At 42.6% G+C, this 116,231-nt stretch overlaps 2 protein-coding genes across 12 annotated transcripts; both read left to right on the top strand.

The window, feature by feature from the left end:
- The first annotated feature begins 17,682 nt into the window (after window positions 1-17,682).
- On the top strand, window positions 17,683-61,168 carry wdr55 (WD repeat domain 55). Of its 4 annotated transcripts, none has more exons than XM_073068909.1 (9): window positions 17,723-17,821; window positions 18,072-18,220; window positions 27,862-27,962; window positions 33,938-34,025; window positions 47,313-47,492; window positions 53,540-53,639; window positions 58,021-58,190; window positions 59,844-59,967; window positions 60,502-61,168. In XM_073068909.1, the coding sequence occupies exons 1-9, from the start codon at window positions 17,789-17,791 to the stop codon at window positions 60,535-60,537; spliced, it is 981 nt and encodes a 326-aa protein (XP_072925010.1). In that variant the 5' UTR covers window positions 17,723-17,788; the 3' UTR covers window positions 60,538-61,168. The 4 variants fall into 4 exon arrangements, with proteins under 4 accessions (XP_072925009.1, XP_072925010.1, XP_072925008.1 ...); XM_073068907.1 differs by having other exon boundaries at window positions 59,844-60,171; window positions 60,896-61,168; XM_073068906.1 differs by having other exon boundaries at window positions 59,844-60,171.
- A 1,914-nt stretch (window positions 61,169-63,082) lies between these two features.
- Window positions 63,083-98,425, top strand: LOC140740058 (polypyrimidine tract-binding protein 1-like). 8 transcript variants are annotated; one of them, XM_073068905.1, is made up of 15 exons: window positions 63,083-63,236; window positions 64,345-64,375; window positions 79,565-79,646; window positions 79,756-79,931; window positions 80,259-80,405; window positions 83,641-83,808; window positions 84,502-84,612; window positions 84,879-85,071; window positions 86,720-86,794; window positions 89,674-89,825; window positions 92,752-92,785; window positions 93,196-93,288; window positions 94,029-94,245; window positions 95,172-95,249; window positions 95,339-98,425. In XM_073068905.1, the coding sequence occupies exons 1-15, from the start codon at window positions 63,229-63,231 to the stop codon at window positions 95,469-95,471; spliced, it is 1,698 nt and encodes a 565-aa protein (XP_072925006.1). In that variant the 5' UTR covers window positions 63,083-63,228; the 3' UTR covers window positions 95,472-98,425. The 8 variants fall into 8 exon arrangements, with proteins under 8 accessions (XP_072925006.1, XP_072925000.1, XP_072924998.1 ...); XM_073068899.1 differs by having other exon boundaries at window positions 63,109-63,236; window positions 79,565-79,637; window positions 84,879-85,050; XM_073068897.1 differs by having other exon boundaries at window positions 63,109-63,236; window positions 79,565-79,637.
- The last annotated feature ends 17,806 nt before the right edge of the window (window positions 98,426-116,231 follow it).

The raw sequence follows: 116,231 nt of genomic DNA, 5'->3' as shown, positions 1-116,231 counted from the left end.
CCAGGTCATTTATAAAAATCACAAAGAGTAAGGGTCCCAGAACAGATCCCTGAGGCACTTCACCAGTGACCAACCTCCATCACATCCTCTTTCTTAATATCTACATGCTCAAGCTTTTCAGTCTGAGGCAAGTCATCACTACAATCACCAAGATCCTTTTACAAGATTACAAGGCAAAAAAGACCAAACTAGGAAGGTATTAAAAATGCTGACTCAGCAAGTCAGGTAGCGTCAATGGAGAGAAATGAACAGTCAACAGAATTTCAATGAAAGGTCTTTACACAAAACATTAAGTGTTTATTTCCTTACATTGATGTTGCCTGACCTGCTGAGTTCTTCCAGCATTTTGTATGATCCATATTTCGAACATATGCAGTTCTTCTTATGTATAAGATATTAGGTTGGTTGGAGAGTTAGGTTTTGGGGACCATTTTATATTACTAAAGAAAGTTGAAGAAGGAATTTTGTTTTGAAAGAATATTGCAGAGTTTGGAAAGGCATCAGCTGTACCCACATCCATTGGCTATGGGCCAGAGAAAGCTGGGTAAGCACAACATGCAGAGCAGCAGGAATCAGAAGCTTGTCGCCTGCAGAGATTCCCAAATGGGACCACAGAAACATTGGGAAATACAGTTGTGAATTTTAAACTCAAAATGTTAGTTATAGAATAAAACAGAAGAAAAACAGACCTCTCTATGCTAGATGTGAGCAAATCATTTTCTGTATGAAGGTCACAGGGGTTCAGGAAGATATAAACATGTAAAATCAGCAGCCTGTTGAAGGCAGGTCGTGAATTGATTACATTCAGCCTCAGAAACACTTACCCACAATGCAGCTCCTGTTAGCACGGAATGAATACTGACAACAGAATAACATCTCTTTTTGTTCAACTTCTGCTGTCAGAACAGCAATAAGTGGATGGAGGTAGCTGTTCTAATTATCCACCAATTATATTTCATTCAGCTCTAGACTGAATTACTAGTCTTTTCCTAACTCCGGGGTGTGTCTTTGTCCAGAAAAAATGCCTGACTGGAACTGTTCTGTTAATTCCATTCAAAGGTCAAAGTCCCTTAGAGACTCAAGTGGTGATATCAACCTGTTGAGGGCACCTGCATTTCACGATCCACAGCCCAACCTCTGTAGCAAATTCTTTACATGAGTATCAGATCTGGTCTTCTGAAGCACAGATCTCCCAAATCTGGATCAATTTCCTCCTCAGATTTAACTAATGCTTAGGAGGGAGGGGTGTGGGAGAGGAGCTTTATGCTCACTGGTAAAGCTGCTGAGACACTACCTGATCTCTGTGTTATCTCCTTCATTTGCTGATGTTTATGTTTTGCTTTATATTCTGTTAATGTGGCTGGAAGAAATCTGACTCCGATGAACTATTAACTGCACTTCCCTGTCACACTTTAACAAGGGTAGGATCGCACACAAATTATTTTACAAATCTGTTAGCAGGTGATGAGTCTGAGTACAGAGAGGAAATTAAGAACCTGGTCACATGGTGCAAAGACAATAACCTATCCCTCAACGTCAGCAAAACGAAGGAATGGGTTGTTGACTTCAGAAGGAGTAGCGGACTGCATGACCCCATCTACATTGGTGGTGCGCAGGTGGAACAGGTCAAAAGCTTTAAGTTCCTCGGGGTGAATATCACAAATGACCTGACTTGGTCTAACCAAGCAGAGTCCACTGCCAAGAAGGCCCACCAGCGCCTTTACTTCCTGAGAAAGCTGAAGAAATTTGGCCTGTCCCCTAAAACCCTCACTAATTTTTATAGGTGCACCGTAGAAAGCATTCTTCGAGGGTGCATCACAACCTAGTATGAAAATTGTCCTGTTCAAGACTGGAAGAGGCTGCAGAAGATTGTGAACATAGCCCAGCACATCACACAAACCAATCTTCCATCCTTGGAACAACAACACACACAAAATGCTGGTGGAACACAGCAGGCCAGGCAGCATCTATAAGGAGAAGCACTGTCGACGTTTCAGGCCGAAGGGTCTCGGCCCGAAACGTCGATAGCGCTTCTCACTATAGATGCTGCCTGGCCTGCTGTGTTCCACCAGCATTTTGTGTGTGTTGTTTGAATTTTCAGCATCTGCAGATTTCCTGGTGTTTGCTGACTTGCACAACCTTACTTTCCCTTTTCTATTTTCTTATTATGATTTATAATTTAAATTTTTATTATATTTACTTTGATTTGTACTTCAGGGAGTGCGAAGCGCAGAATCAAATATCGCTGTGATGATTGTATGCTCTAGTATCAATTGGTGACAATAAAGGTAAAGTAAGGATAAAGGGCATGAGAAAATCTAAGCCTTGAGGATTTGTCATTAAATCTGGTAGATGAGAAGATTTTAAACACGAGAAAATCTGTAAGTCCAAAGCAACACACAAAATGTTGGAGGAACTCAGCAGGTCAGGCAGCATTTATGGAAATAAATAGTCATGTTTCAGGCCAAGACCCTGAGAAGGGAGAAGATGCCAGAATAAAAAGGTGAGGGGAGGGGAACAAGACTATCTGGAAGTTGATAGGTGAAGCCAGGTCAAGGGCTGGAGAAGAAGGAATCTGATAGGAGAGGAGAGTGGACCATAGGAGGAAAGGAAGTGGGGGGGACCCAGGGGAAAGTAATAGGCAGGTGTGAAGAGGTAGGTCAGAATGTGAAATAGATGGGGGGAATTAATTTACCAGAAGGAAAAATTGATATTCATACCATCAGGTTGGAGGCTACCCAAATGGAATACAAGTTGTTGCTCCTCCACCCAGAGGGTGGCCTCATCTTGGCACAAGAGGAGGCTATGGACCAACATGTTGGAATGGGAATGGGAATTGGAATTAAAATGTTTGTCCACTGGGATGTCATGTTTGTGGCAGATGGAGTGGAGGTGCTCGACAAAGTGGTCCCTCAGTTTACAGCAGGTCTCACCAATGTAGAAGAGGCTGTATTGGGAGCACCAGATACAACAGGTGACCCCAGTGGATTTGCAGCTGAAGTATTTCCTCACCTGGAAGGACAGTTTGGAGCCCTGAATGGAGGTAAGGGAGGAGGTATTTGGGCAGGTGCAGCACTTAGACCACTTGTAAGAATAAGGGAGATTAGTGGAGAATGACAAATGGACAAGGGAATCGCAGAGGGAATGATACCTGTGGAAAGCGAAGTGGAGGAGGGGGGAAAGCTAAAGATATGTTTAGTGCTAGGATCCCTGTGGAGACAGCAGAAGTTTGGAAAGAATAATATGTTGGATCTGGAGACTGATGAGGTGGTATGCAAGGAGAAGAGGAACTCTATCACTGTTAAGGCAGTTGGGAGATGAAGTGAGTGCGGATGTTTGGGAAATGGAGGATATGCGGGTAAGGGCAGCATCAAGAGTGGAGGGAGGGAAATTCCATTCTTTGGAGAAGAAGGACTTCTCTGATGTCCTGGAACGGAAAGTGTGTCCTGGGAACAGATGTGGCAGAGACAAAGAAACTGGGAAAAGGGAATAGCATTTTTACAGGAGATAGGGTGGGAAGAGGTACAGTTGAGATAACCGTGGGAATTATAAAAATGTTAGTTGACAGTTTGTCCCAAGAGATGGAGACAGAGATCAAGAAAGGGGAGAGGTGTCAGAGATGGACCAAGTGAATTCAAGGGCAGGGTGCAAAGTTGATAAAATTTCAGTATAGGTGTATGAAGTAGCGCCAATGCATTTGTCAATGTAACAGAGGAAGAGTTGGGGAATATTATTGGGGAAGGTTTCGAACATCAGCTGTTGTATATAGCCAACAAAGAGGTAGGCATAACCGTCGCCGGCAGCCCATTGCATGCACTCACCACTCTCTGCGTAAAAACTTACCACTGACATCTCCTCTGTACCTACTTCCTAGCACCTTAAAACTGTGCCCTCTTGTGTTAGCCATTTCAGCCCTGGGAAAAAGCCTCTGACTATCCATACGATCAATGCCTCTCATCATCTTATACACCTCTATCACGTCACCTCTCATCTTCCGTTGCTCCAAGGAGAAAAGGCCGAGTTCACTCGACTTATTCCACATCCTTCCTGTAGTGAGGCAACCAGAACTGAGCACAGTACTCCAAGTGGGGTCTGACCAGGGTCCTATATAGCTGCAACATTACCTCTCGGCTCCTAAGCTCAGTCCCACGGTTGGTGAAGGCCAATGCACCATATGCCTTCTTAACCACACAGTCAACCTGCACAGCAGCTTTGAGTGTCCTATGGACTTGGACCCAAGATCCCTCTGATCCTCCACACTGTCAAGAGTCTTACCATTAATACTATATTATGCCATCATATTTGACCTACCAAAATGAAGCACCTCACACTTAACTGGGTTGAACTCCATATGCCACTTGTCAACCCAATTTTGCATCCTGGTGAAGACCTAGTGACAATTAGAGCTGGGATCAGAGAGGGGAAGAGAGCAGGTGGTGTCAGGAGAGTGGAGAGTTGGGGTGGGAGGAAGATGGAGGCTTTGAGATTCCAAGAGCTGGTGATGTGGCCTGAGAGACATGGTGCTGGAAAGTGGTGATACTGGCTTCCCGGTGGCAGCGAGTAAAGTCTCACTCTGGAGTTGCTGGTGGTCAAGGTCCAAGCTGGAACCAGAGGTAGAGGCTGTGCAAAGGGAAGATTTTTTTGGAAGCAAAGGACTTGCCCAACTGCTAGCTCTCATACATGATACTTGGATTTAACTCACCTAACTCTTAACAAATTCCTGTTAAATGAGGATCAGAATTGTTCAACTCTCTGAGATCCCACCACAGTAGAGTGGATATAGCAATGTTGCCAGCTGCAGGACAGGAAAGGAAATGAGCCATGCAGCTGGAAGACAGCTTGCTTAATGCTCCTCAAAGTGGATCAAGGCTCTTTCACAGGTCAACAGTTTGTGGCCACTTTCACCAATTTACTTTAACATTTTCAGTTCTTCGGTGCCATTTTCATCAAAGATATTGGTATTTGTTTATTATTATCACATGCACCATGATACAGTGAAAAGCTTGTTTTGTATAGTGTTCATATTGCTCAAAGTATTACATTGTGCATTGAGGTAAAACAAGATACAATGATAGCAATAGCTACAGTGAGAGTGCAGTGCAGGTAAACAATAAAGTGCAAGACCACTTTAGTGTAAGTAAGGTAGATTGTGTGGTGAGTAAATCTTATTGTAGAACAGGTGAGTTCAAGAATTTGTTAACAGTGGGATTGAATCTGCCTTTGAGCCTGGTGGTGATAAAGTTTGAAAGCCTGGGTGTAATTGGAGCATCAGTGCTGGGAACATTGGCTTGGGTAGATTTCTGGTAGATTTTCCTGGTGGATTTGGAGGATTTTGGAAAGACTTGTGGTATCCTACCAATGAGTTGAGATGCTTGCTGTTGTTGTTACAGATCTCAGAAGTATGGATGGGTAAGGATGACTACCACCCAGCACACTTGGGTCTTCACTGAGAGCAGATATTCCAGACAATAGGATGTTTTTCTATTAATGCCAAACACAAATTTTCTTAAAAATGTTAACTGGAAACAGAACACTATCATACAGACCCTTTGACCCATGATGTTGTGCTGACCTTTGAACTACTCTGAGATCAATCTAACCCATCCCTTGTACATAGTGTTCCATTTTTCTATTATCCATGTGTCTATCTAAGAGCTCTTAAATGTCACTAATGTATCTGCTCTACTACCACCCCTGGCAGGGCATTCGACACACTCTCTGGGTGAAAAAACATACCTCTGACATCTCCCCTATACTTTCCTCCAAATACCTTAAAATTATGCCCCCTTGTATGAGCAATTTCCACTCTGGCTGTCTACTCTTAATCTACGCTTCTTATAATCTTGTATACCTCTGTCATCCTCCCTTGCTCTAAACAGAAAAGCCCTTATTCAACTTATCCTCATAAAACATGTTCTCTAATCCAGGCAGTATCATGGTCAATCTCCTCTGTACCCTCTCTAAGCTTCCATATCCTTCCTATAATAAGGCAACCAGACTGAACACAATATTCCAAATGCATCCAGTAATTTTAGTACAAGCACAGGAACCAGGGCCCTGGTGAGCTGGGGTCCCAGCAGGTGAGCAGGGAGCACAGTTAGCATTGTCCAGGGAATCAAATGTTGTTATCTTCAAATATCCTTTCCCTCTTTCAATCAGAAGGTTGTATAGGCGCATTGCAAGCAGAGGTGAATTCAATCATTGTTATCTGCTCTAATTTCAATGCAAGAAGGCTGACAGGTAAAGCAGATGATCTCAGGGCATGGCAAGTGTATTAAAAGCAAAAAGGTAACTAATGAGAGAATAGGTTCCCTAAAGGATCAGTGTGGTCATACTGTATATGTGTGGAGCCATGGAAGAAAGTTGCTCAGACATAGATCAACATTATGGAGAAGGTGCCAGCTGTTCTGAAGCAGTTTAGAAGTGCGTAAATACACATGGTCTGACTAGGTTTATCCTAAGACGTGGGAAACAAGAAGTTCCTGTGATCTGACAGAGATATTTGTATTTTTGTTAGCCATGGATAAGGTACCAGAAGACTGGAATGTGGCTAATATGCCTTTATTTAAGAAGGGCAGCAATGATAAGCTAAAGAACTACAGGCTGTTGAGCCTAACATCAGTGGTGGAAAAGTTACTGGAGGGAATTCTGAGGGACAGGATCTACCAGCATTTGGAAAGGCAAGGACTGATTAGGGATTGTCATCATGCCCTTGTGCTTGTGTAATTATATCTCACAAACGTGTTTGCACTTTTGAAGAGGTAACAGAGAATATTGATAAAGATGGGGCATTTATCTATTGTACATGAACTTTAGTAAGTCCTTTGACATGAGAGGCTGGTCTGGAAGTTTAGATTGCATGGGATTCAGGGTGAGCCAGCCAGATGGATACAAATTGGCTTGATAGAACATAGAATATAGTAAACCTAGAGCACAATACAGGCCCTTCGGCCCAAAATGCTGTGCTGAACATGTACTTACCTTAGAAATTACTTGGAGTTACCCATAGACCTCTATTTTTCTAAGCTTCATATACCAATCCAGGAGTCTCTTAAAAGACCCTATTGTATCCGCCTCCACCACCGTCGCCGGCAGCCCATTGCATGCACTCACCACTCTCTGCGTAAAAACTTACCACTGACATCTTCTCTGTACCTGCTTCCAAGCACCTTAAAACTGTGCCCTCTTGTGTTAGCCATTTCAGCCCTGGGAAAAAGCCTCTGACTATCCATACGATCAATGCCTCTCATCATCTTATACACCTCTATCACGTCACCTCTCATCTTCCGTTGCTCCAAGGAGAAAAGGCCGAGTTCACTCGACTTATTCCACATCCTTCCTGTAGTGAGGCAACCAGAACTGAGCACAGTACTCCAAGTGGGGTCTGACCAGGGTCCTATATAGCTGCAACATTACCTCTCGGCTCCTAAGCTCAGTCCCACGGTTGGTGAAGGCCAATGCACCATATGCCTTCTTAACCACACAGTCAACCTGCACAGCAGCTTTGAGTGTCCTATGGACTTGGACACTCTGATCTTGGACAAGATCCCTCTGATCCTCCACACTGTCAAGAGTCTTACCATTAATACTATATTATGCCATCATATTTGACCTACCAAAATGAAGCACCTCACACTTATCTGGTTGAACTCCATATGCCACTTGTCAACCCAGTTTTGCATCCTATCAATGTCCCACTGCAACCTCTGACAGCCCTCGACACTATCCACAACATCCCTAACCTTTGTGTCATCAGCAAATTTACTAACCCATCCCTCCACTTACTTATCCAGGTCATTTATAAAAATCACAAAGAGAAGGGGTCCCAGAACAGATCCCTGAGGCACACAACTGGTCATCAACCTTCATGCAGAATATGACATGTCTACAACCAGTCTTTGCCTTCTGTGGGCAAGCCAATTCTGGATCCATAAAACAATGTCCCCTTGGATCCCATGCTTCCTTACTTTCTCAATAAGCCTTGTATGGGGTACCTTATCAAATGCCTTGCTGAAGTCCATATACACTACATCAACTACTCTACCTTCATCAATCTGTTTAGTCACATCCTCAAAAAATTCAATCAGGCTTGTAAGGTACAACCTGCCTTTGACAAAGCCATGCTGACTACTCCTAATCATATTATGCCTCTCCAAATGTTCATAAATCCTGCCTCTCAGGATCTTTTCCATCAACTTGCCAACCATTCAAGTAAGACTCGCTGGTCAATAATTTCCTGGGCTATCTCTACTCCTTTTCTTAAATAAGGGAACAACATCCACAACCCTCCAATCCTTTGGAACCTCTCCCGTCCCCATTGATGATGCAAAGATCATCGCCAGAAGCTCAGCAATCTCCTCCCTCGCCTCCCACAGTAGCCTGGGATACATTTTGTACAATCCTGGAGACTTATCCAACTTGAGACTTTCCAAAAGCTCCAGCACATCCCTTTCTTAATATTTATATGCTTAAGCTTTTCAGTCCTCTGTAAGTCATTCCTACAATCGCCAAGATCCTTTTTCATAGTGAATACTGAAGCAAAATATTTATTAAGTACTTCTGCTCTCCCCTCTGGTTGCATATACACTTTTCCACTGTCACACTTGATTGGTCCCATTCTCTCATGCCTTAGCCTCTTGCTCTTCACTTACATGTGAATGCCTTGAGGTTTTCCTTAATCCTGCCTTCCAAGGCCTTCTCATGGTCCCTTCTGGCTCTCCTAATTTCATTCTTAAGCTCCTTCCTGCTAGCCTTATAATCTTCTAGATCTCTATCGTTACCTAGTTTTTTGAACCTTTCATAAGCTTTTCTTTTCTTCTTGATTAGATCTACAACAGCCTTTGTACACCACTGTTCCTGTACCCTACCATCCTTTCCCTGTCTCATTGGAACGTACCTATGCAGAACTCCACACAAATATCTCCTGAACATTTGCCACATTTATGCCATATATTTCCCTGAGAACATCTGTTCCCAATTTATGCTTCCAAGTTCCAGCCTGATAGCCTTCTATTTCCCCTTACTCCAATTAAATGCTTTCCTAACTTGTCTGTTCCTATCCCTCTCCAATGCTCTAGTAAAGGAGATAGAACTGTGGTCACTATCGCCAAAATGCTCTCCCATTGAGAGACCTGATACCTGACCAGGTTTATTTCCCAATACCAGATCAAGTACAGCCTCTCCTCTTGTAGGCTCATCTACATACTGTGTCAGGAAACTTTTCTGAACATACCTAACAAACTCCACCCCATCTAAACCCCTTGGTCTAGGGAGATGTCAATCAATATTGGGGAAATTAAAATTTCCCACCACGACAATCCTGTTATTATTACACCTTTCCAGAATCTATCTCCCTATTGCTCCTCAATGTCCCTGTTACTATTGGGTGGTCTTATAAAAAGTACCCAGTAGAGTTATTGACCCCTTCCTGTTCCTAACTTCCACCCACAGAGACTCAGTAGACAATCCCTCCATGACTTCCTCCTTTTCTACAGCTGTGACAGTATCTCTGATCAGCAGTGCTATGCCGCCACCTCTTTTGCCTCCCTCCCTGTCCTTTCTGAAACATCTAAAGCCTGGCACTCTTAAGTAACCATTCCTGCCCCTGAACCATCCAAGTCTCTGTAATGGCCACAACGTCATAGCTCCAAGTACTGATCCAAGCTCTAAGCTCATCTCTTTTGTTCATAATATTCCTTGCATTAAAATACACATCTCAAACCATAAGTCTGAGCGCATCCCTTCTCTATCACCTGTTTATCCTCCCTCTCGCACTGTCTCCAAGCTTTCTCTATTTGTGAGCCAATCACCCCTTCCTCCGTCTCTTCAGTTCAGTTCCCACCCACCAGCAATTCTGATGGTAAGAGTTAAAAGGGGAGACTCCCCTCTCCTCTGAGGGGTGACTCAGAAGGCTAGAGCTTCATTCTTAACAGTGTAGAAGAATGCCCCTCCCCTTCTTACCCCATCCCTGATATATTTAGTTTTTTTTTCTCTTTCTGCCCATCACTCTGCCTGTTCTCCATCTCCCTCTGGTGCTCCCCTCCCTCTTTCTTTCTCCCTAGGCCTCCTGTCCCATGATCCTTTCCCTTCTCTAGCTCTGTATCCCTTTTGCCAGTCACCCGTCTGGCTCTCAGCTTCACCCCACCCCCTCCGGTCTTCTCCTATCATTTCACATTTTCTCCTCCCCCTCCAAATTTTTCCCCCCTTCAAATCTCTTACTATGCCCTCTTATTGCTTGTGCCAGGAAGGAGGTACAGGGGCCTGAAGACACTCAACATTTTAAAAACAGCTTCTTCCCTCTGCCACCAGATTTCTGAATGGGCAAAGAACCCATGCAAACTACCTCACTTTTTTTCTTTTTTCTCTTTTTGTACTACTTAAATATATATCTATATTCTTATTGTAATATATTTTTATAATTATTATGTGATGCATGGTACTATTGCCACAAAATATCAAATCACACAACATATGCCAGTGATTCTGATCCTGACAATAGGTAAAGGACAGGTGAATTGGATTGTAATTACTTTAATTTAGCAAGAGCCCACTGAGAAAGTTGAGGATTATGCTGAACAAAAATATCAGACATATGAGAAACATAGTGGCCTAAATGGGATGATGACGTCTTCTTTACAACTTCTGAATGATGGCATGGGTTCACATCTGACCAGGCTACACATTGCCAGCTAAGAATGTGATTAAATGTATAGCCAATGAGAGCAGAAGCAGAGAGGGAGGAAAGCAGGAAAGAGTGCAGCTATAGTAGCAGGTGTAAGATAGGATAGACAGGATCATGTGGCATGTTTTAGGTACAGAGAGAGAAGGCATGTGGACCTGGATTGTAAGAACAGGGGGAAAACGCCAAGATGAGTGCAGTAATTGTGGGAAAAACAGGGTATGATCAGGACAATTGTTGGTCTAAAGACGGAATGAGGTGGGGAGCAGAACAAGAACCATGAACCCAGTCAGCTGAGGATCACCCCTCTACTTTGAGCAGTAGTGTAGTGCAATGTGTCTTTCAGATCGCTGTAGAGAAGTTAAAATGACTCCTGATGAAATAACTAGTGACAGTCCTCGGTGGGAAGGACGGGAACCCTTGAAATTTTGTCAATGTGCATTATGTTGGTAGAGACTGGGGCTACAATATTGATAACAAACTCTGATTTACCCATTGTAAGTAAAATGATATCGTCATGGGAGTGGGGAGGTGGGAGGATCCAGTTTTCTCAATTAAGTGAACCTGTTCCAATACAGATTGAGGACATGAGTGCTACTGTATGCATTTACTGGTTATCAAAATATGGGACTGAAGGTAAACCTAGTCAAGGTACAGTTCGTTCAACCTGAAATAGTGTGTTTGGGAAACAAGATTAGAAAAGATAAGAAAGTATTACCCAAGGGGCATATAGGCCTCCAAAGAGTAGCCAAGATGTGGGGTTGATATTGCAAAGGGAACTGAAAAATGCATGTAATAAGAGTAATGCCACAATTGTAATGGAGGACTTCAATATGCAAGGGGATTGGGAAAACCAGGTTGGTGTTGGATCGCAAGAGAGAGAATTTGTTAAATACATACGAGATAGTTTTTTAGAGCATCTTGTGCTTGATTGAATTCATACTGCAGTTTGAGAGGAAGAAGCGCAAATCACATGTATCGGTATTGCAATGGAATAAAGAAAATTACAGAGACATGAGAGAGGAGCTTGACCAGGTGGATTGGAGGGGGATACTGGCAGGGATGATGGCAGAACAGATCTGACTGAAGTTCCTGGGAATAGTTCACAAAGCACAGGATAGATATGTCCCACAGAAGTTGTTCTCAAATGGCAGGGCTAGGCTACGGTGGCTGACAAGGGAAGTTAAGGACTGCATAAAAGCCAAGGAAAGGGCATATAAGGTAGCAAAAATGATTGGGAAGTTTTTAAAATCCAACAAAAGGCAACTTAAAAAAAGCTATAAGAAGAGAAAAGATTAAATATGACGGTAAACTAGCCAATAATATAAAGCGGGATATTTAAAGTTTTTTCAGTTATATAAAGAGTAAAAGGCAGGTGAGAGTTGATATTGGACCACTGGAAAATGATGCTGGTGAGATAGTAATGGGGGACAAAGAAATGGCAGAACTTAATGGTACTGTCTTCACAGTGGAAAACACTAGCAGTGTGCCAGAGGTCCGTGAGTGTCAGGCAGCAAGAGAGAGCGCCATTGCTATTACAAAGGAAAAAAGTGCTTTGCAAACTCAAAGGTCTTAAGGTAGATAAGTCACCTGCAGCAGATGGACTACATCCCGGAATCCCGAGAGAGGTCGCTGAAGAGATAGAAGATGAGGACAGAGCGAAGACTTCTGTGCATGTATTTGTTTAACGTGTACTAGATGTTGCACTCCAAGATACTTCACAAATCAACCAACTGATTCTGATGGCATGGAAACCATGATGATTGGAACTAATGGATTAGTTGCAGCCTTCATCCGCCTTCACAGCCGTTGAGTTCAAAGTAACTTGTCCGCCTGTTCCACCGTTGAGGTTTTGGTTGGATTGTTCTTTGTCAGGGACCTCACCCTCGACCTTACTGCCATAGGTGACCTTACCAGGAGCATAGCTCCAGATGGCATCGCTCTCGGGATCTCAGGACTACACAAGCTTCAACACCATGACAAGGTGACAATCCACGGAGGAGCCAAGAGATAACAGAAGCATTGGTCATGATCTTTCAATAATCACTTGATTCTGGCATGGTCCCAGAGGACTGGAAAATTGCAAATGTCACTCCACTCTAAGAAGGGAAGACAAAAGAAAAGAAAATTATAGGCCAGTTAGCCTAACCTTAGTGGTTGGGGAAGTGTTGAAGTCCATTATTAAGGATGAGGTTTCTGGGTACTTGGAGACTAATAATAAAATAAGTCAAAGTCAGTGCAGTTTCTGTCAGGGGAAATCTTGCCTGACAAATTTGTTATAATTGTTTGAGAACGTAACAAGCCGGGTGGACAAAGGAGAGGCAGTGGATATCATTTACTTGGATTTTCAGAAGGCATTTGATAAGGTACTTCACATGAGGCTGCTTAACAAGATAAAATCCCTTGGTGTTACAGGAAAGATACTGGCATGGATAGAGGAATAGCTGGCAGGCAGAAGGAAGTGAGTGGGGATAAAGGGAGCCTTTTCTGGTTGGCCGCCAGTGGTTAGTGGTGTTCCTCAGGGGTCAGTGTTGGGACCGTGACTTTTCGCATTGTTTGTCAATGATTTAGATAATGGAATTGATGGCTTTGTGGCAAAGGTTGCGGATGATACAAAGATAGGTGGAGGGGTAGATAGTGCTGAGGAAGTAATGTGATTGCAGCAGAACTTAGACAAATAGGAAGAATGGGCAAAAAGGTGTTTTGGTAAAAAGAACAGTAGTGCATACGATATTCTAAATGGGGAAAATTTTCTAACATCAGAGGTGCAAAGGGACTTGGAATTCCTTGGACAACCCCCAGAAGGTTAATTCACAGCTTAAGTCTGTGGTAAATATGGCAAATATAATGTTGGCATTCATTTCAAGGGGAATAGAATATAAAAACAAGGAGATAATGCTGAAACTGCAATCTATACAACATTTGCTGCCTGGCTCTTGACTGTAGTCCAGACAAACATTCTACCATTAGAAGGTATTAGTCCTGGACTGGACTAGATATCAGACAACCAGATGAATAAATGGGTGGGTGAAGATGCCCCCTGTGTGCTTCATTCGCAATCTCACTCTGACTAATCATGTTCTAGGAGGCTGTGAAAATGAGAGGAGCCCACTGTTCGTTGCAGCAGTCATCCACGTTCCTGACAAGGTGACAATCAGAAGTACTGCCTCATTTCAGAAAATACCATAGTCACCTAGCTATGCAAGCACATTACTCAAATTCAGGGGAAGGGGGTGAACTTGACGCAATGTCACCAAAGGGGGAATCATTGGGCATGTCCAGAGGAGATTGTATCATCAGGCCTGACTGAATGTGGTTTCACTGCATATGATAATTATTCCCTGTCCATATTGTTATGACCCCAGCCCCCTCCTTTGTGAGATTCGCAAGAGCCCTAGACAAGGGGGGGGGGGGGTCAAATGACCCAAGAGAGAGAGGGAGACGTGCTGAAGACCATGTTCCCCCGGGAAGCAGAATAAAGCCCTCGGGCAAAGTGGGCTGGTCGCTCAACAAGACAAAAACCTCGGACATAGCCATTGTCTTGGGAGACACCTTTGTGAGATAAGGAACCGGCCTACGTGCAAAATCTCAGGGCAATGTGAGATGGGTGATGGGGGAAGGATTGCCTCGCCCCCCCCCACCCTGATGGACATCTACAACCCTGCCAGTCCAGATAAAAGGTGGGCTGCCGAGGTGGGGCACCAGACGCACCAGAAGATACGCGAGAATTCCTGCGACTGCGTTTAGAGAGCGACAGCCGGTGGTGGGGTTTGTGTGCGTCCTTCCCTTGCCTGGGATTGGCGACATCACCACGGAAGAACGGCCTAGCTACAGGGGAAGCCACGGATGAGAGTCCATTCCCCAATGAGACTTCCGACTACCTCCTACAGGTTGGAAAACCTGTCGGGTAAATGTGTCATTCTCTCTCTCTTTCTAACAAAAGTGCACCAACGCGACACCACAACCGACGGCGGCTGGTGGAACTGCAGTGACCGCAAAAAGACTTTTAAATATCCAGTAAACAATATATATCTACATTACCCCTAGACAACTGTAGAGCATATTTCTGATTGATTATTACTATACCTGTACTTTAGATTGAGTTGTGACGATGTATATGATCTGAATGTTTTGTATTAACCATACGTTTGTGCCCCTTTATAAATAAAAACGTTTGAAAATAGTAGCATCAGGCTTCGGTGGCTCCATCTATCTTTGCTGGAAAACTACCCGGTTACTGGGGAACGTAACAATATCAATGTTACCTGTTAATAACTAAACCTTCCTGAAGTGTACTTTGGTGAACATCATCTACTACGTTGCAACATCAGCAAGGGCATATTATCCAGCTACAATGCAATCAGTGGCGTGTCAACAGAATTAATGATCGTGGGGTAGAACTGGCTGAAGGAAGCTGCAGAAGGGATGTTGAAGCTGGAGTTTACCATTTATAGTAGTGACACAGACAAAGGATTGCACAAGTACGTAGCCACAGAACTACCATCCATTCCACACTTTATTGCTGATTGCAAAAAGATCATCCCAGTGGATAAGAAAGTCATTAAGAAAAGGTTAATGGATCAATAGAATAGGGCCAAAGTGGCTCTAGAGAACACTTGGGACAGTATTTGGAATTGGGATTTGAATGTACAACTGCATCCCTGGATTGGACTTAACTCTCATATTATCATTGTGGTACAGCTGTTTGTTTTAGTGATAGTTATTATTTAGGGTGCAGGTAAAGCTTTGGCATTAGGGGCATGGTCATTTAGTAGACTAATAAAAGAATACTGTTAGGGATCTGCTCTTTAGGCCTTAATGGTCATTCTAGGCCAAGGGCCTAGAGGGGGGACTTGGGGAAAGAATAGTGAGGTCTACTAACCAGCATGAACCTCATTACTATTTTCTAATGTGGTAACAGGGAACTGCTGACAAAAGTAGAGACATGGAATGCAGCAGTGATAATACGCACATTTCAGGAACTTCACTATTTATGTTATAATGTGCACCCATCTTTGTAATAGAACATTGGATTTACTGTTAGACCTGTGGATAATCAGGACCTAGTCTGTAACTTAATTAAGTCTGTAGCCAATATTCTGTTACCAAAATGTTAATTTTACTGGTAATCTCATCAACCGAGAATCTAAAAGTTTGACCAAATTCATGCTCAGGTCAATCAGCTTTGACTGGTGCATTCGTTATTCGAGCACCAACTCTGTATGATCTTTCAGTTTGTTTCAATCATACTGTGATCACATTTTCCAAGAGGACCCCTAACTAAAAGATCACTATGAAGTCCTCCTCAAGCCTGCTTCTATGAAGTCCTCCTCAAGCCTGCTTCGACCATCTTGATTCACCCAATCTATGTGCAAGTAAAAGTACCCCATGATAACTGCTGTTCTATTCTTACATGCCTCAGATATTTTTCTATTTATTGCCTGTGCCACAGTAATGTTATTTGTGGCCAATAGACAACTCCACCGGTTATTTTTTCCCTTTATTATTCCTAATCTCTACCCAGATGGATTCAACATTCTGCTCCTTAGATCTTGTATCAGCTCTATCGCCCTGATCTCTAATTAAGAGCGCTACCCCACTTCCCTTACCTTCCTGCCTATCCTTCCATATTAACTGACATCCTTGGATATTTAATTCCCAATCCTCTCCACCCTGCACCCACACCTGTGTAATGGCCACTAAATCTCTTTGTACTGATTTGAACCACACTTTTACCCACTTCCAGTCATTGACATCTTACACACACTTACTTACTGATGATTACTCATACTCACCTATTCTCTTTGTCACTCTCATTTTTCTAATCATTTCAATTACTCAAATCTATATAATTGTGACCATATAGAAAAAGCATTGAACAAATTAGAGATGCATGCAATAAGGTGCAACACTAATTATGGGGACATATAGATTGGGCAAACCAAAATGGTGATGATATGGCAGAGGAATTTCTGGGATGCAGTGTATAATGAGAAAAACTAATGACCACCCTGGTGTGTGCTTCCCTGGGAGGGGCGAGGGGGAGGGGAATGGTCTTTCCCAGCATGATCCAGACTCCGGGACAGTCCCGTTGGATGAAGAGTGGTTAATCTAACATGTAACACACTCAAAATGCTGGAGGAAGTCAGAAGGTCAAGCTTCATCTATGAAGGGTAATAAAACTGTCAACATTTCAGCCCCAAACCGGACCTGCATTTTCTATGTGTTGTGAAAGATTTCCAGCATCATCTGCAGAATCTCTTGTGTCTATGGTTAATGTACTTCCACTGTTTTTTAAAGGGAAGTAGAAAGGAAGCAGGGAATCACAGACCGGTCTGCTTGACATCAAGTTGTGGGGGAAATACTGGGTCAATATGAAAGGTGCACTAGCAGAGCACTTGGCAAAGAGTGACAGATTAGTCGAAGTGAATTTATGACCGCGAAATCGAATTTGTTATAGCTACTGCCATCTTTCCAGGATATAACCAGCAGAGCAGATGAGAGAGAGCTAGTGGGAGGGGTGTATTTGGACTTTCAGAAAGTTGCTGATACAATCCCACGGGCGAGTCTGCGGACAAGGTCCGGTCATGGAGAGAAAACTGGGTGACCGACAGAACACAGAAGGAACACACGGGCCTCTCTTTGTATGTGAGGCAGTGACAACAGCGTCGACAGAGATCAGAATCAGGTTTATTAATGCTGACATATGTCATGAAATCTGTTATTTTGCTGCAGCAGCAGCAGCACAGTGCAATACATTAAAGTATTGTTACAAATAATGCAGACACATCAGATATTTACGATATATTCACAATCTGCACACAGAAAATAAATGTCATATATCCAAGTATGTGGATGATATAAGGCTGGCTTCCAGTGTAAAGTGGGCAGATGCAGAACGATTCGCACTCCCTCCACCTCTATTTCACCCTCGCAGCCCTAGGTATTTTCCAATCTCTTCCTTCTCCATCACTGACTCGATTCCTCGCGTCCGCCGAGGCGAACTTTACCCCGGACGTGTTAGAGCGCAGCTGTTGCTTTCTGGGATTAATATGGCGTTGCCCATGGTGAGGGTTAAGCCTGTGCAGAACCGATGGGGGTTGAGGGACAATGATCTGTACTTGGGACACTCGCTCCCTTTCGGTGTGTTTTGCGCAGATACTCTGGGGTTGGCCTCCCGGTGGACAGTTTACACACTCTCTCGGAAGTACATAGAGAGTCTCTGGTCTCTGAGCTGCGTCCACAGCTCGCAACCTGTCTTTTTTCCCCGGGAATGGTGTTTGCCTTTCTTAACCTCTAACCCGTCATGCTGCGTGATCTATACTTGTCACTGGTTATTTTGAATTTTCGGTTTGTCTGGATTTAAGCAGTGACTGTCTAATCCTTTCAACAGGATGATTCCGATATTGAGGAGCAGACAAATGAACCCAGGATTAGGGAGACTCCGGAAGACATTACCTTCAGCGCCATCGTGAATACCATCGCTTTCCACCCGGCACGGGACATCATCGCAGCAGGAGATGTTGATGGAGATGTATTCGTGTATGTATTTCTATGCATGATTAACAGAATAGTACAACACTGTACAGACCCTTCAGCTTACGATGTTGTGCCAGCCCTTTAACTTACTTTATGATCAGTCTAACCGTTCCCTCCCACGTAGCCCTCCATTTTTCTTTCATCCTTATGCCTATCAAAGAGTCTCTTAAATGTTCCTATTTTATCTCTACCACCACACCTGGCAGGATGTCCATGCACCTGCTATTCATTGTCATCATATGTTCTGTGCCATATGACATGGGCGATCCATGATTATTCTTGGCATCTTTGTAAAAATACTTATCTCTGATATTTTCCCTACACTTTACTCAAACACATTAAAATTACACCTCCCTTGAATTATCCATTTATCTATGCCTCTTATTACCTTGTACATTTCTATCAAATCACCTCTCATCCTCCTCCACCTCTCCAAAGAGAAAAGCCAGGCTCACTCAAGCTATCATCATAAAAAATGCTCTCTAGTCTGGACAGCATCATGGTAAATCTCCTCTGCATCCTCTCTAAAGCTTCTGCATCCTTCCTGTAAATGAGGTGACCAGAGCTGAATATACTCCCAAGTGTGGTCTAAAACAGTTGAAGTTCAGTAACCAAAACAATTCTCTAAATGTTTAAGATGGGAATAAATGTATAGGCCCGCTGTCTTCTGTACATTATCCTGCAGCAAACAATAATCAAAAGATAGTGACTAGTTGGATATGACCGTGGCATTGCTTTTAATAGTATGCATTTTAGAAGGTACAGTTCACCATATAAGAGGAAGGCTTCTTCCAAGTTTTGTGTATATGTTCCAGTGGCACTGCCTATCTGGTTGTGAGAAGGCAGACTCAGAATCAACATTTCTTCAGTTGATGTTTGCCCTTCCTGAACAGCATTATTTTAGGGGCTTACTGGATTACTCAGAGCAGTTAAGCATCAGACTCATTAGCTAATTCAAGTGAGGGCTGGTTTCCTTTCCTGAAAGTCAATGAGTTTTTGTGACAACTTGTCACAAGATGATTTCAAATTTATAAAAATTAGACTAACAGATGTGGCAGGTTGTGAGAGTGGAAAGGCTACATTTGCCAACATTGCATTGGGATTTCAAGATCCACAATTACTTGGAGATGGAATAAGAGTTATAGTTGATAAGGTACCAGTCAAGTGGACTGTTGAGTTGTGATTTAGGCAAATGGTCGGTATTCCATCACAACATTGACACGTACCTTCGAGATTATGGATTGCAAGAGGTGAGTCACTTGTCACAGGACCTCCAGCCTCTCAACTGCTCTTGTAGTCATGCTGTTTATTTGGCTGGTCCAGTTCAACTTCGTTCAATAGTGATTGAATGTTGATGATGGTGGGGTGGGTGAGTGAGGGGAATGTGAAATGTTGGTGGACTTGGTAGTGGCTACATCATTGATTATTTAGCTTGAGGAGGTTAGACGTTTGTCAATTGTCCAGATCTTGCTTTATTTAAGGTTTATACATGCCATGAAAATTAGTTGTAGCACAGTTCATTACAACGATGAGAAACATAAATTACATAAACTACTTAAATATAACTTGCCCAACAAAATAAACATAAACTGAATGCAAGTTGAGGTAGAATTAGTTTTTCAGGTCAATTCAAGAACCTGATAGCAGTGGAGAAAAAGCTGTTGTTGAACCTTGAGGTCTTCAGCTTCTGTTCCTTCTGTCTGATGGCAGGAATGAGAAGAGGCATGATGTGGTTGGTCGGGGCAACTGACGATAGATGTTGTCTTCCTGAGACACCTCTTGGAAGTGGCCTCTTATAGGGAGAGCTGTACCTGTGATGAAAAGGGCTGAGTCCACCACACTCTGTAGCTTCTTGTGATCCCATGTATTGGATTTTCCATACCAGGGTGTGATGCGACCACTCTGAATGCTTTCCACTTGTAAATCTGAAGAACTTTGCCATAGTTCTCAATGTAATGCTGAATCTCCTTACACTTACAATAAAACAGTGATTCTGGTGCATCTTCTTTTTGATTGTGTCAATGTGTTTGAGCCCAGAATAGATTCTTTGGATTGTTGACACTTGAGTGCAACTCACCCTTTCCATCGCTGACCCCTCAATAAGGACTAGTGTGCATTTTCCCAACTTCCCCTTTCTAAGGTCCACAATCAATTCCTTGGTTTTGCTGTTGCTGAGTGCAAGATAGATATTACAACACTACTCAACCAACTGACCTATTTACATCCTCATCACTATCCATGATTCTGCTAACCACAGTGGTGTTATCAACAAATTTGTACATGGTGCTGGAGCTATACTTAGCTACACAGTCATAGGCTAAATAAATATATAAATAAGTAAAAGTCCAGGGCTTGACATTTGATGTTCATGATATCCACTGAACTTCTGTTGCTTTTCTTGTAATCAACAAGTTCTGTGTGTTCTAAATGTTGAGCACCTCCATCTATCTGCCAAAAGCAAAATGTCCTGATGGGCAACCATTTTAATTCTTATCCCCATTCCCATTTCAACATTTAGTCCATGGCCTCTTTTTGCCATGATGGGGCCACTCTCAGGGTGAAGGAGGAACACCTCATATTCTGTCTAGGTAGTTACCAACCTGATGGCATAAACACCGATTTCTCCTTCCGGTAATATTTTTGTTCCCTGTCCCTTCCCTCTTATTGTACTCCCCACTCTGGCCTCTTACTCTCACCTGCCTATCACCTCCACCTGGTGCCCCCTCCTTTTTCCGATGATCCACTCTTCTCTCCTTTTCAAATATTTTTATTATTGTTATTATCCAAAATTAACAAAAGTACATCGAAGTAGGTAACACTTACAATGGGCAAACCCTACTTTGCTTTAGTAGGGATTTTTCTTTTCTTTTTTTTGTCACCAAATTTTTCAATCTTTAACATTCTTCTCTCCTATTAGATTCATTCTTCTCCATCCCTTTATCTTTCCCGCCCTCTTGGCTTCAACTATCACCCTCCAGCTAGTCCTCCTTCCTCTCCCTCAACCTTTTTATTCTGATGTCTACCCCCTCCCTTTCCAGTCTCAGCCCAAAATGTCCACTGTTTATTCTTTTCCATAGGTGCTGCGTCAGGCACCATTTTGTATGTATTGTTCCAAATGTTAATGTGCTTGCCAACTGCTAGAATATTTGGTCAACATAGACTCCTGTAAATCATTACACTAAATATTCAAAAATAACTGTTTATGCACTTTAAATCTGAAAGGTTGACACTGAAGCTTTGAAAATACATTGGTCATATAGAAGTGATTTTTTTTTGTACTTTTCTTGAAATCAATCTTGATGCTTTTGAGGATTATGTTTGAAAAGAAAGACTGCACGAAAGTCAACTTTTGAGAACAGGGTTGTGGCTGAAAGAAGATCATGGTTCGGAGCTTATTGAAAGGACTGGCAGGTAGCAGAGGGAGTGGGGTGGCTCTGTTGGTTTTAAAAAAAGAAATAAAATCCTCAGAAAGAGGTGACATAGGATTAGAATCCTTGTAGATAGAGTTAAGAAACTGCATAGATAAAACGACTGTGATGGCAGCTACATGCAGGCCCCCAAACAGTAGCCAGGATGTGAGATATAAATTACAATGGTTGATGGAAAAGGCATGTAATAAGGGCAATATTACGATAGTCATCGGGGATTTCAATATGCAGGTAGATTGGAAAATATTAAGTTGGTGCTGGGTCCCAAGAGAGAAAATTTGTAGAATGCCTACAAGATGGCTTTTTAGAGCAGCTTGTGGTTGAGCCCACTAGCGAAAAGGAAATTCTGCTGTGTAATGAGCCAGATTTGATTAGGGAGCTTAAGGTAAAGGAACCCTTAAGAGGCAATTATGATCACTGCCTCTTAGGGGGTTCCTTTACCTTAAGCTCCCTAATCAAATCCTTGTGTCTTTTTTTTTAAGAAAGGCAGGAGGCAGAAGAAAGGTCAGTTAGCTTGACCTCAATGTTGGAGAAGTTGTTGGAGTCCATTTTCAAAGATAAGGTTTTGGGGTTCTTGGAGGTGCATGACAAATTGGCAAAGTTAGCATGGTTTCCTTAAGGGGAAGTCTTGCATAACAAATCTGTTGGAAATCTTTGAGGAAATTTAAGGCAGGATAGACAAAGGAGAGTCACTGAATGTTGTTTACTTGGATATTCAGAAGGCCTTTAACAAGGTCCACACATAAGGCTGCTTAACAAGATAAGAACAATACAGCACAGTACAGGCCATTCGGTCCACAATGTTGTGCCGACCCTTAAACCCTGCCTCCCATATAACCCTCCACCTTAAATTCCTCCATATACCTGTCTAGTAGTCTCTTAAGAGTCCATGGTATTATAGGAAAGACAGCAACATGGAGATAAGACTGGCTGACTGGTAGGAAGCAAAGAGTGGCATTAAAGGGGGCCTATTCTGGTTGGCTGCCAGTGAGAAATGGTGTTCCGCAGGGATCGGTATTGAGACCATTTCTTTTCATGTTATATGTCAATGATATGGATGATGGAAGAGATGGCTTTGTGGCCATATTTATAGACAATACAAAGTTAGGTGGTGGGTAAGTAGTATGGAGGAAGTATAGAGTCTGCAGAAAGACTCAGATTGAGAGAACGAGTGAAGAAATGGCAGATGAAATATAGTATAGGGAAATATATAGATAGATAGAAGGAATAAAGGGGTAGACTGCTTTTGAAATTGGGAGAAATTTCAAAAATCAGAGGTGTAAAGGCACTCAGGAGTCCTTGTGCAGGATTCACTAAAAGGTTAACTTGCAGATTGAGTTGGTGGTATGGAAGGTAAATGTGATGTTAGAGTGACACATACAAAATGCTGGAGAAACTCAGCAGGCCAGGCAATATCTATGGGGGAAGAAAAGTACTGTTGACGTTTTGGGCCAAAACCCTTCAGCAGGACTAGAGGAAAAAGCTGAGGGGTAGATTTAATAGGTGTGGCGGGGGGGGGGGGGGGCAACACCAGGTGTCAGATGAAACATGGAGGGGGAGGGGGTGAAGTAAAAAGCTGGGAAGTTGATTGGTGAAAGAGACTGAAGGCCATGAAAGAAAGAAAAAGGTGGGGAGAATTACCAGAGGGAGGCGATGGGCAGGCAAGGAGGTGAGGTGAAAGAGGGAAAAGGGGATAGGAAATGGTGAAGGGGGGTGTGGGGGACATTACAGGAAGTTTGAGAAATCAAATTCATGCCATCAGGTTGGAGGCTACCCAAATGGAGTACAAGGTGTTGTTCCTCCAAACTAAGTGTAGCCTCATTACGGCAGTGGAGGAGACCATGGATGGGCATATTGGAATGGGAATGGGAAGTGGAATTAAAATGGGTGGCCACTGGGAGATCCTGCTCGTTCTGGTGGACGGAACGTAGATGCTCGGCGAAGTGGTCTCCCAATCTACCTCAAGTCTCACTGATATACAAGAGGCCATATTGGGAGCACTAAACAGAGTAAATGACCCCCACAGATTCACAGGTGAAGTGTCACCTCACCTGGAAGGACTGTTTGGGGCTCTGAATGGTAGTGAGGGAGGAGGTGTAGGGGCAGGTGTAGCACTTGTTCTGCTTGCAAGGATAAGTGCCAAGAGGGAGATCAGTGGGGAGGGATGAATGGACGAGGGAGTTGCCTAGGGAGCGATCTCTGTGAAAAGCAGAAAGTGGAGGGTGAGGGAAAGATGTGTTTGGTGGTGGGATCCCGTTAGAGGTGGCAGAAGTTTCACAGAATTTTGTGCTGGACACAGAAGCTGGTAGGGTGGTAGGTGAGGAGAAGCGGAACCCGATCTCTTGCAGGTTGGCTGGAAGATGGGGTAAGAGCAGGCGTCCATGAAATGGAAGAGGCTGAGGGCAGGTTGATGGTGGAAGAAGGGAAGCCCCTTTCTTTGAAAAAGGAGGTCATCTCCTTCATTCTAGAATGAAAAGCCTCATCCTGAGAGCAGATGCAGCAAAGACTGAAGAATTGAAGGAAGGGGATGGTGTTTTTACAAGCAGCAGTGTGGGACAAGGTGTAGTCTAGGTAATTGTGAGAGTCCATGGGTTTGTAATAGACATTGGTGGATAAGCTGTCTCCAGAGATAGAAACAGTGAGATCGAGAAAGGGAAGGGAGTTGTTGGAAATGGACCAGGTGAATTTGAGGGCAGGGTGGAAGTTGGAGGCAAAGTGGATGAAGTTGACGAGTTCAGCACGGGTGCAGGAAGCAGCACGAATGCAGTCATCAATGTAGCATAGGAAAAGTGTGGGACAGTTATCAGTGTAGGCTTGGAATGTAGGCTGTTCCACGTAGCTGACTAACAAGCAGGCATAACTGTGAATGCCCATGGCTATCCCTTTTGTTTCAAGGAAGTGTAGGAGCCAAAGAAGAAATTAGTTAGAGTGAGAACAAGTTCTGCTAGGTGGAGGAGAGTGGTGGTGGAGGCAAATTGGTACGATCTGGTGTCCAGAGAAAAACAGAGCTTTGAGCCTGTCCTGGTGGGGGATGGAGGTATATTCATAGTAAAAATAAGATGATGGGGGGCCAGGGAACATGAAATTCTTGAAAAGATCAAGAGTGTGTGAGGTGTCACGGATGTAGGTAGGAAGGGGCTGAACTAGGGAGGATAAAACTGTCGAGGTATGCCAATGTGAATTCAGTGGGGCAGAAACCAGTGGAGACAATGGGTCTACCTGGACAAGTGGGTTTGTGGACGCAGCATCTTTAGATTTTCTTTTGTTTGAAGTGTGATGTTAGCATTATTAGTGAGAGGACTAGAATATAAGAGCAAGGGTACGATACTGAGGCTTTATAAGATATTGGTCAGACTGCATCTTTAGTATTGTGAGCAGTTTTGGCCCCCTTCTGTAAGAAAAGATGTGGTGGCATTGAAGAGGACCCAGAACAGGTTCGTGACAATGATTCTGGGAATGAAAGGGTTAACATATAAGAATTATATGATGTCTGTACTCACGGGAGTTTAGAAGAATAAGCTATCAAATACTGAAAGGCCTCGATAGAGTGGATGTTTCTTATACTGGGTGAATCTAGGACAGAGGGCACAGCCTCAGACATCCATTTAGAACAAAGATGGGGGTGGAATTTCTTTAGGGGGTTTTGAATCTGTGGAATTCATTGCCATGGATATGCGCAGGCCGAGTCATTGACTGTAATCATTGTGGAGGTTGATAGGTTCTTGAGTAGTCAGGGCATCAAAGGTCTTGGGGAGAAGTCAGGAGAATAGGGTTGAGAGGGATAATAAGTCAGCCATGATGAAATGGCAGAGCAGAACAGAACAGTGGCCCAGTTCTGCTCCAATGTCTTATGATCTTATTCTCAAATGATTATATCGAGAGAGACGTTACCAGGTTGCTGCCTTTCAATACAATCACCTGAGACCTTGCTGATACTCTGCTAGTGGATTTAAAAGATTCCATGGCACTATTTTGTAAAAGAGAAGTTCCCCCTGTTGCTCAAACAATGTTCACCCCTTAAACAATGTTGACTTATTACATTACCTGTTGTGGATGGTATTTTTTATATTCTAAACCTATGGTGCAATTGTGTTGAAAGTAAAATACTGTAGATGCTGGACATCTGAAATCAATACTGGAAATGTTCTGTTATGATAACAGAATTGATGGCTTTGTTACAAAGTTTGCAGATGATATGAAGATGGGGGAGGGGCAGGTAGTTTTGTGGAAGCAGAGATGTTACAGAAGAGGTTAGACAGATTAGGAGAATGGGCAAACAAGTGGCCAATGGAATACAGCAGTCTTCCCCAATCACAAAGGATGTGCTACCGGGCCGTGAGGAAACAATATGATTTGGCGATATGAAATGATATGAGTGAGCTGCACCTTTCCTCTCACTCCCACTACTGAACTTGAACGCACACGAAGTCATTACCCACGTGTGATCATCAATCACCTAAACGCAGTGATAACCGCACGCCAGGGATCACTGGTTGGCCTTGGCTAACCGGCCACCTCGTGTGGCTGGCGAGAAGTGCCGTTGATACTGGCTTGGAGCACGGACAGATGGGCTGTAAACCTGTTTAGCACACCAAATGTTCGTGGGGAACTTGGTGCTAAAATTTTCGCAGAGGACCTAATTTGGGCTCGGGTTTTGTAAGTAGCAGAGCAGCTACCTTGCTGCGATCTACTGAAAGTCATCCATCGAGCCAAACTTTTGTCGGCCGCGCTCTCCGGACTGCGACCACTGTCCTCACTGGTGTGTTGCAATGATTTTATAAGTTCATACGAGGAAAATATGTGCTGTGTTTTTAATATCCAAACATTACTTAAAATGTTATGATGCTATTGACTTCTAAGTGAGTTATAATTGGCTTATCACTATATTCATGCGAGGAAAATATGCGCTGTGTGTTTAATATTAAATTTGTTAGATAAACCCTTTTAGAAACGAAATTGAGTGTATTAGCCACTTATAAGTGACTTATAGTTGACTTATCACCTATATTCCGTTCGTGATTAACACCCCCACCCCCCCCACTGTTGGCCGGTCCGCAAGAATATTGTCAATATTAAACTGGTCCGTGGTGCAAAAAAGGTTGATGATCCCTGGAATACAGTGTTGGGAAGTGTATTGTGCACTTTGGTAGAAGAAGTTAAAGAGTTGGTTATTTTCTAAATGGAGAAGAAATTTAAAAAAAACTGAGTCACAAAGGGACTTTGAGTCCTTGTGCAAGATTCTTTAAAGGTTAATTTGTAGGGTGAGTCTGGTGAGGAAGGCAAATACAATGTTAGCATTCATGTCAAGAAGACTAGAATATAAAAGCAAGGATGTAATGCTGAGACTTTAGAAAGACCTCGTGAGGCCTCACTTGCAGTACTGTGAGGAGTTTTGGACCCCTTATGTTAGATTTGACATTCTGAAACTGGAAAGGGTTCAAAGGAAGTTCACAAAAAGTATTCCAGGATTGAGCAGCTTATCATACGAAAAGTGTTTGATGGCTCTGGGCCTGTATTCAAAAGAATTCAGAAGAATGTGGGAAGACTGCATTGAAACCTATCAAATGGTGAAAGGCCTTGATAGAGTGGATGTGGAGAGGATGCTTTCTATGATGGGAGAGTCTAAGACCGCAGTCTTGGTATGGAGAACGGAGATGAGGAGGAATCTCTTTAGCCAGTGAGTGGTGAACCTGTGGAAATCGTTGCTACAGGCTGTTGTGGATATGTATATTTAAGGCAGAAGAGGTTGATAGATTCTTGATTGGTCAAGTCATGAAGAGATACAGGAGGGGACAGGAGATTGGGGCTGAGTGGAAAAATGGATCAGCCATTGTGAAATGGCGGAGCAGACTAAATGGACCAAATAGCCTAATTCGGCTCCTTTATCTTATGGTCTTGTTCACTGTATCTTAAGACTTGTAGTTAGAGACCAGAAAACCTCAGGTCGTTCTGCTGCTTCTTCCCCTTCAAACCAAAATCCTGGTGGTGATAGGTTTGAAGGGCAGTATGCAAGCAAAGTATATGGTTTTGTGTGAACTTGTGATTTTTAGCGGGAGTATTGAAGATTGTGGGTGATTTATACATAATTTGCAACCAACAGTGGCTGTTTTTGTGGTGCATTGAGGGGTTGGGTGCAAATATGCAGTGTACCAAGAGGAGCAATGAGAAATACATTGGCAAGAAAAAAGTGAGTGTCTGCCATGAATTGTGTTGCAGTGTATCATACTCATGCGAAGAGTCGGGAAACCAGGAGCTGTGGTCCTCGGGACACCACTTGAAATCCTGTCGGAAAGTGGCATTCAGCCACAATGGGGAAGGTAAGGCCTTGTCATTGTGAATAAATTTATTGGCAGAAGTCAGAAAATTTGTGTTGCATTATATGTTGTAACTGTATGTCATTGAAATTCAGCAGTTATGGATTGGTAATGCTCCCTGATTGTCACATTCCATCACGGAGTCAGAGAGCACAGAAGCTCTCTGAGAGAGCCCATTGGCCTCACTGGTCCATCCCAAGTAAGATTCCCATCTAAGCTCATTTTCTGCTGTTCAAGTTTATTGTCCTTCAACTTTATACGTATACAGCTAAATGAAACAATGTTCCTCTGGGGCCAAGGAGCAAAACACAATACATAAATCACATACAGTGCCTAATAACAACACAATAATATTAACGGATAATAAAAATATTTTGTAGATGTACAGTGTGCAAAGATCCTGGGCACATGTAAAAAAAAATTGTGAAGTGAAGATGATTTTAAAAATAATGAAAAGTTTCTAAATACTAAAAAAAATTACTATAGAGATCAGTAAACAGCAAATAACTAAATCAAATCAATATTTGGTGTGACCAGCTTTTGCCTTTAAAACTGCATCAATTCTTTTTAAGTACACTGTATACAGTTTTATAAGAAAGTCAGCTGGTAGGTTGTTTGAAACATCTTGGAGAACCTGTCACAGTTCTGCAGTTTTTGGCAGCCTTGCCTCTGTCTGTCCAGGAAACCTAGACAGTCTAGATGTTCTTGAGATCAGGATTCTGTGGAGGCCACTGCATCTTTTGCAGAATCACTTGTTCTCTTTTTTTGCTGAAGGTAGTTCTTCATGACCTTGGCTGTGTGTTTGGGATCATTGTCCACTATTGAATGAAGTTGGGACTAATCAGACACCTCCCTGATGGTATTGCATGATGGATGAGAGTCTGCATGTATTTCTCAAGTTTGATTCCATTAAAACTGCATCAATTCTCTTTAAGTACACTGTATACACTGTATACGAGATCTCAAAGGTTTCAAAGGTACATTTAATGTGTTACGTTCCCAGTAACCGGGTGACTTACCAGCAAAGATAGAGAGGTCCGCTGAAGTCTGATGGTACTATTTTCAAACGTTTTTATTTATAAAGGGGCACAAACGTATGGTTAATACAAAACATTCAGATCATATACATCGTCAAAATTCAATCTAAAGCACAGGTATGGTAATAATCAATCAGAAATAAGCTCTATCGTTGTCTAGGGGAATACTGAGTCCAATGGAATATAAAAGTCACTCATAAATCTGCAGGCTTTTCCGTTTGGGAACCGCTGGCATTTCACGTGTTGGAGAGAGAGAGTGGTGAGAAAGAAGGAACACTTCTTTACGAATATTTCTTTACGAAGAAAATCCCGGTTGTTAGTTAAAACGGTTTTCCTTTGGTTTCAGCCACAGACTCCCGATCCGGAATCTAACGCACGTGGCTTCCTTCAAAATGGCTTCCCGCTCCAACGGGAAGCGCTATCGTGTCTTCTTCGTGTGTCTCCTTGGTGCGTCTGAGGTCCCGCCTCGGCAGCCCACCTTTTATCTGGACTGGCAAGGGGGTAGATGTCAATCAGGGTGGGGGTGAGGCAATCTTTCCCCATCACCCAGCCCACGTTGCCCTGAGGGTTTGCACGTAGTCCAGTCCCTTATTCCACAAAGGTGTCTCCCAAGACAATGGCTATGTCCATGGCTTTTGTCTGGCTGAGAGGCCAGCCCACATTCCAAACCGTAAGGCTTCTCTCTCTCTCTCTCGCGATTCTCACAAAGGAGGGGGCTGGGGTCATAACAAATGTCAGAGAAATGTATACAATATACATCCTGAAATGCTTTTTCTTCGCAACCATCCATGAAAACAGAGGAGGGGCCCAAAGAATGAATGACAGTTAAATCCCACCGCCCAGCTTCCCTCCCTCCTGCACGTAAGCGGCAGCAAGCAATGATCCTTCCTCTCTCCACTGGCAAAAAAAAAGCATCGGTACCTGCCACTGAGCACTCAAGCGTGCAGCAGAAGCAACAACAAAGACAGAGACTTATAGTACTCCAAAGACTATGCGTTCATCCGGTATTTGACATGCCACAGGTTCTCTCTCTCCCTAATAAGGGAGAAAGAGATGTCTCTGTTTCACAGCGAGAGGGGAGCCCCAAACCTGTATGGAATCTCTGTCATGCTTTACTGTTGGCTCTAGACACTCATCCATGTAGAGTTCTCCAGCTCTTCTGCAGACAAACTGCCTCCCGTTTGAGCCAAAAAATATCAAATTTTGGCTTGTCAGTCCAGAGGACTTGTTACCATTGTTCAGCATCCTAGTCCTTGCATTTTTGTGTGCAGGTGAGTTTCTTGGCTTGGTTTCCACTTCTGAGGAATAGCTCTTTGGCAGCAACTCTTTGAAGAGCACTTTTGACAAGACTTCACTGTACTATACAGAGGTGTATATGGGTTCCTGAATCTCTGTGAATTCAGAGCTGATGAGTGTTGGATTTCTTCCAATTTAGAAGGAATATCAATTTGATGTATCTCTTGTCTGCTGCACTCAGTTTCTGTAGCTGACCACTGCGTTTCTCGTCCCCAACCTTGTCCGTTTCTTTGTGCTGCTTCAGAGAATCATGGATGGCACATCTTTAACCTCCTGTCTGCTGTGAAATTTCTGCCTGGGAGAGGCCTTGCTGATGCAAGATGACCACCTAGTGTCTTGTTATGCTCACTCTTGCCATGGTGTACGAATTAATGATTTGAAAGTTAAACTGTCACATCTGCCACACCTTCACCTTTTAGTTTGGTTGTTCTTCGCCCAGTTTGTTTCTCTCTACACCCATTTCTGTTTCAGTTAATCGGTTTAGTTCATTCAACTCATTCATTCATTATTAGCATCTGTTTGTTATCTTTGTTTAATCATGCATTGTGCTATCTACCTACAAAGTAATCAATGTTTTATTTGAAAAGTGATCTATTACTTAATATCTTATTTTCTTTAATGAAATACAGAATTTTCTCTGTAACATTTAATTTTTTTAAAAAATGCACGTTTGGCAGTCTAAAATTTGCTCTTTTCTACTGACACACTAATGCAGAAGACAAAAATTAAATACCTAAAATAAAATGTATATTAAAATCTAGGGTGTTTAAGACTTTTGCACAGGACTGGCAAAATAAAATTAGGTGACATATAATTAAATATGCAACATTATAATGCTACCAGTGCTGTTATAAATAGTGTATACTGGGTGGTTATAGAGTTTTCAGAAGTCTCGCAGCCTTGGGGAAGTAGCTGTTACCCAGCCTAACAATCCTTGTTTTTATACTACGGTACCTTCTGCCTGACAGTAGGAGGTCATAGAGGCCTCTAAAGTCAAAGTCGAGTTTATTATAATGGTACGATGAAAAACTTGGCATGTGGCAGTATCACAGGCGCATAGCTTTGTCTAAGCAGCATTCACAGGAAATCATAAATGAAGCATTAATCATATACTATCTTTAAAAGAAAGAACACAATTAGAACTAAAATAAAAGAAGTCTATTTTATACACCTCTGTGTGATCCACCCTCATTCTCATCGGCTCCAATGAAAAGAGTCCCAACCTAGAGTCATAGAGCACTACAACAGCACAAAAGCAGTGCCTTTGGCCTGTCTGACCTGTAACAAACTGTTATTCTGTCCAGTCCATTGACCCACACCAGGACCCTATCCCTCCCATCCATATATGTCCAAACTTCTAAATGTTGCAATTGAACCTGCATACATCACTTCACCTGGCAGTTTGTTACATGCTCACAAACACCTTCTGAGTGAAGAACTTCTCCCTCAGGTTCCTTTAAATATTTATCTAACCTATGATCTCTAGTTCTAGTCTTGCCCAACCTCAGTGAAAAAGCCTGCTTGCATTTATTTGTATTCCTCTATCAAATCTCCCCTTAATCTTCAATGCTGCAGGGGAAAATATCTTAACCTATTCAACCCTATATGAAAATGCAAACACGAGGAAATCTGCAGATGCTCGAAATTCAAGCAACACACACAAAATGCTGGTGGAAGGCAGCAGGCCAAGCAGCATATGCTTCTTCTTACAGATGCTGCCTGGCCTGCTGCGTTCCACCAGCATTTTATGTGTGTTGTAGCCCTATATGACTCAGGTCCTCAAGTCACAGCAACATCCTTGCAAATTTTCTCTTTCAGTATTATTAATCTCTTTCCTTTAGGGAGGTGACCAGAACTACACACAGTACTCCAATTTGGCCCAACTACTTAAAATAAATTTAACATAGTATCCTAACTCCTGTAGTCAATACTGTGATTCATGAAAGCCAATCTGCCAAAAGCTCTTTATGCCCCTATATTCTTGTGATGCTGCTTTCAAGGAGTTATCGATCTGTATTTCTAGATCTTTTTACCACACTCATCAGTGCCCTACCATTAACTGTGCAAGTCCCACCTAGTTTATCCTCCCAAAGTGCAACACTTCATACTTGTCTGCATTAAATTCCATCTTAAATTTGTCAGCCCATTTTTTCAGTTGGTCCAGATCATGCTGCAAGTTTTGATGGTCTTTCCATCCCCCCACACCCCTGGCCAATGTTGATTCCAATTCACTACCTTATTCCAAAGGCTAAGCAACTGAGCCTTCTTGACAGCCTCTCTTGCGAGACTTTGTCAAAAGGCTGCTAAGGTCCATGTACAGAATGTCTGCTGCCTTCATCAACTTTTCTGGTAACTTCCTTGAAAAGCTAAGATTGATTAAACATGACCGCACAACAACATGCTGACTATCTCTAATCAGGTCCTATCTTTCCAAATAATTACCTACTACTGATGTCAGGCTCACCAACCTATTACTAGCTTATTCTTAGAGCTTTTCTAGAACAATGAAATAACATTAGCTATCATCCAGTCCTTCAACACCTCACCTGTGGTTGAGAACATTTTAAATACCTATGCCAGGGCCCCTGTGCTGTTTGAACAAGCCTCCTGCAGCATCTGAGGGGACACCTTGTCAGGCCCTGGGGATTTGTGTGCCCTAATTTTCCTCAAGACAGAAAGTACCTCCTCTTCTGTAATCTGTTTATGTTCGATGAACCGACTACCGTTTTGCCTCAGTTCTATAGATTTTGGGTCTGTCTCCTGAGTAACTACAAATAGAAAAAATCCATTTAAGATCTACTGTCTCTTTCAGTTAACGCAGAGATGACTACACTGATCTTCAACCGGACCACTTTTGTGCCTGGTTATTTCAAAAAAATTCAGTCAAATTCATGACTGAATTTATCTCATATCCACAAGCCATGCTGACTATCCCTAATGAACCCATCTTTCCAAATTCTTGTATATCTTATCCCTCTCGTAACTGACCAATGACAGATTCTAGGCTTACTGGTCTATGGTTTCTAGGTTTTTCTTTGCAGCGCCTCTGAAATAAATCAGAATATTAACCACCCTCGAGACTTCTAGCACATCACCCATTGCTAACAATGATATAAATATTTCAGCCAGAGCTCTTGTAATTTCTTCTCTAGATTCTTGGATATACCTGATCAAGCCCTGGAGATTTGTCTACCTATGTAGGTCTTGCGATTCCAGCACCTCCGATGCTGTAATGCAGATTATCCCTGAGAGCTCCCCATTCACTAACCCTACATCTGAAGTCTTCATGTACTTTTCCATGGTAAAAGCAAAGGACCTCATCCTGCAGCTCCACACAAGCAGAAAGACACTGGGTCTATTCTCCCTCAGGAAAATGCCCAGTATTCACAACAGTATCTGAAATGCTCTTTGCTAACTCTGATATCCATGGCCTTCAGAAAGGACCAAACAGTGTGCATGGAATGTCACACATTTTTAACATAGATGATGGCTTTGTGGGTTGTTAAACTGTCACAATTTGTATATTTGTGTGTTATAACAAGATTCGATGCTGGATTTGCTCAGTTTGTCAGTTAGCATGCATAGAGTCTCACACAGGCTTTCTGCACTATGGTGATTCACAGAACTGTGTTTTCTTCTTTGCAGAACTTGTTACAGTTTCAAAGGATAAATCAATTCACATTCTTAATGTGGAAAGTGGCAAGATGGTAACGAGGATACCCAAAGCCCACAGGTACTGATGTGCATGAGTCCTGAATGGAATGAGCAATGAAGTGCAGAGGTGGGTGGGTGCAAGCTCTGATGAGATGTGGTGTCTATGGATGGAGGTGAGGTTACAGAAATGTGATGGAATGGTGGGAAAGCAAGGAGTGGAGAGAGCTGGATAGATGAAATGGGGCAGGTTGTGTGTTTCCAAGGGAACAGGTCCTCAGAATGGGTGTGTGACTGGGAAGTGCAGAGAGAGAACTCCGTGTTATATAACCATAACAGCACGGAATCTGGCCAAATCGGCCCTTCTAGTCCGTGCCGAACGCTTACTCTCACCTAGTCCCACTGACCTGCACTCAGCCCATAACCCTCCATTCCTTTCCTGTCCATATACCTATCCAATTTTACCTATCCAAGTGTTGATTCACTTTGGGAAATAAGACGTAACCAGTAAAACTAGAGGTTGATAATAATGTTTATAGAGCACTTACCATACAAACAATGTAGTTCAGAATGCTTTAAATGGGATAAAGTGCAAACATGAAAATAAAGATAAAAAGATGCCATTTTAAAATATATTTATTTAACCTTGCTTTTAACTATCAACCAAATTATTGATCAAGAGAGTACTTGGGGTCCAAGTCTGTAGTTCCATGAAAGTGGCTATAAGGGTGGTGAAAAATGCATATGGCATGCTTGTTTTTCTTCATCAGGGAAGAGAATGGAAGATATGTGTGGAGAAATGGCAGATGGAGCTTAATCTGGCAAGTGTGAGGTGTTGCAACACTTCAGGAGATTAAATGTAAAGAGATAGTACACTGTTAATGGCAAGCTCCTTAACTGTGTTGACGTATAGAGGAATCTTGTGTAGCGGTACTGGTGGTGTTGGAGGAAGACATAGTAGAAATGTTTTAAAGGCTCTTAGGCACATAAAAATGCAGGAAGGAAGGATAGGGACATTTTGTTGGCAGAAGGAATTAGTTTAGATAGGCGTTTAATTATTTCAGCATAACATCGTGGTCTGAAGGGCCTGTTCCTGTGTTGTACTGTTCTGTGGTTTATGTTGTCATCTGGAACTCATCAGTGGGGAGGCAATGAAATATGATACAATTACATGTGTAAGTAGTAATTAAATGGGCAAAGCATGAAAGGATAATGTGAGCAAATGGCTTGATGTAGATTTGAGAAAAGGACAGCAAGGATGCAATGGCCAAATTATCCTGATCTTTGCTGTACAGCTCATCTCTGAGTGTAGTTGGAAGGTGGGGGGGGTGTCACGGAATGCAGATGGGAACAACAACGGGGAGCATAGGAATGCTGTTCTAGAGGAGGTGGGGTGTCTGATGGGGTGGAGCAGGTGTAAGGCAGGAAAAAGGGGAAGAGAGTTATGCAGGGAGAATAGAGAGGCTGAAGGAGAGTGAGGGAAAGGAGTGAGAGTTGGGTAAGGTGGGATGTGAGATAAAGAGTTTGGAAGAGAACTGTGGGTAGAAGAGGGTGGAAGATCTGGGGATGGGAAAAGGAGGGCTGTGTGGCTGGGTGAGCTGTGCCTGGGGATGTGGGTGACTAGGCTGTGGTGTGCAATCTGTTGGTGGTGGATGTATTAGTGATTTTTTGGATATTGTTATGTGGTTGAACCACTGTGCACAGAAATGGAGGGGAGGGCGATTTAGTGCGAAGCAGGGTGTAGGAGCTAGTATTTGTAGTGCAGAAGTAGTTTCACTGCCTTACTGCTCATATAAGCAAGGGCCTTCATATTTTTTTGAAAGATATTGTGGCGGCTTGCCCACTTGGCAAGTGAACTGGCTCCGGCAGTCGCGGGCGAGTCCGCAGCCTGTGGCAGCCGAGAGGGCTCTGAGTGCGGGGCAGACCTCGGCCTGGAAACTGATGTCACTTCCGCCCCGCAAAGAGCGGGGAATGCTGGGAGCGGGCACTTAAGCGCGCGCTGATTGAAACAGTAAACAGTTCAACCAGACTCTGCTCGACTCAGTGTGTTGCTTTCACTCGCTGCGTATTAGCACGACTACATTGGTGACCCTGATGGTCTAATGGCATTTGGACCCAGCATGAACAATTCGGCTCTGCAAAATGCAGTTTCCCTTGAACTGCCAACATCTGGACCACTCAACCCCTGGTCTGGTTCGGGCAAGCAGAGGCCCAGTTCCAGGTCAGGCAAATTGTCTCAGACGCCACCAGGTATTAGTACGTTGTGGGTGCCCTTGACCAGGAGACAGCAGGCCGCGTTATCGACTTTCTGCATCAGCCCCCGGCAACAGACAGGTACGAGGCACTCAAGGCCCTGTTAATCCGCACATTTGGCCTCTCCCATCGCAGTTACTGCCTATGGACGGCCTGGGCAACCACGCGCCATCAGCCCTGATGAGCGACATGCTAGCACTGGCAGACGGCCATAAGCCTTGCCTCCTTTCTGAACAGATCTTCTTGGAGCAAATGCCTGAAGACATCCACCTCATGCTAGCAGATGAAGACTTCGGGTGGCTGCCTGCGCAGACGTGCTTTGGCGCGCCAAACAAAATGGCGGAACCACCATCAAAATTAGTGCTGCGGCACGGCTGAAAGCCCAGCGCTCCCACACCCCAGCAGCGGAGCACATAACACCCACACCAAGGGACGGCACCACTTCTGAGTCTTGGTGTTTTTATCATCAAAGGTGGGGTTCCGGGGCTCGCTGCTGCCGACCGCCATGCTCGTTCCAAGGAAACGCCAGGAGCAGCCGTCACTGATGGCTACGGCGGCTGGTCAACGTGATAGCCTCCTCAGTGTTTGGGACAAGCACTCTGGGTGTAGATTCCTGGTGGACACGGGGGCGGAAATCAGTATCCTACCCCCCTCAAGCCACGATCCCCGAACTAGAAGAACAGGACTGGATCTTAAGGCAGCCAACAGCAGCACCATCCGCACCTACGGCACAAGAACCATCCCCTTGCAGTTCGGTTCCAGCTGCTTTACATGAACACTTACGCTGGCCGCAGTATCACAGCCATTGCTGGGTGCAGACTTCCTCCGAGCACACTGCCTGCTCGTGGATTTGAAGGAACGACGATTGGTCGATGCGAAGACGTTCTAGACCTTCTCCCTCGGTGAGGCCAGGTTACCAGCCCCGCACCTGGACTCCATCACGTATTCGGACAAGTTCGCCAGAATGTTATCGGAATTCCCATCCATCATCACGCCGCAGTTTTCCTCAACAGACCCCAAGCACAGCGTGATGCACCACATCCCCACACAGGGACCTCCCCTCCATGCCCGGGCCCACAGGCTACCGCCCGACAAGCTCCACCTCGCGAAAGAGGAATTCAAGAAGATGGAGGAGATGGGGATTGTGTGGTGTTCCGACAGCCCGTGGGCCTCCCCACTCAATATGGTGCCCAAGTCCAAAGGAGGGCGGAGACTGTGCGGCGACTATAGGAGGCTGAACAACGCCACCGGTACCACACATCCCGGACTTTACGGCCAACCTGCACGGGGTGTGCATCTTTTCCAAGATTGACCTGGTCCGAGGGTATCATCAAATCCCAGTCCACCAGGATGATGCACCCAAGACGGCCCTCATTACCCCCTTTGGCTTGTTGGAGTTCCTCAGGAATGCTGTTCGGGCTCAAAAACGCGGCGCAGACGTTCCAGCGCCTGATGGATGCAGTAGGGTGAGATCTGGACTTTCTGTTCATCTACCTGGATGACATACTTATCGCCAGCTGCTCCCACCAGGAGCATCTAGCACATTTACACCTGCTCTGCCGCCGCCTAAGCGACTACGGCCTGGCTATCTACCCCACCAAGTGCCAGTTCAGCCCACCCGCCATTGACTTCTTGGGAGACCGGATCGACCGCCATGGAGCTATGGCCCTGACAGCAAAAGTTGAAGCCATCCGCCAATTCACCAGACCCAGCACTGTTAAAGGCCTGCAGGAATTTGTTGGGATGGTTAACTTTTACCACAGTTTCCTGCCCTAATGTGGCCCCTTTTCGGCTTGATGTCCGGCAAGGCCAAAGAGGTCACCTGGACAGAGGAGACGACGGTGGCTTTCGAACAAGCCAAGAACATGCTGGCAAATGCCCCCACTGCCCTCACTGTGGATGCCTCCGACGCGGCAGTTGGCAGTGTGTTCGAGCAGCTCATCGAAGGCCAGTGGAAGCTGCTCGCTCTTTTCAGCCGGCACCTACAACCCCTGGAACTGAAGTACAGTGCTTTCGACAGGGAGCTGCTGGCCCTGTACCTTGCCATCCGGCACTTAAGGTATTTCCTGGAAGGGAGGGAGTTCACGGTCTTCACAGACCACAAGCCCCTCATCTTCGCGTTTGCCAAAGTGTTGGACCCTTGGTCGGGCTGCCAGCAAGGTGTTTTCAACGCCTTGCACGGTTTAGCCCATCCTTCCATCTGGCTGATTACAGACAGGTTTGTGTGGCACGGCCTTCACAAGCAGGTCGGGCACTGGGCCAGAACATGCACGCACTGTCAAACCTCCAAAATCCAGAGATGCATGAGGGCCCCACTGCAACCCTTCCAGCCGACACATGGGAGGTTTGAACATGTCCACGTGGACATCGTTGGCCCACTACCGGTTTCGAGAGGAGCAAGGTACCTGTTCACCATGGTGGACAGGTTCACGAGGTGGCCGGAAGCTATCCCATTCGCTGACACGGCCACGGAGACATGCGCCAGAGCCCTGATTACCACCTGGGTGGCACGGTTCGGACTCCCAGCCCACGTCACTTCAGACAGGGGTGTGCAGTTCACATCAACTTTGTGGTCTGCACTGGCACAACTCCTCGGAGCCCAGCTCCACCAAATGACTGCTTACCACCTGCAGTCCAACGGCATGGTGAAATGTTTCCACAGGCACTTGAAGTCAGCCCTGATGGCACGCCTCCGAGGGCCAGACTGGGTTGACGAACTCCCTGGGTGCTGCTTGGCATCTGCACGGCACCCAAGGAGGAGCTGGCCGCATCATTGGCCGAACTTGTTTACGGTGCCCTGCTCACAGTTCCCGGTGAGTTTGTCCCAGCATTCCGTGGCCAGGAGGACACACCTACTGTGGTCCTAACTAAACTACGGGAGCAGCTTGGAACACTTGCCCCAGTCCCGACGTCCCATCACGGAACAGCACCCTCTTTCGTGCCCAAGGACCTACAACAGAGCAAGTATGTTTTTGTTTGCTGAGGCGCGCACAGACCACCCCTGCAGCGACCATACAAAGGACCCTACAAGGTGGTGCGCTATAATGGGATGACCTGTATTCTCGACATCGGCGGTCGTGAGGAGACTTTTACCATTGACTGTCTCAAACCGGCGCATCTAGACCTTGAACGCCTGGTTGCGGCGCCACCCCCATGACAACGAGGCCGGCCACCTAAAAGAACTGACAGTGTGCAGGCTGTGGACTTAGCACTTCCTAGCGCCGGTTCTGGGGCGGTGGGGGGGGGGGGTTCATGTGGCAAGCGAACCAGCTCCGGTAGTCGCGGGAGAGTCCGCAGCCAGCGGCAGCCGAGAGGGCTCTGAGTGCAGGACAGACCTCGGCCCAGAAGCCGACGTCACTTCCGCCCCGCAAAGAGCAGGGGATGCTGGGACTGGGCACTTAAGCGCACGCTGATTGAAACAGTTCAACCAAACCCTGCTCGACTCAGTGTATTGCTTTCACTCGTTGCGTATCAGCTCGACTACAATATAGTGATAAAGTTTTAAGGGAATTAGGGAGTCTCAGATTCCTGTAAATAAATGGTTAAGGTTGAGTCTGTGTATTCTGGTTTGAGAATGGCTACAGTTTGAGCAGCTGTTATCTCCTGACTTTTCATACCTTTTGATTACGTGTTTAAATTTCAATTTTGGGTTAAGTACCAACTGCAGTATGTTTGAATAATGTTGCACAACTGCTTGAGTGAAAGTAAGGATTATAAACTTACAAAACCCACAAGAAGCTGTCTCCTAACTTTTCACACCTTTTTTCAACAAAAGGTGGAGATACAGCAGGACTTTCTTTACATTCGTTTCTTCATTTTGGTGAAGTCTCTTATCTAAATTATTAAGTTCTGCTCTATTTGAGTAGCCGGAATGTCTATGGATCTGACTGTTCTTTTGTATTGAGATGTTAAAGGTTCAATTTGTCCTTTTGACTCCTTCTCTCACTTGCAGGATGTAACAATCTATACTCTGTTTTCTGATTACCTCTGCCTGTTGTGATTAAGTGTTCTTTGTCAAGTACATTTACCACTGTTTTAGTTGATTAAGTAGCCTTTGTCTCGGACTATCACTGTTGATGGCACTCGTGACAAAGACGGTGTAAAAAAAACTGTCCTTAGACAGTTCTCTCTGTCCTGAGAGAGAGAGACTTCGAGTGTCTGACTCTCTGTGAGTGCAGTGAAATGTTCTCTCTCGTAGCTTGCTACTAATAAAGGCGGAAAAGAATCAACTGTGTACTTGTTTCATTACATTGGGTTGATCACCGTTGACAGTTGAACCTCACTGGATGATCCCTGGTCGTCCTCCTGCATATACAGTTGTAAGAAATGGTTTGTGAATCCTTTGCAATTGGCTGGTTTTCTATCTTGTCCAGGCATGCTTAGGCAGGCAGATGCTGCATATAACCATATAACAATTACAGCACGGAAACAGGCCATCTCAGCCCTTCTAGTCCGTGCCAAACGCTTACTCTCACCTAGTCCCACCAACCTGCGCTCAGCCCATAACCCTCCATTCCTTTCCTGTCCATATACCTATCCAATTTTACTTTAAATGACAATACTGAACCTGCTTCTACCACTTCTACTGGAAGCTCGTTCCACACAGCTACCAGTCTCTTGAGTAAAGAAATTCCCCCTCGTGTTACCCTTAAACTTTTGCCCCCTAACTCTCAACTCATGTCCTCTTGTTTGAATCTCCCCTACTCTCAATGGAAAAAGCCTATTCACGTCAACTCTATCTATCCCCCTCATAATTTTAAATACCTCTATCAAGTCCCCCCCTCAATCTTCTACGCTCCAAAGAATAAAGACCTAACTTGTTCAACCTTTCTCTGTAACTTAGGTGCTGAAACCCAGGTAACATTCCAGTAAATTTCCTCTGTACTCTCTCTATTTTGTTCACATCTTTCCTATAATTCAGTGACCAGAACTGTACACAATACTCCAAATTTGGCCTCACCAATGCCTTGTATAATTTTAACATTACATCCCAACTCCTATACTCAATGCTCTGATTTATAAAGGCCAGCATACCAAAAGCTTTCTTCACCACCCCATGCACATGAGATTCCATCTTCAGGGAACTATGCACCATTATTCCTAGATCACTCTGTTCTACTGCATTCCTCAATGCCCTACCATTTACCATGTATGTCCTATTTTGATTATTCCTACCAAAATGTAGCACCTCACACTTATCAGCATTAAACTCCATCTGCCATCTTTCAGCCCACTCTTCTAACTGGCCTAAATCTCTCTGCAAGCTTTGAAAACCTACTTCATTATCCACAATGCCACCTATCTTTCTTCATTAATTACTCATTAGATGTGGTCTGATCTTCATCTAACTCCTAATGATAGACAAATGCAATCTGCCAACACTGATAATGCACAAACAATTGTACTTCTCATGTCTTTATTGAACATATTGTTTAATTATTCACAGTCCAGGCAGGAAAAAGTATGTGAACCTATGTATTTAATAACTGGTAGAACTTTCTTTAGCAGCAATAACCTCCACCAAACATTTCCTGTAGCTGCTGATCAGACCTGCAAAATGGCAAGGAGGAATTTAGACCTCCATTCCTCCATACATATCTGTTTCAGTTCATCAATATTTCTGGGATACCTTGCATGGACAGCCTTCTTCAGGTCATGGCATAACATCTCAAATGGGTTAAGGTCTGGATTCTGACTTGGCCATTCCAAAACATGAATTTCCTTTTTAAACCATTCTGTTGTTGATTTATTATTGTGTTTCAGATCATTGTCATGTTGCATTAAATAACTTTTATTAAGCTTCAGGTAATGGACTGCTACCCTGACATTCTCATGTAAAATGTCTTGATACAATTTTTAATTAATTGTTACCTCAATGATGGCAAGGTGTCCAGGAGCTGAAGCAGGAAAGCAGCCTGAAACCATGATGCTCCTTCCACCATGCTTCACAGTTGGGATAAAGTTTTGGTTTGGCATCCAGTGCCCTTTTCCTCCAAACATAGTGGTGTGTATTTCTGTATTTGAAAAGTACAGCAGTGGTTTGTTTGTTTTTGGAGAGCAGTTCAATCATCTGTGGTCTCCTTTGATGAAAACCATTCTTTTTCAGTGTTTTTCTTATAGCGGACGCATGAAAAGAGACTTTAGCAAGTTCTAGAGATTTCTGCAGGTCTTTTGCTGTTACCCTTGGGTTCTTTTTCACCTCTTTCAGTATTGCATGTTGTGCTCTTGCTGTGATCTTTGCAGGACACTCAGTCCTAGGGAGAGTGGAAACAGTACTGAATTTCCTCCATATGTAGACATTTTCTCTTACTGTGGACTGATGAACACTTGGGTCTTTAGAAATGCTTTTGTAGCCTTTCCTGGCTTCATGCATCTCTACAGTTCTTCTAAGGTCCTCTGAAAGTTGTTTTGATTGAGGTATGGTGCATAAAAGCGGATCTTTCTTGAGAAGAGCATGCTCTGTCAGTTACCTGACTTTTTTGTAGGGCAGGGCACCTCTACAAGCCACACGTCCAATCTCATTTCATTGATTGGAACACCTGACTCCAAATACTTTTGCAGAAGGCATCACCTCAGAAGTTCTGAGATAGACTGTGATGGTTTAAATGATGTTATCAGTATTCATGAGAAGTACAATTGTTTTTGTGTTATTAGTTTAGGCAGATTGTGTTTGTCTATTATTGTGACTTGGATGAAGATCAGACCACATTGTATAAGTAATTTAATGCAGAAAACCAGATAATTGTAAAGGGCTCGCAGACTTTTTCTTGCAACTTTATATGTCAATGAATTTGCTTTCAGGTTGCCTGTTTGCCCATTCCTATTTATTCTGACTGACTAGTCAGAAAATTTTTGCAGGACATCAATCATGTTAAGAAACATAGAAAACCTACAACACAATATAGGTCCTTTAGCCCACAAAGTTGTGCCGAATATGTCCCTACCTTAGCAATTACTAGGCTTACCCATAGCCCTTTATTTTTCTAAGCTCCATGTACCTATCCAAAAGTCTCTTAAAAGACCCTATCGTATCCGCCTCCACCACCGTTGCTGGCAGCCCATTCCATGCACTCAACACTCTGCAGAAAAAATTTCAGTCCTGAGAAAAAGCCTCTGACTATCCACACGATCAATGCCTCTCATCTTATCCACCTCTATCAGATCACCTCTCATCCTCCGTCGTTCCAAGGAGAAAAGGCTGAGTTTACTCAACCTATTCACATAAGGCATGCTCCCCAATCCCAGGCAACATCCTTGTTAATCTATGGGGAAGCCAGTTCTGGATCCACAAAGCAATGTCCCCTTGGATCCCATGCCTCCTTACTTTCTCAATAAGCCTTACATGGGGTACCTTATCAAATGCCTTGCTGAAATCCATATACACTACATCAACTGCTCTTCCTTCATCAATGTGTTTAGTCACATCCTCAAAATATTCAATCAAGCTCGTAAGGCACGACCTGCCCTTTAGTCAGCTATGCTGACTACTACTAATCATATTATACCTCTTGAAATGTTCATAAATCCTGCCTCTCAGGATCTTCTCCATCAACTTACCAACCACTGAGGTAAGACTCACTGGTCTATAATTTCCTGGTCTATCTCTACTCCCTTTCTTGAATAGAGGAACAACATCTGCAACCCTCCAATCCTCGGGAACTTCTGTCCCCATTGATGATGCAAAGATCATCAACAGAGGCTCAGCAATCTCCTCCCTCACCTCCCACTACTGGGGTACATTTTGTCCAGTCCTGACGACTTAACCACTTGAGGCTTTCCAAAAGCTCCAGCACATCCTCTTTCTTAATATCGACATGCTCAAGCTTTTCAGTCTGCTGCAAGTCATCACTACAATCACTAAGATACTTTTCCATAGTGAATACTGAAGTATTCATTAAGTACCTCTGCTGTTTCCTCCGATTCCATACACACTTTTCCATTGTCACATTTGATAGGTCCTATTCTTTCATGTCTTATCCTCTTGCTCTTCACATACTTGTAGAATGCCTTGGGGTTTTCCTTAACTCTGCCCGCCAAGGCTTTCTCATGGCCCCTTCTGGCTCTCCTAATTTCCTTCTCAACTTCCTTCCTAGTAGCCTTATAATCTTCTAGATTTCTAACATTACCTAGCTCTCTGAACCTTTTGTAAGCTTTTCTTTTCTTCTTGACTAGATTTATTACAGCCTTTGTACATCATGGTTCCTGTGCCCTACCATAACTTCTCTGTCTCATTGGAACGTATCTGCACCAATATCCCCTGAATATTTGCCACATTCCTTCCATACTTTTCCATGAGAACATCTGTTTCCAGTTTAAGCCTCTAATTTCCTGCCGGACAGCCTCATAATTCCTCTTACTCCAATTAAATGCTTTTCTAACTTGTCTGTTCCTATCTTCTCTCCAATGCTATTATAAAGGAGAGAGAATTATGATTACTGTCTCCAAAATACTCTCCCACTGAGAGATCTGACACCTGACCAGATTCATTTCCCAATACCAAATCAAGTACAGCCTGTCCTCTTGTAGGCTTATCTACATATTGTGTCAAGAAACCTTCCTGAACACACCTAACAAACTCCACCCCATCTAAACCCCTCGCTCTAGAGAGATGCCAATCAATATTTGGAAAATTAAAATCTCCCATCATGACAACTATGTTATTATTACACCTTTCCAGGATCTGTTTCCCTATGTGCTCCTCGATATCTCTGTTACTATTAGGCTGCCTATAAAAAAACACCCAGTAAAATTATTGACCCCTTCCTGTTCCTAACCTCCACCCACAGAGACTCCATAGGCAATCCCTCCACGGCGTCCACCTTTTCTGCTGTGACACTATCTCCGATGAACAGTCCCACGCCCCCACCTCTTTTGCCTCCCTTCCTGTCTTTTCTGAAACATCTAAAACCCAGCACTTGAAGTAACCAATTCTGTCCCTGAGCCATCCAAGTCACTGTAATGGTCACCACATCATATCTGCAAGTACTGATCCATGTTCTAAGCTCATCTGCTTTGTTCACAACATTCCTTGCATTAAAATAGACACATCTCAACCCTTCGGTCTGAGTGTGTCCCTTCTCTTTCACCTGCCTATCCTCCCTCTCACACTATCTACAAGCTTTCTCTATTTGTGAGCTAACCTCCTCTTCCCCAGTCTCTTCAGTTCAGTTCCCATTACCAACACTTAATGCATCACATGCCTGTTTAGTGACCTGCCCTGCCCTATTACCCAGGAATAGGTCAAGTTTAACCTTCACACTTAATCAGGAATGTAATTCTCCCTCTGCTCTTTTGTCTGTCTCTATCCCAAATATAGCACTGTTAACCCATAATGTTCAGCTGCCAGTCTCTTTCTTACCCCCCTCCCCCACTTAGTCAAGTCAAATCAAGTCACTTTTTATTGTCATTTCGACCATAACTGCTGGTACAGTACACAGTTAAAATGAGACAACTTTCTTCAGGACCATGGTGCTGCATGAAACAGTACAAAAACTACACTGATCTACGTAAAAACAACACAGAAAAAAACTACACTAGACTACAGACCTACCCTGGACTGCATAAAGTGCACAAAACAGTGTAGGCATTACAATAAATAATAAACAAGACAATAGGCACAGTAGAGGGCAGTAAGTTGGTGTCAGTCCAGTCTCTGAGTATTGAGGAGTCTGATGGCTTGGGGGAAGAAACTGTTACGTAGTCTGGTCGTGAGAGCCCGAATGCTTTGGTGCCTTTTCCCAGATGGCAGGAAGGAGAAGAGTTTGTATGAGGGGTGCATAGGGTCCTTCATAATGCTGTTTGCTTTGCAGATGCAGCGTGTAGTGTAAATGTCTGTAGTGGCGGGAAAAGAGACCCCCTATGATCTTCTCAGCTGACCTCACTATCCGCTGCAGGTTCTTGCGATCCAAGATGGTGCAATTTCTGAACCAGGCAGTGATGGAGCTGCTCCGGATGCTCTCAATACAACCCCTGTAGAATGTGATGATAATGGGGGGTGGGAGATGGACTTTCCTCAGCCTTTGCAGAAAGTAGAGATGCTGCTGGCCTGCCTTTGCTATGGAGGTGGTGTTGAGGGACCAGGTGAGATTTTCCACCAGGTGAACACCAAGAAATTTGGTGCTCTTAACAATCTCTACTGAGGAGCCGTCGATGTTTAGCGGGGTCCAGTGAGGGGGGCAGCAGGGTCTTGATGTGCTTCATGATGAGCCTCTTGAAACACTTCATGATGATGGATGTGAGTGCAATGGGACGGTAGTCATTGAGGTAGGACACTGAAGACTTCTTCGGTATGCAGATGATGGTGGCGGCCTTGAAGTACATTGGAACGATGGCGCTGCTCAGGGAGATGTTGAAGATGTCAGTGAGAACATCTACTAGCTGGTCTGCACATCCTCTATGCACTTAGCTTTTCTTCTGTAATGGCTATAACATGCCAGTCCCATGCACCTATCCATGTCTTGAGTTTATCTACCTTACCTGTTAGTCCACTTGCAGGGTAGATAAGCTTTTGACATGCTAGCCTTCATTAAATCAGGGCACTGAGTTGTGATGTTGTGTTGCAATTGTACAAAATATTGGTGAACCTGCATTTAGAATGTTGTGTTCAGTTTTGATCAGCCTACTGAAGGAAGGATGTCACTAAGCCAGAAAGAGTGCAGAGAAAATTTATGAGATGTTGCTGGCACTCAATAGTTATGGAGAGAGAGACTGAGCAGGTTTGGACTCTTTCCATTGGAGCATAGGAGAATGAAGGGTGTATAAATTCATGAGAGTGAATGCACACAGTTGTTTGCCTGGGGCTGAAGACTCAAGAACTAGAGAGCATCAGTTTAAAGTGAGTAGGGAGAGAAACGAGAGGGATACCCTTTTACCCAGAGGGCGGTTAGTATATGGAATGAGCTGCCAGAGGAGGTGGTTGAGGCAGGTACATAATCAACATTTAAAATGTACTTGGATAGGTACGCATTGTTCCTCCCCCTGCCTCAGTTCAGGAATCGTATGTAATCAACTGCAGACCACAACAGATTCCTAGCTCCCCTCTTTCCTTGGCTAACCTCTCTCCATTATCTGTCCCTGGGGTTCATTAATGCTGGCCTTTTGCTTTTCTTTCCAATAGTGTTGCTATTAATAGCCTGAAGCTGATTGATGAAAATCTTTTTGCCACGGGAGATGATGATGGTTTATTGAAAGTTTGGGACTTGCGGAAAAAAACCTCCTTCATGGAGATGAAAAACCATGATGATTACATCAGTGACATCACCATTGACCAGAATAAGAAGATATTGCTTACAACCAGGTATGGGGACAAGTTGACTCTGTGTTTGGTATTTCTGCCTCTTAGCTGAAGAGCTCATGGGTTGGACACACTCCAGAGGTGCAAATGAGATGTTCAAATTTGAGAGATTTTGAGGCAGAAAAGGCTATACTACAAATTACAGACAAGGTGATTATCCAAACATGTAAGCAAGTTAAACAACAAGAAAAATGTTCAGTTAGGCCCTAATCCAACTGTGTGTGACTTTTTAAAGCTCCTGATGCACTGTTTCAAAGAAGAGCAGAAGGTTATTCAGTGCCTATATTTATTTTATAGCAAATGATATAGCCAGTTATGATGTATTACTTTATAAGCCTAAGGAAAATACACAGCTTAATTTAGAAAGACTTGGATTCGTTGGGGGCAGTCAGTATGAATTTGGGAAGATGCCAACTTGACTGACTAATCTAAATTCTTTTAAGAAGTAACAAGCAAAGTTGATAAGGGAGTATAGTTGATGTAATGAGACTTTTGACAAAGTCCCAGATGAAAGGCCAGTCCAAAAAAAAAAGTCAAAGTCTTTGGGATCCAATAAACTGAGACAAATAGGAACCAAGATTTCTCAGTAGTAGAAACAGATTAACAGGTGATTTTGTTACTGGAAGGCTGGTACCAGTACGTTTCACAGGGTTTAGTACTCAGTTCTATGTCTTCAGTAGCATAAATTAATGACTTGATCTAAATATTGGAGACTTGACAAGGAAGTTTTCAGCTGATATACAGTAAACATAAGCCACCTGGTTGACAGTGAGGAGGAAAGCTTCTGACTGAGAAGATCGGTCAGTTGAGCAGCAAAGTGTGAATTGGGAAAGTGCAATGAGGCAAGGAATACACAATAAATGGAAGGGTAATTCAACTTTAAACCTGCCTTTTTCTTTACTCCCTGGGTTCTGAATTCCTCAGCTCTGGGAAGGGGTGGTGGTGGGAGTGGGCATGGGCTGGTTAGGTTGTAGGGGACAGGTGGGTGTGGTGACATGTGTGTTGGATGGAAGAAATGCATGCGAGGGGTCCATCAGTGATAGCAATGAGGTAATCATGCCTCTTGAAGAGGGCAGCACTTCAGAGAGCCCAAAGTAGAAAACATCAAGAAAACAGATGTGGCAGAGAAGGAGAAACTGAAAGATGATAAACACAAAATTCTCTGCCAATGCTGGGGTCAAAGCAACACACACAACACGCTGGAGGAACTCAGCAGGTCAGGCAGCATCTGTGGAAACGAACAGTCAACGTTTCGGGCCGAGACCCTTCATCAGGACTGAGGAGAAAGGGGGCAGGGGCCCTATAAAGAAGGTGGGGGGAGGGTGGGAAGGAGAAGGCCGATAGGTGCCAGGTGAAAAACCAGTAAGAGGAAAGATCAAGGGATGGGGAGGGGATAGGCAGGAAAAGTGAAGGAGGAATGTAAGGGGAAAGAACTATGGGTAGTAGAAGGAGGTGGAATCATGAGAGAGGATAGGCAGCTGGAGGAGGAGGTAGAGTGAAACTGGGATGGGGGAAGGGAGGGGAGGGAATTACCGGAAGTTGGAGAATTCAATGTTCATGCCAAGGGGCTGGAGACTATCCAGACATATATGAGGTGTTGCTCCTCCAACCTGAGTTTGACCTCATCATGGCAGTAGAGGAGGCCATGTATGGACATATCCAAATGGGAATGTGAAGCAGAGTTGAAGTGGGTGGCAACCGGGAGATCCTGTCTGTTGTGGCAGACGGAGCGGAGGTGCTCGACGAAGCGGTCCCCCAATCTGCGTCGGGTCTCACCGTTGTAGAGGAGGCTGCACCGGGAGCACCGGATGCAATAGATGACCCCAACAGACTCACAAGTGAAGTGTTGCCTCACCTGAAGGACTGTTTGGGGCCCTGAATGGTTGTAAGAGAGGAGGTGTAGGGATCTCTGTTTTATTGACTGTTGCTCCCTCCACTGCTCCTGCCAGATTCTCTGTGCCACGCTCACTGCCATGCGGAGATACCTACGGGCCCTGTCTCTCTCTGCCACCACTCTGGGCCTCGCTCTCCACCGTCTACCATGGACCTCTCCTAGACTTCATTCTCTGCTGGATTCACACCTCCAACCGCCGTTCCTTTTCCTTCCTCACGTCCAAGAAAGACCACAAGCTCGCCCACCTGCAGCCCACTACGATGACTGCCTCCAGCCCAGACCCCAGCCCCTTGGACTTCGACATCAGGCCTTCGGTAGGCCAAAGACCCATCCGCCTCTGACTCTGACCCCGACTGGAACCATGGCCTCCCCAACATGGGCACCAGCCCCAGCGGGCCATGGACTCACTCGATTCCGACTCGGACCTCAGTTCTGGCGCCCTTCAGGCCACAGGCTCTGCCACCCCCAGCTCCAGATCCAGCTCGGACTGAGGTCCTGACCCTCTCCAGACCGGGACCATTCTTACTGCTGCTGGTTCCTACCGCTCGTCTTATTCCTCTACTACCCCCTATCCTCCACTACCCCCCATCCTCCCTTATCCCCCCTCCATTCCTCAGTGAGTTCTGTGCCCGCCATGATGCTGAACTCTTCTTCCATTGCCTACATCTCCGAGCCTACAACTTTAACAAGGATTCCCCTCCCCCACTGATGACCCCTTCTCCTGTCTTCAACACTCCTTCTCCTCCCCTGGACACCCCCCCCCCCCCCCCCGGCCCTTCTACCTGCACTTGATCTTTTCATCTCTATCTGTCGCCAAGACATCAACTATCTCAACTTCACCACTCCTCTGTCCTGTTCCAACCTCTCTCCCTCTGAACGCACTGCCCTCCACACTCTCCGCACTAATCCTAACCTCACCATTAAACCCGCAGACAAAGGTGGTTCCGTAGTAGTCTGGTGGATGGACCTCTACCTCACTGAGGCCAAACAGCAGCTCTCTGACACCTCTTCTTACTTACCCCTGGAACAGGACCCTACCAAAAAACATCAAACCATTGTCTCCCGAACCTTCACTGCCCTTATCAACTCCAGAGACCTTACATCTTCAGCCAAAAAATTCATAATTCCCACACTCCGCACTGCTCGGTTTTACCTTCTCCCCAAGATCACCAAGCCTGACTGTCCCAGTAGACCCATAGTTTCAGCCTGCTCCTGCCCCACCGAACTTGTATCTGCCTACCTGGACTCCATTTTGTCACCCATAGTTCAGTCCCTCCCCACCTACATCCAGGATACATCCCATGCCCTCCACCTCTTCAATAACTTCCAGTTCCCCAGTCCTGACTGCTTCATTTTCACTATGGATGTCCAATCCTTATACACTTCCATTCCCCATCAAGGAGGCCTGAAAGCCCTTCGCTACTTTCTGTATAATAGACCTCACCAGTTCCCCACCACCACCACCACCCCCTTCCGGTTGGCGGAATTGGAACTCACACTTTAACTTTTCTTGGCTCTTCCCACTTTCTTCAGACCAAACTTGTGGCTATGGGCACTTGCATGGGCCCCAGCTATGCCTGCCTCTTCATTGGTTATGTGGAACAGTCTATGCTCCAAACCTATACTGGTACTGCTCCCCAACTTTTCCTTTGCTACATTGACGACTACATTGGTGCTGCTTCCTGCACCCATGCTGAGCTCGTCAATTTCATAGACTTTGCCTCTAACTTCCACCCAACCTCAAATTCACTTGGTCCATCTCGGACACTTCTCTCCCCTTTCTCGATCTCTTAGTCTCCATCTCTGGAGGTAGACTGTCCTCTGACATCTTCTATAAACCCACTGACTCCCATAACTACCTTGTCTATACCTCTTCCCACCCTGCCACGTGCAAAAATGCTATTCCCTATTCCCAGTTCCTCTGTCTTCACCGCATCTGCTCCCAGGGTGAGGCTTTCCATACCAGACATCTCAAATATCCTCCTTCTTTAAGGATCGTGGTTTCCCTTCTGCCGTCATCAATGATGCCCTCACCCGCATTTCCTCCATTTCCCGCACTTCGGCCCTCACCCCATCCTCTAGTCACCACAACAGGGACAGAGTTCCCCTTGTCCTCACCTACCAACCCACCAGCCTCTGGATCCAGCACATTATCCTCTGCACCTTCCGCCACCTTCACAGGACCCCACCACTAAGCACATCTTTCCCTCTACCCCTCTCTGCTTTCCACAGGGATCATTCCCTCCGCAACTCCCCGGTCCACATGTCTCTCCCCATGGATCTCCCACCTGGCACTTATCCCTGCAAGCTTAAGTGCTTCATCTGTCCCTACACCTCCTCTCCTACCACCATTCAGGGCCCCAAACAGTCTTTCCATGTGAGGCAACACTTCAGTTATGAGTCTGTTGCAGTCATCTATTGCACCTGGTGCTCCTGGTGCGGCCTCCTCTACATCGGCGAGACCCGATGCAGATTCGGGGACCGTTACATCGAGCACCTCTGCTCCGTCCGCCATAACAGCCAGGATCTCCCAGTTGCCACCCACTTTAACTCTGCTTCACATTCCCATTCAGATATGTCCATACATGGCCTCCTCTACTGCCATGATGAGGTCAAACTCAGGTTGGAGGAGCAACACCTCATGTACCATCTGGGTAGTCTCCAGCCCCTTGGCATGAACGTTGAATTCTCCAACTTCCAGTAATTCCCTCCCCCTCCCTTTCCCCATCCCAGTTTCACTTTGCCTCCAACTTTCTCATGGTTCCACCTCCTACTACTACTTGTAGTGCTTTCCCCTTACATTCCTTCTTCACCTTTCCTGCCCATCTCCTCCCCCACCCCTTGATCTTTCCTCTTACTGGTTCTTCACCTGGCACCCACCAGCCTTCTCCTTCCCACCCTCCCCCCCCCCACCTTCTTTATTGGGCCCCTGCCCCCTCCCTCTTAAGTCCTGATGAAGCGTCTCAGCCCAAAACGTTGACTGTTCGTTTCCACGGATGTTGCCCGACCTGCTGAGTTCCTCCAGCGTGTTGTACGTGTAACTGAAAGAAGGAATTGTGGACAGGGTGGGAAGAGGTGTAGTTGCAGTTGATGTACCAGTCTGTGGGTTATTAATAGATAGGATTGATAGTTTGTCTCCTGAGATTGAGGCAGAGAAATCCAGAAGGGAGAGGGGTTTTGGAAACAGTCCAGGCTGTTCATGCAGTTGTGGAGATGTGGACATTGTGGAATAGAATTGAAAAGTAGAGTTTATAGAAGCACAGGTGGACATTTGGTCCATTAAGTCCAAAGTTATGGTGTAGATGGATACAACTTGTGCCAGACATGGACAGCAGTTGATAGGTCTGGATGCTACTGAGTAAATGAAGCTGCATTAATTGAGGCAGGTGCAGAGTATTTCATTAGACTCCTCACTTCAGCCTTGCAGTCGGTGGAAGGGCTTGGGATGTCAAAAGATGAGTCACTCACAAGAGAACACTCAGCTCGTAGGAACACTGTACAAGACAGTTGAGTTTTGTGTCAGTGGTGACCATGGAGCATTTGTTGTGATGGGTTCTGCAGCGGAATGCTATTGAGTATCAAGGGTGGGTGATCAACTCTTGCCTGTTTGAAACTGAAATCGTTACTTGTAAGTCTGAATGTTATCTGCTGCATGGGGCATTTGCTAAAGAATTGTGAATGGAATTGTGCATAAATCTAAAAACATTATTTTCTGAAAGTGCAGCTGTGAGGTTTATTTCATAGGAGAGGCTGACAGGCCATTTCTTTTGCCGTGTTCAAAATTATCTAACACTTTCATAAAGCAGGTAGAAAGAGAATGTTTCACCTTGGGAAAAGCATATTTAAGGGTATTAATGCAAAGTAGTGAGAAAGTAAAAGAAACTTTATTCAGAGAACAGTGAATATGTGGAAGATTCTGCTGACTGCAATGGTGGGGATGAACATTATAGACATTTGAGGAAGCTAGATAAAGTATAAAGGGAATTGGAGGGTGATGCTGCTGATGTTGGATAAAGAATGGGAAGAGGTGGGTGGAGAGTGAATTTTACTATTTTGGTCCAACTGGTCTCTTCTATACTGTTCCATATGCAGTAATTCTATGTCTCTTTCTGTCTTTGTATCTTGACTCTTCACATTGCCTTGTGTATCTTTCCAGTGGTGATGGTACAATGTGTGTTTTCAACATCAAGAGGCGTCGCTTTGAGCTGCAATCAGAGTTTCAGGATGGTGACCTTACATCACTGGCTATTATGAAGGTAAATTCTTTAGCAGAATTGAAATATATTTCAATTAAATACTGCAAAATCAAGGGCAAATTCTTTAAAGCATATGTGCGTTAGTAAAACTTTCTAAACTTGAAATGCTGAAATAGCCGAATAGGGAAGATTCAAAATAACGGATTAAAACTTTTGTCTGAAACGGTAGTTGACTGGGAGAAAGTAAAGTTGACAGTTTTAATGACAGAAGGCACAGCACTGTGGTTCACTCGCCATCATATTTAATCATCCTCCATTGTCAGCCTCCACCACAGCATCCTCCATGGCTCAGCTTCACTCAGCTGAAACCCAGTCCTCTTTGCTATCTTAAGCAATGCACTGGTATTCACAATGTAGTGCACTGTGTTTGGTGCTCACAATATGGTTTGAGCCTCACTGAGGAAACCAACATAGACTGTGAGAGAGCTCTGCAGAACATCCTCATTCAGTTTCTAAGGATGGCCTTAAACTTGCAGTTGGCTGTCACTCAATTCTTCATCACACTCCTCTTTCTTTCTATTTGTCTTTGGTCTTTGGAACTGCAGCAACAGTCTAATGAGAACTTGAGGAAAAGGATGTGATCCTTCAACTAGCCATTGGGACTAAACAATAAGAGCTTCCCAGACCATTTTGAGATAAAGAAGGAGATGGTGTAAGGTCACTGAAGTACATTAAGGTTGATAAGTCCCTAGGTTTATTGAGAGAGACAAGAGATGAAATTGCTGGGGCTTTGACCAGAATCTCTGTCCTCTCTAACCACATGTGAAGTCCCAGAAGATTGAAGAGTAGCTAATGGTGTTCTGTTATTCAGAAGGGAAACAGGGATAATCCTGGAAACTATATACTGGTCAGTCTCATATCAGTGGTGTGGAATTTACTGGAGAGGATTCTTAAGGATAGGATTTATGAGCATTTAGAAAGCTATGGCCTAATTAGCAACAGTCGGCAAGTGTCATCTTACTAATTTGATTGAGATTTTTGAGAAGACAACAAAGGTGATTGATGAAGCAGAGCTGTGCAATTTGTCCATAAGGATTTTAGTCAAGGTCTCTTATGGAAAGCTCATCCAGAAAATTAAGATGCCTGGAATCCATTGGTCATTTGGATTTAGAATTGGCTTGTCCATAGAAGACAGAGAAGAATGTTTGATCGGACTTGTGGCCCTCCAGCCTAAATCCTGTTCTGAATGTTCTGTTCCTTTGGCCTCTTTAAGAAGGGAGGAAGGCAAAAGAAAGGAAATTGTAGATAAATTAGCCTAACCTCAGTGGTTGGGAAAGTGTTGGAGTCAATTATTAAGGATGAGATTTCAGTGAACTTGGAGAATAATGATAAAATAAGTCAAAGTCAGCATGGTTTCTGTCAAGGGAAATTTTGCTTGACGAATCTGTTAGAGTTATTTGAGGAAGTAACAAGCAGGGTGGACTTAGAAGAGAGGCAGTGGGTGTCATTTACTTAGATTTTTAGAAGACATTTGATAGGGTGCCACACAAGGCTGCTTAACAAGATAAAATCCTATGGTGTTATAGGAAACATACTGACATGGATAGAGGAATGGCTGACAGGCAGGAAGAAGTGAGTGGGAATAAAGAGGGCTTTTTCTGGTTGGCTTCCCATGATTAGTGGAGTACCTCAGGGGTAGCTATTGGGACTGCTACTTTTCACATTGTTTGTCAGTGATCTGGATAATGGAATTGATGGCTTTGTTGCAAAAGTTGCAGATGATATGAAGATAGGTGGAGGAGTAGGTAGTGCTGAGGAAGCAATGTGATTGCAGCAGGACTTAAGACAAATAGGAAGAATGGGCAAAAAAGTGGCAGATGGAATACAGTGTTGAGAATTGTATGATAATGCATTTTGGTAAAGGGAACAATAGTACAGAGTATTATCTAAATGGAGAGAAGTTTCAAACATCAGAGGTGCAGGCAGACTTGAGTCCTCATGCAAGACTCCCAGAAGGTTAATTTACTCATTGAGTCTGTGGTAAAAAAGGCAAGTGCAATGTTGGCATTTATTTCAAGCAGAATAGAATATAAAAGCAATGAGATAATGCTGAAGCTTTATAAGACATCAGTCAGGCCGCACTTGGAGTATTGTCAACAGTTTTGGGCCCCGTATCTCAGAAAGGATGTGTTGTCGTTGAATAGAGTCTGGAGCAGGTTGACGAGGATGATTCCAGGAATGAAGGGGTTAACATATGAGGAGCTTTTGGAATTTTTTGGCCTGTACTGTTTGGAATTTAGAAGAATGCATGGGATCTTACTGAAACCTACCGAATGTTGAAAGGACGAGATAAGGTGGATGTGGACAGGATGTTTCCTCTGGTGGGGGTATCCAGATCTAGAGGGCACAACCTCAAAATTCAGGGGTGATCTTTTAGAACAGAGGTAAGGAGAATTTTTTTAATTTTTTTTTAGCCAAAGTGTTAGGAATCTGTGGAATGCTCTGCCACAGACGCAGTGGAGGCCAAGACCTCTTGTTCCCTTCACCATGCAACTGTGGTTAACCCCCTTCCCCCACCTTCCCTGGAAAAGAGCCTAATGATCCAAAAATATGACTCCCTCCTCCTACATTAACTCCTTATCGAAGTGGTAGCCTGTATAATCTTCCTATTTTTGGCCTCGGTTGCATGTGACATGGGTAGCAATTCTGAAATCATAACCCTAGTGGTCTTGTCCTTTAACTTAGCACCAAACTCCTGAACTCACTTTGCAGAACCTCGTCACTATGTCATTTGGACCTCCATGGATCACGATCTCTGGCTGCTCACCCTCCTACTTAAGAATGCTGAGGACTTGATCCGAGATGTCTTGAACCTTGGCATCCGAGAGGCAACATACCATCTGGGAATCTCGTCCTTGTCCATAGAACCTTTTTTCTGTTTCCCTAACTAACAAATCTCCTATCACCACAGCTCACCTCTTCTCCCCAGTTCCCTTCTTAGTCAGAGAACCAGAGACCTGACCGCTGTGACTTTCCTCTGCCAGGTCATCCTCCCTGACAGTATCCAAAGTGGTATATTTGTTGATGAAGGGGATGACCACAGGCTGTTTAACTCCTTTCCCCTTCCTGGCTGTCTCCTGTGTTGTGCACCTTGGGTGTAACCACCTCTCTATATATCCCATCTATCATCCCATCAGCCTCCAGAATGATCCGGAATTCATCCAGCTACAGCTCCAACTCCTTAACACAGAGTGTTAGAAGCTGTAGTTGGGTGTACTTCTCAGAGGTGTATTCATCAGGGCCACCGGCTGTTTGCCTGCCTTCCCACATCCCACAACTAACTGAGCAAATATAGAGAAGGAAAAACAATAAATGAACTGTGAGAAAAGAAATCTACTTCCAGCTTTTCACTTTCTGTCACTCAAGCCTCTTCCTTGCTGAAGCCTTTAAGAGCTGAAGCCTCCAAGAGCTAAAGCTTCAAAAATCCTATGTTTTCTCTGTCCACTCCAACAATGGCTGCTCTGATAATGGCTGCTGCATTTGCCCCTGCCTTATTTTAATCAGTAAATCCTGAACACTGATTGGCTGCTGCTCAAGACATTGAACTGCTGCGTGTTGCTGCCTTTTCTACTTAATCTGCAAACCTGAGTGAGCTATGTCTTCTCACACTTTAGATCTACAATTGGCCACTGCTCAAAACACCTAACTGCCGCAAGTCAACAGGCCCCAGAATCTCTGTACAGTCGTTGGTGTAGAGGGCCACTAGGATTAGTTTCTTGACCATCTTTGTTCTGGTACTCAAATGACACAGGACAAAAAGTCCCTCAAGTCTGTACTTCACATTTGAGGTCTTTGATTGCCTGGTTCAGCACATGTGAAGACCAGGTTGAACAACACAGGGCCACAGTTTGAAGTATTGAATGGCTGTGAGATGTCACCATTTGAGAGGACTTGGCCAGTCATATTGGCATGAAAAGGCAAATGAGGTTGATGAATTTGCACCCAGTTTTGGCTCAGAGCACCTCTCTTTTTGCTGTATCAAACACTTCAGTTCAATCTACAAAGTCGATGCACGGGTCTTGACACTTTTTTCTTAAACATGGTGAACTGCGAAGATCATGTTGATGATACTGTGACCCAGATGAAAACCATGCTATGTCTTGGGAATATTCTTTTCTCCACATTGGTAATTGGGCAGTTGATGATTACACGAGCCAGGATCTTCCCAGCTACTGACAGGAGAGAAATGCTGTTGTAGTTATCTTTATTCTTTGTTGCCTTTATTCTTAAAAGGAGTTGGATTGCCTGATTAGGGTTAGAATTAAACAGGGTGGGCTAAGAGTGTTATACTTTTCCTCTCGGTGAGGCAGTAGTTTAATGGAATTGGAGCCATGGCAGTGTGCTGTATGTTGCTAACTAACTTTCCTCCATTTGTGAATAGCGAGGCAGCAAGGTGATGTGCAGTTCATCTGAGGGAATGATCTACCTCTTCAACTGGGATGGATTTGGGGCAACCAGTGATCGATTCTCAGTGCAAAGAGAATCCATTGACTGTGTAGTGCCTATCACAGATAACATTCTTTGTACAGCTTCCATGGATGGAGTCATCAGGTGAGAAAGCATATTGGATACTGTTTATATTTTCCATCCTACCCACTCCCATCAATCCTGCGCCTGGGCCATTGCATCCTTCCTGCTATCAACGGTGATCAACCCGATGTAATGAAACAAGTACCACAGTTGATTCAGTTGTTCCAGTTGAAGTGGAAGAGGCAGGTTTGATATTGTCATTTAAAGTAAAATTGGATAGGTATATGGACAGGAAAGGAATGGAGCATTATGGGCTGTGTGCAGGTCGGTAGGACTAGAAGGGCCGAGATGGCCTGTTTCCGTGTTGTAATTGTTATATAGTTATGGTCACATATACATTGAAACATACTTCCTTTCTTGCACTGTACATTCTCTTTATGGGCTACATTTCCCCTTTCTAATGTTATATCATAGATGTGTATCTAAGCTCTTGCTGCCCATCTTTTTGTTTCTTTGTAGTTTACTCTCATTTTCTATTTTGTCATCCTTGTTGAATCTAAAATATTCTAATTTCTCAAACTTGCTTTTTCTGTGAACATTATAAACCTTTCCTTCAATATTATCTATAGTTTCTGTATAACCTTTGGTTGTACCACTTTTCCTGATGTGCTTTGTTTCTTCGAGGATATGTATTGCAAATCATATGTTATGTATTTAAATACCAGCCATTGTCTGTCCACTAATGTAATCTTCCAGACTTCCCCAACTAGCCTGCATACTTTGGTTTCTTTCAGTCTGATTGAAACAATGGTTTTAGATTGAGCAATACAGGTGTCTGTCCCCCCCTTTACAAAGGTAGAGCATTCCTATGAAACTTAAGCTGAAATGGCGTGAAGTGAAGTACCATTAATTTATATGGGAAAAATTTTCGTAAAAGCGAAAATCCTCTTTGTGATGCGAAAACAGGTTATTAATGTAGGTCTTTTGTAAAAGCGAAGTGGCGTAAAGCAAACATTCATAAAGCAAGGAACACCTGTATTACTTTAAAATTCAGTGTTAAATATGATGGTCATTCTTTCTTACAGCTAGATTATTAATTAGTCCTTTCTCATTACACGGTGCTGAATCTGGGATAGCCTGTTGCTTTCTCAGCAAACTAATCTATAAATTCTTCTTGTATGTATTCCATAAATTCATCCTCAGTCATGTATGCTGTATTGCCTTTGTTAGAAGCATCTTATTCATAATGTGGTTTACATTCTGCACCATCTCTCCAGCCACATATTCATCTGTTCTGTCCTTTTTCTGTATAGGTCAGCATTGTAATCTAAAGACTAATCTTGAGATTACTATCTTTTGAGATTCTGTTTTTTTAAATCTAATTGCAGGACTTTATTCCTCCTAACTATGGCATTGATACCAATGTGGTCCATAAACTCTGGCTGTTCACATTCCTTTTCAGGTACTCCTCAGCTGTTTCATGATACCCTTGATCCTGTCACCAGCAGTGTAACACAGCAGTCATAAGTTAAAGAAATTCAAGTGTCTCCTCCTAAATAATGAATCCTTGATCATTCATCCTCTCCTCTTGTGCTGATCCTAGCCAAATTACAACGAGGATTAGAGGGGATATCTTCATTACTTCAGTCCAGGTTTTAGGTAGAATCTCGGTTGGAATAATACTTGTAATCATGCCTGGGACATGAGTAACGTGCATGTGTTTGTTCCTCCTAGGGCCGTAAATATTCTTCCCAATCGCGTGATTGGGAGTGTGGGACAGCACCCTGGGGAGTCTATTGAGCAGATTGCCAAGTCCAGAGAGGGCCATTTTCTTGCCAGCTGTGCCCATGACCAGAAGGTGAAATTTTGGGATGTTTCTAATCTGCATTCAGTCATTGTTGATGACTACAGGAAACGGAAGAAGTATGGGAAGCTGAAATCATTAAGCAAGAAAGCGTTTGGCTATGGGCCTGGAAGTGACTTCTTTGCTGATCTTGCAGAGGGAAATGTGGAGGTTGAAGAAAACAGCAGTAAAAGCGATGAAATTCTTGAAGCACAGTAGGTATGGCTTTCCCATGCCATGATCTCCTGCAAGCTGTGAGAGGATTATGTTACTGCTTGTGCAGCAAAAGGCTCATCATCCAGTCAACTTGTGCATATTGTTCAATTGAGAGGATCAAAGTAACATCCTTTAGAAGTAGATTTCTTTCCTTTTTTTAGCAGCTTCTAAAGGGACTTCCATTTGTAAGGTTGTGTTGTTGAACTGAGAATGGAATTGGGGCATGATTCTGATTCCAGAATTTGTGCCTGACTTCCCCCAGCTCAAACTGCCTTTTAAATGAACAAAAGAGGTAAGGCAGCTGGTAACTTTGGTTTATTTTTTTCTCCACAGGGACCTAATTATATATTGAGACCTCTATCAAATTAGTTCAATGGACTATTAATCTAACATATCATAATCAGATAAGACTGTTGAGTTGAGTTATTGTCATATGCACAAGTACTTGTATGCACAGATGCATTGGGAAAAAAAATGTGCCTGTGATGCATCTACATCAGACTTGCAACATTCTCAAGAAAAACATGAATGTTGTGGATCTGATGCTTTGTCTCTGTGATGCTGCTACAAGTATGTTTTTTCAAAACCAATGACTAAAAGGTTAAATGATGGGCTGTGGACCTGGTTTCCAGCGATGGGTCAGGCCTGAGCTGTTATATTGCCTAGTTAGTAAATGGGCAATGCTTAATCTTGGATGCTGGAAAGTACTGGATCTGTACCCTTGCAGGGAAACTTGGATATGGAGCAGATGTCTGGGCAAATGGAGAAACACAGCATGCTACAAACAGTGGAAAACCTGGAATTTCGGATCTAGGAATCACAAAGCAGAATTGCCACTACCAGTGACGCCATAGATTGAAACATCTGTACAAGCAATAGTATCCAGAGGAAGGAAGTTTCATTCTGTTGGTCTGCACTGATTTTTATCATGTACTTCTGTCTGATTAAAGGATTTTATAAATTGTGTGAATATTTGAATAAAAAGTGGGAGGAAATGAAATATTGTAATATGGAAAAAATAATGTGGCAGCAGATTTGCAGACAGAAAAGAGCAAAGGCTGATGACCCATCCTTATACACTGTCACTTTATCAAAATACACAGTATCCATACATGCGGTGAGTGAATTAATGGCAGGTAGTAATGGACAGAAGAGAGACCTAGTTGCCAAGTAGGAAATTAAATATTCCAGGCTACTACAGGCACAATAAGGAAGAGTCTTGCTTCAAAAAAGTCAGGAGTGGAATCAGAGCTAAGGAACAGCAAAGGGTGTGAAATATTGGAGATTTTCTATAGGCCCAAAAGCTGTTCCCACATATTGTTAAGGAACAGATGTAACCTTGCTATGAGAGTTAGTTGTGGGTTGGGAGGCTGTGGATAGTGGGGTACGCAATAAGCCCAGTATTATTCCTGTCCCAGCAAATTCCACCCACATCTTCAGACTTCACAACTGCATCCTCCCACTGCTCCTGTAACAACCCACTGCAAATCCCCTCCCTCATCTGCCCACTTCTATATCAGCTCCCCATTCTCATCCCCACTTGTATCTCTTCTCCACTTGCTCCCTATCCTGAACAGCTGCCTGCATCTTCCCTGTCCACCATCTGACATAACACTCAAGAGTCTCCCATGCATCTTGTGTGGGCTCTGTGAACATGACTGGTCATCACGAGTCCACTCCCCTCGGGACAGTTCCAGGGAGGTATTGGTGAAATGTGGGGAGTGATTACACACTGGATCATAAGTACCTGAAGGAAGATGGATCTGAATCTGATGGTAAGGGTATAACTATAACACACACGCTTATCCACCCTCAAAAGAGAGTGGCTTTCATTTGGCTTTGTCATAGAGGCTTTGAAATAAGTTAGCTGTTAGTCTGTTCTATTCACCTGCTAGGAGAGCTGGATGCCAGGCAGCAAGGCACCAATAACATGCAAACACCAGCCTTCACATCATCCTTGCCCCACCATTCTGATGCACCATCTTCTCATAACCACACATCCCAGTGTTTACTGCTGAGGTGGGTGATGGGAGAGTTGGATGAAGAATAGGAATAATGGAGGGAATGATGCACCCAGTAATTTTATGGCAAAGTAACTTTACCAGTCTATCAAACTCAGCTGCGCAATACAGGCCTCTAACAGTAAAGGTCAACAGCCCCCCCCCCCCCCAAAGCTTCCGTGGTGTTTTCTCAACCATTGATTGTATCCCCTCCCCCATACTTACTCCTATAACATACCAACACCCAGATTTTCCTCCTCCTTCCCCCCCCCCCCTCATTGCCCTAGCCATCTGTTCCTAGTTTGGAGCATAGATATTCTCCTATGTTACTCAATTCTAGTGTTTCCATCCCTTCCCAAAGGCACCCCCAACAAGTGCAATCTCAGTATTGCTCCCTCCTCATGTCTCTACCTATGCCCCTTACACCCTGGCTTTCCAGGCCTGCCCCTGCATCTCTTCCACACAACCCCCCCCCCCCCCACCTCGTGTCCAAAGAAAGCATGTGAGGAGTGGGCGATGTGACTGCAACTCCCCTTATGCTCCCCCCAAGTCCTCGTCACCTGTTCCCTGTGACTCCATCCTTACTAAAGTCCCCTTGTCCCCAACGAGTGCACTCTCAGCACCCCCCCCCCCCATTTCCTCATCATACCACGTCTCTTTTCAACCCCAGGTTCCCCATTTGCCCCTCACACCACGTCTCTTTTCAACCCCCCTCAGGTTTCAACATATGCCCCTCGCACCACATCTTCCCCTTATCCCCGAAGCCGCACCCCCTACCCCAGTGTCAAAAAATGCCCGAGCAACCAACGTCGTCACTGTTGCCCACCGGAAACCGACCATTTCCGTCGCGAGACGCCCGCTGACATGATGCTCCACGTTTACGGTTTGATTCACCCAATCCCTGAAGAAGCTGACGGGGTGGGTCCTGCCCTCCTTTGCCAAGCACCAATGGGCGGCGGCGGCGATAGTGAAGATTGACGTGGCGCCATTTTCTGGAGGTATATGTTCGGAGGTCGGCCGAGGTAGCCGCGGTTTTTCTTTCTGCGCTCTCTGCTCTGCAATGGACGGGTAAGTTACGTGCTCCGGGCCGCTGGCGGAGAATGCAGGCCACGTGTGGGTTAATTGTGCTCTGTACGTTGTGTTCAGCCCGCCGCAACGCACTGGGTGCGCGGCATGTTAGCCGGGGGAGGGGGCCGCACTCCAGGCCCGGCATGTGGTGTTCGGCTTCGTGTTGCCGCCCTGCACCTCATTATCGGTCGGCAACTACTTTCATATCCCCAGATGTGAGGTGGCGGTTATGTAGTGAGGCAGGAAGAGAGCCGGACGGTTGTCGCCATTCTGAGCTAGCAAAATGGCGGCAGAGCTGGAGGCCGCTGCTGGGGAGACACCGGCGCCACGGTGCGGGGAGGGGGCGTAAGCTGTAGGGGGATTGTTATCAGGTATGTGGTGTCTTGTGTTGAATTTATTTTCTTCTCTCTTTGCCTTCCTTTCAATTTTTTCTTTGCCCACTCCCCCTCTGTTCCGGCATCTCCCGCATCTTTCCCACTAGTCTACCTCGAATCCCCACCCCCGCCATTCATTCCTCTAGTTTCTGTGCGTACAACTTTTCTTGTGCAATTTTTGATGTCGGGGGATTGATTACGATTCTATGGGTCCAGTCTTGCCTAGATCCAGGGATATTACTGTGTTTTGGAAGGAGTTTTTTTTTTCTCTGAAGTAGGTAGGGAAGGCTGAGTTTGAGAATAGATGTTACTTTCCTGTGCCCTATCGCTATATATTTAAAATTTGTTTGTAAACTACACAGTTGTAGTGATCTATTAGGTTCAGAGTTAAGTAAAATCTCGTCTTTATTTACCTGCTCGTCAAATTCAGCAATTCTAAAATGTGCCTACGGAATAAAACGTAATTTAAATAGTAGTCCTAAAATTTATACTGTGGATGTGTTCTGAAGGTTGTGTTTATCTTGAGTTTAGCTAGAATGAGACTGGAAGTTAGTACTGTAAGTTGTGATCAGATATTTTCTTTTCCACAACCCAGAATAGAAAATTTGAATAAAGTCTTAAGTAGAGCCACGATCACCTTAGGTGCAGTTTAATCCTCCCCTTAACGTGTAGTTATTTTAACTGCTCTGTGTTGTTATGGACATGTCTTCTAACTACTTGTTTTATTTTTACAGCATTGTCCAAGATATAGCAGTTGGTACAAAGGTAGGTTTCACTTTTAATTTAGCAATTATGGTGCTCCACTTAAATAGCCCTACATGATTGATTTGTAATGTGGAATATTTCTACAGATGCACTTTACACCAAATGTCTTGTTTGCAGTGTTACATTTTTGCCAAAGTTCTGTAGTTTTATAACTTAATATTGGATTTAGTTTTGTTGCTCTGTCCAGGTGGAATATGAGAGCTAGTGATGTTCTAGACTAACCACTTAGTTCCATTACAAGCATTGGTTTCTTGTAAGGATAGTGTATTCAATGTACCAACTTAATTTCACCTTTATTAGGATTGTCAGGTTCTAGAACAGGATGGCATCTCTGGAAGTGTGACATGTCTCTTCAGGTTTGGCGTGCAGAAACTATGAATGAGCCCTTTCATTTAAGTTGTACATGGAGCAAAGCAACTGAATTACCCTGGTATTTGTAGATAATTACTTGTAGGTAACAGCACTTCTTAGATCCAGCAGTATTTTGTAATGTCTGCTCAAAACCACTTTTTTTTCTTGGCCGGTGTTGAAGATACTCTACAAAGTTTTGATGAAAGGTCATCATCCAAAAGCAGAGGCACAGTTCATCTCACTGTAGACCAAGTACAATTTCTGCATTTGCACATATTTCCAACATTTGCAGTTTTTTTTTCTCTAATTGTCAAACTGAACAGTACTGTAGAACTAACTGTTCTACATAGCCAACAAAGACAGGCAGAGCTGGGGCCCAAGAATAGACCCAGTTAGAGCCAAATAAAGACTGAAACCACATTAAATGGCAAGAGCTCTACATACGAACACTGGGCCTCTGCTAGAAAACATCAAATCTGATCTAATGGAATGAAAAGACAAATTTTAGGATTGCTTTGATGTGCATCTCCATCCCACCCGCCAAAGTGGAACTTCTGGTGGTCGAACATTTTAATTCCCATTCCAATGTCAGTCCATGGCCTTCTCTTGTGACAAGGTGAGGTCACCCTCAAGTGTGGAGAAACAATGCCTTGCATTCCGTCCAGGTAGCCTCCAGCCTGGTGGCATGAATATTGGTTTCTCCTTCCGGTTTTAAAAAAGATCCTCCCTCTCCACTCTTCTATTCCCCACTCTGGCCTCGTACCTCTTCTCACCTGGCAATAACCTCCTCCTGGATCCCTTTCTCCTAAGATCCACTCTTGTCTCTGATCAGATGTCTTCCTACTCACCTGCCTTCACCTCTTCTAGCTATACTTTTTACCCTCTCCCCACCTTTTTGTTTTGGCATTTATTCATTTCCATAGATGCTGCCTGACTGAGTTTCTTCAACATTGTGTGTTGCACTGTCTATTAATCTGTCTTTTTAACTTCCATATGATGTCACTTTATAATGTGACTTTCAATATTCCAACTTGTATATTGCTGCTCTAGATTTTCCTTCAGCAGAAGGTCCTGTGATAATGCAGCATTTAAACTTGGTTGGCTTGATGTGGATTTGGGTTTGCAGTTGTGTACTGTTCTTTGGTATAACTAGGCTTGTGATCCAGTTCCTCTGAGAGCAGAAGGCACTCCAAAATGATGATTTGGAAGGTGTTATCAGGCAGTTCCTATTAGTTTTCCATTAATATTGAATATTTTGTATCAAGTTACTGTAGACCTCTACTGAGGCAGGCATCACTTTTCTAATGTCAGGCTCATTAATTATAGTGCACTTCCATGAAGCCTCTGAAAAAGAATACTTGACAGAAGTATTAAAAAGAACTAAATGCTGCTATAAACATACTACGAATACGAAGAGCATTCCTTTTGCACTTTAATGTTATGAAAATTACAGGCACTTCCTTTTGCCATCATGCTGGTTTTTCCTGTGATTTTCATCCCATATGAAGAACTGTACTGCAGTAAATGTGTATTTAGCACCTTTTGTAAAGCACATTTTTGGTTGGTTGTTTGATCCTGTCAAGTGCATCTTGTTATTGGTATGTTTGTTCAATGCGATGGTTTGTAAAAGTGTCATTAAAAGGCAGATGCAACTAAGGACAGAATTAAAAATGCCTCATAATTGCTGAAGCAATACCTGGGGCATTGTGAAACGGAAACAAAATATATTGGAAGCATTCAGACGGGAGCGGGAAAGTTGAGATTTCCTTCCGCATCTATTCTCATCCAGTAATGCTGAATGTTTTTTTCTTCAGACCCCATTTCTAGTATTGTCTTTTGAATAGGATATTTAATTACGTTTCTACTTGTATTCTTTGGCCTTCAATTGGGAAAGGTCTTGGTTATTCTGGTACAGGTGGCCCCCGTTTTTCGAACATTGGCTTTACGACAGTTCGCTGTTACGAAAGACCTACATTAGTACCTGTTTGCTAACCAAAGAGGATTTTCGCTTTTACGAAAAAAGGACACCTGCTTTATACGTGTGTTTACCCCAAGAAAGACTACCATGACCGTGAAGCCTTGTGCGGGCAATTGTGTGTGCGTGTGTGTAGAATAACATTAAGCGGGGTATACTGATATTCTAGGGCATAATGATAAAAGAATACCTGAATTATTTCAGTTGGCCACTCAGATTAGCTCAGTATCAGGGATCACATTTTTTCAACTACATGCGTGTGCGTATGCCTGTGCGTGCGTAGACGTATATGTGCACATGCCGATTTTTCTCTTTCCAAATCGATTTTGGCTCGCTGTCTTCCAGATTTTGGTAAGTGAAACTACACCATACATACAATATTTTTACTTTATATAGGCTGTATATTTATCATATCATTCCTGCTTTTACTATATGTTAGTGTTATTTTAGGTTTTATGTGTTATTTGGTATGATTTGGTAGGTTTTTTTGATCTGGGAACGCTCAAAAATTATTCCCAAATAAATTAATGGTAATTGCTTCTTCGCTTTACGACATTTTGGTTTACAAATGGTTTCATAGGAATGCTCTACCTTCAGATAGCGGGGGAGACCTGTCGTTGCAAATACGTGGTCCCTGATTCTGAGTTAATCTGAGTGGCCAACTCCCCTCCTTAATGTTATTCTCCTCCATGTTCTTCAAAGTCAAGGTTGCTGTCACATGCACTAGTGTAATGAAAAACTTGCAGCAGTATCACTGATTCATGGCAACATTCATGTGAAGAACATAAATCCTGTACGGTTTTTAATCACTATCAGTCTGGATACAAAGTGTTCATTTGATGTGACGCTGACTGGAAGTGTTATGGCATTCGCACCAGACTTTGAGACAAGTGCTGCTGGGTTTGAATCTGGCCGGCTCGTTGTATGTTTTCCAGCCGTGCTGGGTTGAGCATTGAGCTAGCAACTTGGCCTCATAAAGAACAGACAGAACATGCTAAAGAAATGTCAAGGAATGCCATCCAAGGCATGGAAAGGAATATCAACTATAGATGTAAAGTACTCATTTGATGTCTCACCCACTTCCTCTGGCTCCAGGTGCGTGCCCACATTTGGACTTGTAGTCCTGATCTCTCTTAGTTACCCTCTTGGTTGCATGTACACATTTTGCCTTGAGATTTTCTTGATCCTACTCACCATGGACACTTGTAATACTGAATGGCAAGCTGTATCATTTTGGTCTTGAACAGAAGTTGCACAAAGTAATTGATTTGAAAATTGGTCATATGTTCTTTGGATACCCAGGCAAAGATTGTTGAATGCAGTTTGTGGCATTGAGTTGTATCCTGTTTTTACAGAAAGCTATAATTCATGGCCATTTCCTGTGACTTCTATCTCTACTAAGAGCAGGATTTTTCATTGAGGAAGTAGCTAAAATTAAGTGGAGGATTGTATGTTTTTAGAACTATTTAACAGGCTTTGGTTTACTGCACAGCACTCTGGACTACATTTTTTGCCTTGGTTCTAAGAGAACCCAGTAGTCAAGAGTATGTTATGTAGAAACCATGTAGAAGATTTCTATCACATTTTGCTGAGGAGATAAATTAGGAAGTTGTTTAATAGTATGCTCTTTCAAATTGTCAGAAATAGATATTCAGTTCAGGCAGGTTAACTAGACTAATGACTATGAAAGACATTAAATATGTTAATGTATTTAATACATTTTTTAAAAAAAATCATGTGGCATATTCAAATTAGTTTGGGATGGTTGGTTGGAGATTGTTTATGCTGAGATTAATTTTACCTGAATAGTTTTTTCTGTAATTGGACACCACTTTTTGGTAGCAAAAGTTTCTATTGCTATGCCAACAACTTCTGTGTACATTTTTTTTTGCTGGCTGTGAGAACAAATTTCTCTAAAGCTCTTTTTTAATTTTGATATTCTGAAACTTACTTTGATTTTTATCCTGTCGTTAAACTGGTGCTTTTTAGTTATTGGTTTTATTAAAATGATTTGCTGGTGCCCTTTGCTGGATAGTGGAGTTTGTGTGCAGTTTCACTTTGGGAATTGCCATTTTCACCCCTTTTTTTTCGCAGCAGTGTTAGTGTTATCTTGATCTTCCACTTGACAGTAATTGTGAATAGAATGCTGCTGCAGGAAGAGAAGCAGTTTGAGATCTGATTTGCAGGTCAGCAAATTTAGCACTCTGCCATACCCAAACCCAATGATTGAAGTCTCTCCATCGAAGCTATATTCATGGTGGATTCAAATGGTTGCCTGTTTACTCTGTAGTATTAAGGGAGATAGTAATAGTTGGCACTCCAGGTAAGATTAAGCAGGTGTTTGGTATTATTCTACTATTTCGTATTTGTAGGGCAAAATTCTATTGAAGCCAAAAGAGGCATCGAGTGCTGCCTGGCCTCACTGCTGTTGAGCTATAATAGCCAAACTCACATAGTGACAATTAGGACACTACTATATATTTGATTCTTGTTTCATTGGGTTACATTACACTGTCTGTCCCCTTTGTTGCCTGAATGCTCTAAGGGGAAGTATTGAATCTCCCTGCTAGTGTTACGAAGTCAAAGCTAATATTTCAGCTGGCAGCTGGGAGATGAACCTTATCCCAGCTTTACCTGTGAGTTGAATGGTTAAGTATGTCCACAGCATTACTTGAGGAAATATTTATTATTTAGATATTAACGAACATGTACTGTAAACAGTGGTTTTATTTTAACATTCATTTGTTATGACGCTACTTTCACTGAAGTATTTGCTGTACTATAGATTCTTGTATACATTCACTGAAAATGGATATTTCCATTAATTGCAGCTAGTAGCTTCAACTGTAATCCTGATATCTGGTGCTATCTTTGTCAAGTTTCATTTACTTTGTATGATCCTTGGGTTTTTGTCAGAAAATGTACAGTTAGGTAGGTTAATAAGATGCCGATAATATACCCTAGTATGTAGGCAAAGTACAGATTTAATAGGAGTTGATGAGAATGTGAGACTGTTTTATTTTTGAATATGCTGAATGACTTTTGGTCCTCAACAAGGTCTAGAACAATCCATGACTATCCTGTTGCGATGGTTTGGGATGTTCCACCACTGTGTTATATCCTTTGGATTGTTATATCCTTTGAATTTAAGCCTATTGAAATCTCCTTTTCTTGGTTGCAACCATTTAAAGAGTATATATGCTATTGTTTACCTTAAAATAGCCAGTTCTGATTCTGTAACATTTCAACACTGAAGTATCATGTGACAAGCTCAATATGTTGGAGATTTTGTATGTTGGTATCAAATGCCTGTTGTATTTGCATGTTCTATTAAGTGCAATCCCATGATTTAACTTCCACTGTTTAAGATTGAATAAAAAATCAAATCTAATGCTTCTGTTTCATAGATTTGTTTATCTAGTTGTCTAGCATTGCAAATGTCTTTCATTTGCACTTGTTTAGCTTGATTTACTGTACAAGTAGGGTCAGGGATTAGCATTTCACCATGAGCAACAGCTATATAATGGAGTTCAAAACAATGTAGTTATACTCTGTGTAAGATTTTATTTTGAGATAACAGCATTATAATTGGCTTGTCAGGTCCATTGAGCTCATACCACTCAGTTTTACCGATGTGACCAATTAACTTACACACCCATACTACCTTGGTAAGTGGTTTGAAACCAGAGCACCTAAAGGAAACCTACACGATCACAGGGGGAAATTACAAACTCCTTAAAGACAGCAGTGGGAGTTGAATCCGGGTCACTGCATCTGTAGTAGCATTACACTAAATTCTACTTGAGAGCTGTATTTTCATATCTGAGGCAAGGGGCATGGTGTGTGTGTTTTTATTTGCAACCCAGCAGTACACATTAAGCATAATGGACAACCCCACTTCTGGTCTTTGCATAGGAATATGTATGTTGTAGTAGTGGTCAAGTCACTGGAGAAGTTGATGTATATGAAAGTCTTTTCCTCTTCACAACGGACATCCTCTCAAAGACCATCTTGGTATAATCTTCCAAACTCGAGTGCATCACGTTTTTATGCCCTTAAAATTAAATACAATTTTTATAATGACAGTGACATTCTTTACTTTGAGGTACATGTTTACACCTTTACTGGGACAAGCTAATTCGCATTGATGGTCTAAAAATTTCTAAAGGGCAGAGTACCCAGTTGTCCAAGGTTAACGTGAGGGTTGAGTCCCTGAGTACACTAATATCCCAACTATGTTGGACAGCAATTTTTTCGAAAACAGTGCTTCCACAGAAATGTTTTGTGGTTATGATAGACTGTTTGGAGATGAATACAATTTTAATTTCAGACTACTTGTATCATGTAACAAGAAATGTGCATTTAATTGCATTGTAGTGTTGACATTTTGCATAGTTCAACTTAGCTAGTATGCTTTGTTGATCATTTTCATTTGTGCTTAGTGTCTGAGGCTTCTTGCTTAAGTGTGTAACAATGATTAGCCAGCATTGTTGGTTTCTAGTTATCCTGATACTGTTCCTCCATGGCCGCTGACGGTGCCAAGATTTGCAGGGAAGAAGTCTAAATGGGAAGACAGAAAAGGAACCTTTAGTGAAATGTTGCACTTCATGGCTTGAAGTCTGGTGCTCTGAAGTTGCCAAGAGAATTTTCAACATCTTTGAATGTTTTCCATATGGTTTTCTCCAGTCCCTGCTAGAAGTTCTTCAAATTTCCTGTCATTGATTTGTGAACCAACAAAGTGCCTTCCTTAAGAGGCATTGATTGTGTGGATGGTCAGAGGCTTTTTCCAAGGGCTGAAATGGCTAACACGAGGGCAGTTTAGGTGCTTGGAAATAGGTATAGAGGTATAAGGGGTAAGTTTTTTTTTTACACAGAAGGTAGCGAGTGCATGGAATGTGCTGCTAGCAGCCGTGGTGGAGGTTGATATGATAGGTACATGGAGCTTAGAAAAATAGATGGCTATGGGTAACCCTAGGTAATTTCTAATGTATTATGCTGTAGATTTTCTATGTTTTTGTGTTTAATCTTGGCCTCAGTTATTTTAGGAAGCATCTGTCTCAAATACCGAAATCTTCATGGAAATTTTTGTGCCTGGTGACAATAGATTCCATCCTTGAACCCAGTAATTCTGTTTTTGCCTTTGACAAATCCAAGTCTCTGGCCAGGTCATTTAACTCGGATAGAGTTATCAGATGAGGCTCAGTCAACAGATAGGGTTCAGAATCTGTATCAGTGTCATTTTCCATTCTTGGATCTTGCGTCATGGCATCTTCGTCCGCCTCCTTTAGACTCCATGTCTCTGGTGGCTTCGGTACTGGAAGACTTAAGTGGCACAAATGTCATGGTTGAACGGAGCTTGGGCTTTTCAAAGGCTCGTAACAGACTTAGCTAACAGCATGTGACTATGCATTGCATGGATAATGGTGAGAAGACCACCTTCAATACACAACATATGTCTAGGTTCGGTATGATTTGGGTTCAACCAAACATCAAAGATGAGAGAACTACTGCCTGCACAAAGTTATCATTCTCCAGATAAAACAGACCTTGCATTGCACGTAACATTAAAGTGGAAGTATATTTACAGATATTTCAACCAGTTAAAAGAAAAAGGCTGTTTGCTGTTAAATCAGGCTGAATGTGCACACAAACCATTGGAGCTTGTTTCTGTAGTATTTGGGTGTATCACTTTACTCAGTGCTGAATTCCCATCACCAGCCACAGGTCGAACTTCCTTCAAAGAACATCACAAACAAGCTGGTGAATTGGTGCTTCCTCCTTGATACCATTTATTAGAAACTGCTGAAAAAAATGCTTAACAGCATAACAGTAGAAATACAATTTTAACTAGGGCATTGCATTCTCCCCCCACCAAAAATAGGCATGTCCTCATGACTTTTAAGTCTTTTGAACTTATCAAACCATTGTTAATAATACAGTATTCAAATGAATTTTGTGATTTCCAGACCCCCAAGCCATTTGTAAATGTGAATAACATCTTCCTATTGGGATGGATGCAACACTCTGTTTCCCGTCTTTGAGATCTCCTTATGTCATCTTCAGCATCAAGCACTCCTTGTGACTGTTCCTGTTTACTTAGGGATGCCTCCCCCTCTAGGAAAGGGGTGTGCTTTGTCACTGGCTACTTCTCCAGGATGTAACATGACATGTTTAGACTGAGTCCTTTGTTTATGTTCATTGTACTGCTTAGGGGGAATTTGCACCTTCTCGATGATACGACAGACAAGGTTGTCAAAAATTCTCTCCTTGCATGTTCCTATGAGCCTTCTCACAATGAGTATTTGTTCCCACATGAGTGGCAGCTTCATCTTTTTCAACTGTAGCTGGGAAAACCGACCAGTATACTACTCCAACATCTGCATCCAAACCTCCAGTTTCAACAGCAAATAACAATCATTTAGGTAATATATGGTAAATGTGTCAAACACTGGTTCTAAAAGGATCTATAAAGTAGCTTGAAAACCTGTGTCAAGTATAGCACCAGCATAAATACCTTCATTCCATATGGATACATCAAGTGTAGTAATGGTGTTTTGCACTGTAGTATTTCCCTTGATAGACAAGTTGGAACATGCTGTCTCTTGAGATGCTAGTCTGTTTGGGTACTGGGTCCCCACACCCTGTAGTTTGCTCCTTCTGTTTGATGAACCACTGACTTGTTTCTTGAAGATATTCCTGTCACTTGCTATGTCCACCTTCTCCGCAGTTGTAACAAAAAATACTTAGTCGCTTCTTTAGTTAAAAGACTTCTCAGCAGCATTTTCATGGCTGTGCTGAGGTCTAGAGTCAAATTGGATTTCAAATACAAATTGATTAGATTGGTGTAATGGTGACACAGAAACATAGAAAACCTACGGCACAATACAGGTTCCTTCAGCCCACAATGCTGCCAAACATGTACTTACTTTAGAAATTATCCAGGGTTACCCATAACCCCCTATTTTACTAAGCTCCATGTACCTATGCAAGAGTCTCTTAAGAGACCCTATTGTACCCGCATCCACCACCGTTACTGGCAGCCCATTCCACGCACTCACCACTCTCTGTGTTAATATTTTTTTTTAAGTGCAAGCTTCCCCCTGACATCCCCTCTGTACCTACTTCCAAGCACCTTAAAACTGTGTTAGCCATTTCAGCCCTGGGAAAAAGCCTGACTATACACACGATCAGTGCCTTTCACTATCTTATATGTCTCTATCAAAAAACCTCTCAAAATCCTCTGTCGCTGCAAAGAGAACGTAGCTGTAACATTACCTCTTAGCTCCTGAACTCAGTCCCACAATTGATGAAGGTTGATGTCTGCATTCTTAACCACACAGTCAGCTTGCACAGCACCTTGAGTGTCCTATGGACACGGATCCGAAGATCCCTCTGATCCTCCTCACTGCCAAGAGTCTTGCCATTAATACTATATTCTTCCATCATATTTAACCTACCAAAGTGAACCACCTCACACTTACCTGAGTTGAACTCCATCTGCCACTTCTCAGCCCAATTTTGCATCCTGTTAATGTCTCGCTGTAACCTCTGACAGCCCTCCACACTATCCACAACACCCCCAACCATTTGTCATCAGCAAATTTACTAACCCATACCTCCACTTCCTCATCCAGGTCACTTATAAAAATCACAAAGAGAAGGGATCCCAGAACGGATCCCTGAGGCACCACTCATGACCGACTTCCATGCAGAATATGACCCCTCTACAACCACTCTTTGCCTTCTGTGGGCAAGCCAGTTCTGGATCCACAAAGCAAGGTCCCCTTGGATCCCATGCCTCCTTACTTTCTCAATAAGCCATGCACGGGGTACTTAAGCCTTGCTGAAATCCATGTACACTACATCTGCTGCTCTATCTGTTTATCAGTGTGTTTAAACACATCCTCAAAAAAATCAATCAGGCTCGTAAGGCACGACCTGCCTTTGACAAAGCCATGCTGACTATTCCTAATCATATTGTGCCTCTCCAAATGTTTATAAATCCCGCCTCTCGATCTTTTCCATCTACTTACCAACTACTGCTATAATCTCTATACATCTGCAATTCTCCAATCTTCGAAACCTCTCCTGTCCCCATTGATGCAAAGATTGTCAGAGGCTCAGCAGTCTCCTCCCTCGCTTCCCGTAGTAGCCTGTGGTTTATCTCGTCCGGTCCCAGTGGTTTATCCAACTTGATGCTTTCCAAAAGCTCCAGCGTATCCTCGTCTTTATGCTCAAGCTTTTCAGTCCACTGTAAGTCATCCCTACAATCGCCAAGGTCCTTTTCTGTAGTGAATACTGAAGCAAAGTATCTTCTATCAGCTGTCTCCTGTGGTTCCATATACACTTTTCCACACTCAGACTTGATTTGTCCTATTCTCTCACGTTGTATCTCTTATTCTACAAGTATGTGAAGAGCGCCTTGGTGTTTTCCTTAATCTTGCTCATCAGGGCCTTCTCACGGCCCCTTCCGGCTCTCCTAATTTCACTCTAAGCTCCCTCCTGCTGGTATTATTTTTCTAGATCTCTTTCATTACCTAATTTTTCTGCACCTTTCGTAAGACTTTCTTTTCTTCTTGATTAGATTTTCAACAGTGTTTGTACACCTTGGTTCCTGTACTCTACCGTCCTTTCCCAGTCTCATTGGAATGTACCAATGTAGAACACCACGCAAATATACCCTGAACATAGAAACGTAGAAAACTTACAGTACAATATAGGCCCTTCATCCCACAATGCTGTACCAAACATGTCCTTTAGAAATTATCAAGGGTTACCCATAACCCTCTAATTTACTAAGCTCCATGTACCTATCCAAGAGTCTCTTAAAAAAAACCCTATCGTAACCGCCTCCACCACTGTTGCCAATTGCCCATTCCACACATTCACCACTCCCTGTGTTTTTTTTAAACTTATCCCTGACATCTCCTGTACCTACTTCCAAGCACTCTCACGTTAGCCATTTCAGCCCTGGGGATAAGCCTCTGACTATCCACATGATCAATGCCTCTCATTATCTTATACGTCTCCATCAGGTCATCACTCATTCTCTGTCGCTCCAAGGAGAAAAGGCCAAGTTCACTCAACCTATTCTCATAAGGCATGCTCCCCAATCCAGGCAACATCTTTGTAAATCTCCTCTGTTCCCTTCTCCTTGATGACCCTGATACTATTGGGTGGGCTATTAAAAACATCTAGTAGACCCCTTCCTGTTCCTAATTTCCACCCTCTATGACTCCCTCCTTTTCTGCACTCGTGACACTATCTCTGATCAGCAGTGCCATGCCCCCACTTTTGCCTCCCTGTCCTTTCTGAAACATCTAAAGCCTGACACCCTCAGTAGCCATTCCTGCCCCGAGCCATCCAAGTCTGTAATGGCCACAACATCATAGCTCCAAGTGCTGATCCATGCTGTATGCTCATCCGTTTTGTTCATGATACTCCTTGCATTAAAATAGACACACCTCAAACCATCAGTCTGAGCGTATCCCTTCTCTATCACCTGCCTATCCTCCCTCTCACACTGTCTACAAGCTTATTTGATTTGTGAGCTAATATCTTGCCCCAAAAGAGGTCCCAGTGATCCAGAAATTAAGTTCATCCTGAATTAGTTCAACAATTAAGAGTAGATTGTATCGTAGATAGATGAGCCAACAGTCCACCCATGCTAGTAACTTCCCTGTAATTCTCTGGGCTCTTATCTTGCTAAGCAACCTCATGTACGGCATCTTGTCAAAGGCCTTCTGAAAATCCAAGTACACCACATCTACTGCATCTCCTATACACCTTGCTTCTGGATTGGGTTTTTTCTTTTTGAGTTTTGTATTGGATCAACTTGGTTAGAGGGAAAATCGGTCTTGGTAATAATAACTGGAATACTGTTTGCTCCCATTACTGATGCAATACCCAGTACTGCACGCACATCAAACCATGAAAACATTTTCTGTTCAAACAATGATTAAATCATGCCGTGTCTTTAGGTCCTATAGGTTTATATCCCAGGGATCCAGGACATTGGTTACCTACTCAAGCACTTTTGGCATTACTGCATGCATTATCAATTATTCTGAGCTGTGTCATTTTAATGAAGTTGCTCTTGGTGTGTGCAGCCTCTTTGAGGTGGCTGCTTAATTGCTTATTTTTATTCTTTCAAGGAATGTGCTGTTTGCAGGGTGAGCCAGCTTTTAACTGCACAGTCCATGTGTGTATATACCCACGATGCTGTAGAGAGTTCCAGCAATTTAACTCGGTGTCCTTGAAGGAAATGGGAAATACTTGATTAATTGGTTTAATATTGCCACGAGCACCAAGTTGCAGTGAAAAGTGTGTCTTGCATTCTTGCATTAACAAATCAATGCATTTCAACAGTGTATTGAGACAGTACAATGCAAAACAATAGGAATGCTGAATAAAGTTAGTTACAGAAAAAAGTACATGGTGTCTTCTGACCAATGAGAGGGAAAGGGGAGGAAGTCAGTTTTTGATTATTCTAGCTGTTTTACCAAGGCAGCAAGAAGTATATATAGTCCATAGAGGTGAGGCTGGTTTCCATGATGTGCTGAGTTGTGTCCAGAATTCTCTGTAGTCCTTGCAGTCACAGGCAAAGCAGGTGCCTCACCAAACTGTAATGCACCTAGATAGGATGCTTTCTATAGCACATACATGGAAAATTAGTAAAGGTCAAAGGAGACATAGCAAACTTTCCAAATGAGGATATTGTATGGCGTGGACAGTAACACCAGGTGGTGGCACACACCACCATTCAGAAAGAGATGTTGAGTTTTTGGTTATGGGGGTCACTTAATTGCTGCTAGCAGATTAGCACAATTGATCCTATATTGCAGTTACTCCATATTGGCATCTTTATTTTACATGTCCAGTGCTATTCCTAGTGTCCCCTTCAGCATTCATTGTAGCACAGGTTGTCTCAGAGACTGATTATGGTGATTGCTTGATTATAATTGGTAATGGATGTATCATTCCATGCCATTGTTAATGTGTACATTTTGGTTGCTCAAGGTTCATGTCTCATGGGTGCCTAGTGATGATCTGCTGAATCAAACTCACTAATTATGATTGTAGTACTTCATGATTAATGTTTGAGAAGCCTTTGTTAGGAAGAACTTGCAGTATGCTTCTGCAGGGCTACAGAAGTACGGAATTAATTATTCCATGTTCAATGTAATGGTTTTGTTGCTTGGAGAACTATTTCTTGTTTAACCACTACTTTTTGTAGGCTTTTCGGTATTTTGAGGGTCCAGGCAATGAATCTATTTTTACTGTATCCGAGCATAGTTCTGAGGCATTATTTGGCACTGGATGGCAGCTAATTGCAAATCTGTAAAACTAGAGGTTTTAATGACAGTCTGTAGATTTGCTTACTTAGCACTTGGTTGGATAAAATGCTTTGTTTCAATATTTCTGTCTCCTAAAGACATCGATGCCTAGGCCATTTCTATTGAATCAAACCCATGTGTTTGCTGTAGTGTGCCCTTATCCAAAGAGTTAATGCTATGTGTTTTCTCAGTGAAGGATCAAAGTAAACTACAAAAAATATGCAGCATACCTTTTTTAGTTTTTTTACACAGTATTGGTAACTTTGCATTTACAAAATTAGCTATTCCAAAGTTCAAAGCCATGTGTGTATATATACAACTTTTAAGATTCATTTCCTTACAGACAACAGACAAGAAACCTAAAACAATCCATTTTTAAAAAATTTTAAAGTCCAACAAGCACTCAATATGTAAAGAGGTGGGGGGGGGGGGAAACATTGTGCAACAAAAGTAAACAAATAGCATTTAGAACAAAATTAAAATCTCAGATTCTAAGCCCAGAGCAGGCCCACAACCTCTGTCTCAGTATAGTGAAGAGCAGAGTAAACGTCGCTGAGCAGCGGGCAGAACTGACCCGGCCCTCATCTCTGATCCCATCACCCTTCCATTTTGATCCATCTGGCCTGCTGTTTAACATAGGGTCATTCCTCGCTCTAGGACCTGGGCCCCGTTGTGTCGGCCTGTGTCCAACCTTTGCAATTCGGCCTGGTGCTTAGATCAATCAAGCCTCAGCCCGTATGTGGATGGACCACAAATTTCCTTTGCCTCGCGTGCCCTGGCTCTGTTGAATATGCCTCAACCTCGCTCCGAGTTTGCATTGTAACAGCATGCTACACCTTTGCTTATCTTGTTTGCGATGATTGATAGATAGATAGATAGATACTTTATTCATCCCCATGGGGAAATTCAACTTTTTTCCAATGTCCCATACACTTGTAGCAAAACTAATTACATACAATACTTAACTCAGTAAAAAAAATATGATATGCATCTAAATCACTATCTGAAAAAGCATTAATAATAGCTTTTAAAAAGTTCTTAAGTCCTGGCGGTAGAATTATAAAGCCTAATGGCATTGGGGAGTATTGACCTCTTCATCCTGTCTGAGGAGCATTGCATCGATATTAACCTGTCGCTGAAACTGCTTCTCTGTCTCTGGATGGTGCTATGTAGAGGATGTTCAGAGTTTTCCATAATTGACCGTAGCCTACTCAGCGCCCTTCGCTCAGCTACCGATGTTAAACTCTCCAGTACTTTGCCCACGACAGAGCCTGCCTTCCTTACCAGCTTATTAAGACGTGAGGCGTCCCTCTTCTTAATGCTTCCTCCCCAACACGCCACCACAAAGAAGAGGGCGCTCTCCACAACTGACCTATAGAACATCTTCAGCATCTCACTACAGACATTGAATGACGCCAACCTTCTAAGGAAGTTTGTTTACAAACTGCCAATAAATTGTTGCTTGTCCTCGGCAGCGCTACCGTGACACCATATGAAACAATAGTAAATTATCTTTTTTCTTCGCAGCGGGGGTCTGACGAGCTTCTATCTGCTTGTGCTACTAACGGTCCCTATATCATGAGCAATTCTACTCCCTCTGGTGAGTACAGTAAGTATCTCAACATTTTACATATTACTCATGATATGTAGAAAACAGTGAGCTACGATTATAACATGGAGAATGCTAGTACCTTCACATTGTTTTTAAACTTTTCCAGCCAATGGCAACGACAGCAAAAAGTTCAAAGGAGAGAACAGAATTTCAGGAATAATGCCATCCAGAGTCATCCATATCCGTAAACTTCCCAATGACATAACTGAAGCAGAGGTTATCTCTCTGGGCTTGCCCTTTGGAAAAGTAACAAATCTTCTCATGCTTAAAGGCAAAAACCAGGTTTGTGTTGTTTTTCTTTTTGTTTTTTGATTTGTGTCTTCAAGCAAATATTTAGTGTACATGTGGTTTAGAACCCTGGGATCTTGGTCCTTCCAACATACACACAGGCATAGGCACAGAAATGGTACTATATAAATGTTTGCTTGAAAATTGAATGCCTGATGAGATGTAGCTGGGTTTTGAATGTGGTGGTACGGGACATCAAGTTTCTATCTCCCGTCTGATGGTAGTTGCCAGAAGATGGCATGTATTGAATGGTGGAAAAGTATTTGCAAAAGTCATTATTGTCTACGGATTCTTGCATTCAAATTTGTTTGCACGATTTAGGCTTTCATTGAAATGAATACGGAAGAAGCTGCTAACACAATGGTGAGCTACTATGGCACCGTGACTCCATACCTCAGAAGTCATCCTGTCTACATCCAATACTCTAACCACAAGGAACTGAAAACCGACAATTCTCCTAATCAGGCAGTGAGTACTATGTTGCTTGGTTATTGCCAGCTTGCTCCGTTTGGTAACTTATGGGTGTAGTTTAGTAACTTTCATTGTCCTGCAGCAAAGAAACACTCTTTGACACTTTTCTGGAGTACTGGAAAATTGCAAATTCACTCCACTCTTCGGGGGGGGAGAGGAAGGCAAAAGAATGAAAATTATAGGCCAGTTACCCTAACCTCAGTGGTTTGGAATTTGTCTATTTATGTATGTAGAGGTTGTGTATAGGTTTCCCTCTGTGTTCCAAAGGTTACCTCTCAGGTTCCTATCAGGTTCCTCTAGATCTTGATTCCCCAACTCTCGGGTGTGTGGTAGTAGGGCTGTATTCAATTGTTCTATTTAAATATCGGAGAATGTATACAATCTACAACCTAACATCTGGCTCTTCATGATGACAGAAGAGTACCCCAAAGAAGTAAAAACGTTAGAAAATGTAAAAGCCCCTTTTTTTCTCTCCTTCCACACACACAGCTGCAAAGCAGCAACCCTCCCTCTCTCCCACATATTTCAACCAAGAAAAGCATCAGCATCCACCAAGCAAGCAATATTAACGCCCCCCTAGAGAGACCATGATCTGCAGTACAGAAAAACTAATCATTCACCTGACCAATTCAATGTGCTACAGACTCTCCTCCCATAAAGGGGCAGAGAAGTGTTAGGAGGGGAGATTCACAAAAACAAACCAATTCGATGATTTACGGTGTTAAAGTCTGTTGCGCTGCTTTTTTGAGATCTCTGACGTGAGAATCAGTAGCAAACTCCTTCCCCACGAGAGAGAGTGTGGTTCACCAAGTACAGAGACCTCTGATAGCTGATGCAGTGGTCCTGGTATTCCGTTTTCTCCCGTGATGCTTTAGTTGGCACCACTGGGATAGAATTGGCAAAGCCGAAATTGTCCTGACGTACTAGGCCATGACCTTGGGATGTTGAAAACCTGGTTGGTGAGCGTCAGGAGCAGAAACCATCACTGTAAAGTACCACAGTTTGAGTGCAACTGCAGGTCAAGGCCATAAACACGTCCACCTTGAAAAGGGGGAAAAAAGAGACATTAAGGGTAGAAATTACCGTAGATTCCGGACTACAGAGCGCACCTGATTAAAAGCCGCAGGCTCTAATTTTAGAAATAAAATCAATTTTTTAATTGTAAAGGCCGCACCGGATTTTAGGCCGCACCGCTACTTTTAAATATACATACGTATCGGTAACACAAATTACGTTGCATATACTTTTTTACTGAACAGCACGAACAACATTCCAATATCTCCTAGCGACTGGTAAAAATATATATACTGCAGCCTACCAGGAAAAGTTATTGATCGACTTTAACTTAAAAGCAGCGTTTTCGCTCGGGTCTGACGCGCTTGCGTAACGCGATCGGGTCTAATCGGGTCTGACGCGCTTGCGTAACGCGATCGGGTCTAATCGGGTCTGACGCGCTCGGGTCTTGCTTTTCTTCGAGTATTTTCCATGTTGATGAGGGTGAGTACAAATGACTGATTTACAATAATTTAATTGTGAAAGTGCGCTTGATTTATCGTACAATTTCATTGGACCTCTGTGAACTACTCATCAATTTTATTGGTCTACTGTTACGAGGCAAAATGTTTACGAGGCGGCATGAAAAAAAACCATTTATTAGCCGCTCTGGATTAAAGGCCGCAGAGTTCAAAGCTGTTCAAAATGTGGGAAAAAAGTAGCGGCTTATAATCCGGAATCTACGGTAAGCTGTTTCCGCAGATGAGCTCAAAGAAGCTGCTCTCTAGTGCCATCGTATTCGCCCTGTTTATGCCCAGACCTCTAAGATTATCTTTCAGTCTCCTGAACTCCAGTGATTAAAATCCTAGCCTGCTCGACCTCGAGTCTTGGCAACAGAATTATAAATTTCCTCTAGCTTAATGGCAACTTCACTGTAACAAGGTAACCAAAACTGAACACACTATTACAAATGTTGCTTCAGAAACATCTTGTACAACTGCAATGTAATGCCTCACCTTCATTGAGTCAAAGAACTGAATATGTAAGGCCAGCTTGCCAAAAGCCTTCATTATCCAATCTATCTGTCACACTACTTTCAGGTAAGCCATTGCTGTTATGTGGTCTTCAGCTTCTGTTACCCATCCACTTCAAGTTTCAATATGTTGTATGTTTAGAGATGCTGTTTTGCAACTTGATTATTTGAGTTACCATTGTTCTCCCACAGTTCTGCTCACTGGATTTGTTTTTTTGTTTTTCACACCATTCTCAGTAAACTCTGGAGACTTGCGTGTGCAGTTTCTGACATGCTCAAACCACCCTATCTGGCACAAACAATCATTCTATGGTCAAAGTCACTGAGATCACATTTCTTCCCCATTCTGATGTTTGGTCTTAACAAGAACTGAAACTTGACTGTGTCTGCATATTTTATGCATTGAATTGCTGCCACACATGATTGGCTGATTAGATATTTGCATTAAACAGCAGGTGTACCTATTAAAGTACCCACTGGTTGTATGTCCTTCTAGGTTTCTGTTTTGCAACTCTTCAGAGCCCTACCATTCACTGTTAAAAGTCCTATCTTGATTTGTCTTCCCAAAATACAACACCTTGTACTTGCCTGAATCATCTGTTTGCTATTCCTTGGCCTGCTTGCCCTGCTGATCACTAGCTCTTAATAACAATCTTCACATCATCCTGTGCTTTTTGCCATCAAGCCAATTGTGCATCCTATTAGCTAGTTTTCCCTGTATCCCATGCAGTCCAACTTTTCATATTAGGTTGTCATGCAGAAGCTTAGCAAGGCCCTTGCTAAAGTCCATGTGGACTACATCTATGTGCACTGCCCTCATCAGCCGCCTTGGTTACTTCAAAAGGAAGCCTCAATCACATTCATGAGACATGATCTCCCATGCACAAAGCCTTGCCTTTGTTAATCTATGCTATGATTTAAAGTGAAGGTTATCAGTTGGTTTAACAGGAATTTTTGAAAGTAAAGGTAGGGTGTGCTGCTTGATGAAATGGTGGAAACACATAAAATCCTGTTTAAGAGATTTAAATATATAGCCACAGCATTGAATGATACAGTTCTAATACAGGCAAATAGGGTTAGTGTAGATGGAGGAGAAAAGCTTGATGTGGTCATGGTTGGCCTGAGGACCCATTTCTGTATTATACAATTCTGAGTCTAGTATAACACAAGGCCAAGTATTCCAAAATTTCTATTCCAATTTTTCAGAGAGCGCAAGCTGCTCTTCAGGCAGTAAATGCTGTGCAGAGTGCAAATATGGCAATTGCTGGAACAGGTGTCCCAGATTCTGCAGTCAATCTCACTGGCCAGAGCCCTGTTCTGAGAATCATTGTGGAAAACCTCTTCTATCCAGTTACTCTTGATGTTTTGCACCAGGTGAGTTCAACTTGGAACTTAATGCTAGAAATTGTTTGTCCATGAAGTTTTGAAAGGTGGTGATTGGGCCCTGTGAAAAGTGGATATTGTGGGACTAGAAATGTTGGTCCAATTTGTTTGCAACTGCTATTGAATTGGATTTCCAAATAGAGTCAATATGTTAAATGTAATTCTAAAAATCTTCACTTAAGGGAAAATTACTATGATCACATATGTAAGAGATATCGGGTTGGGTGCAAATGCTTGAAATTTGGAAGTTTCTAAATTGAGTGCTTCTAAATGACATTAGCATGCTGGTATGTCTACAGTGCTTTGAAATGAATTTTGTAATTCACTGGTGTGTCTGCTTTTCTGTGCTTGTCTGCTGTCATATTTGTTGTGTTGATGAGGTAAAAATTGGTATTGAGAGTTCAGTGGAGCTTAATGCAATGTGCAACACAGTGGTACACGTGGTAAGAACCTTATGTAGCAAGGGCACAGGGTTAAAATAGCCATATTGGACCAACAATTGTCTTTTCATGAAATGTTTGATTTGATGACCCTTTCTTGTGTAAGTTTTGTATAAATACTTAATTATAAATTATATCTAAGGCGTATGGAGGGCTATGGTAGAGTAATAGTTTGGCATGGACTAGATGTGCCCAAAGTCCTGTTTCTGTGCTGTGGTACTCTGACTCTTTTCTTTGGTTGCAGATTTTTTCCAAGTTTGGTACTGTGTTAAAGATCATTACCTTCACAAAGAATAACCAGTTCCAGGCCTTGCTCCAATATGCTGATGGGTCCAGTGCACAACATGCTAAACTGGTACGTTGCAGTATATTCTAAAGAGCTAGAGGCAGTGAACTTGTAGTTTTACTTGGCCCTATTCTTGAGACCTCTCCCCATTGATTGCTTAATTGTTCATTATTCATGATAAAATCTGGTAGGGGTACAGTGCTTTGACTTTGAGGTCAAGTATATAGCATATCTCCTACCCACAAGGTAGTGAGCATTGAAACTAGCTGTACTCATTTATGTGTGTTTAGAATACATATTGTATCAGTAACTCCAGTGTGTACCTTTTCTGTTAGGCCTTGGATGGACAGAACATCTATAATGCCTGCTGCACTCTGCGCATTGACTTCTCTAAACTGACTAGCCTTAATGTTAAGTACAATAATGATAAAAGTAGAGACTACACACGTCCTGACTTGCCATCTGGTGACAGCCAACCTACCTTAGACCAAACCATGGCCGCTTTTGGTAAGGAAGCCTCCCTACTAGGTAAATACACCCTCTCTGAATCTTTTTAAGTATGTGTGAGTGTGACTGTTTCTATGCTAATATTTACATATTGGTGAGCCTTCTTCATTAATGGGTATTTGTAACCTGTTTTATTTTGTGGTGGGTGCTGTGCATAATTTAGAACTGTAATTTTAAAGTTTAAAATCTTTAGCTCTTAAATTAACTCAAGCATTTGGTCCAGTGGTGTAATTATGGTTCCTTAGAATTTCATGGTTAGAGGAAAAAGTTAGTTGTTGGCCTGCTTCTGAGGCCTAAGAATTGGTTGAACTAGACTCTAAAGGCATTAAGAGTTTAAAATCTATTCTAGTGCTTTTAATGAAATTGCTTAATCACTTTAGCCAAGTTCATTGAAAGCAGTTTCTGAAAGCTCTATTTGAGAGGTATTTTACATTGTCCTGCATTTAACTACTTTTGTTAAAGTTTGATTTTTAAAACTTAAACAGCAGTTATTGTAGCGACAATAGAGATTTGAAGGTTTATTTTAATTTTAAGGCTGTTAATAAATTATAACATAAAACTGGTTCAGGTAATTGGGTGTTTTCTTTGTTTACCAGAAAATCGAGCATCTGATTTCCCTCCCAGCTGCAGTTCTGTTATAGATGCAAAGCTTCCTGTTTATAGAATCAGAGCAGTATGGCATGGATACAGGTCCATCAGCAAAGTCAATAGTGACTGTAGTGCTCATCCAGCTAGTCCCAATTACCTGCATTTGGCCCATGTCTCTCTAAACACTGCCTCTTCATCTACCTATCCATGTCTTCTTTAATGGTACTATTGTATTTACCTCAACCACTTCCTCTGACAGCTTGTTCCATATACTCTCCACCCTGTCCCCGTCACCCTAAATCTATGCCTCCAGTTTTGACTAGTACCATCCACCTTATCTATGCCTCTCATCTTACACATCTACAAAGTCACTTCTCATTCTCTCACATTCCAAGGAATACAGATGTAACCTTGCCAACCTCTCTCTATAATGCAAGCCTTCTAGTCCTGGCAATGTCCTCTTATATCATTTATGCACTTTTTCCAGTTTGATCACGTCCTTGACCATCCAGATGCTGTTGGACCTGTGGTGTTCTTCCAGCAGTTTTTTTTTTGCTTAAGTGTAGAAATGTGTTAATCATTGTTTCATAGAAGCTAGTGATTTCCAGAGTGATGTATAACTGTTAACTGGGTGTTTCATTGATCAATTGCAAACTGGAGCATAATCCAGCTGGTCCTGAAGTTGTCTCAAATACTTCATAAAACAATGAAATAACTCACTATACTTTTTTCCTTTTTGCAGTTGAGAGTTTTCCTTGCTTACAACTTGTATATTAAATTTTCCTCCAGTGTTTAATGTGACAGTTACTTGTATGGATTTAATCCTGAAGGCTCTCCTGAAAATTTTCCCCTCGTTTAAATTTAACTCTTGATAGATTTCACACTGAAACTCCCATTTTGGTTGCGGTTGAGAATGCTTGTTTCTTTATAGAGGTTCTGGAAAGATGGCTGCTTGGTGACTTAATTTATTTGATAGAATCCCAATGTTTCTGAAACATTAAACAGGAGGTAACGGAAAGGGGTGGATTGTAAAAACCATTATTTTACTAGAAGTGCTCATGCAGGCTTGCTTTCTTACCAGGTGCACCAGGTATCATCTCCTCGCCTTATGGAGGTGGAACTGGTTTTCCTCCTGGTATTGCCTTCCAGCAAGCCGGTGAGTTGGTAACTTAGGAATTTTATCTCCAAGCTTACTGCATGCCAAACTTTTTGTATTTGGAACTGGAACTATGAATGACCAGGCAGGTTTTGGAACAAAGCCAAGAGCAGGAGTGACCAAGTCCACTCTTAAGCTCTGCTTTTCATTATCTGACATTTTGATTCCAATAACCAAGAATTTCTCATTCTGAGATGTACCTGACTAAAGCAGGTGTTTTAATAGTAAATTATCAGTATGTTAAACAGTAAATATCCATTCTACTTAATCTGATAAAATATCTATTCTCTACCAGATTAGGTTCCCTTCAAACTTACTGAATTATCTCCTCTCGCCCTCCTGTTTAATTGAGAACAACTCTAGCTTATTGAATTGCTAGGTTCCTTTGTTCCTCCCCATCATTTGGCAGCCTGTTGTTTAATGCGTATTCCTTTGCCTTGCTGCATTGTTCCACTCTTGTGCTTCTATTTTTTTTTATTTTTCAGCCCAACAAACTGAGCCATCTCTGATTGAACATTACCAGTTTTTTTCTGTTGTCTGTATTTTTTCACAGCTGTCCTTCTGCTTCCACCTGCCGAAGCAAATTTAAATACAGTTTGCCACTCTATTGGCCAGTCTCCCATTTTGGATTTTGCTAAAACCTGTGTGGACTGCAATTCTCCCTTATTAACTTCTGGAACCTTTTACAGAAGTTATTCAAATGTAGATATACACTCATTGCATATCCATGCTGTTACTGATTGATCTTCTAAGCCTGGGGTCCTCAGACCCCTCAGTTACTGGTGGGGGTCCATAGCATTAAAGAAAAAGGTTAGGAAACCCTGTTTTAAACAAAGAATTAGATTTGATTATAATCATTTTCCCACCACCTAATTAATTAGTTGACTCCTTTTACCCCTGGTACTAAGTCCTCCAGTCTTGACATTCTTGTAGTCAGGACCATCAGAATTAAGAGCCCAGGGTATATTTGCTCTGGACTTACACTTTCACATGGAACTAATTTTGCAGTACCTCACCCTATCCAGTCTGTTGTTTCAAACAATATTGGCTTAGTTATCCTCCGTCTGTACTTCAAACATATTTATTTTTTTATTTTACTCAATTTTATTTCATATTTATCTGCTTTTCAGTTTCCTCTTCAAATTCAAGCTCAGTGGTTTAAAAAATACTGTTATGTCCAACTTCGTGCCTTTTACTTCTATTTTTAACCTTTGAATACAGTTATGAAAAGGAAATGTCTATCAGCACTCTAGTGATGCACTTTCCAGGAGCCCAACTTTGCTTCTTAAAACTAAATCCAGGATTTTCTTCTTCCCTCTGTACCACTTCCGTGTTGTTGGGTTTGCTGTATCCTGAATAAAATTCTTCCAGCTACAGTTTAGGAATTCTGTACCCCAGTTCTGTATCTTATGTTGCTTTTTGTAGCTGCACTAAAGAAATTTACTTGCGGCTCTGAATTGTACTGCGCTGAAACCGACCTTTAGCCCACTGTGTCTGTGCTAACCATCACATACTATTGTCGTTTTCCAACATGATCTGCAGCTAACTACCCATAGCATTTTAAGTGGTGATCTAAATACCATATTAATGTTGTAAGTGTATCTCACTGGTACCTCAGGCAGTTCATTTTGGAATATTCCTTTGATCTTCAGCTTCCCTGCTAATTTGTTGGTTCATTGCAGTGCATCCTTTTAACACAGCACAGAAGCATGCCCTTTTGCCTACACAATGTCTATATTCTTCCATTGTCTATACTTTCTTCATGTGCCTGTTTAAGAGCTTTTTAAAACACCTCTGATGTTTGATTTCACTGCCACCTTTGACAGCACATTCCTTGGCATCCACCACTCTGCAGTGTAACTTCTAGACTCTTTTTAACTTGGTGCCTAATAAAGGCAAACATGCCATCTTAATTGATTTGATATGCCATATCTGTGGTTTGTTTCTTTAACCTATATCATCCTTGCCTCTTCATCCTTCATCCCCTTCTCTATCTCATTTGAAAACCTTGTGAGCAAGAATATTAATTTCCGCAGATGCTGCCTGGCCTGTTGAGTTCCTCCAGCACTTTGTGTGTTGCTTTGTAAGCAGGAATGTTAGGTTTCATTCCTGGAAGGTTAGCATGTTTCCATTGACTTGTTGAATACTCCTTGAATGCTGGAGTGAATGAAGAGTCAAGTTGGACCTTTTTATAGCTACATAGCTACTTTAAATTTACATTTGTCTTTTATCTCCATATTTTGCATTAACTCCACTGCTGATTGTTTTAAAGTACAAATTTATACCCATTTATTTCTGTATTTAAATATAGTTAGAAGTTGCTGCGAACTTCCCAAGGTACCTGTCTGATCACCATCTACTAAGTCTCTTTGCCAGTGCACTCTTTTGCTATGATACAATGTAGCTAGTTTGGAACAATTTTGTTTATATTGCTTATTTTTTGACAACTTAATGGACTACCACAACATTTTAATTTTAATCGGAAAATGAATGTGGATCAGAGTTCAGGTTCCAAGTTTGCTTGTCATTTAAAGGCATGGTGTGGGATAACTGGATGTGATAAATGGTTATCTACTGCTCTTGGGTGGCTTCTTTACTTAATTTTCAAGTCTCGGATATAACAGCAATTTCTTTCCCTCCCTAAATGTGTTTCATGCTGGTTGGTGTATAATAATGGATTTACATAACAAAGTTTTGCCATCTGTTTCCTCTTACAGCAGACAAGATTGCATGTCCGAAGTAAACGGGCTTGAGCAGTGTATTTTCTGTCAATGCACTGCATTGAGTTTGGGTACTCGCATTGTGTATGCCAATGATGTTTAATCATTGGGCTATTTTAAATACATTTTATGTAATAATTTCAGTGTCTTGTTTAATAGGTTTGTCTGTCCCAGGGGTTCATGGGGCCTTGGCTCCACTTGGCATGCCGTCAGCAGCTGCTGCTGCAGCAGCCGCAGCAAGTCGTATGGGAATTCCAGGCTTTGCCTCAGCAGCCAATGCTGTCCTGCTGGTTAGCAATCTGAATCCTGAGGTTAGTGTCATGTCAACAAGTTTCTCTGCTTTTTTTTTTACTTTGTTTTGTTTCTGTTAACTAGCTGAAACTAGTTCTCATTCAAGGGTCAAATGAAGAAATTGAACTTTCACAAGGTAGTTTGCTGTCCTTCAAATTAAATTGCTTGAAAACATCCTTTTATTTTGACCAAATTTGCCTTCAGTCTTAGTTTTGCATTTAAATTTCAGTGGGGATTTTTATTAGGAAATGTGCTTTGAGCAATCAGTACCTCACCCCCATCCCTTTTTATCATACTGTTCCCCCACACATTGCTTCATTTGAGATATTGCTAATTTGTTTTATTCCTGTTTCAACAACTTGTAGTCTTTTGCTCAGCTACTCTAGCTTCCACTGTTTTTGGTTTACAGGTACAAATGCTCTCCCTTGTCCCGTTGGGAAATGTGGTTAATCCCCCAACTTCTGTAATATGGTCCTAGAGCCTTGTTATGGTCTCCTGTGTAAGATAGCTGCTGCTCAGCTAGACATTCTGGAGTGACTTGGCATGATGTAATCTAACACTGTGTTTTTGATTTCAGAAGAAACTTGTAGGAAAGTTATCGGATTGTAACAAAGCTATGGTTTGAGTTCTCTGTACATTCTTGGCTGAACAGTGTTGAATCTAATCTCTGCATGTTTTGTTTTAATGTAACTTTCCACTGTTTTGACCTGTTTGTTTCTCTGGCTGGCGCATCACAATTCCTCATTAAGCTTCCTGGCATTTCTACATTTAGAGGGTGAAGGCACGTTCTGATCTGGTACTGAGATCATACCTTAAAGGAGACTTGCATTGCATGTCAGTGCAGTAAATTTCAACAGACTAATTGAGAGCAGTTCATGTCTGTACATTTTCCAATTTGGCTTAGTCCATTAGTAAGTGTATAGGACCTGACTTGGCATTCTACCCAAAGCTCATTGCTGATTGCTAGCACAGGTCTTCTGGGCTTAACCAAAAGATTCCAGAGTTGAGTCCCTTCCCCAGATGTGCTATCTACCAAAGAAAGGGTAGTAGTTTATAAATTAATGGCATTCAATTTTTTCCTTTTTTTCCTGAACACTGGGGAAACTGAACACAATTTAAATAAATGTCTGTTCACAGCTTTTAGCACAACTTACACAGGTAGGTATTGCATACAAAATCCATGGAAGTTTGGCTCCCTGAATGGATGCCATGGGTGGGCCCAAAGCAGAGGGTAGTTGTCTAAAGACCTGTCAAGTCAGCAGGAGTTCCTCCAAGGTTTGTCTCTGAAAGCCACTAGTTCTGATCAGAAACGCTGCTTTCACCTTGAAGATCTGATTCACTGGGATATTTGTTCTTAACTTGTCTCACTTGCCATTGACCAATAATGGTTATTTTTGCTGCAGTTGTTCCAGAACTACAGATTTATGTAGTTGAAGTGTTCCTTGAAATATATAGTGTGTTCGTGTTGTGTAAGCCCTGTAGTTTTGTTTGATAGTCATAACAGTTATCAAATTCCTTTACATACTTTAGCCATTTTCTCTCAGTTGACCCTATAACCTTAGTATAGCATGGTGTTTCAAATGCTCATTTAAGTGTACAAATTCAGTAGCCCTTCACAATGTGTTACAGATTTCAAGCACTCCCGGGTTAAGTTTAAGCTTCCCGTTTAGTTCAGGTTTACGTTTCTGGTTATAGACACCCCTGCTAAGGTGAAAAGTTTCCTTTTTGTATTCCTCTGACTGGCCGCCTTTATTTTCCTGCATGCCAAGAAAAACAAATCAGGAACTCTGTCCCCTTCACTAACCTGGTTGAAATGTTTATAACAATTTTGTCAATGTTTTCGTCTTCATGGAATAGTATTGGGTGGGCATTTCAGATGACGGATGTTTTCCACTTTTTTTTCCCATTTAGTTTCTTTCATTTCAATTTACTGGGCTTTATTTGGCCCATGGAGGCCCGTGCTGGCTCTTTGTAGGCCAATCCAGTTAGTTGCTGTGTTTTCCCTTCAGTTTGAGACAACAGTCTTAAGTAAAAGTAAATTCCTGTGGTATTCCTTCCTGCTTCTCTCAATGTTCCCAATGACATTCTCCACCTGTCCCAAAGGATATTACTAATTTTTAGCCCATATTTGGAGAAAAGCTAACCTATGACATTTTGGGAGGTTGTACTTGTATATTGCTAAGTGATTTGAGTTACAAAATGTCTATAAAGCAGTTTGAAAGTTCTGCAAAGTGTTTGGGTAAGCATTGACTGCCATTGTATTTTATGGAAGTGGGGCATTAAGTAGAATTTCATATGAGTCTTGATTAAATTCAGCCCCAAGATGATATGTTGGAACCTGTATTTTTTTCTTAATGGACCAGAGTATTTATAAATTTGGTATCTTGCTTTTAAACTGCTTTTCAACTGAATGTAGTGTTTTCTTAGTAATCCTTCGTCATTCAGAAGTGTTGTTGAGATTCAGTACTCTGCAGCTGTGAATATTATTATTTTAAATGGCTTTAGATTGTGAAATAATCTCCTTAATTTTTTTATTTAGTCTTTTCCTTTAGCATGCATTCCTCTTGCGTGAAGTAATAAGCTTTTAATTTTGTTGAAATAATGGGAAAGAATTCATTTATCAACCAGATGGAACACTACATTTCTCATGAGTACTGACCTGTTTTATGCTACTTTTTTCTTTCCTTCCCTTCCCCATCCCGTTCTCCCTCCCCTGCCCTTGATATGGATTCCTTTGTGAACTGACTGCACGGTCCCCATGCTTCCTGTGTTTCAACAATGCTCTTCGGACCAAACTGCCCCTCAATTAACCATCTTGAACCATGAACCAATTCACCATTCTGTGGGAACCACTCTTCGTTGTGGATGATTCGTTCCATCTTCGTTCTCCTTCGATTCCTTTCCTCTTCCTGTCTTCCGCTGCCTTGCTCTGCTGTCCTTCTAAAGAGAGTTACGCCCCAATGCCTCTTTATTCTTTTCGGTATGTTATTGTTAGCACTTTATTATGTTTCAGTATTTCTTGTTTAAAACTTTTATATTTGAAGTTTGTGGTTTGCTATTTCAATGCATAATTTCAGTTGAGCTATAATTTTGACAGTTTGATTCTTTGATTTGCATATAATGCTCAGTAATGCATGTTTTGGTGCTTTGCATGCCTTTGTAATCATAACTTGTAGATGAAATAAATTTCTGTGACATTAATAATTTAGTTTGACACTAAATTTCATACTTTTGAGTGCTATGAAAATCATAGCAATCCAAGTTCTGAATTTTGCTAACTGGGGGAAAAAAATGAATAATTGAATTTTGAAAAGCTGGTTGTAATTGACTTAAACTCGGTTAATGGAAGTCATTAGTGTCCCCTGCTAACTTTCCTTGTCCTTGGTTAAGGAGTGTATGGTGATGTGCAGCGTGTGAAGATACTCTTCAACAAGAAAGAAAATGCCTTGGTTCAAATGTTTGACTGTACTCAAGCACAGCTGGGTAAGTCTTCAAGTACCACCTTGAACTAAAAAGTATTTTAATTCGTTTTTCTGCACATTCGTGGGATAAAAATTGAATCACTGGAGAGTGTCTGAATTGTTTTGTTCTAATTCCTACTCTCTAGGCCCATAGAAGATATCAAGTCATAACTATAGTCCACTTCTCCTTTTATTTTTAACGAGATCCAGGGGCTCAAGTGAATATGAGTAGTGAACTCCTTGTACCATGTGTTCTTTTACCTCAGCAATTCCTTTACACTGACTGATTCCCATACTATCCAAAAGATCTGATTGCTGTGATGAATTTACCTATCTTATTAACTCCAATAGTCCAATTGGGAAGAGAATTCCAAAGATTTTGCTAACCTCCAATGGAAAAATTTCTCCCGCTTTAGTCAAATCTCTTTTGAAACTGTTAAATAAAATGTGAGGCTTGCTCAATCTGTAGGCAAAGAGATGGAGCTAATGTCTCATTCTTCAGTCTGGATGTTCTGCCAATCTTGTAAATTTTATTTTACTTCAATTGCAGGTCATTGGCTGGCTCCATTAGTCTCATTACCCCTCCTTGTGTGTGTTATATACCTGAGTTCCTTCAAAGATTCCAGCATATTACCTACTAATACCAGGCTAATGAGGTTCTTGTTCTGTTTTTCTCTCCCTTTATTTGGTCCATTCTAACCCAGATGTGCTGCTATCATTTGTGTCCAAATTGTGAGTTTATTTGATTGGTCTTTTCTCTAGCTATGAGCCACTTAAATGGTCAAAGGCTTCACGGGAAGGCAATGCGTGTAACTATGTCCAAACACCAGACTGTACAGCTTCCTCGTGAGGGCCAGGAGGACCAGGGACTGACTAAGGATTACAGCAGCTCGCCTCTTCATCGTTTCAAGAAACCTGGATCAAAAAATTTCCAGAACATCTTCCCTCCTTCTGCCACTCTTCATCTCTCCAATATCCCGTAAGTGTGATCATTTTCTGAATTAGTATTGAATGTTTCTGATCAATTGTTCGTAATGTGTAATTATGACTTCTGACTAGTATTGAAAAATAATCAATTTCCAGAATTCTTTTTAAGTGTTTTTTTTAAAAAAATGTCCTTGATTCATCTAAGCAGAGCTAAGTGTAAATGCTATAGTGGTGTCTTGAGCATAAACACGTCACATAATCACAGGTTACTGCATAGATGGAAGCTACTTGGTGCATTAAGTCCATGCTGGATCTATGTAAGTGCCTGTCTTATTTGGAAAAATAAACCAACTAAAATTTATCTGCATATCTTCATAGCAAATTAAGTCTACAATATGGTTTCCATAGCTTTTGGACTTCGGTTTCTGTCAGCCTTGAATACTTGAGTAGGCCAGTTTGTACTTCGAGCTGTCTGACACATTGACCTGTATGGTTAATAACAGTCAGTGCTATTGCTGTGAGCTCATAGCTTGTGCTTTGGCTGTACCTTACTCCCTTCTGTCCCTTCTGTTTGTGGCAGCCTGTACATGGATCTTGTGCTATTCTGTCCCCATTGATTTCCCAGAAGGCCCAAGTGGATATGGTTCGTCTTTTATGCAGGGTTTTATACACCAGTCGTGCATACATCATGCTTGGGCATTATAACACTGACAGTTTATTCACATCAAAGTCCCACATGCAACAATTGGATGCAACTCCTGGTGAATAGTGATAGGGATAAATATTGACTGGGATTGGCTCTTACAGTGCAATGCATCAATCAAGGCATACTGTTTAAATCTAGCACAGGGAATAGTTGGATCTCCACCTTGGTTGTTTGGCACCTGTTTTGGAGCAACATTGCTTGGGCTTGGCTGGTGAAATGTGTTGATTGAATTGATAATAATTCACTATCAATGGGATTCTCATTTCTTTCAGACCTTCAGTTACTGAAGAGGATCTAAAGATGCTCTTCTCAACCACAACAGGCATGGTTAAAGCATTCAAGTTCTTCCAGTAAGTCATGTTTTCTTATTCAGTTTTTCATTGAACTTTGTGGGTTTTAACTGTGGCATTGTTGAAAATTTGTTTATTTGTACTTTTAGGAAGGATCGCAAGATGGCTCTCATCCAGATGAGTTCAGTGGAAGAGGCAATCCAAGCCCTTATTGATCTTCATAATCATGATCTTGGGGAAAATCACCATCTCAGAGTTTCTTTCTCCAAGTCAACTATTTGAAGTTTTGACATGGATTTCCAGCCATTTCCTGGAGTCCAGTTTGGCCAATGGGCACAATGATTCTTTTTATTCCAGAGACACCACTAAACCTCAGAGCAGCTGCAGAGCTGAAAAATTACCCAAAAGTGACCACAGTTCTTTATTTTTGAGAAAAGTTTGCAAGTTTGCTGCAATGACATCCTATCTTTTTAGGTAGCAGTGCTGCCAGTCCCAGTTAGTTTATCACCAATTGGCTTATGCTAATATTACACTTTACCATTTGAAATTCTTCCAAAAGTTTACAAAATGCAAATATATCTCTTTTGGATTACCCAATGCTGCACCTAATTTCAGGTTGTATAATACACCTTTTTGAATTTTTTTTTAAAATCACCCTCACCCCTTTCCCTTTGGGTATCCATACCACTATAATACAGAAGTGTGGATAATTTAAGCATATTTTCATTTAAATAATTACTCTGTGCCTTAATGTCTTAATGAAACATGGGCCATCTTAAAATTGATTCTGTTTCTGGTTGTATGTTTTAGAGTTTGTACAAGCAATGTTTGCTGCTTGTTTACTCTCAAATGTTGCCGTTATTCAAATGACGGGAAGGTGGGAAGGGTCATAGGTTTGAATTAGCCTTAAATTGACCATTGTATCCAAAGTTTGCTGTCGTCTATCCATCCAACTCAAGTGTGTTGTGTACGTTTAATTGAAGCAGTGCTGTTATGAGAATTGCTACAGGCAGCTTTATTTCTGAACCAGCAAGAATTTTTGTTCAGAAATATTTTCAGTTGAGGCTGTCTGTTTTTTGAAAATAATTTTCTGTATACGTTCTATTGGATTTCACTGAATGAGCTGGTAGATTAAAGGCACACTAAGTAATTGGATGGATATTAATATTATGCATTTTTTAGGAAAAGGCAGCTATTTGGCAATCCCACATCTCCAGACCCCATCTAGCCGTGTTAAGCTGTAGCCTCCATACAGAAGATCTTGATTATGTTAATAATCCTAGCTATTGGTGACCTTCCTGGAGGAAATTGTACTATCCTGCTTTGCAAAGAAAAATGCCCACCTCATAACCTGGAACAGTCCCAATATTGAATGGTCTAAACTTGTTGCCTTCTATATTCAGTATCTATCTGTATTTTATAGTTGGGGTGTGTTTTATTATCTTAATCCATAGAATGTGTATTTTCTACCTTGTATCTTAGATTTTTTTTTATTTTAATCATTTTTGAGCTGAAGTTTCTGCTCTTCACACCTCCATTAAGTGAGCAAACCTAGTGTGATGTCAGTTTTCTGCAGTGTGCACTGGCACCTGCTAATTCATTTGAGAACTGCTGAAATGCTGACATTGGTGTGCAGTTTTTTAGTTGTATTTGGTAAACTGCTTTCATTTTATTTTTTGCTCTTGTTCGATAAATCTGTCTTTTTGCTACCCAATATTTCATTCCATTTTTATCCTGCATAGTTCCCTTATGCATGAATACAGCGTTGTTAAAGAGGGTCCTATTACTGGCTGTTCACTATAGTACTTGAGTCTGCTGATGCAGAAACTGGATGTTGGCCTCCTTGGGCATTGGTTTTGACTTCATACTGTTGTTGTGCACTTCAATACTTTTGAGTACAATCAGACACTTGTTACCCATTATTTCCTTTAGGTTGCTAGCAAAGTACAGCAGGTGGGAGGGCTACTGGTCCTCCTCTACGGTAAAATGGGATAGATACGTAGATTTTCCACCAAATAACTGGTAGTCTCCCTCTGAGTTGTCAAACTGTTGGCAAGATTTTGACTTGTTGAGATCCATTTTACAAATCTGGTTTAGTTTGACCTGGGAATTGCAGAACTGTAAGGTTGAATTGGTGAGCCTTGTCATGGCAATGCTACCACATTGAAGTGTTATGACAATTTGCTGCAGTCTTTTTTTAAATTTTTGGACAGTTAAGGACTTTGCTTGCTTAACTTGGCATGACTTGTGGATTTTGTAGCATTTTCATGCCCTTTTTGGAATGTACTGAGTCCTAACTTTTATTGAAATGTTAGTGGTCTTTAATCATCCATTACTGAAAACGAGTTTCTTAGCACTTGGATTAAAATGATCTGTAATTGTTTTCCCATTGTCAAAGTGTAACTCTGCTTTTCCTTGTATTGGCAAAGTGAAAATATCAAATCCAAACATTCCATAATATGGGCAAAATGCTGGAGTCATATATTTGTGCTGTGGACTGATTGTGTGTATGAATGCTCATTAATGACCATATTCATCTTGTGCCTAAAACTATTAAATGAGCAATAGTTTACTTTAAGGAAAGATTGTTCAGTGAATGACATATGTCAGTGGATTTTTAGGGTTTTGTTTTCAGGGTTTCATGGACCAAAGTTGTTGTGCCTTCTGAAGTCTTAGTTCTTCACATTTTACAATTCCTCCTCTAGCCCTCGTATTATTGTAATACTGCATTGTGCACCTAGGATGGTGGCTGTATGTTTAGTGGATTCAATCTTTGTTACTGGTTTTTTTATGCTGTTTACTTGATGTATGCAGCTTTCAGACAAAAATACACCGCCACTGTTTTTGTCTTTCTTTAAAGAAATATTCCCTCTTTTCAGCTGTAAAGAATGTTTGAAAAAGGTGTAAATATTCATACTTTTTTACCTAGAGAGGCTAAGGGGAACAAAACCGGTTTTTATATGGAAGCATTGTCTTGTATATTTTGATTAAAAGAAACAGCTGTCAGGTTTCATATGTAAAAGGGTTTTTCAGAAAACAATTCCTCTTCTATTGAGAAGAAATGTTTGTAATGCAAAGAAAATTAAAATAATTTTCTAATGAATTTGTAGCTGTATGAATGCATTCACCAATGTACACTGTTTCAGATTATGCAATTTTCTTTTACTACCGTCAACAGCTCTGGCCAATGTAGTACTTGCTTCTTCAATAAACTGCTTCATTCTTTATTTTTCTGACTTTTTTGTGTCTGGTTGCTATTCCTTTATCTAAATGTTTCAGCTCATCTTGTTTTGTAACTGTCATCACAGCTACTAAGGGCTTATTTTAACTGCCTCAGTATGCGGGAAAATTGCATTGCTGTTTCCGTGTGAGCAGTTTTCTGTTTTCACTTAATTGCATCTTTGTTACATTTTAATTCGTGTTCTACTTGTCCTAAAGTCACAGTGCTGTTTAAAACAAGAACTTCTCTTTTCCCTTCCTCCCTTAGTACAACTCTGTACAAATGCCCCTTGTCCTACACATACACACCTTGCTGGCCAGTTCAGTGTAAAGTGTTTCTGGCTGCTTGATGGTGAATATCTGGCTGTAACTTAGCCTAATTTTTAGAATTATATACACAGTTAGAACAGATTGTTGTTCTTGGCGCCATTCTACGGTTTGGGTTGTAACACTTTTGCATCTCCTTTCAGGGGTTCCCCAACTGGAATGTGCCAATTGGAGTGCAGCAGTATCTTGCACAGTCTACTTATGCACCTTGTGTCTAATATTTTGTCTGTAGCTTAGTTCCAAGGGTTGCGATTCCTGCTCTCCCTTAGTTGTGTATCCTGGGAAAATTATTCTTAAAAAGCCGTAACATCTAAACAAAAGACAGTGTGAGTATTGGAGCAGCATCCAATGGATTAGAAAATATCACCAGGCTGGCACTATAACCCTTCAGTGTTAGGCTGGGTTTACTGCTCACTGTTTTGCAATACTTTGTTAAAATGAGAGAGATTACTTCATGAGTAAATTTGATTTTAACACCCAGTACATGTCAGGAAAAGAATGTTAAGTGCACTACTGTCAAGTTCTGTCCTGTGACAATCCCGCCTCTATAATTGGCATTCTAAAGGTCCAGGTTTTGGCTGGAACAAATTACAAATCGCAGATAGGCGATTCTACAGATATTGGAAATGACAAGCCACACACACACACAGGAGGAATTCAACAGGTCAGGCAGCATCTGTGGAGGGGAGTAAACAATCAACATTCCCACGTGTGTGTGTTGCACAAATTACATATCATTTGGAAGCAGGTTGTTAAGCAGATGCTCACCATTCCGTTTCTTAGGATTCCTGATTTCTACCGGCAATTCATAAAAAAGCATGATACTAAATAACAACAGAGCAGCAAAGGTATTGTTGGTGTTCTGAATCAACTCATCTTGCTGTCCTCTTAATTTCTTGCCCATTCATCCTGTTCTGTCCATTTCAGCTTTGGGACCAATTGGTCCCACTTCCCATGTTTCACTATTGAACCTGATGCCAACATTCCTGGCAGTTAAAATGAAAGCCATTAATGATATTTTAGAACCCTCCTTACAGCATTTAAAAACAGAAAAATGCTGCAATAAGCCAGCAAACGAAGTGGTGTTTGTTTCAGGTTGAAAGCTTGATCAAAATTAAGAAATACACACAAGATAACCCACAGATACTGTATGCTTCCAGAATAATCTCTTATTTCAGATTTCCAGTATCTGCAGTTTTTAATCTTTAGCAGCGTATACCGCATTTCAATATGCAAAAGTTTTAAATTTCCCTTTCTTGATTAATTTTAAATCACCTGCTCTAGGTAATTGATTCCTTCCTTCATAGCCAGCTCCCAAGAGTTTTATTGATGCACAAAAGTATTTGTTAGGATTTGTTTTAAACCAGCAGTTTAATCAATTTGTCTAAGAGCAATTTATCATACAGTCGGCCCTTCTTATCCGCGGATTCCGTATGAGTGGATTCAACCAACCATGCATCGGGAAAAACCCGGAAGTTCTCTCAACAGCACTCGTTGCTTGAGTATGTACAGACTTTTTTCTTGTCATTATTCCCTAAACAATACAGTATAACAGCTATTTATGTTGCATTTACATTGTATTAGGTATTATAAGTAATCTAGAAATGACTTAAAAGTACAGGCAGTCCCCAGGTTATGAATGAGTGCTGTTCCCGAGTCCATCTTTAAATCGGATTTGAAGTCGGAACAGGCACATCCGCTATTATTTAGCATCAGTTAGTCAAACATTTTTCTTAGTATATAGTACATATTTTACCTTTCTATGCATATAAAACACTTAAGAAACATATGTATTTCAATAATTAAACCACTGCGTTGCTTAGTAATAATCGTAGCTTTCATCAGGGCAGGGCCTTTCACATGCTCCATTAAAATTGTTCTGATCATTGACTGACTGTAGCCTAACGCTTTTCCAATGACTGATGGCATTTCACCTCTTTCCAATCGCTTTATTACTTCCACCTTATTTTCAACTGCGATCGTGATTATTTTCGTGAACAGAAACGTTGCGGATTCAGATCTGCACCACCAGGTCCTAATGTCCACTGCACGAAGACATGTTAAATAAAGTCCGGGGTTCTGCTGGGTCCAAAAGACCACCGCAATTATACATGTTAAATAAGGGACTTGAGCATCCGCGAATTTTGGTATCCATGGGGGTCCTGGAACCAATCCCCTGCGGATAAGGAGGGCCAATTGTATTTGCTGCCACCACTAATATTCTGGCTGGCTGTGCCTATCATAATATTAGACTTCCATGACGTTCCAGAGAAAACTGAAGTTTGTCCAAACTTTCATAGCACAAGCCCTCTAATCCATGTAGCATTCTAGTAAACCACTCCTGTACCCTCTCAGCACTAAATATTCAGTGCATCTATATCTCTCCATTCATATTGTATTCATGCGTCTTAAAAGCCTCTTAAAACCTACCAAACTGCTTGCTACTTGTAATGCATTCCAGGCACATATTACTCTAAAAGAATATTTCCCCTTGTGATGCCTTTATCATACCTTAAAACACATTCATTATTAATGTTTCATATTACTGCCCTGGAGAACATATTCTGACTGTCTACCCTATCTATGCCTCTGTCAGGTGCCCTTTAAGAAGTGCAGCCAAGTTTGATCAAAGTAATTCCAGGCAGCATCCCAGTAAACCTCTTGTGCAGTCTCCACACCTTCCTATAATGAGGTGAACAGAACTGCACACAATGCTGCAAGTGTGGTTTGACTGAAGTTTTATATAGCTACCATTCGACTTCCTTGCTCATATTCAATGACAATGAAGGCAAGTATGGCAGGTGCCACCTCTACCACATTATCCACTTGTGTAGTCACTTTCAGTGTAACTGCTTTGACCCCAAGTTCAAAAGAGCCTACTACTAACTGCATCTTCCTATTTGACCTACCAAAGTGTCCAAACTGAATTCCATCTGCCACTTCTCTGCCTGTAACTCAAATATGCTTTGTTAGATACCTGACTGTATGTGGTCTTCTACTGCTGCAGCCCATCCACACAAAGGGTTTTGATATGTGTTCAGAGAGATGCTCTTCTGCACACTGCTGTTGTAATGTGATTATTTGTGCCTTCCTGTCAGCTTGAACTAGTCTGGCCCATTCTCCTTTGACCTTCATTTGCAAGGAGGTTTCACCTATAGAACTTCTATTCACTGTATGTTTTGTTTCTCACACCATTCTTTGTAAAACCTAGAGACTTTCGGTGAAAATCCTTAGATATCAGCAGTTTCTGGGAAACTCAAATCACCCTGTTTGGCACCAACCATCATTCCACATCAAAGTCACTTGGATTACATTCCTTAGCCCATTCTAATGTTTGATCTGAACCATGACTGACTGTTTTTATGCAATGATTTGCCACATGACTGATTAAATACTCGCATTAATGGACAGGTATACCTAATAAAGTGACCACTGACAGTATATCCTGCTGCATTTATTACTTATTTAGAGATGCTGTGTGGAACAGGCTCTTCCGGCCCAACAATCTGCACTGCTCAGTAATCCATCTATTTAACTCCAGCCTAATCACAGGACAATTCACAATAGCCAATTACCTACTAATCAGTGTCTTCAGCTGTGAGAGAAAATTGGAACACGGTCATGAGAAGAGTGTACACCAGAACTGAACTCTGTAACATTGTGCTATGCAATTGTGGTGGTGAATCTTTAATAGTTCTTTAGTCCTTTTGAACATCTAGATAGCAAAGATGCATACATCAGGATGAGCTTTATCAATTAATAGGCATCCGTTAGTCTCGAGAGACCATGGATTTGCGCCTTGGAAAGTTTCCAGGGCGCAGGCTTGGGCAGGGTCGAATGGGAGACCAGCAGTTGTCCATGTTGCAAGTCTCCCCTCTCCACGCCACCGATGTCCAAGGGAAGGGCAAGGGCTGCTATAGCTTGCCACCAGTGTTGCCGCAGAGTAATATGTGGCTAAGTGTCTTGCTCAAGGACACAACACGCTTCCATGGCTGAAGCTCGAACTAGCAACCTTCAGCTCACTAGACCAACACCTTAACCACTTGGCCATGTGCCAACACTCTTATCAATCACAGCTCAGCATTCAACACTATCCATTCAAAACTAATCCACAAGCTTCAAAACTTTGGCCTCAATATTTCAATGTACAATTGGATCCTTGATTTCATCACTTGCAGACCTCAATCAGTTTGGATTGGCTTCAACATTCCTCCACAATTTCCATCAGTACAGGTGCACCACAAGGCTGTATGCCTAACCCCTGTGTTCTACTTGCTTTATCCTCAGTCATATTTGTTTGCTCTCGACACCACTGTTAATGGCCAAATCAAAGGGGCTGACGAATCAGCATATAGGAGGGAGACTGAAAATCAGGCTGAGTGGTACTCCAACAATTTCTCAGTCAATGTCAGCAAGACCAAGGAGCTGGTTATTGAATTGTAGAAGAGGAAACGAGGTAGATGAGCCAGTTCTCATTGGGGAATTGGAGATGGGGAGGGTCAGAGAGATAACCATCTATGACAACTCTCTGGTTTCTCCCACAAAGCCAATGTCTTAATTCAATTTACTACCTCATCTTGAATGCTGAGTAACTGAATCTTCTCTACCAACCTCCCATGAGGGATCTTGTCAAATGCCTTGCTAGATTTCACATAGACAACATCCACTGCCTTCAACTTTCCTGGTAACTTCCTCAAGCACTATAAGATTGGTTAGACATAACCTACCACACACAAAGCCATGTTGACTATCTTTAATCAATCCATATCTATCCAGATACTTGTATATCCTGTCCCTTAGAATGCCTTCCAAAAACTTTCCTACTGTTGATGTCAGGCTCAGTGGCCTATAATTTCCTGCTTTTTTTTTTCAGAGCTTTTTTTAAACAGCAGAACAACATTGGCTATCTTCGTAGCTCAGCTGTTGCTAAGGATGATTTAAGTATCTCTGCACAGGCTCCGGCAGTTACTGCATTTGCCTCTTGCATGGGCCCTGGGGATTTATCCTCACTAATTTGCCTCAAGACAGCAAACACCTCCTCCTTTCTAATCTATATAGAGTTCATGAAGATGATGCCGTCTTGCCTTACTTCTATAGACTTTGTGTCTGTTTCCTGAGTAAACACCGATGCAAAAAAAAAGTTAAGATCTTCCCCATGTACTTTAGCTCCATGCATGGATTACCATTCTGATCTTCAAGAGGACCATTTTTGTTCTTTACAATCCTTTTGCCCTTCAGATTCTCCTTCACCTTGTCTGCTAAGGCAACTTCATGCCATCTATTAGCCCTCCTGAATACTTTCATAAGTGTTCTCTTGCATTTCTCATACTCCATAAGCACCTCATTTGTTCCTACCTGCCTATATCTCAATGCACCTACTTTTTTTTCCATAACCATGGCCTCAACATCTCTTGAAAACCAATGCTCTACACCTGTTTTCTTTACCTTTTATTTTGATAGGCACATACAAGCTTTGACCTCTCAAAACTTCATTTTGAAGGCCTTCCAGTTACCAAGTACACCTTTGCCAGAAAACAGCCTGTCCCAATCCACACTTGCCAAATTCTCTCTGATGCCACTATGCAGCATGGTAGCATAGTGATTAACACAACGCTTTACAGTACAGGTGATCTGGGTTCACATCCCGCCGCCTCCTGTAAAGAGTTTGTACTCCTCCCCGTGACTGCATTGGTTTCCGCCAGATGCTCCGGTTTCCTCCCACAGACAAAAGAAGTACCGGTTGGTAGGTAAAGTGTCCCCAGGCTGGGATTAAATCGAGGGTTGCTGGCCACACAGCTCAAAGGGCCAGAAGGGCCTACTCTGCACTGTATCCCAATCAATCAATTAATAAGCAAATAAACCTTCAAAATTGGCCTTTCTCTAATTTAGAATCTGAACCCACAAACCAGACCTATCTTTTTGCATATTTACTTTGAAACTAATGGCATTGTGGTCACTGCATGCAAAGTGTTCCCCTACACAAACTTCTGTCACCTGCCCTATCTCCTTACAGCAGATCCAGAATCGCACACTGTCGTTGGGATTTCTACATACTGATGAAGGAAACTTTCCTCAGCGCATTGGACATACTCTATTCCATCTAGTCCTTTTACATATGGGATTTCCAGTCAATATATGGAAAGTTAAAATCACCTATTTTAACAACCTTATGTTTCTTGCAACATCTCTTTACAAATTCGTTCTTCTAAATCCCCTGGACTTTAGGGTGGTCTGTAACATAGCCCCATTAATGTGGTCATACCTGGGGTGGTGTGGCTCTGCTGGTAAAGAATGACATCAAATCAGTAGGGAGTATGACTTGGGATCGGCTACAATCCGATTAATGGCTACAGTTTCATAATTCCAGGACTTCTTTCAATTTTATCTTTCTTGTAGGTAGGTGACCAAAAGTGCACACAATACTCTAAATTTGACCTTATACAATTTCAACATAGCATCCCAACTCCTGTACTCAATACTTTGATTTAGAAAGACCAATGTACCAAAAGCTCTCCCCACAACAACTCCTGAAACTCCCAAGCCTATTTATCATCTATAAACCACAGGAGTTTGGTAGGAAACACTTGTTGGGAAGAGACCAAATCCAATAACCCTCAAGAAGCTCAATACCATCCACCACTGCCCAGTGGATGCGGTGTGCACCACCAACAAAATGCACTGTAGTTACTCATCCAGATTTGTGACCAACTTCACCAAGAAGTTCAAGGATAACAGGAACACCACTCTCTGCAGGTTCCTGCCAGCAGTCTCACCATTCTGACTGAAAAATATATTGTTGATCTTTCAACCTCTCTTGGTCTAAATCCATTGACTCTGTGAACTGATCTTTACTAGGACTTCAGTGGTTCAATAATGGCCCAGTTTCACCTCAGAGAACTAGAATGCTCTGATCCTTAACAATAGTGTAAAAAGGGCCTCATCTTTCAAGTAGGCTTATTATGAGTTGAATTAAAGAATAAATTCAGCACTTTAAGATTATGTTTCTGTCTTCCCCCCTTCCCCTACAGCCCCTCAAATTGCCTTTGGTTTTCATTGCTCTACTTGTCCCATGTTCATTTCCTTCCGGAACACACCTTCCAGTCGGTCCTTTTGCCACCTAACCAGAATGTCACAGCCTTGTGATGTTCTCCATCCCCTCCACTCTCCTCTCTGTTCTGGCTGGAAATGTGTCTCCAAGTCAGGCTAGGGCATGTTCATCCACAGATGTGAAGCAAAGGGCTGCAATTTCCTGCAAATGGCTTGATCACCTCAACCAGCAGTTCAAACTGTTTGCAGAGAAGCAGCCAACCTCCATCACAGAATGGAGGGCTTGGGAATGTGAGTACGTCTCAGGCATTGAATGCTGACCTTACTGACCTCACTACCACTGACCCCACATTGAGACTGACCATATTGCCGTTAATCACTTGCCAATGCTTTTATTTCTCACTGATTGCCAAAGGCATTTAAAAAGCTGTTCAGTTAGATGCCTATTAAAAATTGGGAAACTTTATAAATAATAAAACATGAATTGCAACTACTGATACCTCAGCTTACTCTGGGTGCTGAGAGAGGAGAGAGCTGTGCTCTGGTAGAGAGCTTTGTATTTCCACTGGCTGAAGGGAAGTGGCTGAAAACTGGGGGACAGCAAGTGTGGTCACTTCAGGTAGAGGAGCAAGAACGTGGCTTGTGGGTCCCATAGCAGTGATTACTGTTTACATTTTGAGAATAAGTGATTAGAGATATTCAGCATGACTTTATTCATGGGAAATTCTGACTCACAAAATTGAATGAAATAAATAAGCACATTGGTGAATTGAATTGACGTTATTACTTACATCCTTCATATACATGAGTAAAAATCTTTGTCTTGGTCTAAACATGCAATGTGTAATTATAGTAATTTATAATAGTATATACAACAGGACAGTTAATATAACCTAGAAATACAGTTGCATCAGCATGTATTAAGCAGTCTGACGGCCTGGTGGAAGAAGCTGACCCGGAGCTTGTTGGTAGATAAGGTGGGTAGTAAAAGTCTTTGCCCAGGCTCAAAGTGTCTAAGGCGTTTAAGGTGAGAGAGGATCTGAGATGGGATCTTCTTCCCCCACAGTCTAGAATGTGCTGCTTGAGGAGGTTGTGGAAGCAGAGACACTCAATATTTACAAGACATCCAGATCCGGATTTCAATTGCCGAGACTGGGAAGTTCCTAGTTATCTAAAAAGGAAAGTCTAAGGTCAGTGAAAGTGAGCAAATCATAAACACAAGAGATTCTGAAGTTCCTCCAGCACTTCGTGTTTGTTGCTCAGTGAGAGTGAGTGTGGCTCCCTTACAGAATACAGACAGGAGAATTTATATGGGAAATGAGGACATGACAAAGCAATTAAACAATTATTTTACATCTGTCTCCATAGTATTAATCACACAAAGCTTGTCTGATATATTAGAAAATCAGAGGTCATTTGAGAATGTGGACAGCAGGAGCTTAATACTACAGATGTTGATGAGCTTGGCCACATTGACTTCCAGAGCATGATGCAGCCGGTCAGGATACTTTCAACTGTACCTCTGAGAAGTTTTTTCAAATGTTCAGTGACAAGCTAAACCTCTTTAAAAAAAAAAAAATTAAGTAACCTGTTTTCCTCATGGTTGCATCTATGTGCTGTGCCCAGGACAGGTTATATGATAGGTTAATGCCCAGGAATTAAAGCTGCTGACTCTCTCCACTGCTAATCCCCCAGTGTAGACTGGTGCATATTCACTCTCCATCCTCTTCCTGCTCAACAATCAGCTCTTTAGTTTTACTAATATTGAATTGCAGCCCCACCCAGCCTGTCTCACTCCAGTTAGCTGGCTCATCTCCACCTGTGATTCATCAGTAGTGTTGTTGGTGAGTTTGTATGAGCCTATTGATGATCAGTGAGGAGATGCTGTTAACAATCCTCACTGATTGAACTCTACTGATGAGGTTGTATCCATTTGCAGAGGGAGATACAGAGACCCAGGTCTCTAAGACAATAAGGCATAGGAGCAGAATTAGGCCATTCAGCCCATCAAGGCTGCTCCACCATTTCATCATGGTTGATCCCAGATCCCACTCAACCCCATACACCTGTTTTCTTGCCATATCCTTTGATGCTCTGACCAATCAGGAAACTATCAACTTCCACTTTGAATATACCCACAGACTTGGCCTCCACTGCAGTCTGTGGCAGAACATTCCACAGATTCACTACTCTCTGGCTTAAAAAAATCCTCCTTACTTCTGTTCTGAAAGACTGGCCCTCAGTTTTGAGGCTGAACCCTCTAGCTCTGGATAAACCCACCATAGGAAATACCCTCTCCACATCCACCCTATCTAGTCCTTTCAACATTCAGTAGGTTTCAATGAGATCCCCATACTTTCTTCTAAATTCCAGAGAGTACAGGCCTACAACTGCCAAACACTTTTCATATGTTAACCCCTTCATTTCCGGAATCATCCTCATGAACATGCTCTGGACTCTTTCCAATGACTACACATCCTTTCTGAGATGCAAAATTGTTAACAATACTCCCAGTATGACCTGACTAGTGTCTTAATAAAGGCTCAGCATTATCTCCTTGCTTTTGTATTCTATTCCCCTTAAAATAAATGCCAACATTGCATTTGCCTTCTTTACCATAGACTCAACCTGTAAATTAACCTCTGGGAGACTTACACGGGGACTCCTAAGTCCCTTTGCACCTCTGATGTTTGAATTATTTCCCTATTTAGTTAATAGTCTGCAATATTGTTCCTTTTACCAAAATGCATTATCATACATTTCCCAAAACTGCATTCCATCTGCCACCTTTTGCCCAATTTGTGTAAGTCCTGCTGCATTTTCATTGCTTCCTCAGCATTACCTACCTCTCCACCTATCTTAGTATCATCTGCAAACTTAGCCACAAAGTCATCAATTCCATTATCCAAACAAGAGAAAATTTGCAGATGCTGGAAATCCAAGCAACACACGTGAAATGCCGGAGGAACTCAGCAGGCCAAGCAGCATCTGTGGAAAAAGGTACAGTCAACATTTTGGGCCGAGGTCCTCCCATTATCTAAATCATTGAAAAATAATGTGAAAAGCAGCGGTCTCAATGCTGACCTGTGAGGAACACCACTAGTCACTGGCAGCCAACCAGAAAAGGCCTGCTTTTTCTCACTTGCTGCCTCCTGCCTGTCAGCCATTCCTCTATCCATTCCAGTACCTTTCCTGTAATGCCATGGGATTTTATCTTGTTAAGCAGCCTCATGTGTGTCACCTTATCAAATGCCTTCTGAAGAATTCAAGTAAATGACATCCTCTGCCTCTCCTTCATCCACTCTGATTGTTATTTCCCTGAGGAACTCCAACAGATTTGTCAGGCAAGATTTCCCTTTACAGAAACCATGCTAACTTTAGTCTCCAAGTACTCTGAAACCTCATCCTTAATAATAGATCCAACACTTTCCCAGCTTTTTGAGGTTAGGCTATCTGCTCTATAATTTCCTTTCTTTTGCCTTCCTACCTTCTTAAAGAGTGGAGTGACATTTGCAATTTAAGCTTGATGATGAACTTGGATTGGATGATTGTGTTGAATGCCAAGCTGTAGTCAATGAACAGCAGCCTGATGTATGAGTTCCTATTGCCCAGATGATCCAAAGCGGAGTGAAGAGCCAGAGAAATGGTATCTGTTGTTAACCACGCTGTTGTGCAGAAGACCTCTGGAGTGCTGGTGCATGAATCATAAAAGATTGGTTTGCAGGAGCACCAAGTTACAAAGAAGGCAAGTGGTATGTTGGTCTTCACTGCAGTGAAGTTATGTTGTAACTATATAGGGTACAGGTGAGACCACATCTAGAGTACTGCATGTAGTTCTTGTCTCCTTACTTGAGAAAAGAGGTATTGACTTTGGAGGTGGTACAGAAAAGGTTCACCAATTTAATACTGCAGATGCAAGGATTAACTTATGAGGAAAATTTGAGTCACCTGGGTCTGTACTCACTGGAATTCAGAAAATTAAGAAGGGATTATTGTAATGTGAGTATGTCAGTGTCCGGTCTGGTCTAGAATCCGCATTCCGGGACTTGCAGCTGTCCCTCCCGGCCCCGTTGAGCCTGTTAAGATCATCCTGGATCAAGGAGGCACACCTGTGGCCAATTCGGCTGCAGGTGTTTATAAGGGGCCGTGGGACAGAGACCGGGCGGGTGGTCGTTTTGTTCTGTATCCTGTTCTGCCCTGGTTGCCACCCTGCTCGGAATCCTGCTCTGCCCTGGTTGCTGCCCTGCTCGGAATCCTGCTCTGCCCTGGTTGCTGGACTGTTCTGCCCATGCTCTATCCGGTTGGTCTTGTTCCCCTGCTTCTCTCCTGTACACTGGTCCCGCTGTTCCGCCTTATTCTCCTTGCTTGCGCTGCCACGCTTTTGGTTGCCTTTCCCAATTTACCAATGTACCCGGTGGATCACTGTAGTTTTGCTGCTTACCCTGGACTCAGCTTCCTACTCGTTGCCTCTGTCGGGCAGATCCGGCCAGACTGCTGCTGCCCGGTGGGGGCTCTGCCCCTTCCTACTCATTGCCTCCATCAGGCGGGTCTGGCCGGACTGCAGCTGCCTGGCAGGGGTTCTGCCCCCTCCTACTCGTTGCCTCCGTCGAGCGGGTCCGGCTGGACTGCCACTGCCCAGTGGGGGTTCTGCCCCTTTCATCTATTGCTCCCTAACGGTTGTGCCCCGCACCTGCCCAGGTGCCCGCGACTGGCCCAGGCCTCTGTGTTTTCCGCCTGGGAGGCCCCGCCATGAGGAATCTGCCTGCCTGCCTGCCCGCCCCGAACTGTGGGATCTGCCTGCCCGCCCCGAACTGTGGGATCTGCCTGCCCGCCCCGAACTGTGGGATCTGCCTGCCCGCCCCGAACTGTGGGATCTGCCTGCCTGCCCCGAACAGTGGGATCTGCCTGCCTGCCTCGTCTGAACTCTGGGATCCTCCTGCCTGCCTGCCTGCCTCGTCTGAACTCTTGGATCCAGCCCCGCCTGCATTAACCCTTACATGCCATGGCATCCCCATCCTGTCCTCCCCCTAGTACTTCAGTGTCTGCGTCCTGCGTTTGGGTCCATCCGGTCCCCGTTCCTGACAGTATTATTAAAAGTAAGTTAATACTAATCGGGAAGCTGTTGGTAACAAGAGGTGGGTTCCGGGGTTGGCGGGGTTTTTACTTCTGCTCTTTTTACTCCTGGTATGCATTGTATATAGTTCCACCACCCATGCCGCATGAAGTACCTACAGGCCTCTGTATTGTAAATGTCATTTGGCGTCCCAGGTAAAGATGTTCTTTTGGCCATAAAATTGTTGCGTGGTCTTTTGTAAAGTAGAAGTTACCACATATTTTTGGCAACGAGGATGGGGCCTCCCCCTGGCCGTTCACAGATTGTGGAGGAAATTCATGACTCATCCAGGGGTGCCTCAAATGAAAAGCCTTGCAAAATCCTACGTCTGGTGGCCAAGAATGGATCAGGATCTGGAGAACAAGGTAAAATCATGCACGCAATGTCAAACCAATCAGAACATGCCACCTTTGTACCCATGGGAGTGGCCAGACTACCCCTGGTCTAGGCTACATTTGGACTTTGCTGGCCCCTTTATACCATATAACAATTACAGCATGGAAACAGGCCATCTCGGCCCTTTTAGTCCATGCCGAACGCTTACTCTCATCTAGGCCTGTACTCAGCCCATAACCCTCCATTCCTTTCCTGTCCATATACCTATCCAATTTTACTTTAAATGACAATATTGAACCTGCCTCTACCACTTCTACTGGAAGCTCGTTCCACACAGCTACCACTCTCTTGAGTAAAGAAGTTCACCTCGTGTTACCCCTAAACTTTCCCCCCCAACTCTCAACTCATGTCCTCTTGTTTGAATCTCTCCTACTCTCAATGGAAAAAGCCTATCCATGTCAACTCGATCTATCCCCCTCATAATTTTAAATACCTCTATCAAGTCCCCCCTCAACCTTCTACGCTCCAAAGAATAAAGACCTAACTTGTTCAACCTTTCTCTGTAACTTAGGTGCTGAAACCCAGGTAACTTTCTAATAAATCTCCTCTGTACTCTCTATTTTGTTAATATCTTTCCTATAATTCGGTGACCAGAACTGTACACAATACTCCAAATTTGCCCTCACCAATGACTACTACAATTTTAATATTACATCTCAACTCCTATACTCAATGCTCTGATTTATAAAGGCCAGCATACCAAAAGCTTTCTTCACCACCCCATGCACATGAGATTCCACCTTCAGGGAACTATGCACCATTATTCCTAGATCACTGTGTTCTACTGCATTCCTCAATGCCCGACCATTTACCACGTATGTCCTATTTTGATTTGTCCTACCAAAATGTAGCACCTCACACTTATCAGCATTAAACTCCATCTGCCATCGTTCGGCCCACTCCTCTAACTAGCCTAAATCTCTCTGCAAGCTTTGAAAACCTACTTCATTATCCACAACGCCACCTACCTTAGTATCATCTGCATACTTACTAATCCAATTTACCACCCATCATCCGGATCATTAATGTATATGACAAACAACATTGGACCCAGTACAGATCCCTGAGGCACACCACTAGTCATCGGCCTCCAACCTGACAAACAGTTATCCACCGCTACTCTCTGGCATCTCTCATCTAGCTAGTATTGAATCCATTTTACTACTTCAATATTAATACCTAACGATTGAACCTTCCTAACTAACCTTCCGTGTGGAACCTTGTCAAAGGCCTTACTGAAGTCCATATAGACAACATTCACTGCTTTACCCTCATCAACTTTCAATAGACAATAGGTGCAGAAGTAGACCATTTGGCCCTTCGAGCCTGAACTGCCATTCTGAGATCATGGCTGATCATCTACTATCAATACCTGGTTCCTGCCTTGTCCCCATATCCCTTGATTCCCCTATCCATAAGATACCTATCTAGCTCCTTCTTGAAAGCTTCTAGCTCCTCCTCCTAGTAACTTCAAAAAATTCAATAAGATTTGTCAAACACGCACAAATCCATGTTGACTGTTCCTAATCAGACCCTGTCTATCCAGATAATTATGTATAACATCTCTAAGAATACTTTCCATTAATTTACCCACCACTGACGTCAAACTTACAGGTTGATAATTGCTAGGTTTACTCTTAGAACCCTTTTTAAACAATGGAACCACATGAGCAATACACCAATCCTCCGGCACCATCCCCGTTTCTAATGACATTTGAAATATTTCTGTCAGAGCCCCTGCTATTTCTACACTAACTTCCCTCAGGGTCCTAGGGAATATCCTGTCAGGATTCTGAGATTTATCCACTTTTATATTCTTTAAAAGCGCCAGTACTACTACTACTTTTATCATCATAGTTTCCATAACTTCCTTACTTGTTTCCCTTACCTTACACAATTCAATACCCTTCTCCTTAGTGAATACTGAAGAAAAGAAATTGTTCAAAATCTCCCCCATCTCTTTTGGCTCCACACATAGCTGTCCACTCTAAGGGACTCATTTTATCCCTCACTATCCTTTTGCTATTAATATAGCTGTAGAAACCCTTTGGATTTATTTTCACCTTACTTGCCAAAGCAACTTCATATTCTTAGTAAACACGAGGAAATCTGCAGATGCTGGAAATTCAAACAACAACACACACAAAATGCTGGTGGAACACAGCAGGCCAGGCAGCATCGATAGGGAGAAGCGCTATCATTCTGACGAAGGGTCTCGGCCCGAAACGTCGACAGCGCTTCTCCCTATCGATGCTGCCTGGCCTGCTGTGTTCCACCAGCATTTTGTCTCATATCTTTTAGCTTTTCTAATTTCTTTCTTAAGATTCTTTTTGCATTCTTTATATTCCCCGAGCACCTCATTTACTCCATGCTGCCTATATTTATTGTAGATTTCTCTCTTTTCCCGAACCAAGTTTCCAATGTCCCTTGAAAACCATGGCTCTCACAAACTTTTAACCTTTCCTTTCAACCTAACAGGAACATAAAGATTCTGTACCCTCAGAATTTCACCTTTAAATGTCCTCCATTTCTCTATTACATCCTTCCCATAAAACAAATTATCCCAATCCACTCATTCTAAATCCTTTCGCATCTCCTCAAAGTTAGCCTTTCTCCAATCAAAAATCTCAACCCTGGGTCCAGTCCTGTCCTTCTCCATAATTATATTGAAACTAATGGCATTGTTATCACTGAACCCGAAGTGCTCCCCAACACATACCTCCATCACCTGACCTATCTCATTCCCTAACAGGAGATCCAACACTGCCCCTTCTCTAGTTGATACCTCTATGTATTGCTGCCAAAAACTATCCTGCACACATTTTACAAACTCAAACCATCCAGCTCTCTTACAAAATGGGCTTCCCAGTCTATGTGTGGAAAATTAAAATCTCCCACAATCACAACCTTGTGTTTACTACAAATATCTGCTATCTCCTTACAAATTTGCTCCTCCAATTCTCACTCCCCATTAGGTGGTCTATAATACACCCCTATAAGTGTTACTACACATTTCCCATTCCTCAATTCCACCCAAATAGTCTCCCTAGATGAGCCCTCTAATCTATCATGCCAAAACACCGCTGTAATATTTTCTCTGACAAGCAATGCAACACCTCCCCCTCTTGACCCTCCAATTCTATCACACCTGAAGCAATGAAATCCAGGAATAATTAGTTGCCAATCACACCCCTCCTGCAACCATGTTTCACTAATAGCTACAACATCATATTTCCAGGTATCAATCAATGCTCTAAGCTCATCCACCTTTCTTACAATGCTCCTAGCAATAAAATAAATGCATTTAAGAAATTCTCCACCTCTTACTCTCTGTTTATCCCTAATGGTGCAAACAACTTTACTATCTTCTTTTTCTTCCTTCTCCCCTACATCTTTGGTCTGAGCGCTCCCCTTCTCTATCACCTGCCTATCCTCCCTCACACACTGTCTACAAGCTTTCTCTATTTGTGAACTAACCTCCTCTCTCCTAGTCTCTTCAATTTAATTCCCACCCCCCAACCATTCTAGTTTAAAGTCTCCCCAGTAGTCTTTGCACCATCTTGGATCGCAAGACCCTGCAGTGGATAGTGAGGTCAGCTGAGAAGATCATCGGGGTCTCTCTTCCCACCATCACGGACATTTACACTACACACTGCATCCGCAAAACAAACAGCATTATGAAGGGCCCCACTCACCCCTCATACAAACTCTTCTCCCTCCTGCCGTCTGGGAAAAGGCACCAAAGCATTCGGGCTCTCACGACCAGAGTATGTAACAGTTTCTTCCCACAAGCTATCAGACACCTCAATACCCAGAACCTGGACTGACACCTTACTGCCCTGTTGTCTTGTTTATTATTTATTGTAATGCCTGCACTGTTTTGTGCACTTTATGCAGTCCTGGGTAGGTCTGCAGTCTAGTGTAGTTGTTTTTTTTTCTCTGTGTTGTTTTTTACGTAGTTCAGTCTAGTTTTTGTACTGTGTCATGTAACACCATGGTCCTGAAAAACATTGTCTCATTTTTACTATGTAGTGTACATAGCAGTTATGGTCGAAATGACAATAAAAGTGACTTGACTTGACTTGACTTAGCAAATCTCCCCGCCAGGATATTGGTCCCCCTAGGATTCAAGTGCAACCCATCCTTTTTGTACAGGTCACACCTGTCCAATGATCCAGAAACTTGAATCCCTGCCCCGTGCTCCAATCCCTTACCCACACATTTATCCTCCATCTCATTCCATTCCTACTCTCACTGTCATGTGGCACAGGCAGTAATCCCAAGATTACTACCTTTGCGGTCCTTCTTCTCAACTCCCTTCCTAACTCCCTATATTCTCCTGTCAGGACCTCTTCCCTTTTTCTATCTATGTCATTGGTACCTATATGTACCACGACCTCTGGCTCCTCACCCTCCCACTTCAGGATATCTTGGACGCGATCAGAAACATCCCGGACCCTGGCACCAGGGAGGCAGACTACCATCTGGGTCTCCTGACTGCGTCCACTGAATTGCCTATCTGACCCCCTAACTATCGAGTCCCATATTACTACTGCCTTCCTCTTCCTTTCCCTGCCCTTCTGAGCCACAGGGCCAGACCCTGTGCCGGAGACATGGTCACTGTTGCTTCCCCCACGTAGGCTGTCTCCCCCCCCCCCAACAATACTCAAACAAGAGTACTTATTGTCAAGGGGTACAGCCACTGGGGTACTCTCTAGTACCTGACTCTTCCCCTTCCCTCTCCTAACCGTGACTCACTTGTCTGCCTCCCGTGGCCCTGGTGTGACCACCTGCCTGTAACTCCTCACTCTCCCTGACCAGGCGAAGGTCATCGAGCTGCAGCTCCAGTTCCCTAACACAGTCCCTTAGGAGCTGCAGCTCAGTGCACCTGGCGCAGATATGGACGTCCCAGAGGCTAGGAAACTCCAGGACCACCCACA

The sequence above is a fragment of the Hemitrygon akajei genome, chromosome 16 (genome assembly GCF_048418815.1).
Source record: "Hemitrygon akajei chromosome 16, sHemAka1.3, whole genome shotgun sequence".
Lineage (NCBI taxonomy): Eukaryota > Metazoa > Chordata > Chondrichthyes > Myliobatiformes > Dasyatidae > Hemitrygon > Hemitrygon akajei.
This window is presented reverse-complemented; position numbering and strand designations above follow the sequence as displayed.

Bases quoted from the DNA above. Each gene is read 5' to 3' on its own strand.
- LOC140740058 (XM_073068905.1), top strand. The intron at 86,795-89,673 runs GTGAGTTGGTAA...CTTGTTTAATAG, and splicing joins TATTGCCTTCCAGCAAGCCG to GTTTGTCTGTCCCAGGGGTT. The intron at 95,250-95,338 runs GTAAGTCATGTT...TTGTACTTTTAG, and splicing joins AAAGCATTCAAGTTCTTCCA to GAAGGATCGCAAGATGGCTC.
- wdr55 (XM_073068907.1), top strand. From the start codon at position 17,789: ATGATCTGTACTTGGGACACTCGCTCCCTTTCG. The intron at 17,822-18,071 runs GTGTGTTTTGCG...TCCTTTCAACAG, and splicing joins GGGACACTCGCTCCCTTTCG to GATGATTCCGATATTGAGGA. The intron at 47,493-53,539 runs GTATGGGGACAA...GTATCTTTCCAG, and splicing joins AAGATATTGCTTACAACCAG to TGGTGATGGTACAATGTGTG.